At 36.2% G+C, this 144,179-nt stretch overlaps 8 protein-coding genes, 1 non-coding gene and 1 pseudogene across 19 annotated transcripts in view; all 10 read right to left on the minus strand.

Moving 5' to 3' along the window:
• Positions 1 to 3,682: 3,682 nt before the first annotated feature.
• LOC132287385 (small nucleolar RNA R71) lies at positions 3,683 to 3,781 on the minus strand (annotated as a pseudogene).
• A 43,102-nt stretch (positions 3,782 to 46,883) lies between these two features.
• Positions 46,884 to 56,979, minus strand: LOC132285806 (hexokinase-1-like). The gene is made up of 9 exons (XM_059788032.1): positions 56,378 to 56,979; positions 53,662 to 53,812; positions 53,386 to 53,568; positions 51,160 to 51,234; positions 50,830 to 50,985; positions 50,573 to 50,671; positions 50,344 to 50,474; positions 48,001 to 48,082; positions 46,884 to 47,568 (listed from the first exon to the last, which is right to left on the minus strand). Exons 1-9 carry the CDS (start codon positions 56,653 to 56,655, stop codon positions 47,221 to 47,223), a joined length of 1,503 nt encoding a protein of 500 aa, XP_059644015.1. The 5' UTR covers positions 56,656 to 56,979; the 3' UTR covers positions 46,884 to 47,220.
• A 2,426-nt stretch (positions 56,980 to 59,405) lies between these two features.
• On the minus strand, positions 59,406 to 71,761 carry LOC132285073 (nuclear poly(A) polymerase 4-like). Of its 5 annotated transcripts, none has more exons than XR_009472427.1 (13): positions 71,065 to 71,759; positions 70,899 to 70,976; positions 67,157 to 67,264; positions 64,950 to 65,012; positions 64,704 to 64,865; positions 63,937 to 64,050; positions 63,762 to 63,824; positions 63,335 to 63,664; positions 63,076 to 63,240; positions 61,960 to 62,931; positions 61,737 to 61,777; positions 61,537 to 61,636; positions 59,406 to 59,802 (listed from the first exon to the last, which is right to left on the minus strand). XR_009472427.1 is itself a non-coding variant. In XM_059787238.1 (12 exons), the coding sequence occupies exons 1-11, from the start codon at positions 71,197 to 71,199 to the stop codon at positions 61,767 to 61,769; spliced, it is 2,208 nt and encodes a 735-aa protein (XP_059643221.1). In that variant the 5' UTR covers positions 71,200 to 71,761; the 3' UTR covers positions 61,063 to 61,636; positions 61,737 to 61,766. The 5 variants fall into 5 exon arrangements, 3 of the variants coding, with proteins under 3 accessions (XP_059643221.1, XP_059643220.1, XP_059643222.1); XR_009472426.1 differs by lacking the exon at positions 59,406 to 59,802 and adding an exon at positions 60,365 to 61,030; XM_059787238.1 differs by lacking the exon at positions 59,406 to 59,802 and having other exon boundaries at positions 61,063 to 61,636; positions 61,953 to 62,931; positions 71,065 to 71,761.
• A 12,324-nt stretch (positions 71,762 to 84,085) lies between these two features.
• On the minus strand, positions 84,086 to 85,843 carry LOC132285769 (protein OXIDATIVE STRESS 3-like). The gene is made up of 2 exons (XM_059787988.1): positions 85,438 to 85,843; positions 84,086 to 84,829 (listed from the first exon to the last, which is right to left on the minus strand). Exons 1-2 carry the CDS (start codon positions 85,722 to 85,724, stop codon positions 84,517 to 84,519), a joined length of 600 nt encoding a protein of 199 aa, XP_059643971.1. The 5' UTR covers positions 85,725 to 85,843; the 3' UTR covers positions 84,086 to 84,516.
• A 10,701-nt stretch (positions 85,844 to 96,544) lies between these two features.
• On the minus strand, positions 96,545 to 96,689 carry LOC132287611 (small nucleolar RNA snoR135). Its single transcript, XR_009473105.1, has one exon. It is a non-coding gene; the product is annotated as a small nucleolar RNA snoR135 (small nucleolar RNA).
• Positions 96,690 to 98,737: 2,048 nt separating this feature from the next.
• Positions 98,738 to 103,093, minus strand: LOC132282411 (profilin-3). Its single transcript, XM_059784084.1, has 3 exons — positions 102,801 to 103,093; positions 101,982 to 102,119; positions 98,738 to 99,142 (listed from the first exon to the last, which is right to left on the minus strand). The coding sequence occupies exons 1-3, from the start codon at positions 102,921 to 102,923 to the stop codon at positions 99,008 to 99,010; spliced, it is 396 nt and encodes a 131-aa protein (XP_059640067.1). The 5' UTR covers positions 102,924 to 103,093; the 3' UTR covers positions 98,738 to 99,007.
• A 916-nt stretch (positions 103,094 to 104,009) lies between these two features.
• Positions 104,010 to 113,906, minus strand: LOC132282409 (uncharacterized). 4 transcript variants are annotated; one of them, XM_059784081.1, is made up of 11 exons: positions 113,750 to 113,906; positions 112,515 to 112,601; positions 111,436 to 111,559; positions 109,525 to 109,596; positions 109,364 to 109,417; positions 106,518 to 106,564; positions 106,148 to 106,261; positions 105,130 to 105,184; positions 104,810 to 104,972; positions 104,509 to 104,682; positions 104,010 to 104,399 (listed from the first exon to the last, which is right to left on the minus strand). In XM_059784081.1, the coding sequence occupies exons 2-9, from the start codon at positions 112,599 to 112,601 to the stop codon at positions 104,956 to 104,958; spliced, it is 570 nt and encodes a 189-aa protein (XP_059640064.1). In that variant the 5' UTR covers positions 113,750 to 113,906; the 3' UTR covers positions 104,010 to 104,399; positions 104,509 to 104,682; positions 104,810 to 104,955. The 4 variants fall into 4 exon arrangements, with proteins under 4 accessions (XP_059640064.1, XP_059640065.1, XP_059640066.1 ...); XM_059784082.1 differs by having other exon boundaries at positions 113,684 to 113,906; XM_059784083.1 differs by having other exon boundaries at positions 104,010 to 104,396; positions 113,670 to 113,906.
• Positions 113,907 to 115,799: 1,893 nt separating this feature from the next.
• On the minus strand, positions 115,800 to 118,887 carry LOC132284551 (stem 28 kDa glycoprotein-like). Its single transcript, XM_059786662.1, has 3 exons — positions 118,464 to 118,887; positions 116,280 to 116,489; positions 115,800 to 116,132 (listed from the first exon to the last, which is right to left on the minus strand). Exons 1-3 carry the CDS (start codon positions 118,853 to 118,855, stop codon positions 115,955 to 115,957), a joined length of 780 nt encoding a protein of 259 aa, XP_059642645.1. The 5' UTR covers positions 118,856 to 118,887; the 3' UTR covers positions 115,800 to 115,954.
• Positions 118,888 to 129,823: 10,936 nt separating this feature from the next.
• Positions 129,824 to 134,811, minus strand: LOC132282367 (pentatricopeptide repeat-containing protein At1g51965, mitochondrial). 4 transcript variants are annotated; one of them, XR_009471755.1, is made up of 4 exons: positions 133,963 to 134,811; positions 131,289 to 132,662; positions 131,084 to 131,159; positions 129,824 to 130,898 (listed from the first exon to the last, which is right to left on the minus strand). XR_009471755.1 is itself a non-coding variant. In XM_059784020.1 (2 exons), exons 1-2 carry the CDS (start codon positions 134,722 to 134,724, stop codon positions 131,460 to 131,462), a joined length of 1,965 nt encoding a protein of 654 aa, XP_059640003.1. In that variant the 5' UTR covers positions 134,725 to 134,811; the 3' UTR covers positions 129,824 to 131,459. The 4 variants fall into 4 exon arrangements, 1 of the variants encoding a protein (XP_059640003.1); XR_009471754.1 differs by having other exon boundaries at positions 129,824 to 131,159; XR_009471753.1 differs by having other exon boundaries at positions 131,084 to 132,662.
• A 3,096-nt stretch (positions 134,812 to 137,907) lies between these two features.
• LOC132282960 (uncharacterized) overlaps positions 137,908 to 144,179 on the minus strand; it is a 49,263-nt gene continuing 42,991 nt past the window's right edge. Inside the window, exons 14-15 of the mRNA XM_059784809.1 lie at positions 139,992 to 140,064; positions 137,908 to 138,295 (exon numbers count right to left, since the gene is read on the minus strand). Coding sequence (XP_059640792.1) covers positions 138,044 to 138,295; positions 139,992 to 140,064 — 325 coding nt within the window. The 3' untranslated portion in view covers positions 137,908 to 138,043. The remainder of the gene's footprint in view (positions 138,296 to 139,991; positions 140,065 to 144,179) is intronic.

The raw sequence follows: 144,179 nt of genomic DNA on the forward strand, positions 1-144,179 counted from the left end.
GTAACAATTCTATTCCAGATTTTCTTACTAGAGAATTCCTGCAGAATGGCAAACAGACAACCTTCCCGACGGCCCCCCAGGGGAAACAAGTAATTGAACCATTTGATATTTGTCCAGCACCTCCAGTCACTCAAACCTAGTTATCTGCTCTTGCAGTAATTAACAGGTTTCAACCGCTTACACAAATATCCACTTTCAATTCAGCCCTTGTCAATCCTACTCCAGACCTTTTCCAGGTCCAAGCTAAAACCCCAGTTAACTAAAACCTACAATCAATTCCAAAAAAGTCAACCAGTGATTATTTTGAGAAACCTTTTGTTCCTCTTTTTTATATTGAACCACACCTGAGTCACATAAAAGATCTCATCACCTTAATGAGATCTTATTTCCCTGGTAACCTCCATTTTTGCCCAAATCATCCTCAGAAGACACTTGGATTCTACAGAGACATTCTCTATCATACCGAATCCATAACCATCAACTCAATTCCAGATCGCAATAATTCAACCAAAGTCATCTATCACTCCCTATACATCTAGAGGAACATCTCCATGAAAGAGTGGGTGGTCATCCTTCTTTGCTCCAACCTCTGCCTGGTCATTGATGAACGCTGAAAAGTGCATATTTAAACCCCTTAAGCTTAGGTATTCTAGAACCTTTATCTACTTTATTTTACCATTTTGTATTGATTTTGTGTTATTTCCATTTTCAAGTACTTATCCCTAAAATAAGCTAACTCAGCCAAATAAGAGCATAATTGAAGCAATTATGGGATTAATCAAAGAAATGAGCAAAGTAGAGCAAAAGAAAGCAAAGGGTGGAATTTCAGCAACTTCGATCGATCTCAAGAAAAGTTCGATCGATCCAACTGTCATCGATCTCAGCACTTCAAAATAGATCTGAGCCATGTTTGTCCCTGTTCAAAGATCTCAAAAGTTTGATCGATCCAACTTCCTTCTTCGATCGATCAAACATTCTTGTCCTTATCCAAATGATTGATCTTATCCAGTTGTACCACCTTACCAACCACTTTTGTCCTTTTCCCAAAAATATCTTCAAAATATCTCAGATTTGTTTTTATCCAAAAAGGCGCCGCCATTGAGGATTGATCCACCTCAGTTCGATAGATCTCAGCAAGTTCGATCGATCCAAGTCCAAGGTTCAATCGATCGAACTTCCTCCAGTGCGAAAAAGTTAAATTTCCAGCTCATTGAAAGCTGTCCTTATCCAATCATTGGGGAATATTTGTTGCACGACCCCAGCTCATTTTGTATGTCACTTGACCTACTTATATAAAGAATATGATACACTTTTTGAGGAGGATTCTTAGCATTCTTAGAGATTAGAGAGAGGCTACTCCTAGAGAGGAAGAAAATAAGAGGAGAAGGCTAGAGACACCATTGGAAACTCTTTATCAACCAAGGAGCAAATTTTTTCCATGGAGCTTGCCCTTGAGGGTTGGAGGACATCATCTGTGAGTGGCTAGACATCCTCTTGGGGCTAGAGTTAGCCCTAAGCATGCTTTCTATTTCTTGATTTATGTATTTTTGCGGGAATTTGTATTGTGATTCATGTCTTGACACTTTTATATATATATCTTGTTTCTTTAATGATTTATATGGTTTAAAGCTTCCAATTGATCATTTCATTCTATCCATATGTCTATGTATGCTAGAATAGATGTTCATGTGTTTGTCTCTATTTCTTGTGTTATTGATGCGTGTCTATGTGTGTTGATGCTATAGATCTAGAAATTGTCAAGACATAGTGTTTAATGTCATGTTCTTGTGGTTTTGTTGATGGTTCATACTCATTGCCAGATGGATTGTGCCTCTCCCTTAGTTTAATTAGTTTAATTTCATGTCATTAGCTTAGTTGTAATGTAGTTGTTAAATGGGAGGACAATCCATGCTTGTTGTTGATGTTCCATACTTATGAAAAGCAAGTAACATGTATCTCTGACCTTGTGATATGTTTGGAATGTGAGCTTAAAGAAAGGATTAATGGCTTAATTTGATATGTTGTGCTATCCACCATGTTGTTTAGACAATATATGCTTAATTTGTCATCCATACTTGTTGAAACAACCACACACACACACTTTATTGCAATACATGTTCTTCCCCTCATTAATCATTCATTAAAGGTGTAGAAAAGCTATGCTTAATGGTGATCTCTAAACCCCAAGATCTCTCTCTATCTTTTATTCTCTCTATTGCATTATTACTTACTTTAGTTTAATTTACATCCAGTTTAATTCAACCAACCAACCACTATTTTGATCACTCGACCTACTAACCCTAATTTTGATTCCTCAAGCTAGTACGACAACTCAATCCCTTGGGATGATCCCTACTCACTCTTGCTACGTTAGTAGTAGTGTTGGTAGTGGTTTTTATAAATTTAAACTTGACCTAAAAGGCTTTTCTTGAACCGCACATTCACTACATTATTTTGGCGTATAGGAACAGCCGTTGTCAAATTTTGGCACCGTTGCCGGGGATTGATTGATTGGCAACGTCGTATTTGTGGAATCAATTAGGAATTAGTACTCTTTTGATTATGTCTTTACTTTGTTTTCAATTTTTGTTACTTATTGTGTTTGTTATTGATTGACAAGGAGCATTGAGCTAGGAAGCAAGTAAAGGAGCTAAGCAACCAAGGAGAAAGGCTAAAATTTAAAAAAAATTGCTAAGCTAAGCTATAAATTTGGAGTTGAAGTGCTAAAGGACCTTTGTGAGCTTTTCTTTACTCAAGCCCTTCGTTAAATCGTCGGCCCGTGTGGAGGCTTATAATTCAATTCTTAGATAAATCGTGAGCCCGCGTAGAGGCAATTTACTTTTCTTGCATTTTGTTAAAGCATGGGAGTATGAACATTGTATGTGGAGGAAGTTTGTTAAATATTGATTTGTTATGAAAGTGAAGTGTTTGTTGTTATTGTTTGTTGTGTTGCATTGTGTAAGCATGGTCGTAGATCATTAAGACCCACTCTTGTCCCTTTAAATTTTCATCTTGAATCCATTATTCGAAACCCTAGGAGAAGAGGTAGTTCTAGTCAATCCATTTCATCAATGGAAGGACACAATGAGGACCATGTGGAGGACCTTGGTCACATAGACCAACAAGGTATCCTCCATCCCAATGTGCATCATGATAACATACAAGTACCATTAGGCATGCCAAAGCCATATGTTCATCCACCACAACAACAAGGCCAAGTTCCATTGGGAATACCAAGGCCAATCTATGCTCCACCACCTCCCATCATTCAAGGCAACCAAGGTACCCATGTTGCACCTCCAATTGCTAATCCTCCCCTTACTTTAAGAGATCACTATGTGCCTAATGAATATAATGCACCCACATGCATTCAATTGCCACCATTTAGAGCACATCACTATGAAACTAAGCCACAAACCATTCAAATGCTTCCTAACTATCATGGACTTCCAAGTGAAGAACCTTACAAGCATTTGGATGAGTTTCTTGAAGTATGTTCCACCGTAAAATATACGGACATGCCGGAAGAGGTCTTAAGGCTTAAACTTTTTCCATTTACCCTTAAAGACAAGGCAAAATATTAGTTTAACAATCTTAGGCCTTTTTTAATAACTTCTTGGGCAGAAATGCAACAAGAGTTCTTGATGAAGTACTATTCAGTTTCTAAGACCAATGCCATAAGAACCTCAATTCGAGAATTTTCACATGGGGATGGAGAAACATTTCATGAGGCATGGGAACGCTTTAACGAATTGTTTAGGAAGTGTCCACATCATGACATGCCCAAATGGTAATTAGTTCAATATTTCTTTGAGAGCTTATCGGACAATTACAAAGGCATGGTTGATGCTTCCATTGGTGGCTCTTACATTGATAGGCATGAGGGTGACGTGTGGCGTCTTTATGAGAGCATGAGTGAAAATTCTTTGCATCGTACTTTATCTTCGAAGAATGGTAGAAATTCTAGTGGTAGGAAGAGTGTTGGCTTACATCAAGTCGATCACTCCAATGAAATTGCCGCCGAAATGAAATCATTATCTCAAAGGTTTGACCAAGTTTTGATCAACCAAAACTCGGCGAATCAAGTATCTTCCTTCTCTAACCATTCTCATCATGCATCTAATGAAACATGTATGACTTATTCAAGTGTTTTACATTCTACTTCCAATTGTCCCCATGGACATGTGCAAAGTGAGCATCATGAATAAGCAAATGTTGTTTATGCTAATCAAGGGAACAATCCTTATGGAAATCATTACAATCCTAGTTGGAGGAATTACCCGAATTTCTCTTGGAAAAACCAAGGCGAGGGCTCAAACCCTTCCCAATGCGGTTTTCAAGGAAAATAAATTCCACCTCCACTACAAGGCCAAGGTTCCCAAGGTTTTAGATTATCATATCAATCACAAGGAAACCAATTTTCAAATTCTCATTTTCCTAATCAACCATCATATTCCCAAGGAAATGTTAGAAGTCCTGCTTTTGAAGAGAAAGTTTTAACCGTTTGGGGCACTTTGGAGGCAAACACACAATTGTTTCATTCTCACTCTCAATCCATTGCTAAGCTAGAAACCCAAGTAGGGCAAATAGCTAGCACTTTGAATGCAAGGGAAAACGGAAAAATGCCTTTGAATGCCCCACAAAAGCAACAATGTGTTGTGGAGGCTCATTCCTCATCGGAAGGTCACACAATCGAGCATGTCAATGCGGTGACTACCTTGAGGAGTGGAAAGATTGTGGACAACTAAGTAGGATTGTCCAATGAAGAGAGTGAACCGGTGCAACCATGAGTTAACACTCGTCCCGTTTCATACCATATTCCTTCTTCATTGCATGTGCATGACCATATAAATGAGAATGTGTTGAAAAGTGATTTGAAAAGTGATTTTGAAAAGAAAGATGTACAAAATGATTTGAAAACATCTTGTGTTGAAGAGACTTCAAAGAAAAATTTTGAAAAGGTTTTTGAACCAAAAGCTCCATTTCCGGATGCCTTAAAAGGATCCATTTCAAATGACAAGCAAAAGGCCAAAATCAATGAAATCATGGACGTGTTTAGGCAAGTGAAAGTCAATCTTCCACTTTTGGATGCAATCAAGCAAATTCCGGCTTATGCCAAATTCTTGAAAGACTTGTGCACCCAAAAGCGGAAGAACAAAAGCCAAGCACCTAGAAAAGTGGTCTTAACCAAGCAAGTGAGCTCAATTTTGCAGCATAACACTCTCCCCAAGTTTAAGGACCCCGGTTCACCTATGACTTCATGCATCATTGGTGATCATATCATTAATCGGGCTCTTCTTGACCTAGGAGCTAGTGTTAATCTTCTTCCATACGTATGTTTATGTCAAATTAGGTTTAGGAGACTTAAAACCAACGTCGGTAGTTTTGCAACTTGCCGACCGATCAATTAAAAAGCCTAGGGGTATCATTGAGGATGTATTGATTAAAATTGATAAATTCTTCTTTCCCGTTTATTTTGTTGTCATTGACACAGAACCAGTCCCAAATCCTAAAAGCCAAATTCCCGTTATCCTTGGCCGTCCTTTGTTGGCAACCGCGAATACTAACATTAATTATAGGATTGGGATAATGAAGATCTCTTTTGGCCACATAAAGGTAAAGTTGAATATTCTTAATCCAACTCCCAATTCATTTGACAAACATGAAGAGATTAATGTTATAGAAAAATGTCATGACCCTAAAAGTGAAGGAATTGAACTTTTGTGTGAGACCAAGGTTTCAAAAAGTCCATCTTCAACCTTGAAATCAAATAAAGTTGTTTCAAAATCCTGTTTTAAAAGGGCGTGGAATCCCAAAGATTGTTTTGATCAAGGACCGAAAACGTCTTTTGAGCTTAATCCAACAAGTTCTTTAAAGAACCATTTGTTGGGTGGAGTTCAAAGCACTTATCACCCCATTGAGGAGGGGATGCACTACAAGATGTTTGATCTAGGCTAAAAGAGCCCAACGTCTTGCTAAAGACGTTAAAGACTAGTACGACATTTCGTAGGGTGTCAAAACCCTATTCCTCCCTCATTTCTATCTTTAATTTCGTTTTTTGAGAAGTCTAGATACTTGTTTTTGGTTCATATGCATTGCTAGGAACTGAGATTAGGATTGCATGCACTTTTATGTTGAAATTGAGCATTTTGCATAAGTTCGATCGATCTCAAAGGAGAGTTCAATTGATCGAACTTCTACCTGCATCCAACACTTAGAAAAAATTTCGACCTGCATCCACCTGCATCTAAATCAACTCTCTGTCCCATCGTTCGAACTTATTCTCAGATCAATCATAAGTACTTAGATCGATCCAAACTTCAAATTCGATCGATCTTGAGTTCCAACACTTAGACTGTGACGACCTTGGTTTTTAGGCCAGCGTGTCCTGTGATGAACCGTAAGGGTGATCAGATAACGGATCCGAATGTGGAAGCGAAAACAGAAAATAAGACTCTAAGAAGTCAAAGTGACCTTCCATGAGGTCGTGGAACTCAATAAGAACTGATGTGGAAGCAAAAGATCGAATATATGACAAATAAGCCCCCAGGGGCAAAATAGTCATTTCTAAAAATTGTAGATTTGGGTGCCACCGAGCACACCACTGGAAGGATAACGAAAAACTAATCAAGATGGACTCAAGAATCGCATGATTAGGAGTCCGAACGAAGGAGAAACGGCATGACGAAGAAAAATGAGCACTTAAGGCAAAAAGGGTAAACTGGTAATTATCCAGGAAGAACCGGGTGCAACCGAGCACACCGTTGGAAAGACAGCGAAAAATTAGTCAAGTTAAAAAAAAAATTCACTTGAATCGGAGTCCGGACGAAGGAGAAAAGCCCAAAAGAAGAATTGACGTCGCGGCGGCCCGACGAGGGGCCACGACAGCCCCATGCGCACGCCCATGCGCGCGCCCATGCACGCCGCGCGCGCGCTGGTGCACACATGGCTAGCAGCAGCAGCCCATAAAGCTGTTATGGGTTTGTTTTTCAGAAGAAAAAAAATCCGGAACAGAGGCTGAATTTGGAGGCCTAAATGAATTTTTTTGCAAAAACACAAAGAAGAAACCCCCCTCAAAATTGAGTTTTCTAAGTGACTCAAGAGAGAATTCAAAAAAAACCGCAATGTAAAATGCCCAAAATGCCCTCCCAAGAAATCTGGTCCAAAGGGTCCAAAAAGCTGCTAAATAGAAAACTGAAAGCTGAACTTTGCGATCGATTTCAGGCACCAAGACGACATTCTCTGGAAAAACAAGAAAAAGAAACCCCCCCCCCCCCCCCAAAATCACGTTTTCTATTCAACCATGTTGAAAGAAGGAAATAAAATCACCGTGAAAAGTCTATAGTGCCCCTAGATCAGAATATGCAAAAAAAGTGCGAAATGAATTCACAAGAGGCTCAAAACACAAACGATAAGGTTTTGCCCGGAAACGACCATGCACGCAAACGTAACTTACCTATTAGGATGTGCTACAATGGTCCACGACTTAAAAATACCACCGATGCAAAATCCGACCCCCCAACAGGCAAAAAGGCAAAAATGGAATTTGGAATGAAAACTCGGAATCCAAAAATACAAAACGGGATCAAATGACCGTTTGGACCCTGGCCACACTTCATATAAGATTAATAAAACCCTATGAAAGAATGAAAATGAAATTCCCACACTCGATGCAACCATGGTGAAGCAATGACTTGCGATTTTTCAAGGTTTTTATAATATTTCATGAAGTTAAAAAGTTGTATAGAATACAATACACGTGTCATTAGCCTCCGGCCTCAACTCATACATGTCAAATACATTGAAAGGAGTGCACTTATGTACACATTACATACATGGAATCAAATGTACACATTACATACATGGAATCAAATATACATATTTTGACATATAAGTCTACAAAATGACATTTCATGCCAACATTTGCATGAAATGGAAACTTGAAAGCTACACGACATCCAAGGAATGCTAGGCGTCACCAACCAAGTTTCGTACCTGAAATATGCCCTAGTATTGTAGGGGTGAGTAACATAAAGCTACTCGTAGAAGATGAGCATGCATTGACCTAGCATTTTACAAATTTATCACCTTAAGGTGAAACATGTTAAAGGGGCTCATGCCACCTAACGTCTATATCCAAGTGAGACTCGGGGAGCATCCTAAGCTACCTTAGAGTCTAAGTAACAAGAATCATGATATACATACGTGTATGAAACGAATCATGGTTAGGATAATCCAAAGAACACGACAAGAAGAATGCTTGAGCATAGATTAACATGAATTGCATTTTCAATATAATTGAACTAGGTCTAGAGTAATCCATACAACATGACAAAAGCATATTTGAATACAAGTTAACAAGAATCATATTATCTATGCAATTCAATAACAAAAGAGCATGTTATACAATGCAACAAGGTTTAAGTTCTCAAAGCCATCAACTTAGAATCTAAAGCACAAAATAACAGTAGTGGTTCATGCCACCTAACGTCTATGTTATAAATAAATCAATAGGATCAATCCTAAGCTTTATTAGAACGTCAAAACACGATGTTCAATATCGATGCAATTTAACCAACATTGGAACTTCCAATACAACGCATAAAGCACAATTTCGCAAGCTAACATCCTGTAACTCAAAATGGAACGACAAATAAGAAACAACAAGTTACAACATCATCTAGTTATCAACTTGAAAATGAAATGCGAAATCAAATAAAGTGGATACTCGGACGTCACGCCGGATCAGACCGACAACATAGTTACTTTAGGGTTACTAGCCCATGGGTAACCCCCCTATGTGCGCACTAGACTATATATAGAGGGACTATCCCCCGTACTAGAACCACGTCCTAGCCATAGTCAAACAACGACATCCCCAAGTTTCCAAAATCAACAAGTTGTGCAACAACGCATATATCAATAGGAATATGCAAGATAATCAACTATCTACTACGCACAACCAAATTTGGAAACTTATACAATACATGCTCTAAATCCACAACTAATATGATATGATGAATGTCGAATCTTCAGTGTGCGATTCGTTACACACTATACATGAAAGATGTTAAACACGAAGTGTGCAAATCATTACACAAGGCAACGATATATTCAATAAGGAAAATATATTCTCATGAATACAAACATAGCAACTATGTTATCCAATGCTCAAAACATAACCAAATGAATATACAACAAGTCCATGTCCAGGATTTTGATCTAGAAATGACTTTCAAACACAATTAAATCCATGGCTCAATTTGATAGAATTTAATTAAATAAAAATAATTAAATTCCCTAGACTCTAATTCAATTCCAAATAACCTCAAATTAATACATATTAAAGAACATGGCATGGTCATCACCTATATCCATTCTAAAACTCAATTAGGTTATTGGAACAACAAAGTAGAACTCTAATTAAATCATGCTAATTTAATTACCAAGGTTCTAAAGCAACTTCAAATGGTCCACAATTAATATATACTAGTAAACAAGTCATGGCCAATACAAATATCAAGTTAAAATCTTAACTAAGCTAATGGGACCACAAAATAGATTTTAATTAATTCTTTTAATTAAAATCTCTAAATTTTCAAACTTAACCAAATGCTCTCAATTTAACATATCTTAGAGCACATGCCAAGGACTAATGTAATATCACATTACAAGCTTATTTCATGCAAGTTACACCTATGTAAATTAAACTTTCACTAAAGTTAAATATAAAATAAAGGTTGCAATTCTAATGCAATTAATCCCAATTTAATATATATGAACAACCACACCAAAGCTTAATTTTCTAGCATGCCACAATTCAATTCCAAGTTGTATATCACCATGAGGATTAAATCTTAAACTAGGAAATTAATTAAATGAAAGGTTTCAAAACCTCACCGAATATTCTAAATCAAATATATGTGAAGCTATATGGCATGTAGATTAAGAATATCAAGTCGGAATTTAAATAAAGTGAATAGTGCACTCGGGGCAAATTAATTAATAATTACTAATTTTCAAAACACCTCCAATTACTTTCAAATTCAACTATATTGAAGACCATGCTAAGCCTTAATATAATATGCTAACACATATTAATTTCAAGCTAGTTAAGGCCATGTGAATTAATCTTTCACCTAAGATAAATATTACGTAAAATCTTTAATACTTATTCAAATGTTCCAATTTTAATACACGACAATGAGCTTATCAAGGGGCAATATAAAATCATGCTACATGTTTAAACCAAGTCATGAGCAACCTGGAAAATTAGATCCCGTACAAGAAAAATAAATAATAAAATCTCTAGATTTTATATTTAATCATGCAAACAAGTAGTATAAGTATCACAAGCATACTATATAACAAGAATTTAAACCTAGAACATCTCCTACCTTAATTTGAGATGAAAATCTCAAAAGCCATCAAAATGGAACGGCTCCGAATCCGACGAAACTACTAGGTTTTGTCGGGGACAACGCCGTGAACATAACCCCCATCAAAGCCCCATCAAAATCATAACTTGACCTCAAAACCAAACTCAAGAAATGGTCAAAACTGAATTCTAATAAGGGGGAAAGGTAGAGTACGGCGAGGGGAACAACAAACGTTAAGGCTGAAGACTTTCCATCAAGGAAAAGTGAACCAAAAGAGGAGAGAGAAGATGGCAGCACCCCTTGGGCTGCCATGGGAGCTCCAGGTCGTGCATGAAGAGGGGAGAAGATGAAAAATGAAATATCTGACCCCCCTTTTATAGAAATCTCAAAAAGTGCCCCGAACGGGCCCCGTCGGGTCCGAAAAAGTAAAATTTGAGCTGACGCACTCAAATGGCAAAACTTTCTGAATGAAAAAGATTCAAAATGATAAAATGTAAACAATGGAAGAAACGGCATCGAAAACTGAGTCCCGAGCAGAAAGTTATGCCCAAAACAAGTTTGGTGCAAACCGGGGCTAGAAACCCTGAAACAGGAAAACATCGACCAGGAGGAAATTCCAAGAATACACAACTCAACGAAATGTGAAAATGAATCCCGTATGAGGATCCAGGCTCAAAATAAGACATTTTGCAATAACTTTCATTAATTGCACAATGGCCCCTCCAAAAAGTGAAAACTGCACTTATGGCCCAGAATGAAAATATCTTCCTAAAATACTTTCTTAAAAACCCCTGAAATAAAATATCTCTAAAATATATTTACGAAAAACACCCCAAGAAAAGAAAATAATTTCAAAGAACTTTGCATCCATGCCCCTATGGACATCGGGAGCAACCAGAGTACTTTCTTGCAAAAGTAAAGATACATATTTCGAGGAAACCACTCAAGATGAAGGCACGTGAAATCAAAAATCAACTCCGAGCATGAGAAGTGAGGTTGTGCCAACAATGTGACAAATGGGGAAAAGACAGAATAGGGAAACTGACGAAATAGCGTATAGTGTCCAAAAACGAAAAATGCGAAAATGACTCGGTCCTTAAAGGAAGTTGTCAATTCACATGAAAGAGTCTCAGAAACTAATTTTGAGCACTCGAGATGACACTAAGTAACACGAAATAGAGCTCAGAAAAGAAAATTAAACGAAAAAAATTCATTCGTAAAATTTTAGGAAAAATGAAAGGAAGGCAAATGACCGGGTCGTTACATAGATAAATTTCTGAACCCAAAAACCTGCATATTTTTGCTCTCTGTCAGATTGATCGAACATTTTGTTTAGATCGATCTCTGTTCTTCATCTCACCATCTTTGACTTTATTCGATTTTTTAATTTTCAAAAATCCAAAAATATTTTTATTTTATTTTATTTTATTTTCCAAATATACCAAAAAGATTTTCTTTTATTTACTTAATTTTCAATTTAAAAAAAAAAAAAAAAAAAAAACGAGAAGAGATTTTACTTTATTTATTTCAAAAATTCAAAAAGATTTTATTTTCTTTTATTTTATTTTTATTCTTATTTTTCAAAAATCCAAAAATATTTTCTGTTTTCAATTTTTAATTTTTAATTTTAGTTTTTAATTTTTCAAAAATTCCAAAAATACTTTGAAGAGAGATCATCACAGTTCGATCGATCCGAAATCTTAGTTTGATCAATCGAACTGGACGGGAACAATTTTTAAAAATAGAACCCGAGGGTCTCAAGATCGATTCATTAGATCGATCTCACCCTCTCTCATTCTTAAAACCTTGTCCCTCATTCCCGTCGCCACTATGCACTCATCCATCTTCTCCATCTCCGGCGAATCTCCGGCGATATCCAAGCGTCAATCTTCTCTCTTCTCTCGAATCTCTTACCCCTTCACATCTCATCTCCACTTCTCTCATATTTTAGGTAAGATTGGAGATCCACTTTGTGATTTGAGCTTCGAATTGATGCGTCAATGTTTTACATGCTTGATTTAGGTTGCTTAGATGTTTAATACCTCCATTGATGAAGCTTGAAACATGTTATATATATATGTATATAGATTTGTATATATGTGTATATATTTTATTTTTTGATTGTATTTTGGGAGTATGGGCCGCATATAGGTGAATAGGATTGTTGATTTGTGTGTTGAAGGGCCCACGACTGAGTTCGTGAAGGCCCTGTGTCATCCACGTCACAGATCTGTGACTTTTCAATTTTCACATCACACAGTTCGATCGATCAAACTTATTTCTCAGATCGATCTTGAGAGATCGATCGAACTCAGTTTTTCAGTTTCTCAGATCGATCGAAGTTTTAAGATCGATCTCACATTTTTTGTGATCGATCGAATTTCACAGATTTCATACACACATTCCATACATCTTATCTTGTGTCCATGCTATCTTATTCATGCCCAATGCCTGTGATTTTCCACATTGGATGCATTTTACACTTATACTGCTTAGCATGTTCACATCATATCACTTTTGTAGATTCATGTCATTAATTTGTTTTGTCTATCTTACTTGACATACATGATTCTATTTTGTGCTTTCAATTCTTTATTCTGGCACTGACTTCCCTTGCAAGTTTTCAATTATTTTCAGGCCATGACTAAGCGCAAGACTATAGCCCGCGGACACTATCACCGCTGGGGCAGGCACACTTTTGATGACGAGGCCGGTCCTTCTCATGACCATGACCCTATATAGGAGGAGCCAGCTGAGCCCATACAGTCTCCTCATTCTGACAGCAAATTCCATTCTGAGGCTGATCCTATTCCATCTACTTCACAGGCTCAGGCTACGTTTACACCATTTCCATCACAAGATGAGGCTGAGGCTGAGCATTCACCATCACTATCTCCACCACATCAGCCAGCTCAGCTAGCCCAAGAGCTTGACAGGCCCGCATCCAGATATGCACAGATGTCAGTGGCCCATGAGTCAGTTTTCAACACAGATTTCTTCTCCAGATCGGTACTTACCCGATCCGCTTATGATGACATTATCCGGAGGGGCCTTACAGCTATTCTTGCGCCAGTTACTAGCCCTGTGTATCCGAGGCTTGTACGGGTGTTCTTCCAGAACCTCCGGCAATCCCCGCGTACCACGGCAGAGATGATTACCACCATTGATGGCCACCAGATCTCTATTACTGTGGACACAATATCCCGATCATGCCATTGTCCACATAGATGCCCTCCAGAGCTTCAGGAGATATATCCGAGGCTATATAGACCTTCTTATACCGACATGGCAGTATTTTTGACAGGTCACTATGCCGCTAGTGAGACCTTCGCCACCTGTACTTATCTTCCAGATGACCTGTGGTTCATTGACTGTGTCTTGTTCCGCAACATATACATGGCCGGGCACAAGTTTCAGAGACGAGGAGATTATCTGACAGCCCTATACGCATTCTATACAGGGCACTGGGTGTCTATCCCCTCGCTCATCTGGAGCGTGATGAGGAAGCTCTATGATGAGTATATCAGCAAGGAGAGGCCCAAAAGGGCTAAGTCTCTCCCATTTTGCCACCTCATCACCCAGATCCTACTAGACCAGCGATATTATTTCCAGCCTCGAGAGCACCTTGAGAGAGGATCCTGTCACTTCCTGAAGAAGGATTGGGACAAGAGCATTAATGTTATTATTGCACGATTACAGGAGGATGCCTGATAAGCGCTGAATACTGTATATACAAGCGCCCTAAAGTACATTAACAAAGTCCATTAATTGATTATTTTATGTAGATTAACTCCATTTGTATGTTTTTATGCATTTTCAGGTTAAAGTGCAAAAAGGAAGCAAAAATGATGCCTTGTGGAATTTTGAACAAAAAGGATGCCATTTCTGAATTTCTGGCAGCAGTGATCCTGACTTTTGTTGCCATTTTTGACCTAGCAAACTCAAGAACTGGACTTCCCTCATAACATGAAAGATTTAGAGCTCTGAATCAGCTTTCCAAACCTTTAAACGGTTTGTCATTCGGAGCTCGGAGAAGAGAGTTATGGCCTTGTTACCAGAGGTGCGCAGAACTGCCTGGCAGCAATGCAATTCTACCTTGATCTTCATTTTTGACCAACCTGACTTGAGAATTGGGTCTTCATAAAAACATGAAGTTTTTAAAGCACTTAATCAGCTCTCCAAATCTTCAAACAGATCATCATTTGAAGTTCGGGACACAAAGTTATAGTAGTTTTACCAAAATAGGTCAGCGCTGAGCAAGAGGAGCATGTTGCACATTGCACTAAGTTAGAGTGCTCCATGGAGGTGCATGCATGCATGCAAGCCCCATGCATGCATGCACCACATTTCTTCCCCCAGCAACCAACCTCCTTAACTTCTCCAAACCTCTCTCTATCTCGGCCTCCAACCCTCATACCCACTTCAACCCTCCCATGCTCGAACCCCCTCTCAACCCCAACCCACACCAACTCCAAAACCAAAACACCACCTCCACTCTCAGCCACCATGCAGCCATGCATGTCACACACCATGCACACCATCTACAAAACAAACCCACCACACCAACCCAACCCAAACCATCTCTGCCAATTTCTAGAGCACTCGAAGCCAAGCTTAGAGTGCTCGCCATTGCCCGAGCTCTCTCACCCAAACCAACCAAGCTCACTGCCCCATTCTAGAGCACTCGAAGTCCAACTTCGAGTGCTCGAACCAAGCCCCCCTCTTTTAAACACCACCTCTCGCCCCAACCACAAACCAATCCCCACCCCACCACCTTCCCCCTCTCGGCTGCAAGCCAAACCAAGCCCCCACTCTCCTTCCCCACCTCTTCCACCACCCTCGGCCACAAACCCCATACCACCTTAACCCACCATCACCACCACCCCACCCACCTAGGATAGAGTCCTTCTTGCTCTAGGCTACACTCTCCCTCCAGGTATGCCTCTGCTACCTTTTCTTTTCACTTTCTTAGTTAAGTTGTTGTGATCATATTGAGGAGTATGGGAAATACTTTTAAGGAGGTTTTGTGGTGCTGTTGATGTTGCTCTATGCTAGAGCCTTGTTGTGCACAAAATTTTTGGGTTTTGATCCTCCATCCCACTCCTCTTCACATTCTCTCTTTTATGGTGCACGCCAGGTGTTCGCTGAAATTCCTCAACCAAGTCCACCTCTCTAAATGTCTCGTGCCGGTCCTTCTCGCCCTCCTAGACCCTCTTCGGGTGCCCGTGCTGTCGATCGTGAGCGACCACGTGATCCTTGGGATCGCAAACAACTCAACTACGAACTCTCATTTCCGCTCACGGATGCCTTTGACATTCTACCCACAACTTCGTGGGCTGTAGCCGAATTGACTAACCGGCGTCTGCAGCACATTTGCGCGCCCCTTGCCCGGGTTGCCTACCCCCGTGTAGTGCGCCTCTTCTACCAGAATCTCCAATGCCTTGAAGAGCCACCCATTTCTCTCACTACATCCATTGATGGCACCACCTATGCTTTCACTATGACTGACATCATTCAGGTTTCTGGTTGCCCCATTGAGTGCCCCGATGACATTGTCAATCGTGAGAATCTCCCTTTATATGAGGAGCCGGATACCTTAACTGTGGAGCAGATTGCCGCTGCCATTTGCACTATTGACGATCCTACTAGGCCCCGGTCTTTTTTCCGCAAAACCAATCTTCCGGAACGCCTATGGTTCATTGACATTGTCTTCAAGCATAATGTCTGCCCTTTGGTGCATAGCACCGAGTGTCGGGGCCTCCTTCTGCAAGCCTTATATGCCATGGACCAAGGCCAATGGTTCTCCATCCCAGAGCTCATTTGGACCACATTTATGAAGTTTTGGCATGATGCTCATAATACACGGGTTCCGCGAGTTGAAAATCAGAAATTGCCTTTGTCGTTTTTCATCCCTCGGCTCCTTCAGCACAAGGGTTTCGTTGTTCCTCCCCATGAACCAAAAGGCGAAAAGACTAAAATTTTTACCCAGCGCCGGTGGATCAATGTTCTTAGCCATTCTAGTACCCCTCAGCCTCCTGCTCCCCTGTTCATCCACGCTCCTCCTCCTCCTCCTTCTGAGGATGCTTTCACTGCAGCAGCCGCTACAAGGGTAGAGCCTCCGGTCGACTCTAACCAGGACCAGGCTTTCATCCGGGCTAGCATTGCCGGTATTCATGAGCGACTGGATCGTTTTGAGAATTCTTTGTCCGCGTGCACTCAGACTCTGTGTGAGACTTCTTCACGTGCCGAAGAAGATCGTCGTCTTACTGCTGAAGACCGTCGTGTCGCAGCTGAGGAACGTCGTTTGGCTTCCGCTGAACGGCGTAAGACTCAATCTCTCCTCCATTCCATCCTCGCCCGTTTACCCTCTGGACCATAGCTTGTTGCGAGTGTGGACCTTATCTTTTTGTTTCATATGTAACTATTTCTCTTGTATCTTTCGTTTTCCTTTTGAACTGTAAGAATTTGCTATGTATAGGTTGCTCTAGTCGACATGATCCCTGTACAGCTCTTTTTGTAATCATGTAAACTCTTTTTGCAATGCAAATTCTTTCTGTTCTGTTAACTTTCGGTACATTCTTTTTCTGTATTTATGCTTGTGCTATTAATGCTGTTTGTGGTTGTTTCTTTTTGTTCTTCATGTTGCTCTCCAGGTTGCGCCGTCCAATTCAAGTTTGGGGGTTTTTGTCTCAAAATGCCGTTTCCTCCCCCTGGGTATTGTTGTTCCTTTTTATACTCTTTGTCATTTTTGTCTCTAACTTGCATCCATGTCCCACATTGAGGACACTGTGTAGTTTAAGTTTAGGGGTGCATCAAAGCATTCTTGGCATATTTTTGGTTTCATAATTTTTGCTAAGCAATGATAGTATAACTTGACACTTGTCGGAGATGAAACATATGTTTAATACCTTGTGTATAGAAGCAATTGAAATTTTTGAAAATAAAGAAAAATTTGAGTTGAAATGATCATGTAGATTCAAATTAGTCTGTATAAATGTTTCAATTAGATTCTTGCTGGATTTACACTCTTATAAGCTTCACAATGCACAGATGCACATTGGAAACTTAACTGTGAGGCATGCAACTTGATCAACCTTGACCTTGGCCTAGTTAATCTGATTTGATGAACCTAATAGATGAATATCTTTGGCATGATTTAAGTTGTCTAAAAAAAAAAAAAAAAAACTGAGAAAGAAAGAAAAAATGACCAGTTGACGTTCGTAGCCTTTCCAACTTGAGCTATTAAGCCCTTTGGAGTGTCTCTACACTTAACACCCTAAAGCCATCTGGTTTGGGAGTTGTTGGCCTAACGCTTGCTACATAGGTTGGTTAGAAAGCTTTAAGGACTTTAACATTGCACGGTCAGTCAAAAAAATTATAATAAACATGGTTCGCTAGAGTTCGTAGCCTTTCCAACTTGAGCTATTAAGCCCTTTGGAGTGTCTCTACACTTAACACCCTAAAGCCATCTGGTTTGGGACTTGTTGGCCTAACGCTTGCTACATAGGTTGGTTAGAAAGCTTAAGGGACTTCAGCATTGCACAACCATCTTATGTTTCACTTCTGAGTTACAATAAATTGTCAACAAGCAACAAAAGTTGTCTTGAAAATAAAATCATGCCTTAGGGACTTCATGTAAAGGGGAATTCATTGATTTGAAAACTTGTGCCTTGGAATTGGAAAAGAAAGTAAAAGCCGCATCTTGAGGATTCAATTCACTTTCACTGGAGTTGGAGTTATTTCCATTTAAGAGATGACAATTGAATTATTTATATGGACTATGATGTTGATGCATGCATGTTGAAATGGTCTTTCCCATTTTTTTTTGTATCAATGCTTCATATATGCAAGGTAGTCTTCCCAATGATCCCGTCTCCAGCTCTTTATCTGTTTCAAGTTGTATTTGAGCTATGTTTATGTTTATCTTTGCCATGGTGAATATTTTTGAAATAGCATTCCCATGTTTTCATTCCATTGAGTTTTGCATTTTGGTTTTGCTAAAGAACTAGCAAAATGTAAGTTTGGGGATGTGATAAGCGTTGAATACTGTATATTCAAGCGCCCTAAAGTACATTAACAAAGTCCATTAATTGATTATTTTATGTAGATTAACTCCATTTGCATGTTTTTATGCATTTTCAGGTTAAAGTGCAAAAAGGAAGCAAAAATGATGCCTTGTGGAATTTTGAACAAAAAGGATGCCATTTCTGAACTTGTTACCAGAGGTGCGCAGAACTGCCTGGCAGCAATGCAATTCTGCCTTGATCTTCATTTTCGACCAACCAGACTTGAGAATTGGGTCTTTATCAAAACATGAAGTTTTTAAAGCACTGAATCAGCTCTCCAAATCTTCAAACAGATCATCATTCAGAGTTTAGGGCACAAAGTTATAGCAGTTTTACCAAAATAGGTCAGCGCTGAGCAAGAGGAGCATGTTGCACATTGCACTAAGTTAGAGTGCTCGAGATCACTTTTTGAGTGCTCGAAAATCAGGCAGATTGCACTCGGAAATGGCTCAATTTCATCTACTTGCACATTGGTTTCCTCAATGCCATCTTCCTTCTTTATGAAGTGGTTGGAGGTGTTCCTTGGAGGAGAGAGAGAGGGTGTGTTGGAGAATAAAAAGCTACCAAAGGCCACACATTTGCTATATTTGATCTTTAGCAAGATAGAGGAGAGAAAAGAGAGCAAGGAGGAGGGTGTTCTTGAGTGCTACAGTAGGAGCTCGAAAATGGAGATGGAGTCTTCTTCTTCTTCTTCCATTTTTGTATCCATGGATAACTAAACCTCCATCTAGGGAGGTGATGAAACTCCTCCTTGTAAGCATGTCTAGTTTTTGATTTATTTTGGGGAATGAAATGTGTATTTGACTAGTTCCATAATCTAGAGCATGTTACATAATGTAATGGATATTTTAATGTTCTAAAGATCATGTTGCATTAAATACTCTTGTCTTAGATGATTTAATCTCATGGTTGTATGGCTTGTAGTTTCATAGTGACAATGGAGCTAAGACTATGGAATGGTTTTAATGGCATGATTTTGAGTAGCTTGTTAATTCATTGCTTAAGAATTTCTTTTGATGGATTAACCTTGTGACTTGTTATCATGTGCTCTCATCAATTGGTTACTTGTTTGACAATCTCTAGCTTAGTGAGCATGTTGAGGATTGCACCATAGTTTAGGTAATTTAAGCATGTGGAGCTTTGATAGGTTGTTCTTACATTTTAATTAATTGAATTTCTTGAAGATGATATAGTAGTCATGAATTGCTATTCATCAAGGTCATTTCTACATTAATTCCCCAAATCAATCATATAATTAGCTTGTGTAGAGGTTTGGAGTGGATTCACTTCCCTAGACTTCCTTCTCTAAACCTTCTCTTTTAATCTCCTTCAATTTATTGTTGTATGCATTCTGAATTTGTAGTTAAGTGACAACAAACACAACCTCTATGAACACCCCTTCATCATCCTAAGAATGACTCTAAACACTTAGGTTGCCTTAGACTAGCGCAGTCCCAGTGGTTCGACTTACCCGACCAATAGCCCTATTTTACAATGATTCGTGCTATTGCGAAGGTAGTTGATCAACCGATCAATTTTTGGCGCCGTTGCCGGGGACTTGCAAACGGTTTAGCAACCAAAGTTTAGGGTTAAATTTAGTTTGATTGTGCATATTGTGTCTTGTGAATATTCCTTGTGTGTTTTGATCATCTTCGTGTTGTAAGATTCTAGGGACTCGAAGCTCGCCGTGGGATTGCTAGCAAATTGTAAGTCTAGAGGACCCCAGGTAAGTCTCGTGACTTCTAGTTTCAAATTGTGAATATCGTGCATGTGTTAAGCTTAGAAGTAGATAAATTTCAAGCCCTTGTCGAGGCTACTTCAATTGTGTATTTTCAATTCCAAGCATCGGTCCTTGTCGTGGCCATTTATTTTCTGTCTTGATAATTGAGGAGAAAGGGAACATCGTATGTGGAGTTGATGATAAAGATTTGTTGTGATGATGTTGTTGTGAATTGTTGATGTTTGGCCGTAGGTCACTCTCTCTACCCACACTTGACTCGCCTATTGATATAAATTCACTTGAAAGAACTCTTAGACGGAACCTTAGGGAACCCACTCTTACAAGGGACCTTGAAACTGAATTCAATATAATGGGGGATAACGTAGGAAATCCGGGGAATGAAAGGGCTGAAATTCCTAATGTAGAACCAATGACTCTTAGAGATCATTTCATTCCTACCACCTATGCTTCTCCTTCTTGTATAGTGATGCCAAACATCGATGCAGCTCAATATGAGATCAAGTCTAGTACCATTCAAATGCTTCCATCATTTCATGGCTTTGATAATGAAGATCCATATAAGCATCTTGATGAGTTCCTTGAAATCTGTTCGACCATCCGGTTGAGAGGTTTTCCGGACAATGCACTTCATCTCCATCTTTTCCCATTCTCCCTAAAGGATAGGGCAAAATATTGGTTGAACTCCCTCGCTCCCAACTCTATTACTTCTTGGGCTCAATTGCAACAAGAATTTCTTAAGAAGTATTATCCGGTGAGTAAAACCAACCAGATGAGGCATTCTATTCTAAGTTTTTCTCAAGTTGATGGAGAACAACTCCACGAGACTTGGGAAAGGCTACAAGATCTTCTTCGAAAATGCCCTCATCATTTGATCCCAAAATGGCAATTAGTGCAAGCTTTCTATGCTGGCTTGACCGAAACCCATAGATTCATGGTTGATTCTTCTTGTGGTGGGACGTTCATGTCTAAGAATGCGGATGAGGCTTGGACCTTACTTGAGAATTTGAGTGAAAATTCACTTCAACACAATTCTCGTAGGGCTCCGACCGCAACCACTCCAAACAACACCAACCCTTGTCAACCAAAGTCAATAAGGGAGGAATCATCTCAAGTGGATGCCATCGCTCATAAATTCTACCAATTGATGGCACCACATCTTCCTCCTTCATTGTCTCAAAATTCGGCAAGTTCAGTTTGTGCTTCATGCACTAGTCCATTCCATCTCTCGGAAGATTGCCCCACACCGGAGCAATTTCCCAATCCCAACCAAGAGCAAGCTAATGCCATGTTCTCGCGGCCAGGGAACAATCCATATTCCAACACCTACAATCCGGGTTGGCGAGATCATCCGAATTTCTCGTGGCGGCAACAAGCCCCACAAAATTCCCATTTCCAAAACCAAGGGCGGCAAAATCAGCCCTCTTCTCAATATCAAGGTAGACCCTTCCAAGCCTCTTCAAGCTACCGTCCTCCTTACAATCCAAATGTCTCCAATCAACCTCCTGTGTGTCCAACTGACGAGATAGTAGCTGCAAACAAGCAAATGATGGAATCATTAAATAAGTAAATAATGGATGCCAACAAGCAACTCTTGACATCCTTGCAGCCTACTCTCCAAATGGTTCACTCTCATACTCAATCCATAGCTAATCTCGAAAATCAAGTGGGCCAAATAGCTAACTCGGTGAATCAATTGCTTCAAAAGGACAAGGGCAAGCTTCCCTCTCAACCTTTTGAAAATCCTAGAGGAATGCATGTGATTGACGAAACCCCTCCTCCGAGTGGGCCGACTCATGAACAAGTTCAAGCTATCACCACCCTTCGAAGTGGTAGAGTGGTTGACAACAAGGTCGATGGAGACAAAAGTGAGGAAGTTTCTCCTTTGAAAAATCCAAATTCAAGCTCTTCTAATCCAAATTCTTGTCCAAATACCATTCACGGAAATCCCACACATGTCACCCCAAATGTGGAAACTACTTATGAGCCAAAAGCTCCGTTTCCTCAACGTCTTCAAGAGTCGACACATTTTGGGAACAAGAATTGTAAAATTCAAGACATGTGGGAAGTTTTCAAGCAAGTGAAGATTAACTTGCCCCTCTTGGATGCTATCAAGCAAATCCCTCCCTACGCAAAATTTCTCAAAGATTTGTGCACTTAAAAGCGCACTTCTAAAAATCATTTGCCAAAAAAAGTGAGGTTGACTGAAAATGTTAGTGCTATCATTCAGCACAGCACTCCCCCGAAGTATAAGGATCCGGGTGCCCCCACAATCTCTTGCGTCATTGGTGACAGCAAAATCGAGAGGGCCCTCCTTGACTTAGGAGTTAGTGTGAATTTAATTCCATACTCAGTCTACCTACAACTTGGTTTGGGAGATCTTAAGCCGACTTCCGTGGTTTTGCAACTTACCGATAGATCGGTCAAGCATCCACGAGGTATTCTCGAGGACGTTATCATCAAAGTGGACAAATTCTACTTCCCGGAAGATTTTGTGGTTCTTGATACGGAACTGGTCCATGACCCAAAAAAGCACATTCCCGTGATCCTTGGTAGGCCATTTTTAGCCACGGCTAATGCATCAATTAATTGTCGAACCGGGGTGATGGACATCGCTTTTGGAAACATGCAAGTCAAACTCCACATCTTTCATGCAACTCAACATCCCTCCAATGAGGATGATTGTTTTCTTGTGGATGTCATTGATGAAGTGGTCGAAGAATCTCTCCCCTTCATTCTAGGCAAAGATCCTCTTGAAACTTGCATGTCCCATTTTGACTTCTCAAACTTTGATGTTGATCAGGCCATTCAAGAAGTCAATTCCTTGCTTGATATCAATGCTGTCATGGACGTACCTCCTTGGAAAATTCCAAAAGAACCACTTCCCCAACTTTCCACCACTCCTCCAGTCCCATCATTGCTATCTCCGCCACAACTTGAGCTTAAGCCGCTCCCGGCCCATCTCAAGTATGTGTTCCTTGGTCCAAAGCAAACCCTTCCAGTCATTATTGCCTCGGACCTTCAAAACGACCAAGAGACCAACCTTTTAGCGGTGCTCCAAGAGCATAAAGAAGCTATTGGTTGGACAGTGGCAGATTTGAAAAGAATTGACCCCTCCATTTGTATGCACCGCATTCATATGGAGGATGACGCAAAGCCTACTAGAGAGGTCCAGCGCCGATTAAATCCAAACATGAAGGAAGTGGTCATGAAAGAGGTGATCAAATTGCTAGATGCGGGAATCATCTATCCTATCTCTGATAGCAAGTGGGTGAGCCCCACACAAGTTGTCCCCAAGAAATCCAGGCTCACCGTTGTTGAAAATTCAGCGGGCGAGCTCGTGCCACAACGAACCACCACCGGGTGGCGTGTGTGCATTGACTATCGTAAACTCAACTCATCAACTAGGAAGGATCATTTCCCACTCCCATTTATTGATCAAATCCTAGAAAGGTTAGCCGGCCAAAGCTTCTATTGTTTTCTTGATGGTTATTCCGGCTATAACCAAGTGGCAATCGCCCCCCAAGATCAAGAGAAAACAACATTCACATGTCCCTTTGGTACTTTTGCCTATCGGCGCATGCCTTTTGGTCTATGCAATGCACCGGCAACGTTCCAAAGGTGCATGATGTCCATATTCTCCGATATGGTTGAAAGGTTCTTGGAAGTTTTCATGGACGATTTTTCCGTATTTGGCTCCTCCTTTGACTCGTGTCTCAAAAATTTATCTCTTGTGCTCCAAAGATGCAAAGAGACGAATCTCATTCTAAGTTGGGAGAAAAGCCACTTTATGGTCCAAGAAGGCATTGTTTTAGGACATGTCATTTCAAAGCGGGGAATCGAGGTAGACAAGGCAAAAGTTGAGTTAATCTCTAATCTTCCTCCTCCGAATTCCGTCCGTCAAATCCGTTCTTTTCTTGGCCATGCCGGATTCTATCGTCGCTTCATCAAAGATTTTAGCAAAATCTCACGGCCCTTGTGTAATCTCTTAGCCAAGGATGTTCCGTTCAATTTTGATGACGCTTGCATGGAAGCTTTCATCAAACTTCGCATTCTCCTCTCCTCCGCCCCAATCATGAAACCCCCTAATTGGTCTATTCCCTTTGAGATCATGTGTGATGCATCCGACTATGCATTAGGGGCGGTTTTGGGCCAACGTGTGGATAAACTTCCGCATGTCATTTATTATGCTAGCAAAACTCTCTGCGATGCCCAATTGAACTACACCACCACTGAAAAAGAATTGCTAGCTGTGGTGTACGCCTTGGATAAATTTTGCTCTTATCTTCTTGGCTCCAAGGTCATCGTCTTTTCAGATCATGCCGCTCTTAGGCATTTGTTAGCGAAAAAAGAGACAAAACCCCGTTTAATTCAATGGATCCTCTTACTTCAAGAGTTTGACATTGACATCCGGGACAAAAAAGGGACCGACAATGTTGTCGCCGATCATCTCTCTCGCTTACTTATTGAGAAATCTTCAGAATTCGCAGCCATCCGTGATTCCTTTCCGGATGAGCAACTTCTTCAAGTTTCACATTCTACTCTTCTATGGTTTGCGGATATTGTCAATTATCTTGCGGTTGGCAAAATTCCAGCTCATTGGTCCAAATAAGAGGGGGACCGATTTTTCTCCCAAGTCAAGCATTTCTTTTGGGAAGATCCGGAACTATTCAAGTATTGCCCGGACCAAATCATACAGCGATGCATTCCTGAAACCGAGGCCACAAGCATTCTAAATTTTTGCCATACTCTTGCTTGTGGAGGCCATTTTAGTGCCAAAAAGACCGCTAACAAAGTTCTTCAAAGTGGGTTCTTTTGGCCTACCTTGTTTCGGGATGCATACAATTTTTGCAAATCGTGTGAACGATGTCAAAAACTTAGATCCATGTCCCGAAGAGACATGATGCCCCTCACCAACATTTTAATTGTTGAAATTTTTTATGTGTGGGGGATTGACTTCATGGGACCATTTCCATCTTCTTATGGCTATGAGTACATCTTTGTAGCGGTGGATTATGTGTCTAAATGGGTTGAAGCCGAGGCTACCAAAACCGATGATCATAAAGTTGTGATCCATTTCATTCAGTCTCACATCTTTAGTCGTTTTGGTACGCCCCGAGCAATCATTAGTGATGGCAGATCTTATTTTAGAAATCGTTATCTAAAATCCGTCCTTGCTAGGTATTCCGTCATTCATAAGGTTGCTACACCTTACCACCCTCAAACGAGTGGTCAAGTAGAGATTTCTAACCGGGAGATTAAGCACATTTTGGAAAAAACGGTTAGACCGGACCACAAAGATTGGTCCGTAAGGCTAAACGATGCGCTTTGGGCTTACCGGATAGCTTATAAGACACCAATTGGCATGTCACCATATCGACTTGTCTTTGGCAAAGCATGTCATCTCCCGGTAGAATTAGAACACCGTGCTTATTGGGCCATAAAAAGGTTCAATTTTGATCTCAAACAAGCCGGCTCTAATCGTGCGTTGCAATTAAATGAACTTGAGGAATTGCGTAATGACGCGTATGAAAGCGCAAAAATTTACAAGGCAAAGACTAAAGCTTTTCATGACAAACATATCGTCAAAAAAATCTTTTGCCCCGGGACAAAAGGTCTGGCTTTTCAATTCCCGCTTGAAACTCTTTCCCGGTAAACTCCGGTCAAGATGGGATGGTCCATACATTGTCACTACCGTCTTTCCTCATGGAGCAATCGAACTTCATGATCCTGCAAGTGGATCACTCTTCAAGGTAAATGGCCAAAGGCTTAAGCCTTGCATTGACGGCACAATTCTAACCCGAAAAGTTGAGGAAGTCCTCTTGACGGATCCAATTTATGAGGATTAGTGCCTGCTCTAGCTTTGTCTAGCTATCGACATTAAATTTAGCAACTCAAGGGAAGAAATTCTTTCACTTCCCAAGCTTCCTTTTCTTTAAAATTGCTCGTGCCTTGCAAATTTTCTGGGAAACGGTGTAGAAATGCCAAAATTTAACTTTCTCTGGAATTATCTTAACTTGTGTTCCACATGTTTTTAGACTGGCTTCTTAGACCTTCTCAACTCTTGTTTTCATTCCCGGAAGTTTCCGGCTCTATCAGGCAATTTTCTCGGACTCCCGACATGGCCCTCACATGCATAGGCTCTCATCTTCAATGCATTGTTGAAATGTTCTTAAACTCATCCATGCATTGTGGGAAGTGCAAAGTTTGAAATTTTTTCCAATTTGATCAATGCATTAGCAAGATGTTGCAAAGTTTGACAAATTATCCATCCATGCATTGGATTGGAACAATGTGCCAAGTTTCAAATTTTCCATGCACGGCTTGAATTTGGGACTGACATGAAAATTTTAAAAAAAAAAATTCTCTATGCTTGAAATATTCATTTTGGCGAATTCCATCCATTTTACATCATGTTGCAATGTTTCAAGGCTTGGAAAGTTTTCCATTGACATGAACGTAAAAAAAAATAATAATAATAATAATAATAATAATAATAATAATAATATTACTTATTATTTTACGCCAACTTACTATTATTATTATTGTTGTTAATAATAATAATACTAACGCCAATTTTTAAGGTTACAGTTCACAGTTTTCTTGCATGCATTGCATTCATGCATCCTGTTGCCTGCATTCAGCTCTCAGTGCATGCATTGCCTTCATGCATGCATGCAAATTCCATGTAGACATTCTTGCATGCCTTACACCCTTGCATGCATCGGACTCAATGTTGCATGGCATGCCACTGTAGTCATTTGCTCACTGGCATGCTCACTGTCCCTCCATGGTTCAATGGTTTCAAGAACCAGCTTCATCCTCCTACCCAAGCCCCGATTGCTCAAGCTCACAACCTCTTTTAAACCACACCATTCTGAGCCTACTGACCCACTTTCGAGCACTCAAACTCCAATTTGGAGTGCTCGAGCTTCCTTGCATTTTTCCTCGACCTCTCTGGCTTCATTTCGAGCACTCTAAGCTCCCATTTAGAGTGCTCGACATTGCTTGCACCAAACAACCACCTCACTGCTCTCAGTTCGAGCACTCGCCAAGCCTCTCTAGAGTGCTCGAACTCCACCTTATTTCTCTCTCAATAGCCAACCCCAAGACATCCATGCATGCCTCCACAACCCTTCCCATGCAACCACCTGCCGAGTACACCATGCACTCTCCAGCAACACCAACCTTCCCACTCCCATGCTCTCGGTTTCCCCCTTCTGCCCACCAACTTCAACCACACCATCCTCATCTCTCTCATCCTTGCATGCATGCAAGCTCCATGCATGCATGCATGCAAACCACCTCCAAACCTCTCCACACCGCAACCTAACCACTCTCCACTCTCTCCCTCTCAACTCTCGGCTATTCCCAACCTCACCCCCTCAAGCCACCGCACCTCTCAGCCACCATGGAGGTGCATGCATGCATGCAAGCCCCATGCATGCATGCACCACCTTTCTTCCTCCAGCAACCAACCTCCTCAACTTCTCCAAACCTCTCTCTATCTCGGCCTCCAACCCTCATACCCACTTCAACCCTCCCATGCTCGAACCCCCTCTCAACCCCAACCCACACCAACTCTAAAACCAAAACACCACCTCCACTCTCAGCCACCATGCAGCCATGCATGTCACACACCATCTACAAAACAAACCCACCACACCAACCCAACCCAAACCATCTCTGCCAATTTCTAGAGCACTCGAAGCCAAGCTTCGAGTGCTCGCCATTGCCCGAGCTCTCTCACCCAAACCAACCAAGCTCACTGCCCCATTCTAGAGCACTCGAAGTCCAACTTCGAGTGCTCGAACCAAGCCCCCCTCTTTTAAACACCACCTCTCGCCCCAACCACAAACCAATCCCCACCCCACCACCTTCCCCCTCTCGGCTGCAAGCCAAACCAAGCCCCCACTCTCCTTCCCCACCTCTTCCACCACCCTCGGCCACAAACCCCACACCACCTTAACCGACCATCACCACCACCCCACCCACCTAGGATAGAGTCCTTCTTGCTCTAGGCTACACTCTCCCTCCAGGTATGCCTCTGCTACCTTTTCTTTTCACTTTCTTAGTTAAGTTGTTGTGATCATATTGAGGAGTATGGGAAATACTTTTAAGGAGGTTTTGTGGTGCTGTTGATGTTGCTCTATGCTAGAGCCTTGTTGTGCACAAAATTTTTGGGTTTTGATCCTCCATCCCACTCCTCTTCACATTCTCTCTTTTATAGTGCACGCCAGGTGTTCGCTGAAATTCCTCAACCAAGTCCACCTCTCTAAATGTCTCGTGCCGGTCCTTCTAGCCCTCCTAGACCCTCTTCGGGTGCCCGTGCTGTCGATCGTGAGCGACCACGTGATCCTTGGGATCGCAAACAACTCAACTACGAACTCTCATTTCCGCTCACGGATGCCTTTGACATTCTACCCACAACTTCGTGGGCTGTAGCCGAATTGACTAACCGGCGTCTGCAGCACATTTGCGCGCCCCTTGCCCGGGTTGCCTACCCCCGTGTAGTGCGCCTCTTCTACCAGAATCTCCAATGCCCTGAAGAGCCACCCATTTCTCTCACTACATCCATTGATGGCACCACCTATGCTTTCACTATGACTGACATCATTCAGGTTTCTGGTTGCCCCATTGAGTGCCCCGATGACATTGTCAATCATGAGAATCTCCCTTTATATGAGGAGCCGGATACATTAACTGTGGAGCAGATTGCCGCTGCCATTTGCACTATTGACGATCCTACTAGGCCCCGGTCTTTTTTCCGCAAAACCAATCTTCCGGAACGCCTATGGTTCATTGACATTGTCTTCAAGCATAATGTCTGCCCTTTGGTGCATAGCACCGAGTGTCGGGGCCTCCTTCTGCAAGCCTTATATGCCATGGACCAAGGCCAATGGTTCTCCATCCCAGAGCTCATTTGGACCACATTTATGAAGTTTTGGCATGATGCTCATAATACACGGGTTCCGCGAGTTGAAAATCAGAAATTGCCTTTGTCGTTTTTCATCACTCGGCTCCTTCAGCACAAGGGTTTCGTTGTTCCTCCCCATGAACCAAAAGGCGAAAAGACTAAAATTTTTACCCAGCGCCGGTGGATCAATGTTCTTAGCCATTCTAGTACCCCTCAGCCTCCTGCTCCCCTGTTCATCCACGCTCCTCCTCCTCCTCCTTCTGAGGATGCTTTCACTGCAGCAGCCGCTGCAAGGGTAGAGCCTCCGGTCGACTCTCACCAGGACCAGGCTTTCATCCGGGCTAGCATTGCCGGTATTCATGAGCGACTGGATCGTTTTGAGAATTCTTTGTCCGCGTGCACTCAGACTCTGTGTGAGACTTCTTCACGTGCCGAAGAAGATCGTCGTCTTACTACTGAAGACCGTCGTGTCACAGCTGAGGAACGTCGTTTGGCTTCCGCTGAACGGCGTAAAACTCAATCTCTCCTCCATTCCATCCTCGCCCGTTTACCCTCTAGACCATAGCTTGTTGCGAGTGTGGACCTTATCTTTTTGTTTCATATGTAACTATTTCTCTTGTATCTTTTGTTTTCCTTTTGAACTGTAAGAATTTGCTATGTATAGGTTGCTCTAGTCGACATGATCCCTGTACAGCTCTTTTTGTAATCATGTAAACTCTTTTTGCAATGCAAATTCTTTCTGTTCTGTTAACTTTCGGTACATTCTTTTTCTGTATTTATGCTTGTGCTATTAATGCTGTTTGTGGTTGTTTCTTTTTGTTCTTCATGTTGCTCTCCAGGTTGCGCCGTCCAATTCAAGTTTGGGGGTTTTTGTCTCAAAATGCCGTTTCCTCCCCCTGGGTATTGTTGTTCCTTTTTATACTCTTTGTCATTTTTGTCTCTAACTTGCATCCATGTCCCACATTGAGGACACTGTGTAGTTTAAGTTTGGGGGTGCATCAAAGCATTCTTGGCATATTTTTGGTTTCATAATTTTTGCTAAGCAATGATAGTATAACTTGACACTTGTTGGAGATGAAACATATGTTTAATACCTTGTGTATAGAAGCAATTGAAATTTTTGAAAATAAAGAAAAATTTGAGTTGAAATGATCATGTAGATTCAAATTAGTCTGTATAAATGTTTCAATTAGATTCTTGCTGGATTTACACTCTTATAAGCTTCACAATGCACAGATGCACATTGGAAACTTAACTGTGAGGCATGCAACTTGATCAACCTTGACCTTGGCCTAGTTAATCTGATTTGATGAACCTAATAGATGAATATCTTTGGCATGATTTAAGTTGTCTAAAAAAAAAAAAAAAAACTGAGAAAGAAAGAAAAAATGACCAGTTGACGTTCGTAGCCTTTCCAACTTGAGCTATTAAGCCCTTTGGAGTGTCTCTACACTTAACACCCTAAAGCCATCTGGTTTGGGAGTTGTTGGCCTAACGCTTGCTACATAGGTTGGTTAGAAAGCTTTAAGGACTTTAACATTGCACGGTCAGTCAAAAAAATTGTAATAAACATGGTTCGCTAGAGTTCGTAGCCTTTCCAACTTGAGCTATTAAGCCCTTTGGAGTGTCTCTACACTTAACACCCTAAAGCCATCTGGTTTGGGACTTGTTGGCCTAACGCTTGCTACATAGGTTGGTTAGAAAGCTTAAGGGACTTCAGCATTGCACAACCATCTTATGTTTCACTTCTGAGTTACAATAAATTGTCAACAAGCAACAAAAGTTGTCTTGAAAATAAAATCATGCCTTAGGGACTTCATGTAAAGAGGAATTCATTGATTTGAAAACTTGTGCCTTGGAATTGGAAAAGAAAGTAAAAGCCGCATCTTGAGGATTCAATTCACTTTCACTGGAGTTGGAGTTATTTCCATTTAAGAGATGACAATTGAATTATTTATATGGACTATGATGTTGATGCATGCATGTTGAAATGGTCTTTCCCATTTTTTTTTGTATCAATGCTTCATATATGCAAGGTAGTCTTCCCAATGATCCCGTCTCCAGCTCTTTATCTGTTTCAAGTTGTATTTGAGCTATGTTTATGTTTATCTTTGCCATGGTGAATATTTTTGAAATAGCATTCCCATGTTTTCATTCCATTGAGTTTTGCATTTTGGTTTTGCTAAGGAACTAGCAAAATGTAAGTTTGGGGGTGTGATAAGCGCTGAATACTGTATATTCAAGCGCCCTAAAGTACATTAACAAAGTCCATTAATTGATTATTTTATGTAGATTAACTCCATTTGCATGTTTTTATGCATTTTCAGGTTAAAGTGCAAAAAGGAAGCAAAAATGATGCCTTGTGGAATTTTGAACAAAAAGGATGCCATTTCTGAATTTCTGGCAGCAGTGATCCTGACTTTTGTCACCCTTTTTGACCTAGAAAACTCAAGAACTGGACTTGCCTCATAACATGAAAGATTTAGAGCTCTGAATCAGCTTTCCAAATCTTCAAACGGTTTGTCATTCGGAGCTCGGAGTAGAGAGTTATGGCCTTGTTACCAGAGGTGCGCAGAACTGCCTGGCAGCAATGCAATTCTGCCTTGATCTTCATTTTCGACCAACCAGACTTGAGAATTGGGTCTTCATCAAAACATGAAGTTTTTAAAGCACTGAATCAGCTCTCCAAATCTTCAAACAGATCATCATTCGGAGTTCAGGGCACAAAGTTATAGCAGTTTTACCAAAATAGGTCAGCGCTGAGCAAGAGGAGCATGTTGCACATTGCACTAAGTTAGAGTGCTCGAGATCACTTTTCGAGTGCTCGAAAATCAGGCAGATTGCACTCGGAAATGGCTCAATTTCATCCACTTGCACATTGGTTTCCTCAATGCCATCTTCCTTCTTTATGAAGTGGTTGGAGGTGTTCCTTGGAGGAGAGAGAGAGGGTGTGTTAGAGAATAAAAAGCTACCAAAGGCCACACATTTGCTATCTTTGATCTTTAGCAAGATAGAGGAGAGAAAAGAGAGCAAGGAGGAGGGTGTTCTTGAGTGCTACAGTAGGAGCTCGAAAATGGAGATGGAGTCTTCTTCTTCTTCTTCCATTTTTGTATCCATGGATAACTAAACCTCCATCTAGGGAGGTGATGAAACTCCTCCTTGTAAGCATGTCTAGTTTTTGATTTATTTTGGGGAATGAAATGTGTATTTGACTAGTTCCATAATCTAGAGCATGTTACATAATGTAATGGATGTTTTAATGTTCTAAAGATCATGTTGCATTAAATACTCTTGTCTTAGATGATTTAATCTCATGGTTGTATGGCTTGTAGTTTCATAGTGACAATGGAGCTAAGACTATGGAATGGTTTTAATGGCATGATTTTGAGTAGCTTGTTAATTCATTGCTTAAGAATTTCTTTTGATGGATTAACCTTGTGACTTGTTATCATGTGCTCTCATCAATTGGTTACTTGTTTGACAATCTCTAGCTTAGTGAGCATGTTGAGGATTGCACCATAGTTTAGGTAATTTAAGCATGTGGAGCTTTGATAGGTTGTTCTTACATTTTAATTAATTGAATTTCTTGAAGATGATATAGTAGTCATGAATTGCTATTCATCAAGGTCATTTCTACATTAATTCCCCAAATCAATCATATAATTAGCTTGTGTAGAGGTTTGGAGTGGATTCACTTCCCTAGACTTCCTTCTCTAAACCTTCTCTTTTAATCTCCTTCAATTTATTGTTGTATGCATTCTGAATTTGTAGTTAAGTGACAACAAACACAACCTCTATGAACACCCCTTCATCATCCTAAGAATGACTCTAAACACTTAGGTTGCCTTAGACTAGCGCAGTCCCAGTGGTTCGACTTACCCGACCAATAGCCCTATTTTACAATGATTCGTGCTATTGCGAAGGTTGATGTATAGTTGATCAACCGATCAATGCCGCACAGGCGGCAGAGGATTTAGAAGCTGAGGAGCCAGCAGCAGACCCGGCAGTGGATGACGCACCATTTGATCCGGTTGCCGAGCGCATGGACATTGATTTAGAGCGACCTACAGATGATGCAAAGCAGCACTCTCCAGCTGGGTCGCCAGTACACGAGGAAGAGCAGACTCAGGATTCTCATTCTTCATATTTTTTTATACATGAGGCTCCCAGTCAGACCCCCGGCTTTAGAGAGCACCTTCAGGCTCTTGAGGATACAATGGTTGCTATGCGAGCTGATATTACCGCCCTCAGAGCTGATACTGTTGCCCACAGAGCTGATTTTGCTGCACTCCGCACAGATATCACGACTATGTTCCGAGATTTATCTAGGGATGTCCGCGGAGCACGCCGTGCCTATACTGCCTCGTCCTCCTGAGATTCCCAGTTTCTTCTATCTTTTCATACTACATCTCTGTCATTCATACTTCATTTTTGTCACTGTATATTATTTTTACAGCCGGGTCTGTCGGCTTTGACATTTTTATGTCCCTGTACTCTATTCTCTTTATATATGCTTTCTTTATGGATGTCATTTTTTTTATACATTCTCATATCTGTCTATTTGACTCTATCAGGTGCATCACAGTGACTTCAGTGAGAGAGAGTGCTGCCCAATTTTCAGGACCACCCTTATACCTCTCTCACTACTTTATTTGCTATCCCATTTACACTTGCATGACCACTGTGCACTACATTATCCATTTTGTTATCTGATGAGTTTATTCGAGTGCCAAATTTCAGGACCATAGTTAATCCCAAGTTTGGGGGGGCCATACCACCCACTTTGGATACTTCTGTCCAGATCATTCTTGTTACTTGCACTGGTATACTCTTTCTCTTTGTTCTCTTTGTACATTGAGGACACTATGCCGTTTAAGTTTGGGGGTAATGGTATATGTTACAGTATTTGCTTTTAAATTCAAAATTTTGAGCATGACTTGTGTATTTGAGAGATTTTTCATGACTGGTCAATATCTAGCTATGATTTTGATCTTTTGAGGACTATATTACTTAAAATTTAAAATTGTTTGACTTGAGAGTTCAATACTCCTTGTATGCCTTGTGAAATCCATTTAGGAGTAAATTTTTCGAAAGATTGATATCTTGCTTGCACTTGTGGTCCACATTATCTGATTTTGTGATTGTTTTGAGATTCACTCTAGTATTCTACACTAATATAAGCGCACACTAGCATTCATTTGTGGGGTACATGCTTTGTTGATTATTGGATTGGTTATATCCCAATCGAGCTAGTAGTGCATTAAAAACTTTCATTTTTTATAAAGGTGGATAACAACCCCTTTTCACTAAGTAGCCGGGATTCTAGCCTCATCAAGCACTGAACTTCTCAGGCTGAAAGGTAGAGGGCCCAAACTTTAGGTTAATAATTGAACTTGCATACAAAAAAAAAAAAAAAAAAAAAGCGAAAGCAAAAGTAATAAAAAATGAGGACTTCTCCCAAATGGTGAGAAGTGGGAAATGATTAGATGGAGGTTATCTTGATTTGTAGCCTAGTTTATTTGAGCTTGTTAGTCCGTAGGGGTGTTTGAACGCCTAATGCCCTAAAACCGTCTGGTTTGGGAGTCATTGACCTAACGCTCGACCTCATGAATCGTTAGAAAGCTTAATAGATCAACACATTGTACCATACTTCCATCTTTGATCCTATAAAACAAAAAAATAAAAAAATCGAATGAAAAGAATAAGCGCACCTAGAATAATAAAGCTTTAATAAAAGGTCCACTATTTGTCTTGATGATCGGTACTAGATTTGTGTGCTAGTTTGAGGATAAGGATGTGATTAATTCTTTAGTTGGCTTAGATAGCAACATATTTGATGCCGGTCCACTCAAAAGGATTCTAGAGTTGTTTTGATTTGCATGATCATTTTCTTGATGTGTGGAGGTTCATACTTGCTTGCTTGATATTGAAATTTTGGGAGATTGCTTGAAAATGTTTGAAAATTTGCATATTTGAGGTAGTTTTCTCCCAATACTTGTTTGCAATATTGGTGCCTCTTTTATGATAATGAGCTTAATATTTGTGGGTATCATTTCTGGAAACCCTCGCGAGACTTCACTCGTCCACTAGGGGTAACCTAGGGGTTTAAAAGGCTTGTTGCATAAGCTAAATGCAATCGTGTTCCCTACGAAAGTGGCGTTATCCATTTATTGCTTTCTAGTTCATAGTTGTATAGTTATTTATTTCATTCCTTTACTTTATAGTTCATTACTAGGGACTAGCAATATTTAAGTTTGGGGGTGTGATGAGCGCTGAAAAGTGCGTATTTAAACCCCTTAAGCTTAGGTATTCTAGAACATTTATCTACTTTATTTTACCGTTTTGTATTGATTTCGTGTTATTTCCATTTTCAGGTACTTATCCCCAAAATAAGCTAACTCAGCCAAATAAGAGCATAATTGAAGCAATTCTGGGATTAATCAAAGAAATGAGCAAAGTAGAGCAAAATGAAGCAAATGGTGGAATTTCAGCAACTTCGATCGATCTCAAGAAAAGTTGGATCGATCCAACTTTCATCGATCTCAGCACTTCAAGATGATCTAAGCCATGTTTGTCCCTGTTCAAAGATCTCAAAAGTTCGATCGATCCAACTTCCTTTTTCGATCGATCGAACATTCTTGTCCTTATCCAAATGATTGATCTTATCCAGCTGTACCACCCTACCAACCATTTTTGTCCTTTTCCCAAAAATATCTTCAAAATATCTCAAATTTGTTTTTACCCAAAAAGGCGCCACCATTGAAGATTGATCCAACCTCAGTTCGATAGATTTCAGCAAGTTCGATCGATCAAAGTCCAAGGTTCGATCAATCGAACTTCGTCCAGTGCAAAAAAGTTAAATTTCCAACTCATTGAAAGTTATCCTTATCCAATCATTGGGGAATATTTGCTGCACGACCCCAGCTCATTTTGTGTGTCACTTGACCTACTTATATAAAGAATATGATACACTTTTTGAGAAGGATTCTTAGCATTCTTAGATATTAGAGAGAGGCTACTCTTAGAGAGGAAGAAAAGAAGAGGAGGAGGCTAGAGACACCATTGGAGACTCTTCATCAACCAAGGAGCAAATTTCTTCCATGGAGCTTGCCCTTGAGGGTTGGAGGACATCATCCATGAGTGGCTAGACATCCTCTTGGGGCTAGAGTTAGCCCTAAGCATGCTTTCTATTTCTTGATTTATGTATTTTTGCGGGGATTTGTATTGTGATTCATGTCTTGACACTTTTATATATATAGATCTTATTTCTTTAATGATTTATATGGTTTAATGCTTCCAATTGATCATTTCATTCTATCCATATGTCTATGTATGCTAGAATAGATGTTCATGTGTTTGTCTCTATTTCTTGTGTTATTGATGCGTGTCTATGTGTGTTGATGCTATAGATCTAGAGATTGTCAAGACATAGTGTTTAATGTCATGTTCTTGTGGTTTATTTGACGGTTCATACTCATTGCCAGATGGATTGTGCCTCTCCCTTAGTTTATTTAGTTTAATTTCATGTCATTAGCTTAGTTGTAGTGTAGTTGTTAAATGGGAGGACAATCCATGCTTGTTGTTGATGTTCCATACTTATGAAAAGCAAGTAACATATATCTCTGACCTTGTGATATGTTTGGATTGTGAGCTTAAAGAAAGGATTAATGGCTTAATTTGATATGTTGTGCTATCCACCATGTTGTTTAGACAATATATGCTTAATTTGTCATCCATGCTTGTTGAAACAACCACACACACACACTTTATTGCAATACATGTTTTTTCCCTCATTAATCATTCATTAAAGGTGTAGAAAAGTTATGCTTAGTGGTGATCTCTAAACCCCAAAATCTCTCTCTATCTTTTATTCTCTCTATTGCATTATTACTTACTTTAGTTTAATTTACATCTAGTTTAATTCAACCAACCAACCACTATTTTGATCACTTGACCTACTAACCCTAATTTTGATTCCTCAAGCAAGTACGACAACTCAATCCCTTGAGACAATCCCTACTCACTCTTGCTACGCTAGTAGTAGTGTTGGTAGTGGTTTTTATAAATTTAAACTTGACCTAAAAGGCTTTTCTTGAACCGCACATTCACTACATTATTTTGGCGTATAGGAACGGCCGTCGTCAGTCATGAAATTCATTTTAGTTATTATGACTATATGGCAGCCTGGTCAACAATATTGTTAAACCAAAATGAGTCATTTACTCATTCTTGGTTTATCAATTTTGATAACAAGTTCAAAAGTCAAATCCCAACCTAGTTTCTCAAATGGTGGTTACAACATGATGTCATTCTAGAAATCCTGCCCCTCACCCTTGCAGACCAAGTAAAGTATTTTCATATCATTTACAAAGTTAACAAACACAATTCCTACTTTCCAATTCTCCTCCTATTCTCTTGTAAATACAAGGTCCCCTGGATATTCAAATGGCAATATGATATCCAAAACAATACTGTCATTCGACGCCATTATGTCAAATGGTGGGACAATTTCAAGATTGATAGGATCATGGGATATGTTGAAGATGAATTTCCAAAACATATCCCCAAACAGGTTACTCCAGTCACTTCCGCACAAATTCAAAAGCAAAGTAAACTAGAACAGGCCTCTTCTGAAAACACAACTCGATCCAGAAGACCTCCTAAGTCAGAAATTGCAGAACTCAAGGAAATGGCAGCGTCCATTTTAGATCGCATTCAAGACCTCTCTCAGGATGATGAAGAGGCTGATGATGCATCCTCAGCTGCTGAATCAAGTCACCCAAGGAATCCGTATGTTAATTCTTTGTTCTAAGATAGCCAGGATCTATTCGCTTAATCCAGGCTATCAAAGTCAAAATCACTATTTGTTACAGTACATGTCAAAGTTACTATTTCTACAGGAACTATCGGCAGAGTTACTATTTCTACAATCTCACGACAAAACACTTTTCATCTACAGTACCGTCGCCGCCAACACAAAAGACAAAAACAGTAAGTCCACTGTTCATCTACAGTAAAAGACAAAAACATCCCTGTCAGAAAGTCAGAAGCATCTTTTAAAGCCAAAAGTTACACCACAGATACCGAAAAAATGTCCCCAATAGTTTTCCAACAGTATAAGAGCCCAACTATAAAAACAAAGGCCAATTTATCTGTGAGGCAGGCTTTGAACCAGTTCTCTCTTTCAGAATTCATTCAAGAGTAAATTCAGGCTTCTCTTGTAGTTTCAAATTGTAATATTCAGTTCTCTTTTCTTTATCTTTTCTGAGTGTAATACACCATCAATATGTTGTACTCCTCAGAGTTTTACCAGTAATTTATAAGTTTATTTTAAGTTAATTTCTATTTCAATATTGTAATTTGAATATTTCTATGTGTATTTAATTTCTGTTATATATATATATATATATATATATATATATAATGCAAAATGGTGACATGAAGCTTGCTGCTAGCCATCCGAAAATCAATGGGAAATGAAGAGATAAATGTGATGATGGAAAAGTGATGGTAAAGGTAAAGTGGCGGGTCCCACTAAAATAATGTTAAGGTGTTGATTTGGTTTTTTGTTGTTTTATTATATCTAATATATAATGTATCTTATGATGATGGAAAGAAGAAAGGTAGCAGCAAGGCTGGGTGAATAAGGAAGGGAGCAGAATTGTTTTGTTACATTTGGCTTTGAATTTTTGTCACATGGCTTTGTTTATGTGATAATACTATCTGATGGAGTAGGAGAATGGGCTGGTAGGGGAAGGAAAGAAAAAAATGATGACGTTATGGCGGGACCCATTAGATTTTTGTGCAAAGTGAGATATTATTGTATAGTGTCGGCAGTTTTGCTTATATATTGATGTGCTTGTGAATTTGGTAATAATACAATGATACAGAGAAGGAAATAGAGAGAATTAGAGTTCACAGTGATAACACAGAGAGAAAGGTGAGACACACAGAGTGGGCCGAGAGTTGGCTTTTTGATGATTCAATGAGGAGTAATTGTTTTACAGAGTAGGGTTTTTCATACCTTGAATGGCCTGAATGATTTTGTTTCAAATATTTTATTGATTATTATTTTGTTAAAATTGCATATATGTATTTTGTTATATATATATATATATATATATATATATATATATATATATATATATATATATATATATATATATATATTTGTGAAACTAATTTTGCATGAAACTTCTTGAAATCCTTGTTATGGTTTTTCCTACTGGGATTTCCCCCGTCTCACCCCCTTCCAGTTTCATGTACCGATGATAAGCTTGGATTGCTAGTTTGGGCTTAGGTGGAAGAGTTGGTGTTGAGGAATTATTTAATTTATTTTAGAGATGTATTTATTTGAGGAAATTGATTTTGTATCAATAAAATGATATTTCTTTTTAAGATCCTGGATGTAATACTGATGTATTTTGATTTGAATAAATCAAGGAATTTATTTAGAAAATTCGTGACGTTACAAATTAAATTTGCTATCATGGCCTTGTAATTCAACTATGTGCCTTAGCACTATTTTGATGTAAATTGAACTACATGTGAAGACTAAGAGTGAATTCTCATTTGAAAGCATTTTAACGATGTTGTAGCTTGTTAGAATGTTGTTGATTATAACTATGACGGTGGTTTTATCCTTAGACATGTTCTTAGAGTAGTTTTAGAACAAATTCCAAGGTCCCCTTCCTCATTTTCTCATTTCAGCATTTTCCAGTAGCTAGTGTGGCACGCAGAGCCCTTTCGATCGACTAAAATGCCTTCTTCAGTCGACCGGTTTGTCCAGAGACTTCAGGAACCGTTCGAGCCACAACCGGCAGACCGAAATGCCTGTTTCGTTCGACCGGTACAAAGGGTTGTTTCGGCCGACCGAAGCCCCACTTCGGTCGACCGAAATACTCCAGTCCTGCCTACTTTGTTCCTTCTTTGAGTATGAACCAGCCTAAACCTTGGGAAGTTGTTTGGAACCCTCGTGAATTGTATTTATGACTTAAAAAGGTTGTTTTGATACTAGAAATGACGGGTTTGACATAGATGATCACGGGTTCGAGTAAAAAACCTAGCTAACGGTTCGGACCTCCAAGTTCGGGTCGTTACAGATTTGGTATCAGAGTGATGGTTCGAAAACCATTAGGACGACGAGTAGAGGCCTACCTAGGATTGTTTGGGAAGTCGTTTACATTACTATATGACTATTTGTTAATGTGTTCTGCTATGTGAAAAAGCATGCTTAACTGTTTATTTATTTACGTGCGTACATGTTTATGTTAAGGTGTTTATTGCATAGTTTTGCATGCTAAGAGTTGGTATGGCGTCATTTCGTGTTGAGTCGTCCTCGGTTGGATCTTAATGTCATGTCATTAAATCGTTTCCTTGTTTTATAGTATGATGCCACCGCGAAAGGAACCCAGAGGAGTTGGCTCTAGACCGACAAGGGGTGACATTGGTGAAAGTTCTAGCTCCAATCCGGCAGAGCAAAATAAAGAAGATACACTTCTTAGGGATTTGATTACCCCAAGCGGTGTTTCCACCAGAAGGGATAATATTGAAGCACCCGTTGAAGAGGGTGAAGGTTCGGCGAAACTAGCATTGGACCGTTTGCTACAGAGTCCTTGAGGGCAACAATTGCTACTCTTTCGCAACTAGTGGTTTAAGTTAAGGAGACGCCAGCACAGAAGCGTCTCAAGTTGATTTCAGGGTTTTCCAAGTTGATGTTTGAGGGTGGTGCAGATCCAATGGTAGCGGATGACTACATGGATCAAGTAGAAACCCAGTTGACTTCTATGAATGTGACGGATGATTATATGAAAATCATCCTAGCCACTTACAAGTTTTCTAAGGATGCCAAGCTTTGGTAGAAGTCAGTCACCAACCGGCACAAGGTGGAGGAGACGAATTGGGAAATATTTAAAGCGCTGTTCTACGAGAAGTATTTTGGGTCACCAAGAGATGGGAGCTAAGGGATCAGTTTAATGGCCTTATCTAAGGCAATATGTCAGTGACGGAGTACGAGAACAAGTTCACGTCTCTTTCTCGCTTTGCTCCAGAGATGGTGAGCAATGAAGTTAACAAGACTCGGAAGTTTATTTCCGGTCTTGATTATAAGATGAGGCCGTTAATAACGACACAGTACATCAAGGTGTATGCAGAGGCAGTGGAAAAGGGCAATGATGTTAGAGGCTGAAGTAAAAGATAAGAATGTAGGAAAAGAACAATGGAGACAGAAGAGAAATGCTGGACCATTTTCAGAGGGGCAGTCATGGAAGAGGAATAGGGGTGGTTCATCTCAGTTTCAAGGGCAGCAGTCTGCACGATCCGCTCCTACCACTCCTATGCTAGCTGGGTCTGATAAGAGTGGAGTCATTTATTTTCAGTGTCAGCAGCCTGGACATTACAAGTCTAATTGTCCTATGAGATCGTCTTAAGTTTTTTCAGCTCCGAGAGCTTGTTATAGGTGTGGCCAGCAAGGTCATTTGATTCGAAACTGTTCGAATCGGGGAGCAGGCACCGGTAGTGGCAGAGGGTCACAGCAGAGGCCGTCACAGTCGGTTACAGCTCAGTCAGGTTTCAGACCACCCCACCACCACAGCCTGCCATGTTTTCTCAGGGTTCACGACCAGCTAGGAGGGATACCCTTGCTACGTCAGTGCAGCAATCAGGTGTTCAGGTTGGCAGTTCTCAGCCATAGGCACCGCAAGGACGTGTCTTTGCACTTGCTCAGACTGATGCATCTCTGGTCCATCAGTTCTTTGAGTTATATTTCCAGTGTTTGGTTCTTAGGCTCGTATTCTCTTTGACTCTGGTGCATCTCATTCCTTTATTGCATCATCATTTGCACTTGCATCGGGGTTAGATATCAACTTCATGGATCGGGCATTGTGTGATGATACGCCAGTTGGGGTTTCATCGTCCTTGAGTTGAGTTGTGAGAGATTGTTCCATCATAATAGCCGGGCAGACTTTCGCGTTTGATCTTATCCTCCTTGAGATGACTGGCTTTGATGTCATTCTCGGGATAGATTGGTTAACTTCATTTCGTGCTACGATCGATTGTTTCAGAAGAAGAGTCACGGTTTGCACTCCTGAGGGATACTGTTTCTTTTTCATGGGAGATCGGAGTGATTCCCACACTCCATTATTTTATGAAATTCGTGGACAAGGTCGTGGTAATTACTTCTTGGCTAGTCTTTTAGCCGAAAAAGATGATGCTGTGGAAGAGGATTATCCTACAGTTGTTCGTAATTTCTTGGATGTTTTTCCAGAGGATTTGATAGAGCTGCCTCCACACCGAGAAGTGGAGTTCATTATTGATTTGATGCCAGGTACCGCGCCAATTTCTATGGCACTGTATCGTATGGCACCCATTGAATTGGAAGAATTAAAGAAGCAGCTTGATGAATTGGGATGAAATATTTCATCCGACCGAGTGTGTCACTATAAGGCACACCGGTCTTGTTCGCTAAGAAGAAAAATGGTTCTTTGTGGTTGTGCATTGATTACCGGAATTTAAATCATGCCATCATCAAGAACAAGTATCATTTGCCAAGGATAGATGATTTGTTTGGCTAGTTAAGGGGAGCTAGTTGTTTCTTAAAGATTGACCTAAGATCAGGCTATTATCAGTTGCGGGTTAGGGATGAGGATATCACGAAGACGGCGTTCCGTACAGGGTATGGACATTATGAGTTCCTTGTTATGCCTTTTGGCTTGACTAATGTGCTAGCGGCATTCATAGACTTGATGAATCGTGTCTTTCACGATTACTTGGACCAGTTAGTGGTAGTTTTGATGAATAACATTCTTGTGCATTCACGGACCCGAGGAGCACAAAGTCTATTTGAGTATTGTATTGCAGATTTTACGGGAACACCGATTGTATGCCAAATATGAGAAGTATGAGTTTTGGCTACAAGAGGTGATATTTTTGGGGCATATTGTTTCAAAAGGAGGAGTGTCAGTGGATCCATCAAAGATTGAAGCGGTTTTGACTTGGGAGCAACCCAAGAATGTTTTTAAAAGCTGGAGTTTTCTTGGCCTAGCGGGTTACTATCGTAGATTTGTGAAGGATTTTTCCCGTTTGGCAACACCTATAACTCGTTTGACCTGGAAAGGGATCAAGTTTATGTGGAATGAAGCCTGTGAGTCATCCTTTCAGGAATTAAAGACAAAGTTGACTGCGGCTCCAGTGTTGGTGACACCTGAGCGTGGCTTGGGTTATGTGATTTATTGTGATGCTTCGCGTGATGGTTTAGGTTGTGTGCTGATGCAATATGGTAGAGCAGTGGCTTATGGGTCTCGACAATTGAAGACTCATGAGTACAACTACTCTACTCATGATCTGGAATTAGCGGCAATTGTGTTTGCCTTGAAATGTTAGAGACATTACTTATATGATGAGAGATTTGAGGTGTTCTCAGATCACAAGAGTCTCAAGTACCTTTTCTTCCAAAAGGACTTGAACAACAAACAGAGACGGTGGGTTGAATTCTTCGAAGATTACAATTTTAACTTGCAATATCATCCGAGCAAGGCAAATGTGGTAGCTGATGCCTTAAGCCAGAAATCTTGAGGAACTTTGGCTAATTTAGCCATTCGGAAATGGACGATGCTTAAGGATCTGGCATAAATGGGATTGTACTGTTTTGATGATGATGTTTGCAGTGAATCGGCATTCTTGTTTAGTCTTGTGGCTCAGCTTACTCTTGTCAGACGAATGATTGAGTCACAGAGATAGGATCCGGATTTGGATGTCATTCATGCTTTGATCTCGAGTGGTGAGACAGTGAAGGATTGAACCTTACATGCAGATGGAGGTCTACGGTACAAGGATTTGTTCGTTGTTCCCATAGTTTGTCAGGAGGATGTTCTACGGGAATTTCACACTTCCCGCTTTGCAATTCATCCAGATGGTACTAAAATGTATCACAATTTGAGACGTCAGTATTGGTGGAATGGAATGAAGAAGGATGTTGAACAGTTTGTGGCTAAATGCCTTACCTGTCAACAGGTGAAGGCCGAGCATCAGAAGATAGCAGGTTTGTTGCAACCATTGCCTGTAGCGCAATGGAAATGAGAGCAGATTGCTATAGATTTTGTGATAGGTCTTCCTAAGTCCCGAAGGGGCAATAAGGCCATATGGGTCATCATTGATAGACTGACCAAGACGGCCCACTTCTTGCCTATTAAGGCAACAAATGACGTAAAGGCACTTGGTGTGCTATATGTGAAGGAGATTGTGAGGTTACATGGAGTTCCAGTAACTATTGTTTCGGATATGGATGCCAAGTTCACTTCAAAGTTCTAGGAAGGACTTCAAACAGCGTTTGGTTCAGCGTTGCACCTTAGCACGGCATTCCATCCATAGACGGACGGCCAGTCGGAGCATACTATCCTAATCTTGGAGGATATGCTTCAGGCATGTATACTTGATTTGGGAGGTAGTTGGGAAGACCATCTACCACTTATTGAGTTTGCCTACAACAACAGTTATCAGGCGAGCATTGAGATGGCCCCATTTGAGGCGTTGTATGGCAGACCTTGTAGGTCTCCAGTTTGTTGGACTGAGGTAGGATAGACAGCCGCCTTAGGACCCTACTTAATACTCGAGACTATTGAGAAAATTAAGTTGATTAAACAGAGACTGCTTACAGCTTAGAGCCGACAGAAGAGCTATTCGGATAAGCGAAGACGACCGCTATCTTTTGAGGTGGGAAACCATGTTTTTCTACGGGTTTCTTCACGGAAGGGTTTGATGAGGTTTGGGAAAAGTGGCAAGTTATCGCCACGATTCATTAGACCATTTGAGATTTTGGATCGCATAGGAGAGGTTGCCTACAAACTTGCATTGCCACCGCAGATGGACAGGGTTCATAATGTTTTTCATGTGTCGATGCTACGGAAGTATGAACCGGATCCATCTCATGTTTTGGATTGGGTTGATGTGGATATTGATGAGGATGTCTCCTATGAAGAGGGACCAGTTCAGATCCTTGACACACGGCAAAAGGTGTTAAGGGATAAGACGATACCGTTAGTGAAAGTTCTTTGAAGACACCACGGGGTCGAGGGGGCTACTTGGGAGCTTGAACAGGAGGTTCGCTCCAAGTATCTAGCATTGTTTTCTTCCCCAGGTATGACTTAATTTTAGGGACGAAATCCTTTTAAGTTGGGGAGATTGTGATATTTTCATTTTTCGCCATTTTTCATTTTTCTGGGAATTTTGTTGATGCAAGGGCATTTTCGTCTTTTTACATTTTGCGTACCGAACACCGCAGGGTGTGTCGGGTGTGTCGGTGAGTTGTTTGGAGTATTCCATTGAATTCAGGGCTCTTGAAAATGCAAGGTTGGTCATTTTGGTATTTTTTCATTTTTCGAACCGGACGAACCCGTGTGGGACCCGCTACCGGTATTGTTGTCGAGTACAGGGATTTTAGTTAGGCCCATTTGCATATCATATATTTTATTTTATGTGCATCATGTGTTTTATATGGTATGTGTATAATTGTTGCATATTTATATATGTGGTGGAAAAAGAAAAGTCAAAGTTTGAAAATGTTGGTGGTGAGACCCACCACTCACATACTTGGTTGCCTAGAGACTACATTTAGTCTTTCACTCTCTCTCTCTCTCTCTCCCCTAGCTCTCTCTCACCCTTTTCTTTGCTATTTTTCTTTTATTTTCTTAAACAAACTTCAAGTCTTGATTTCTTCTTGTTATTTGGAATTTTTGGAAGTCGTTTGCGGTAATTCGAACACTAAAAAAAAAAAAATACAATAAGGCTGCCTAGCAGCTTACAACCACAGTAGGGGTATCTCACAAACAAAAACACAAAGAGAAGGAAGCAAACAGTGTGCTATCTCAAATATTTGATCAAGCATTTATTCAAAATGCATTCACCATTCTTATTTACCAACGTAACAACTGGCCGTTGCACTGCGTTAGAAAGGAAAATCACAAAACAATCACGCATAAAGCTAGAACACAAAAGCACACATCTATATACATGTATAGCAAACAATTTTTTTAGTTAAGTATATAAATTCCCAAACTGAATACCTATAAAAATTTTAAAAAGACCCCTTTTACCTACTCAAAATTTCAAAAAGACTCGTACATTCTTTATTTAAAAAATAATAGTAATAAATAAAATTAAAATATGACCCATACTTGAGAAATTTTAGTTATATTTTAAAATTAAATATGTTAATTATCATATATAATTATGATGTTATCTTGAATTAAGTTAACCATACTATTTCATTATTCATCCATTAAATGTGAATTGTTAAATAATTTTAATTTAAGAACTCAATATTTAAACCATAATGAAAAAATATATTGATATCAATATTATAATTTTATATTACTTATCTTATTTTAAATTATTTTATTAATATATTATTATCAAAAGTTACCCCGCTGAAGGGAATTCCTCGCTCCAACACTGGATAAGACATCAAGACTACTACCCAAAAAATTAACTCATCTTCACCCTTTTTGTCCACGTTCCATTAGTTTTTAATACAATTGTACAATATGATTGAAGGACGTACTTTGGAGTGACTATGAGATGATCAAGTTCATTAAGAACATAAATTCAAGCATAATCATGGAGCTAGCTCATTGCAAGAGACTCTTGTTACTGCAGGGTCTTTGGAGGTTTAAATATGTGCAATTTTATCTCTGCATGCAGAGAGGTTATTTCCTGATTTGAACCCATGACTTTTAGGTCATGACATGTTAAAACCACACAAACGTGAGTTTGTAAAAACTTAGTCCACAGAATAAATACCTAGTGAGAAACTCAATTAAATCCCCCCTAGTATTATCCCGAAATATACCAAAACAGAATGGTCGGCTAAAGCAGAAGAGCAAGGCCGGTTCCAGGTCCTGGGTTTACAAATTAATCCCCTAACGGACATATGTAGTGTGACGAAGACATTTAAGGATTCATGTACTCAACAATATCCTAAACAATGAAATGGGAAAAGCAAGTAAATGAATTTCCTAGAAAGGTTACAAAAGAAAGAACAATAAGATTGAATTAATATAAGTAAAAATGCGAAAGAAAGCAAATAAGAGATTTTATTTAGCAAAATTTCATTGGCTCTGACCATTCTCAAGAATCCACGACTTCAAGGTACTGGGAATGTGATGCAGCCAGAAGAGCAGCTCCGATGCCGGAGCCATCATTGGAGTGAATGATATCAATGCTTTTTGACACTTCCTCTCCAACCAACTCGTTTACAGTATTCTCCATGCACTTACTGAATTCAGTATAGTGCTCATACAAACCACCATCCATGGCTATCACTGTCTTCTGTATCTCCCCTTCCCTTGGAGTATCTCTTCCCATTTTCTTCAGGATGCCCAAGATCCCAGCAGCCGCGAGCCGGGCCCCACGCGTAGCAACAATATTGCAGAGCTCAACCACAACTTTCCTCGTCTTCAGGGAAGTATTAGAAATCTGAAACACAAGGAAAAAAGGCAAGAAACATATTTAAATGCACACCCAATGATCCTTACTAAGCACTAATGAATGTCGTTTTTTTTTTTTTTTTTTCTCCTACTGTTGGACTAGTATTAAACAAAATATTCTCACTCACAACATTATTGCATAACTACAACCTGGTCGAAGCTATATCACTGAAAATGAAGGACCATTCTATGCTTACAATTTCCAGTATGTTGATAGAAGGAATTAAGAAGGCGGATTTGAATGTGGCTCCAAAAAGATTTCTTATAAAAAGCAGAACAGGAAAAAAAGCTGTGAAATGGACCCGGTCAAAGATAAAGCACAATAGCACTGTTGCATATGGGAAGCTCTTTAGAAGGAAAGATGAAAAGTATAAATTTTAAGTGTTGAATAATTAAAACTGTTGCATGAAAAAAGTTATACCTCTAAAATATCCTTCAATTTGGTTCCAACCACCCTGAGATCGGAGGATGTGTCATGATGCATTGCTGACATTTCAGGTGTCCTGCATATCCACAGCTAAGAATGTCACTTCGGCAAATTTTGATCATGATAACTAAAATTATGCATGTCACAAACGAAGATGAGAATAACATAATCTAAGGAATTAGTTTATCCACGAGTCAGTAGACACAAAGAAAGTGTAAGAACAGACATATAGAAACAAAACTGGCAGCAGAGACTAGAAAAATCGCAAAACTTGTGAAACTGCCACAAGATCATAATATACAACTGAATGAGTTTGTGTGTTTGTTGGTTTCATTATATACCAGAAGTTTATTTCTCATCCACATATTTCTTTCAAAATTTAGAAACATAGGACAACAGTTTACCATACTCCTAACGCTGAACCAAAGCCAAAGAAAGGCACCTGATGGAACAGTTTAACCATGTTTCAGACCTGGAGACTATATCAGATGAGGCATTTTAATACAATTGTTGTCTCTCTTGGTATCATGTAATGTCTCTGATTGATCTTGTAATAACAAAATAGTAATAAAAATTTCCCTTCAGTTTCTACATTCTTGATGAGATTTTTGTCAGCAGAGAATGCTTACAAAGGATTGTGGCGTAATTTACAAGAGAATAGCTTTTGGGACTGGACACTAATCATGTAAAATTTGGAATAACTAATTCATTGAGTTGTCATCCCTTCATGCTCGAGTTGTCCCCATACCTAATACCATCTGAATCCTTAATATTAACTCCTCACAAAATTTACAGCCCTTTTTATAGCTAGCTCTGAAAGAAGCTAATGCAGAAGCTGAGACCCATTAATCCACCAGAAAGCACCTTTCACTACAAGTCTTCATCTTCCTGCAAAATATCTTAAGATCGCCCAAACGGATCCACCCAACGGAACTGGCATTCTTAAGAACTACTGTCTTCAACTTCAGAGCAAGCTACATCCATTTGAATCTTTGACAAGGAGACATTCATGTTCATCTTAGTCGGCATGTTCATAAAAATGTGCTATGACACATCCTCTAAAACGTGTAAGAAATGGATATTATTAAGTAAATCACGTAACTCTAATGTGTTGAGTTATTTCTTAATGCGAGAGTATTTTCTATTGTAACGAAAATAATTGATCATCATCAACTGCCTTAATCCCAAATGAATAGGGTTGGTATTATAAGGGGAGACTTGTCCCACATCGGATTCGGATGGGAAGTGACATAGGTATAAATGGGTGGGTATGCAACCAATGCCCAACAGCTTGAGCTTTTGGGTAAATGGGCAAGCGTCCACCCGTTACAGTTGGTATTAGAGCCAAGCCCAATCCTTGATCCGGTACCAAGCACCCGGCCCGGAGGGCGTCCGGGTATTCACCCCGGGTAGGCAGGGTGGTCTGACCGCAATGAGGGCGTTGCGTGGGTTCGGGGGGGGGAGAACGTTACAAGGGGAGACTTGTCCCACATCGGATTCTGATGGGAAGTGACATGGGTATAAATGGGTGGGTATGCAGCTACTACCCAACAGATTGTGCTTTTGGGTAAATGGGCAAGCGCCCACCCGTTACAGTTGGCCACATGAATTTTCTTTTTCCATTCTTTTCTATTACAAGTCATCCCACCCCTAGTATTTATTTTTTAAATTCATTTCTAATAATTCCATCCTACAATAATGTCGTCCTCTTAGCCTCCTGCCTTCTATGTGAACTAATTTATCTCTTCTTACTGGCACATCTATAGGTCTTTGTTGTACATGTTTATAAAACCCAGGTCTACTTTCTCTTATTTTCTCACTAATGAGCGCTACACCTAATTTTTCTCTCACTCTCATTAGTAACCATATCTTTTTTAGTCACTCCGACCATCCATCTTAGCATTCTCATTTACGCTACATGAAAGTATTGTACCAGTTTCCTTTTTAAAGCCCAACATTTTTCCCCTATAATCATACCCAAGTGGTGTCGTGTCCGACACAGCTGCATGGGCACGTTGAAGGTGACACAAAGTTCATCTAACATAATTTACAGGACCAAGCCTTACTGCCTCTAATTTCAAACCAAAAAATCAATTTGGTTTCAATTTAATCAAATACTGACAAGTGAAGTCAACTTCAGGACTCTCTTCGCAAACATCTCATTAGTAAGGATGCATAAGACAAACTTCAGAAGTGCTTAAAGTAAAAAGAGCTCTTGTTGTAATTAAACCAATACATCACTATTATAGAGAACAATGTAAATAAATTTTTTATTGTACAACAGGATATATGAACAATTTAAATGTGGTCCATCAAAAAATAGCTTTAAAGGTATACCTCAATATGAATGGAACCTTAAGTTTCGGTGGAACCGTGTCACCAAAGAAGGCAACTTCCTCAGCCATCCTACATAGAACTCTGCGAACAATTTCTCCCAAATACATACCAGAAGTTATCTTTTCAAAAATCTGTAAAAATAAATTGAAGGATTTTCAGAAATTAGAAAACTGTGTTAATCAGACACAAAGCAAAGACAAGTTACAAATATAAGAAGAGCGCACGTCACCTGTTCACCAGGATTCAAACTTTCAGTATCCATTGCATGATCATACTCTGTTAAGGGAAGATGCGATGACCGAAAGTTACCCCACTCCATGTTGATAACCTACAGTATTACATTATATGGGCTTCAATGTTCCATTCACATTCCTCCAATTATATATAGCGATTTTGAACCTTATCAACATTCTAATTAATAATAACTAAGACCAAGAAAAAAAAAAAAAAAAAAAGGTGAAAAATAACCACTGAAAAGCATCTAACCATCTCTCCTGATTTAGGCAGAGGACCATGCCATTTTGGTATTGCCTGGGCACGTTCAACATATGCTGCATTTGTACCAGTACCCAATATCACAGCAACAAGAACGTCCTTGTTGAAGTATCTGCCACCAGCCAATGTTCCAATTGTATCGTTGACCTAGTGTCAATGCCATTAAGAACTTATAAATTGAAAAGCTACCAACCAGGAAAGGAATGAGTCATTGGAGTAACATATTAAGAGAACAACAAAAGCAAGCACAAGAAACATAGTTTCTTCTTCTCAAAATCAGCATCAGTGTCCTTAATGGATAACCACCAACTTCCAACTTACCAGAGCTGACACACGCATTTCAATGCCATGTCTTCCCATGGCTTTTGCCAGTTCTGCAACCACATCTTGGCCAACCTATTCACCCAAAAACTCAGAGAACTCAGGCAGGAAAAAATGAAGGGTGGTCAGGAAACAAAATTCTGTTTGGTCATCCTCATGAACCAAAAAATTATCCCAGATATTTGTGATTAATACAAAATTGAATAGTATCCTCCAGAGTAAATTAATTTGGTTAATGATTTCAACAGTTACTTCACACTGCTGCTGACTAATTCAAATGGTATATCTACTAATTTAGTAGATAGTATTCATTTAACAGAAAAATACTCCTTTAGTAAATTCTGTCTACAGATGATGCGGTTCAAATTTGAAGAGAGCGTGGGATGCTACAATTCTAGAAACGGAATTTATATGTTTTCACATGAACATACTTCACAATGATAGAGAGAAAAATGCAAATTCCTTTTTTTTTTTTTTTAATAAGTGATAAATGCAAATTCTATAGCACCTTAACCACTAGTTATGTGATTTAAACAAAGTTGATTATCATCATCAAGGCATAAGTAACTAATAAATTCATGGAAATGACTAATAAGCATGCTAGCAGGTGGAATGGAACAAGGGGCAAAAGGTATGAATCTATTAGTTTTATACACATCCAATCTTTTAACAAGAATTACAAACATATAAAAAGGTCATCCTTCACACGACTACAATTGTTCTTAATGCATGAAAGTGACATTTTTTATTTCTCTTTTTCTGTATGGCTTGACAACATAAAACAGCACTAAGAAGACAAATAAGACTGTTCCAATCCTGGATTAAATATTGGTCCATCCAGTTCAGAAAAATTATTTGGATCCCATGACTTTATGACAACAAAGAATAGCTCTCATTAATAAAAACTAGGCAAATAATCAGCATAGATGAGCCACAGATTCAAACAGCAACAAATTGGTGAATATATTGACATATTAAAGCAGAATAGACTGAATTGAAATCACATCGGATCAGCACAAGAAATCAGGACAAAAAGAAACTCAAATCGGTGAAATTCTCCCAAAAAGCACTAGAAGATAGATCTGCAGAAGTGCAGATCTGAGTAGATCCCATAAGCTGCAAAGAGAAGTAGAGCACCGATGAACCACATATGCAAAAAGGGAAGGGAATATAAAGACTTACTTTTTAAAATTAAAAAAATATATTTAAAAAAAGGTAAAAGGTAACTAAATTAATCTCTACATTTTACATCTTCGATTCAAACCAACGGTTGCCCCTACATCATTCCCAATGAGTAGTATCTTGAATGAATGGGGGAACCCTAAGTTGACTATACGAAGTCACTTAAAGGAAAGAGGTGGACTAAAGGAGACAAAGGCTTCATCAAATCAAGCAACCCGGCTCATGTTTAGACAAAGAAATACAAAACCCTATATAGAACCAAAACCAAGATAACTCGGGGTAAAGGCAAGGATACAAGAGGACGGAGATCATGATGAGGAACCTATATTGTTATTACCTCAGCAAAAGAGTGATCTTATCAAATGCAGTAAGAATGTAAGATACAGCCGTTGTTACTTAACACATCTTTTATGTGTTTCAAACTTACTTTGCATCCCCTACGCCCTGGTTGGATGGTGAATCAAAACCTTTTTCCAAAGCCAGTAGCCACAACAGTAATACATTGGATTTTCAGGCAAATTATGGTGTTGAACTTTCATCAAATTTCATAAATTAGTTCCATTTAAAGATAAACTAATGCTCGACTTCAAGCCATAAGTAAAAACATTTTCTTAAATATAGTTGATGTATTCTTCAAAAGCCTAAGTTAACAGTAGCCAATAAGAACTCCAGTTTCAATCTGTGCAAAATCTAACAAGAATACAGATTTAAACCATGCATAACAATACCTATATTAAAATTTGAATATATAGTGAAAAAGTTCTCTCTCTTTTGCAAGTTGATATTTATAACTGAAAAAAAATTGAAAAAAAAAAATAAAAGAAAGAACACCTCTCGTTGTTATACTGTTATAGTCTTAATGGAGGTTTACAGACAATGGAACAAAAGAGTTCAACATGTATTCACAAGATATAGAATTCTTTTGACATTTTTGAGCTGTCCTATATTAAAATTCTTTTATGGTGTTGATATCAATTTAATTCAAAACCAAAGGGATAATCTAAATAATAAAATATAGAATGGGACCAAGCAATCAGGACTAACCGTGTCATCAATAGAGAAGCCTTTCGTCCACCTAATAAGAGTCCCAGAATCAATTGACGTTTGCATCACAGGGAATGAAAAGGTAAAACCCAGTTCCCTCTGCCTACCCGGAGGAAGTTCAGAATCTTCACCCTCTTCAGCAACAAATTTTGCAAGTGCTGCTGCAATATAATCAAAAAGTGCCTGAAATCACATTCACTTTGAGAATTCAGAGAACTTATGCAATGACCAGTATGAATTAGCATGGATAGTAATTTGAAGAGAACAAACGCTTACATCCGAAGACCCAACCATCAAATTAGGAGGAATTGACACCTCAGTAAATTCCTGATTAACAATTCCACCATCTTTTCCTCCCAATTGCACTCGTAACGCTCGGAAGTTTGTCCCACCAAGGTCCAATGCATAAAACAATCCTTTCTCATCACTAAAAAAATTAAAAAAAATACCTTTTCATGACATTCATCATTCATGGATATATTCTTTAAAATAATAAACAACAACGACAACAATCAAGCCTTTTTCTCAACTACATGCGGTCGGCTACATTAATTTTTATGTTTCCATTCCTCTCTATATATTCTTTAAAAAATAATCTTAGAAAATATATAAAATTAATCTATAATTCCCAATGGTAAAAGGTTTATGTGCTCTTACATAATAGTTCTTTGAATTGACCATTTACATGAAGCACTTTATAAGAAAAGCTAGAAGGTGAACAGTGATTGGTGCGGAAAGAGCAAAATATGACATGTAAGTAAAAATGTATTTATCTTTTGGGGTACATACGGCTCAGGAGAATACCCTAAATACTAAATGCTGCCTCAATTTGTACATGATGTGGAGTGCAAACAGTTTTAAAACAAGCCACACGTGGCAAAACTTCTGTACTATAACAATTTCACTTCTAAAGCACTTTAATTGGGGATACTACATGCAAGAAAACCCAATAATATTTGTTTTAAAAGAACAAGTCTTGCATGCTCACAGCTCATTTGTTGGTATAACCGCAGGTCAATCATGATTTGCCTTTCCTATTAGTCTAGTAGCTACACAAAATTCAAGACCAGGCATGGGTTAACCATAGAGGAATGCCAGGCCAGGAGGACCAGATTCAGGCTCGTTAATTGGCAACATTAGCAGATCAACTTTGGCATAGAAACAATACATATTATTAAATTTTATATGTCATTACATGTATATATGAATGCTTATAGGATTAATAGATTTTAAAAAAGAAATATGTTATTGGCTTCTTGTATAATTATATTATAGTTGTTATAGTCAACCACAATATATTGAGGTTTGACCCAATGAGTAGTTATGAGCAGCAGTTACTTTATTTGCATTATAAATAGCACAAAACTATATCAAGGGGTATGAATTATAATATATTAATTATTGACCATTCTGTTTGTAACTGCATAGCTTGAGCAGAAATGCTGTATCTTTAAGATAAGAAAGGTCGGTGATAATTTATCTAATCCAGACTAAAGTTCAAAAGGACACTTCCATAACAAATATGAAATCTAAGGAAACAAAAATTTGGTGGGATCACAAATATTGCACTGTTATTGTATCCAAGCAAGAAACTTGGTTATTCCACTGAGTAAAATGATTTTTCAAACCAAAAATAAATACAGCTCGAAGAAACAGGACCATAATCACAGGCTCTGATACTCAGAGTGCATAGAAGGCTCGAACTAGGGCTAGAACACCAACCAATTAACGATCTTTAACAAAAATTCAAATTTTAAACTCCCTTTAACTAAATTTTGTATTGCAACTATACAAGCATGTAAAAATCATTCATGATGTAAAAAATATAAAGCATAGAAGCATAGACGCATAAACACATAAACACATAAAAAGGGTAAAAGACATCCACACATGAACATGATTTCTACATGAAAACCCCCTCAAGGAAAAACCGAAGGACCTACTATAAATAGATCAAATCAACTATGAAGAAAGCTTTACAACTAGGTTAACCAGACTCCAACTTAAGAATGCTAGATGCTCCACACAAGCTCTTGTTCCTGCCAGCCAACAAATCCACTCCTCACACGATCTGCTCTTCCTATAGCACATTGATTCAATGCCTAGTAAAATATGTTCCTTGTTGTCGCATGGAAGATGCTTCCGGTGTTGAGAATCCTTTTAGCATTAAGAGTGTTAATGTTTCAACACTCAAATCACATTCACCATTTAGATGTCTGATGATGAATGTAAAAGTAAAGAGAACTCTAGCAAATAGATTGCTAGGAATGCACTCAATATGCTTGTAAAGCTTGGTGTTTGATTGCATACACTTGTATTCTCTTAGCGTAGATTTTCTGAAGACTTGTGGTGACCTTGCAGATTAAAAAAAAAGAAATTGATTAAAGTTAAGAGAGTTCAAAACCAATGGGGTAAGGTAACTCCATTTCCGCATATTTTGCTCAATCGAAATATCAATCAGAGTTAGTAGGTGTCGATTGATCCATCCATCCATCTAAATTCCCATGTACTGGATCCTTTAGGATTTTCAAGATAGAAACTTCTGAAAACAATGTGATGTGTTCATAAGTTAGTCAGGAAAGAATTTTGACTAATTTGGAATTGTAAGAACAAATTGACAAAGAGAAGGAAAAGATAAGAATCTGTTGTCATTCAATTAAAAATCAAATAAATTCCTAAATTTGGAATTAGTGTAGGAATTCTTAGCAATACTTATGACATCACTCATAGTTAGATATGTACAGAATTTACATGAGATTCAATCATTTCTCTGAGAAGCAAATCAAGATTCCAAAAAAAAAAAAAAATCCAAATTTTGTTATTATTGGAAATTTGACCATGCATAGTTCCTTTTCACTCTATTGGCAGCATTTTAATTTATTAAAACTCTCGCATAACAAGAGATGGACAAACCAAATGAACAACTCACACCCGCATAAACTACATATGTAAACAGACAATGTGTGTGAAGATATGCACATAGTGGCATTACCCAGTGGGGAGATTGTCGACGTAGCTGATGATCATCTTGAGTTTGCTCCCACCTTCGGAGGCGAGTCCGGCGTGCATCTCCACGGTCATGGCATCTGCGACCTGCTTCAACTTGGCGATGGGGGTCCCACACTTCTCTTCTAATTCCTTCACAATTGCCATTGCCCGAGCCCACCGGCTCGAGCACCGCATGCGGTGGCGCACGATCAGCGCCGCCGCAGCACACACCGTGGCCGCGCATATCACCGCTGCCCCCACTTGTACCTTCCCCATAACCATCAAAACTATATGAAAAATTCACAAACCAAATCACAGATCCCAAAAATGGGTTTATAGAAAGAAAAAGAAAAAAAAGATCAGATCAGAGAGTGGTTCAAAGGCGGTTGTCAATAATGATGGTTTTCACCATTGAAAGAATACAAACATATGCATTGATTGTGGAAACCCTAGATAGATAGAGCGAAAATGGTGAAGGAATGGGACGAGAATTGTGGATCAGAGTTTGTAAATTAGCTTGAACCGTTTTTCCTATTTGGGTGTGGCAATGGTGGGCAGCTCAGTCTCAAGCTTTGAATGAGCAAAGCTTAGTCGGCATTTCACGTGTGGCACGTGCCAATTATTTGGCTCTTCTTCATATACTGTCTTTGTTTTATACACAGCAGACACAGCACAATCAAATTTAAACAATATATTGTATTTGTTAAATTCCTATTGCCTCATTTATTTTGTTTGTTTGTATGTTCATAAGCTCTCTATTTAGTTGATGTGTTTGCATTCTACCAAACTACTGTCTGTACTCTACCAAACTACTTATGATAAGCTTTTCATTTTATCAATTGTTGCAGTAATTTTGAGATGTCTATCCACATTTTAATCTACTAGCAAAAGGACCACGTGCAATGCACGTGAGAAAAGGTCACGTGCAATGCAGTGAGAAAAAAATCATATTTTTTAAAATGAAATGAATAAGCAAAAGCGATACTAACTATTGCTTTATTATTCAAATTTAAGTTATATTTGAGAAATTAATTAATTTGGTGATTGATTTAAGTTATATTTGAGAAATTAATTAGTTTGGTGATTGTATTGTTATCTCTCCTCGTGCAAGCTCCCTTGAATCTCATTCGAAACTATTTAATTTAGAATTTGTATTCATTTTTATTTTAATAATACTGTATATATAGAATTGATATAGATAGATTTAGAGATATAGATTTTGAAAAAACAATTGATTTGTTATTCTCATTGTTATCATAATTACATCCAAAAGACTTTAAAAGAATAATGATAAGGGATCCAATCATCAAAAAATTCTGATAAATTAACATTACGACGTTAAGAATATTAATATCATCGTGATGATATTAGTCTTCACTCACATAAATCTGTCGGAGTTGTGAACTCCAAATCATTATTCAATTATAAAAAAGAGTATCATTATGCCGAATGTACTTTTTTGTGTTCGGTTGTATGGAATTAAAATTTTGAAATTGAAATTTGTGAAATTAGAGAGAAGCAACTCACAAAATTAAACCAAAATTTTTTTCGATTACACAAATTCCAATTCCAATATTCTAATTTCATAAAACCGAACACAACCTAAATATATTTCTAAAAAATTCTTTGTTGAGAAGTGCAAAAAATTGAATCTGAAATGTAGAGGCTTTAATTTCTCTCCATATTAATAATTGTATATTAAAAAACTCTATATGACATTTAGTAAGGTATGAAATGATGCGTATATGTTTTTGCAATTTGTTTTCTCAAGATTTTTTTTTTTTTTTTTGGGTTAGTTTCTTAAAGTTATAAACAATTGAACACTCATGAAATATTGTAATCCAGTGATACTTCAAAAGATTGAGAGTTCACATTCCTATTAAAAACAATATGGGTACATGAATGTCTTGCCTTTCATTTCATTTGATTTAATCAAAGGGCTTTTTTATTTCTTATTTGGTCATGCACAACTGACAACTTTCCCCGTGACAACCCTAATAAAGTAAAATTTTTAATTAGTTACTTGGATTTTGCCTTTTGGTTTTTCTTTTTGTTTTTGTCCAGGCAAAATAACAGCAAAACTAAGATCTTACTAAATTGTAAGTGAGGGTTGTAAATTACGACACGATCTATCAACACGGCTCGAATACGACACGAGATAAGCGGGTTTGAATTAACCTTAAACGAGTTCGAGTCATAAACGGATTAATACTTAATCGTATCGTCTTAAAATTGAAGAATTCAACCCATATAACCCGTTTATACCTATTTAATTCAACATGTCATAATCGTGAATATAACCTATGTAATATGTTACCTGTTTAAATCTAATTATTATGGACAATCAAGTTATTTCAACATAAACTTTGACTACGACTTATGATTTTTCTTCTTATTTTGAATTTTTAGGTTAATTGTGACAAATTTTTTCTAGTATTTATTATTTGATTGAATATTAAATGTCTCGTTTTGATAAACAGGTCATTAAATGGGTTAACGCGTTAACCCGTTTAAAAAACAGGTCAGGTTAATGTTGAGAGTTCCTCACACGATTATTAAACGGGTTGGGTTTGGGTTTACCTATTTAGTACATTGCATTTGCATTGACACGATACGATTATGATCCACGAATACAAATTACCACTTGTACACTCGATACCTTCTTTTCTTATTTTTCTTATTTTACATCACAATAAATCCTTGTGGAGTGTGTTTAATAGTTAAATGTTTAGTTATGTTAAATTGGTTAAGTTTTTTTAAAGCAAAAATATAAAAATATATTTCGCGAAAAAATATTGCAAGTTTAACAAATATAATTGTTAATTCATGTAAGAAAAATAAATTTGTGTTTTGACTTTTGGGCGGAGTGCTGTAGCATTGTTTTTGGCCACAACATGTTTGGTAAATAACATATGATTTGTACATATGGTGATTTCAATATGAACAATCTTCATACACTCAAGATCGACTCAAAAATTCTATCTATTATTGATGTGATTTAGCATGGGTAAATTGCTTGTTCAATGCCCCCTCCCAGTTAGGTTTCGGTCATTCGGAGCATCACAATCGTATGAACTAACTCCACACAACATTTCCAACGAATCGAGCTCTGTCGGTCATTCAGAGTATCACAATCGTACGAACTAACTCCCTTTTATGTAACGTTTCCGACGAATCAAGCATTCAGAGTATCACAATCGTACGAACCAACTCCCTTTTATGCAACGTTGCCGACGAATCAAGCTCCGTCCTGTCTTCTCCAACCGATTCAAGCACACCCAATTCGGCTTTGTCGCGTAAGTCTCTAAGTTCAGCGTTTTCGGGTTGAATTCAATTCTATGTTTTGCTTTGGCCTTGGAAATGGAGAGTGGAGAGGTGGTGGTGGTTCACTCTCTCTCTAAAGCTCCACCTCCTTTTTCCTGGTGTTGGCTACGGTAATAAATAAAAAGGGCAAGTAAGAAATTATAGGTTATAAAAAACTTTGATGGAAAAAATTGCAAAAATAGGACTAATTTGTCCTAGTATTTTTAACACTTTGTCTTGAACCAAAAAGTAGGAGAAATTTTTCCCTTTTTAACATGCAAAATGTGGTGATCCAAAAATAATTTTTCAAATGTGAGTGCAAAACAGAACAAACATTTGCAATATAAATGATAATTATTTTCGAAAGATATTTCGATATAATATTTGACCAAACTTGAGAATGTATTATTACAGTTAATAGCATTTCAATTTTTTCATTTTTGAGGCAGAAGCACACTCCACCACTTTTGATCCTTCAGAGACTTAAACACTCAACCTTTTACTTTGAAAGGTAAAAGTGTACCAATCGGCTTAACAATCTAAGCTTTGGTCAGTAAGAATAAATTTAACACGAGTAGAATTGATAAGAAATGATAAAATAAGATGATTTTGATAAACTCGAGGTTGGAGCTTCAAAAAAAACTTTAGGACCATATTTTTAGGGGGATTCCCTTCCATATACCTCTGACGGGTAAAAACTTGGGCTGGCCCTACCCAGCCCAATCCGAGCCCAACCTCAACCCGACTTTGGGTTGGGCTGGCCCAAGATAACTCAAAATCAAGCTTCAACCCATGGCGCCCAACCCAAATATTTTCGGACCAGAAGGATGGCCTGGGTCAAACCTTTTTTCTTTTTCTGTTTTTTTTTTTTTTTGCAATGGGTTAGGACTCTCTATCTCTCTCTCCCTCCCCCCACACTAATAATACCACCATGCTGTCAATATATGTTTATATATAAGTGGACAAAAAATCTAAAGTTCAAAAATAGTAAATTTGGTAAGCCTCTATATAAATATATAAGTATGCACACACCACATATGTCAATTGAGGAGCCAAAACATCTCATTGCTATATATCAACATATCACCTGTAAAGATAAAAACACCTCATTGCTATATCACACCATATTAGAATATACTAAATCAGATTCATCCATCAGATCGTCTCAATCAAGAATAACTAATTCTGCAATTAAGCTTGTTCGAGGAAAAAGGCCTCCTGCACATATGCCAATTGAGGGGCGAAACATCTTGGAACGTTTCTATGAACTAAATTGATTCACTTGGCAATTGGAGTACCATTCTAAAAGCTCCAAATCTTCCAAGGTTAAAAGTATCGTTGGTGACCAAGAAGACTGCCCCACACACACAAACACAGAGAGAGAGAGAGAGAGAGAGAGAGAGTCATATATTTATCATTTAAGGCAACAAGTGCACAATGGAAGTTGCCACGGAGGTACAAAGAAAAAAGATAAAAACCTAATTCCTAGTAACCTTCACACCCTTCTCTAGACTAGAATTGGATTCCAGACTCTTACATAAAACATAGTCCCGACCACATTTGCTACAGATATAGACACTTCCCCCACACCAGCAAAGGTAAGAGAGAAGTACTGTAGAACTAATTACTGGCTGCTAAGCAAGAATTACAAGAGCAATGGGAGCTCACAAACTACCAGCAGCACAGAATGATACGGAGAAAATAAAAAAATAAAAAAAGAAACTGTATGGAAAAGAGCAAGTGAAACCACAGAGCAGCTTCAGATTGCAGAGGGTTGGTCCCGAGTTCACAATATAATACACATGAGCATGCCTGGAAAAAAAGAAACAAATGAAAGCCAGCAATTAACAAACTACTTACCCGAACTGCTGGCTTTCTGTCTCTCTCCTGGACAAGGCATTAAGGATTCCAATTGATCCAAGCTTTTATTTTTCATGCTGTCGATGTCAGACTCAACCGGCTACAAAAACAGCCACACAAAACAAAAGGAAAAGAGCAGCATAAAGACAAATAAGCACAAAAATTTCGGAAAATACTATTTAGAAATTAAAAACACGTGCCTTATCACTGTCGTCTGCACAGGTTCCAAGCTAACTCCACCCTACCCAAAAAGATTAAATGGCAAGTCAATATACAAAAACTTGGAAATTAAAAGTAACTAAATCTTTAAGACAACTAATGACATTGTGAAGAGTTTATGGACTGTATAATTGTGAGAGAGGTGAACAAATATCGAAAGTAGACTGGAAAATTAAAGGGCAAAAGAGAACTTAAACCCAAAACCTCTAACACTTGCTGCAATCCAGCTTGATACACTCTGCCACCATTGTCACACCCATTATCCAGAAGCATCTCAGAATCCCCTTCACATGATCCCTGCGAAGACCCCTGGTTGTTACTCCCTGCAAAACTTCCTGGGTTACCCTCACTACTACCTACCACCGACTCAAATCCAACATCCTCCCAGGAGCTGACCTCCCTTGAAAGGTTTGTGACAACACTTGAATTTGCGAGGCAAACAGCCTCGGCATTGTTGGAGCATGGTATCTCTTTATCTGATTTGACTAGCTCTAGGCTGGTTTCTTTATCTCCACCTACCATCTCCCGTGACTCATTCCTAGTAGCTCCAGTCTCAGCATTCCCCGAGTTAATAGGGGCATCACCCATTTTGGCCATGCCAAGCTGGCACACTTTATTGCCTCCTGAACTTTCTTGTCTTTTAATAGAACACGATGCCAAACACCCCTTAGAGGTGCTGTCAAACCTATGACTAAAAATTTCAGGAGAAACTGAATCCCGCTGCTGGGAGCTAATTGATTGTCGTTTCTCTGGACTATCATGCTTCATATCCACCCCTTCTTCTTGATCTTTTTTCCTCTTGAGGCATCTTTCACCAGATCCAGACCTACAAACTTCACCATCATGCCGAGATTGATTTTCAGTCTGCTGGTTTGTGAGTCTTGGCAGTCGACTTCTTTTATAACCATCTGGAAAAACATAAGACGGAATCTGCTTTCTACGAACATGAGAAACGTAGATTTCCATCCCTGGTTTCCAGAACATGTACATATTCACCGAATGCCTGAACTCATCAACAGTGGAGCGAATATCAAACTGCTGGCCTTCTTGTACTCTCTCTCCTTGTTTCCTTTGCAAACCCATAAAAAAGGCACAATGGCAACACTGCTTAGAAGTATCAACATACTCGTGTGGATACGGATGGCATTGCAACTTCCCAAATGTGTCACGCTCTATCTGCAAAGGTCGCATTGAAAACATAAAAGTTAAAAATTCTTTTTTTATTGTCTTGTCCATGAATCCAGATGGATAGAGGGAAATTTTGAAGTTAACTGAAGCTTTCCCCTTGCCATTAACAGTCCAAAATGGGATAGATATTACCATCAGAGTCAGGTATCTAAGCCGTGATTCAACCCAGCCTTTCCAAGCACGCAAGTCATCAACGTCAGCTGCAACTATGTCAACCTGCAGATAATTTTTATAGCTTTCGAAGAACAAATATGGCTCAAACATAGCACCCCACTGGTCTTTATTCAACTCTATCTCCTGAACAGGTAAGAACACACGCAGAGAGGATCAGTAGAAAGCAGTCAGACTAATACTGCATCAACAGATCAAGGAGCCTTCTCCATCTTCTTACCTCACAGATCTTGTTACCAAATTGAAACTGCTCCATCATAACCCGAAGAGTACTAACTGACACATTGTAGCTAGAATTCATGCAAGGGTAGGCAGGTGTTATGATTGGCATGTGATGAGTTCGGTCCCGAGGATTCTTACGCGGATCCCACACAGAGAATCCAAGTGCATCCTCTTCTATTGCACAAAGCATCACAGGATTTGGCCAATTCCACTGCGTATATACCCTGAAAAATCGGGAAACCAACATACTGGGAACCGCATTGGGATAAAGCTGACACACCCGAGCTACAAGAAGAGCCCAGTTCACACCGCCAAGAAATCCAGTCACCTGAAGAAGACAGGATGACAAAAGATGAAAATTATAATCTCAAACTCTCATAAGAAAAAATAATGCTAAAAAGAGCTGAAAGAAAGATCCCACTTACATTTGAATAAACACCACGCCTTTTAGCCCAAAATTTTAAACAACGGAGTGTAGTGCGAAAATGCTAATATAATATAATTTAGACGTTAGTGAGGGATGATAAAACCAAAGTAACAACAATTATTTTCCCACAAAAAGGGGTTAAAAGTAAAAGTGAGCATTTTAAGAAATATCACCTTAACATTTGGAACAAGCTTAAGAATCTGATCAGCAACTCTGCATCCATTAAGACTCCGAACAGTTGGCTCATCAACATCATACAAAACAGACACATGGGAGATGTCCAATTCCTGTTCATAAGTTAATTACCATGTATAACCATAAACTCGCACACTTCAACATTAGACGATGGCAAAGTTTTAAGTGACCATAGCAAGTAAATAGATGTCACCCAAAAAGGGACAATGATTGTCACCACTATGTTATGGCAAGTGCATTAAAAATCAGACAGTAGCAATACCAAAATGTGAGGTCAATTCAACCATAGGGCATAATATGCAATAAATTTTCTTCCCCATACACTCATCACATGCATTTCATGTCAAATAAACTGTAGAATTAACTCCAGAAAATGGTTCCACTTGAGATGCATATGAAGCATGAAACTCTTGAAATTTAATCTTCATCTATGTTTTTCCCTAGCAGTGTTAATCCCTCCCTTATTTCCTTCCTACTCAACCTAACAGTAGGAGAGAGAAGGCTAGTCGCTGTCCCTAGGAACTCTTCCATCCATCCTACCTCCCTTCCAAGCCCATACTTCCTCATAAGAGTGAAGGGGCAACAAAAAAAAGGAACAAAGAAGAATAGTGAAGAAAAAGCATTTTTGAGGGTCATGTGCCATCCATATTTTAAAAGCCACCTTAATACTACCAAAGAAGCTACAATGTTGAATAAAATAACTTCACAAAGAAAAACTATTGAACCTAATCTAATTAACACTTACTTCTGGGACGACCAAAAGGGATGCACTTGCGTAAAGAAGATCAATCGATACCCCATCAAACTTAAATCTCATAACTGGGACATGAGCGTCTGGAACTGGTTGCAGTTCTGTAACTTCTTCCATATCTGCCAAGATGTTATGCAGTATAAAGAAGAAGTCTTCCTGATAAGATAGTCTAGTATTAGATGCGGATACAAATAACACAATCCAGCTTCATATCACAAATCACCTAAATTCATGGTATACCTCTCGATTTATATAAGACGGCCCAACACATAAAGTATCTATGTCAGCTCCGGGACCATGAACCTATCAAACAATTAAGCATGTGCAATATCACCAAATATTGGAGCAGCATCGAATCATGCTCATATATAAAGAGCATCCAGTCACATCAACCGAACTTCATGAGAACATACGTGATAGCAAAACTGCATGCTACTGTAGAGCATGCACGTCTTCCACCAAGTAAGAAGCATTAAAGCTATATTATACCACAAATGTGCTCGAAAGAAAACTCAAGTGAAATTTGACTTCAGAAAACAGTATATTTACAAAGCTAACAAATAGAGCAAAGGAAGAAGATTGTATGCATGCAAGGATAAGGTCCATAAATGTAAAAGCACATTCAGGTGGTCAAACAAATAGAGTAGCTTAAACGACACCGGATTAATATTCTAAGAAGCAAAGGACGCAGACGCAAGCCACGGACACGATGCAACATGGCAAATTTTGAAAGGGTACGACACCACAAACACCGCAAGGATAGGAACACCACGAGGACATGAAAATAAAAATAAAAATAAAATGTTAAAGAAAGTCTTACCCAACACTTACTTTAAATAATCTTACATTTTACTTTTTAATCTATGCTAAAAAAAGTTTCACCAAACACTCGAGGTTCCTTGGTCACAACTTTGCAATAAGTACCAGCCACGTCTTAATTTATGGATCTTGTTTTTAAATTATGAGCACAGCCAATATGTTTCGTAGTGTCAAAGAAGTTGGTGTCCAACACGGGTATGGCTCCTTAGAAGTGTCTATGCTTCTTAGTTATTATGCAAAGATAATGAATAAGGTAGGCGAACAGACTTTACAAATTGTTACTAAAAAATATGGAGTTTACCCAATTAAGTTCACCAAAGAAACAGATAATTCAACTATAGTTAACCCAACTATTTAAAATAAATATATTTGTTTTCAGGTCTTTGTAAAGCCATATCCTTGGTAAAATCAAATGGGATACTCAATGGGGTTAATAAAATAGGATTCATTCACACTAGGGCGATAAAAATAACTTTTTGGGACGACTTGGGAGTTCAATGTGACCAATCAAGACAGGAAACCAACCTTTAGAATCAAATTCAAATTCCAATAATAAAAACCCTAATCAACTTCACAGCCACCTAACACCCGTGCAATCCAATACATATATGCATCCACCAATAGAAACATTAAAAAAAGAAACAAGCATTTAAAACATTTTTTTTTTTTAATAATAATAACAAAGGAAATTACAATCCACAATCCAATGTTATCAAGGTGCACTAAGGCACTAGAGGTCCTTTGGAGCCTAGGCACAAGGCGAGGTGCGCGCCTGAGTGATGCAAGGCGCACAAATGAAAATTAAATTACTATTACAGCATATTCATATTCCAAATTAATGACGCAAATGTTGTCAAAGGCGCACCTGGGCACACAACAAGCACAAGTGTTGTGCCTGTATGAGCCTAGAGCTTGGGCGCACCTTTAACAACACTGCCAGAATCCACCACAAAATAAATAGAAACACACGGTAGATTTTAAAATAGAAACATGCATTTACAGAGTTCTGTAATTTCCACAAAGGGTAGCTTCAAAGTCAGTACTAACTATACCTCAGGAAACATTGTAAAACTGACATGGTCTTTATCCAAGAATGTAAGCCCTATAACCCAAGTGTATAACCCAACTAGGACTCCTGCCAAACTTTCAAGGTTATTCACCAAATCTTTAGCCTTTCACCTTAGGCAAGATCACCATTCATCCAAGAGTAATTTGAATTCTTATACTTCAAAGAATATCTCCTCAAAAACTAGGAGTTAACATATCGTATGTGACCTCAAAGAAACATATTCTTTTTGGAAGACGCAACCGGTAACTTCTGCAATCAAAATGCAGAATTTTTCCTCTCCTTCTCTTTCAATGTTTTACATTTACTTGTACAAAAGGTTTTGAAGGTGTTTATGACTTCCATCAATTTCAAATTTCCCCAAACTATTATTTTTACTTTTACCTTGCATAGCATTTCATGAGTTCTCCCCTCGGTATAAAACTGAAACCGTCTATGGCTGAAGAATGTATCATACCCGATCAGTTCTTCAAAGCCACTACTCTCACCTATGTATGCTAACAAAAAATCTGAAGAGGAAGAGGGTAGTACACTAAACAAAGGCAAACATACACACGCTTACCCCAAGTCTGTAAGAACCAAAAGTAAATATCACAGCATTTGCATTCTCAACCATCTGATCTGAGTACCCTCTCAAGCGAGTGAGTTGTTTCACCCAATCTTTCACAATCTAAAACAAAACAATGTTACCATTCATTAGCACAAAAATAATATGTAAACATAGAGTCAAGAGGGGGGAAAAAAAAAATACAAACTGGCTAGACTGGATGGCAAACATACAAATAGCTAAAAACCAGTTAAGATGCATTGTTTTTAATAAACAAAAACCAATTAAAATGCTTTTATCCATTGATATGTAAAATAGGTAAGAGGAATAGTAAACTTCATTTTCCCCCATTCACAAGAGTCATGCTGTTGCTTTCATGGTAATTTTTGCTCTTTCGAATATATCTTCATTCAAAAATCTTTTAAACATTAATATGGTGTAGTACTGCTTATCAGATGCCGCTAAGGTTATTCAATTCTACATTACATCCATTTTATTTTTCTTCACTCCTCACAATGAATTATTACTTCTACAATTATTTAGAAGACAACAAGGAATGTCCCTGAGTATTAGCCAACACCAACTCACACAAATAATACTCGATTGTTCCTTCACCAACTAGAGGAATCAAACCATGGTAGCATGACTAGAATCAATATTGATGCAAGGGGAAAGAAAAATAGAAAGACGAGAAAAGAAGAAATTAAACAAGAGGAACAAAATAATCTGTTTTTTCTAAATTCTCAAAAAGATCATTCTTCGTTACATGAAGACCTTATATAGACCAACTCAAAGCAATAAAAAATTACTACTGAATAAAGATGAACACTCAAAATATAAATAAAATATAAAATATATATAAGATAAAATAAAAAGATCGTTAATTCCTTTCTTTATCTATCCTTGCCCCTACACGTAACATAGGTAAGGATCATGTGTGACACATGCCTGTGGGTCTTATCTCGATCCCACCAATACTCTGTGTAGATCAGAAGAACTCTCCTTTAAACGGTTGTCGTAAGAGTATTGCTCCAAGAGATTGGGAACAACTACAACATGATATCCTCAAATAGATTGTGTTCCTACAGTTGATAAAGGGGGTCACACACAACAAAAGCACTAGGCGCGCCAGCTCAAGTATGGCACCTCCCATAAATCAAGGCGACGTGAGTTCGAGAAGGCACACACTTCACCGCAGGTGCACTAGGTGCACAAAATGCAAGCCTGCTTAATTTTTTTTATCATGATTTGTTTTGAGTTCTCATTTCACCATTTGATTTGCCTTGGTACATATGAGAATAAACCTTTCATAACCATGGAGACCTTTCATTACTTGAATTGAACAGCAAAAAGAAGATTTGACATTTTCATATTGCTGCTGCTTCAGTTTCACTCCACTAATCCATGAATGACTGCATAACTCTATTAGTTTCATCAAAAAAAGAAGGTTTTGGGCCCCTTTTCTTTCAAACTGCCAGTCGTTCTGCCTCTGGTATGACTTCATTTAAGGAGTCAAGATTTTCAGGTTGGGCCTCTACTCTACCTTCATGCTTCTTAGTCTTACAATAACACACTAATGTCTTCAGAAAAATTTGAACCATTTACCGAGTCAATACCCATTATTCGAGCAAGGCCATCACCGATTATTAACTTAGAAGATCCTCAATCAATAACAAATTCCACCTAGAAAAATTGCATCTTGCACACACACTTTAGCCCCTTTACACATCTAGAATCATGAACAATCTTCCAGATGCTTCCCTTCAAAAGCATCTTGGCATATGGAAGCAACTATTACTGCAAAACCACTGGAGGCAGTGACATAGCATTGCCTCTAAAAGATACTTTATGTAAGCATAGCAGTAAAGGTTTCCAAACCTCTTCTCACCTTTATAAAGTGGTTAAACATCCCAACAATCAACTCCTCACAACCAAATGAAGTATCACCATGTATGGCAACAACTTCTGCAACCATGTTCAGTATCAACATAGCCTTTTTATATAAAAATGACCAGATATCTACGTCTAAGGGAATTTCTCAAAGCCCATTAGGCCCATTACAGTTAGATTAAAAAATCCCCATTTCTTTATAATTGAAAAGCTTATTTGGTGTAGAAATCATCATCATCTCACTAAGGCAAAAGATGAGTTAAAATTTTCACATCCATATCCAAGTGTCTCAATAGTTACTTCAAATAAGGTGCCCTCGTATAGAGTGCAGCATTGAATCTTGCATTTATCTGGATTTTTTGTTTTATATTGGACAAAATCAGAGAGACTGAGGAGTTAATCAATAGAAAATGGAGGTGCAAGGAGCCTATTCCCGGCATGATGAGCTCTTTTTCGAACTTATCATTTGAAGAAGAAACTAATTCTGTTCTTAAGAACAAATAATAATAATAAAAAGAAAAGGTTTAATTCAGCTGACGAACCCTAGTTAAATTCAAAGGTAACAACTTCTCTATATTAACTAAACTATACTTGTAAGGCCAAACCATAAACAAGATCTACACAGTTCCATCAGAAATCCGGTTTTATGGAGTGGTTTTATCCAATCGGTTTTGTGAATCTGGGCCAATATGGGTCAGGGTCAAACAAGAAATAGATTGGATCTGGACAATGCTAACAGAATCCAAGTCTGACTCTGGGTTGCAAATTAAACCCCATTAAATGGGCCAACTTTGAATCTGTTAATCCAAATATGGGTTATGTGTTTCAAATTCTACTTTTTCTTTTCCCGATCTGCAAGCTTATGAACCATATAGACCATCCTCGGGTTGAAAATCAGCTATGTGACCAACAAGAGGAGATGGTGATGGAGAGATTGCGACACTTATGATGTTCGACAGATACAATGCAATGAGATGGAAAGAGCAGAAAGCAGAGGTATTGATAAATCTGATATGGGTCAAATCTGGGTACTTTACTTCAAATCCTCCAGAAGCATTAAACAAATGAGTATCAAACTTGGTTTTCTAGGGATGACAAACAGAGACGACAATGCCAGTGTGACACTAACCATGTGCACCAACGGTTTTGTTAGCAATGGTGATGATAACAACGTGGCACGAGAGCAACAACAATGATAGGGATTCAGGATTTCTTACTGCTACTTTCAGACCTTAACCAAACTCCAACACCTCTGTAATCACAGCCTGGTGAAGTTTCGTCCCTTACCAGGTTTGACCCAAACATCCCCAAATCAATATCCAGTAGTTTATGAAGTTTGTGAGATAACCTTCTTGGCCCTTGATAATGTTATAAAAATCGGTCAACTTCAAAGCCAGCTTTTTAAGTTTCTAGAAATTGATTTTTAATTAAAAATCGGATATCTGGATATCTGCATCACATCGCAAGTGGTTAACAAGAAAATTGCAAAATGCCTTCTTCCCCCAATAATGGAATGTTTATAGGTCATCCCCGTTTCATACTCATCCAACTAGACCCGACTGACTTACGCAGCATAAACAGTTTGGACATGTTTCACGGATTTTGTCTTTTCATGCACTGGAGAACACAGTTGAGGATCTGAATTGTATATATTGTTAGAATTGACTAACTTTTCCTGATTTTTATGTTTGTCACAAATCCTAGTTTAGGAATTTCCTTTCATAAGTCTGCCCTAGATATAAAAGCCATATTCTATATCAGTTGCAGTTATTCGAGTGTATTCTATAAAAACTTTCAACTCCTTTCAACATAATGTAAATATACCAAGAAAGGAAAGATTATAAGGGATCTAGAGAAGTACAATTACCTGCTTAATACGATCAAGAACCTTCTCTCTCTTGGCAGCTTCTTCCTCGCTTTCATAAAGAGCAGCATCAACCAAAAACTAGCATACCGGAAAACAAGAATTTCAGAAAAGCCAACTTAGCATGAAAAGCAATCAATCTTTTTAATCAAAAGATCAATATACAAACCTTCTCAAGCTCCAAGCTTCTCTGTGTATCAGCCTCTGTAGGTCCCGCTAAAGATATTGGACTCGTCACGCCATATTGCTTCGGCGGCTGATGCGGCAGAGGCGAAGAAGCACTCAAACCCTCCGAACTCACCATTATGAACACTAGAAAAAAACCTAAAAAGAACCCTAAGAAAACAGACGAGAGAAACAAAACTCAAATCCAAAAATCAAGCAACTCGGTACAAAACTTCCGGTGTATAACCAAACCAAACCTTGAAAACGTATCAACCACACATTATTTTTTTCAAAAAAAAAAATATCTAAAATATCAAGATAGCTCTTTTGAAGCAAAGCCTCGATTTCATCAAAGAAAAGTTAAATTATAATGGAAGATTCAAAGGAAACTAATGACTCGAAATCCTAGATCACAACAACAAAAAAAAAAAAAAAACGTTCATCGACCGTCAATTTTCTCCGACAAGAAGAAAGAATAGGGAAAATCGAATAGATCGGTAATAATTGGTATCGAAGAAATTCAGAATTGGGAACGGTGATCTAAAAGAACCCTAGAATCGGTGAGTTGAGAGAGAGAGGGGCTTTCGGTTAGGGATTGGTGAGTTCTAGAGAGAGAGAGAGAGGTGCTAGGAAGAAGATACGAAGGTTCACATTAGTCAAAAATTGGAGGTGACGTTGTCATTAAGATATTTTTTTTCTTTTTCTTTTTCTTTTTCTTTAGAGGGAGCGTTTAGGGCAATCGATGTTTCCAATGCAATTACTAACTCGCCCGCCAAGAACCAAGCTGGCAGTCATTACAGCAATCTACGTGGCAATCACCGTCCAAAAGGAATCAAGACCGTGTAATATAATTACAATAATTTTTTTTTTTTCTTTAAAAGTTTAAACAAACATGTGTATCAAACATTCTCATTCCAAGCTCACCTTTTAACCAAAAAAAAAAAAAAAAAACGTTCTCATTCCCCGTTATATTTACATAGATTTTACTGGATTTTCGGGTTGTTTTGAGTCATCTAAATTTTTAAAAAATTATTAATAAATAAAGAGTTAAGTGCAAAAATAATTGCTTTATAATATAACAAATGTACAATTACTTCTTATTAGGATTTTTTTGGATTTATGCAAATAAGGACTAATCATAATTTGATAATAAAATTATTAAATTAACCTTACTTTATCATTAACAAAATGGAAAAACAAAAAAAGGCAAAATGTTAAAATTATCTTTAAATTCATACTATATGATTTTCCTTAAAATTATCCTTAAATTCATACTATATGATTTTCTTTATCCACCTGCCATAACATAACAATACAATACATAATTATATAAATGTGTATATGTTAAAATTATTCTTAAATTCATATTATATGATTTTCCTTCTCCACCTGTCATAACATAACAATACTATACATAATTATATATATATACACACACACATGTCTCTCTCTTCGATATATCTCTCTTCAATCTCAATTTTATTCGCACAAAATTAAAATTAGATTCATACACAAAATTAAAATTTGAAGAAGGAATATGTAAATGTAAAAATTTACAAATAAAAAATAAACAAGTTCACACAAATGAAAATACTCATAGAATTGATCCAAACTTTTTCTAATATTGCTTTGATGTAGCCTCCTCAATATACAAAAAGTAATTTTTTATCTATTTTTCTCTCTATTTTTCATATATCCCATTTTTATGATTTCTATCTATTTATACCGAATTTTTTAAGAGATCAGAATTAGATATATAGCTATTTTTTAGGCTTGTTGATAGTACCTCTCAATGCTGAAACTATGAAATTTCTTGGGTTTGCTAATTCTGGATACTCTGTTTCAGAGAGAGATACTATCAACTATACAAATAAATTTTAGAGAGAGAAAAAAAATTAGAAAAATATATTTTATTTTCTTATAGACTGAGAGTTCTAGGAATGGAAGGAAAATATATAGAATTTATAATAGAATAATTATAAAATCTTATTTGGCCATAATTAAAAAAGAAAAAGTTCCTTTTTACATGGTAAAAAAATAAAAAACCAGAAAGGAAAGAGAAAAAAAAATGGTACTTTCTCTTTTCCTCACAAACAGGAAACTAAAAACTTTCCAAAATTAGATATATAAAACACTTTTATTCCGGCATCACTTTTTGTAAAATTACTCTCGAGCCCTACTTTTTCTCTAAAAGACAAATTCATTTTTTAGAACTTTAATAGGTTGAATAAATTATAGATTAAAAATTCTTTAATATAAATTTTAAAACAATAAATATTTGATTTATACATGGTATAGATAATATTGTATTTCTATAGTTATATGAATTTTTACTTTGTAAATTTAAATTTATGGAACACGGGAACAAGTAATTTCCAGTTTGTGATTATTTTCTTTTACGGAGAGTTTTTAGCTTCCTATTTGTGAGAGGAAAGAGAAAGCACCATTTTTTTTTTTTTCCTTTTTGCCCTTTTCATATATACCATGTACATTTGACTATTTCTTTTAGAGAAAAAGAGAAAAATTATTAGAGCCAGAGATTTCTGGGTCTTCAAGGACATCCAAACAAACACATACATTGTTTTAAATATATACAAAATTGATAGGCGCATTCTTGTTACACAAAAATGGTATTTTCGGATTTTTTTTTTTTTTTTTCAAATGACATCAACGACGGCTATATTTCAACAGATTTATTCAATAAGGGGCAATTTGCTCAAAAGATAAATAATGCAGGGAGTTATATGCACGGGACTTTAAGTCCAACCTTTTGTTCCATAATTCATAGACCCCAATTTTTTTACAAAACACTTATTTATTAGGCTATAAAAAATAATAAATTTAGAAATAAACACTTGTATTTTTTTAATTCATAACTTAAACCTTTTACGGCTTATTTGAATCCAATCCTATGAAAGAAAAATATAAGTTCACTATTATGATGTGTCTCACTCTAGCATATTATTACTATAATTACATTTACAATAATAGACATGAATGTATGCAATTAATTATATGAATTCAAGAGAGAAATTTGAGAAATTATACTAATGTTCTTTCATTTTGAATAAAGATACATATATTTTTTTTTTCTCATACATTTTTATTAGATGGCGTTTAGAGAAAAAAAAGTTAAAATTATATACAAATATGCATGTGGGAGTCTTTGGAGCACTAAGAGCAAAAGAAAATTAAAATGTTATGATACCAATATAGCAAAAATGTCAAAACAATAATAATATATAATATATATTAATATGGTTAGTTGTCAAAGAATTAGTTGCATTTTCTTGTAACCAAGAGGACTATTGTAAGAAATGTCATTTGTCCCACATCGGAATCGGATAGAAAAGTAATTGGGTATAAATGAGTGAGTATACAGCACTACCCAATAGTTTGAGCTTTTGACTAAATGAGCAAGCGCGCACCCGTTACCGTTGATGTCAGAGACAGACCCAATCTTTGATCTGGTGTCACGCCAAGCGCCCGACCCAGAAGGCGTCCGAATGAGCACCCTCAGTAGGCAGGGTGGCCCGAGCCGCAACGAGGGTGTTGCGAGTTTAGGTAGGGAAGAATATAACAAGGGTCATTTGTCCCACATCAAAATCGGATGAGAAAGTGATTGGGTATAAATGGGTAGGTATACAACACTACCTAATAGTTTGAGCTTTTGGGTAAATGAGCAAGTGCCCACCCGTTACAATTGGTATCAGAGCCAGAATATTATGGAAAAAATAAAAATTTAACATTCACACTTCTTCGTAGATAAACCAACTAATATAATAGAACTTAATTGTACAAGTTGAGTATAAGCTTGTCCCTAAAGCGAACTCATTCCAAAGTATATGTTTGGTATAGTGGAAAAGAAAATAAATAATAACATTATTTACAAGAGAAAAAAGAAAAGAAAATGAGAGGATAGTGTTAACCATTTATCGTGTTTAGTTGATTAACGAGGAAATGATAGTAATCATGTTGGGGAATGAAAGAAAATGAAACTATTTTAATAAATTTACTATCATACCATTTTTTTTATAGATTTTGTCTCTTATAAAAATAAGGGCAAATTTGATATTAATAGAGTTACATTAAAAATGTTAGTCTTTCTTTCCCTATCCTTCCATTTTGGAAGGATAACAAAATAAACTCATCAAGTTTTAACGTATCCCTCAACATCTTTTCATTCCCATTCTTTTCCTTTCAAATATTTATACCAAATATAAATTAAAATCATATTCCCATATTTCCTTTCTCTTTTTTTCATTTCTTTCCAACCACACTGGGCTAAAATTAGAGATTTCAATTTTTATGCAACTCCTTTAATCACTTCTCACCAATCTAGTCTCCCGTATCTCCTCCTGTAGGTGGAGTACTTTGCTTTGATTTTTCGTTAAGTTTGATTCAATTAAATAAAGAATTGCTTCAGTGGAAAACGGACACATTATATTCATCAGGTTGTAGGACACTCGTTGATGATCATCTTAAAACCATAGTCATGCACGCCTCTGTATAATTTAGCTCATAGGATTACCAAATACCAAGTAAGGTTTGATACACCTTGTAGTCATACTGTGTTTGACCAGTGTTCATAGATTAACAATGATGGTCCATGGAGTCATCAACTAATCAACAAAGCCTTTTTTTTTTCCTTTTTTTTTTTTGACAAAACAAAAACCAATATTTCACTAAATTAACAATAATAATCAATGATATCCATCCAACTCAGACATAAAAAATTAGATTAAGATATACCCAATTTAGCAATGATGAAAATAAAAAATCACCTGTAAATGGAGTTTCCACCACATGTTGTGAGGAAAAGGAAGAGTAGTTTCCACCGTTCATACGGCCGCCGCCGGAGCCACCTGATTATGCGATTTAGGGTTTCAAACCCTTACCTCTGTTGTACCGAATTATGATTTATGTATTAGTGTATGCCTTACACAAAAAGAGTCGAAAAGTTTAGGTCTTTTTCCATAAACTAACAATGTGTTTGGTTTGCTGGGTTGGGTCCTGTTATGTTTTACTATGGATTGGGTTGGGCTGAATGACTGATAGGAAGATGAAGGGTAGTACAGGGGCTTATAGGAACAGTAGTACTATTTTTTTTTTTAATTGGACTTGGGCTAACCCAGGTTAGCCCATGAATAGCTTCGCCCCTGGTTATAATATCAAATCTCTGTTACTAGTATCCATGGAGTATATTGACACTAAAATCTCAAGAAAGGAAAGTATAATATGAAGTGCTACCTGCCTCTCACACAGGAATCCATTGCATTTTTATTTTACTAGTCGAAATTCATATTTGTCAGAATTTCTTAAGCTTGGAAGGAACCAATAACTTGTTCAAGACAATTTCCAAGTTGAATAATGTTATCGACATATTTACTTATGACAACCACCATGAAATCTCAACATTTAACCATCGAACTGACACAATTTTGTGAGATTTACAACAAATATTTAAATGAACTATTTATGTGAAATGCTATTATAAGAGGTTTCCTTTGATAAGAGTGTAGGGGATTTAGCCCGCAAGGCCACATGGCATACCCCATGTCACTAGGCCTAGCTCGAGTCCGGTATCACTAAGGATACTAAATGCCTCGACAAACAAAAGAATGATGAGTCCATGTGCCTCGACTGCAACAATGATAGTTAATGGATCTCAGCTACCGTCGCCTTCGAAAAGATGTGCATTTAATGTAACGGTACCTATCCTAGAACTAAAGGACCAGATTACCCTTATTAAAGCCTGTAGGGTCATGATGGCTACCCTCAGAAGAGTCTCGAGAGACTTTAAAACTCATGTAAAGGCCTGGGACTATAAATATGGGCCTAGGTGCACAAAAGAAAATGTAATACCCCTAATTTCAAAATGATAGTTCTGGTATTTAATTTATTGTTTAAGTGCATTTTATTGATTTGTTTTGTTTCATTTTGTGTGCATTAATTGTTATTCTTTGACTTATTTGCATTATTTGAATTAGATTGTGATTATGTGAATTACTTGGATTAAATTGTTTTTTTTTATTATTATTATTTTTAATGGAATTCTTTTAATTGGTTTATTATTATTTTTAATGGAATTATTTTAATTGGTTTATTTAAAATACTAATGGTATTAATTGTATTTTTCTGTTTTAAACGTAAGTAGTAATTACTATAATTCTTGTGGTGTTAAAAATTAAGTTAGTATTCTTTTTAGGTTACAGTTATACCTTGGGATTACAATTCATGTATAGTTTCATGGGTCGATTAAGGATTGGACTTAGGGCTTAGTCTCTAATTGCACATGAACTAGGGTTATTATCTTCACCTATAAATATACGCAGTACTATGGTCTAGGGTTTGAGTAAAATAAACGTAAATTCTGTAGAACAGAGATACAGAGAGGTATTGAGAGAAACAGAGGAAGATAAAAAGAGGAGGGCTAGGTTTTGGTCTAGACCAAGGTTGAACCAAGAAGGAGGAAGGAGAGGTTGTTCGTGGGTGAAACCAAGAGTAACAGAGGTGGAACAACAGTCGGGAATCTCGTCGGAAAATTCAGAGACGACAGTTTAGAGTTTCAAACTGAAACTCAAAGGCAAGTTTCTGCTCTTCTCTTTCCCATGAATCTGTGTTATGTGTTCTGTGCATGCTTAGTTAGACTCCAAGAATTAAACTAAGTTTAAATTACATCGTTTATGCATGTTAAATCAGTTTCTAGCATCATTGAATTAAAATCTGTTTCTCAGTTGTTACAAGTTCAGTTTTTATATGGTTGTCGTTGCTTTAAACATTAATCTATAATTCAATTCATAGATGTATAACTCTGTCTTGTGATCAATCTGGGATGAGGATGGGACTTTAAAACATGTAATAGAAGTGAATTTAAAGACTGGAAACCACCGGAGTCGGAGAAGACAACCGAAGAACAGCTTACGGCTCTTAGGGGTGAGAGTAGGCTCCAATAAAGGAGGAAGCCTGCTCCCAAATTGCTAGAGCCGGCTCTCTAGGGTTGAGAGCCGGCTCTCAACCACCTAAAGCTGGCTCCCAAGGAAGAGGAGCCGGCTCTCAGTGAATAGAGAAGGCTCTCTGAGTTTCAGAGCCTTCTCTTTTTCTTGTTATTGCGTATACTGAGTTTTTAATGGACTGTTTGGCTGAGACTGAGTTTCTGAAACTGTTTCAAGGCTACTGAATGATGTAATACACTACTTAAGACTTATATAAGAATTGGGAAGCAAGCTTAGATCTAGAAATTGAGGATAGAATTAGCTCCTGTAGGAGAAAGGGTTGACATAAACTGGTAATGGCTTACTGTTTTAGGGATTTAAGTTTTTCTGCATGACTTAGAATTATGAATCATGTTCTGCAGCTGAGTTATAAGCATTTTGTTATTAAATTATATGTATGTTTAGTTGGGATTAACTGACAATTAAATCTGTTATATATCTCATCTGTTACGACACTATTTGGAGGAGGTAATTGCATAGTTGGATTCTGTCAATTTAAAGGACTGGGATTTGGTTTCTAAATCTATTATTAGATGCATGATTCAGTTTTACACCTGATAAATTGTATTTGTGCTTATTTTGGAATGTAGTTGATAACTATTTATACTGTTTTTGTCAACTGTGTTAGCTGGAGGTTAGTATGCACCGGTATGGGACGGTGACATACTAGGTATGGATTAGTTCAGTCACTAAGCCTACCTAATCTGGATTGAGGTTCGGATTAATAATAAAAGTTAAGTCCGACTTCTGTTAGTGTTAGGTCAGTAAATAACTGAATGACATAATTGGATTTCTGGGATGAATTGTTATGCAGATATCAAGCCACTATAACAGATTGATGATATTTTGTATTAGGAGGACTCGAACTTTATATATTTATGTTATGATGCCATGGTATGAGCTTGAGTCTCATGACCATGATTAGGGTGCGTATATCACCTAGGATGGATAGCTGGACGGAGGTGTTGTTCCCTGGTAGGTCTAGGTACACATGACCACGTAATGTGCGATTTGCATGGTATCTCTACTCAGGCTGAGACAGACCTATTGGACTAGTGAGCGTCCTATAGTGTGTAATATATACATATATGGACTACTCTAGATATTGTTGAGTCTATCTAGGATGTATCTACGTATCGGATTCCTGTTTGGATCGTAGTAGATCAGGACTTGCATGTGGGCCTGACCCACTCTTTTATTTTTCAAGTGCTCGTCAGTTTCAGGGTTAGAGCTTGGTCGTGTAGAGCAGATACAGACTTCTATTCCACCGACTACGTAGGATTGCTTACTTATTAGCTTTGGATCTTATTTCAGTTATTCAGTTATTTCAGTTGGGATCTTTATTAAGGATCCACTAGATGGTTTCCAGAGTTGTTAATTAATTGGAGGTTTTGGAGTTGGATTTTATATTCTTATTTTGATGATTTTCAGTTAGAGTTCTTTTTAACCATTTTTATTTATTTCTTAATATTTCATCTTGTATTCTGTGTTCGCATTATATATTAATTGTTTGATATTTCTCTCGGGTTTGGGCCTAAACCTGATCAACCCATGTCTCGGATCCGAGGGGTATCACAGAAAAAAACTTTTTGGTTGAGTCTTCATTATATCTTGTATTTAGATATCACGCTCTCTCACTTGTAATATTGACATATATTTAAGAACCCCGACAAAGAGTTTGAGTTTTTCGTATTTAACCACTAGATTGAAAGATACATCATTATAGTATTACTCATTATTTAATAATTCGTTCAATACAGTAGTTAAATATAGAGAACTCAAGAGTCTTGAGAGAGTTCTGATGATAACATTATGTAATACCCCGATATTTTAAAAGGATTTATTAATTAAAATTAATTTATTTTATTTTATTTTGTAAATGATTTGTTTGATTTAATTATGAGTAATTGCTTTTATTTTATTTTATTTTATTAAAAATGATTTGTTTTATTACGTGTGTAGATTAATTGTCTTATTCTAATCAAATTATATTTCGTGATGATGTGTGTTGATTGTTTGTGTGTTTGCTTGATTATTGTTTTTTTTGGTATGGTGTGATTTAGTTTTAAATTCTTATTTTGAGAATGTGCTTCATGTAATTAGTTTTCAATAATTTAAGTGTTTGATTAATTATTTTATATATTTAAATTATTTGGATTGGGTTTAAGGGAAGTTGGACCAACGGATGTGGTATTGGGCTTGAAGGAATCCTTGTGGATTAATTATTAGAGGCCCATGGTTATGAAGATATTTAATAATTATCTTTGCATAATTATATATATATAATTATATGTATATAAATTTAATTAATTAATAATCACGTGGAGGAGTATATATGTCATTATATATATATATATATATATATATATATATATATATAATATTGATATATAGGTATATATAACTTATTTAACTAAAGGTTGTATATGGAAGGTAATATACATATTTATATTAAAATATATGTGTGTATATATATTATTTAAAAGATAAATATTATTTCTTTAATATGGTAATCATAATAGGAAAAGGATTTAGTTCTTTTTTCTTTTTTTTTTTTGTATAAATAGACACATAAGACTTTAGGGTTAGGAGTTTTTCCACGTTAGCAAAATAAGAGAGTTAGAGAGAGAAGAAGAAGGGCTAACGAAGAGGAGGCCGGATCAAAGGAAAAGGAGACCGGATTTGGAAAAGAAAGGCAAGTTCTTCTCTTTTTCTCCTCTTATAATTCATAAACTTAGCACCTTGAGTATCAAAATTACATGTTTATTTTATTTTAAAAAAATAAAATTATAGAATTTAAACATGTGAATAGGGGTATGTCTTGTTCTAATAATTTAAATCTTGTACGTAAGGTTAGGTTGATTAAATTATATTTTTGAAATTTTTATAGGTTGTTTTAACCTTGTGTAGCATGATTAATTAAATTAAATAGATCTTAATTTAATTATATGTTTCAACTAGGCCCAAAACAATTAAACTAAGCTTTTGGGATTTTTTTTAGAATTTTTTGAGATTTTATGGTAATTTTCTGGAAGTATTTTATGTTTTTAGAATCTATTTATATATTTTCTGTGTATCAATATATATATATATTGTTCATATATACGTACCGGAGATTAACATGAATCGGCATATCAAATATGAGTTTTGATTCAGTGTGGCTCATATACCATAACTTAGTGTGTGTGTGGATCTGAGCCATTAAAACTTTAAAATTTAAAACAAGAGGGATTCAATGCATTGCGGCACATTGTAAGTTGATGCACATGTGGCAATTAATGGCTTAGATGTGGTTGATGAATGGGAGCTGATCCGGTACATCGCGGCTCACCAAAACACGGAGGACAACCAATGAGGGGCTGCCAACACGCGCCGAGAGTGTAGAGGGCGCGTGGACGCGCCTGCCAGTGTGTTATTGCGCGTGGGGCCGCGTGCAGCAAGTGGAGGTACTTGTGGCGGCGCGTGAGGGATCGTGGGGATGCATGTGATGTTCCGGAAGGTTCCAGTGGAGTCCGGTGATGTTCCAGGATTGATTTCAAGCTGGTTAATTTTGAAATTAATCATTAGATGATATATTTTAGATGTTTGAGGGTTGTAGGATGCTACTACGATATTTAATTGCATCTATTTGGTGTGATTATAATTAATTGATAATTTGGTTGGAAGGAAGTGTGTATATATAAATATTTGTTATATATATGTAATTTGATATATATATATATATATATATATATATATATATACATACATATATATATTATTTAAGAATATCTGGATTGACTGATTATTAAATTAATGTTATGCGTGTAACATGCATGAGATGTCTACGTATGGATTAACTTCTTGTTAAGTTTAAGGTTGATACATGGTTGAATTGTTGGCATGGATGAGTTGCCAAAGGTTTCAATATACTGCCTTATTAAATATGAATAAATTTCATATATGGGAAGCATGATTGAGTTGCTAATTAATGGTGTAAGTAAATATACTTAAGAAAGCATGGTTGAATTGCTAGTATATAAGTAGATATATTTATAAATTGCATGGTTGATTTGCCGGTGCATATTTAAATTGCTATATATTTAGATGATTAAATGCCATCTAAGGTTATGGTGTATATAGGTTGGATTATGACTAGAATAATCTAGTATATACAAGTTAGGGTATTATTTTATATATGTTAATAAAATAATAGTGGTGGAGACATGGATGATTTGTCAAAGCTTAAATTTTTTATATGTAATTTAAATGATCAAAAGTATTATTGGATTTTGGATTTATTGGATTTTTTTTTCTTATATTGTAAGTTATTGTTTAAATGACTAAATTACTGTTTAGGATGGAGTTAAGGTGAGTGGAGTTTACTTTATGAGAAAATTATAAAGGGGGGGCTTGGTCTAGGTATGACTGATAATTAATCATTGGTGAGTGGTTTTTTGACAATTTAATGCCCTATTAACAGATAGGATTATTTTACTATATATATATTTGTAGTATCGTATATTAAAGTTAAAAGTTTATTAGGGATGGTTTTGGTAAAGGTGATCTGTTTATTGGCTTTCAGAGGCTTGGTAGAGAGAATTTGTTCGTAGGGTTTAACCTGCGATTTATTTTTTTCAGGTTGTTAGAAGGTCAAGTCTCAAGGTTGAGGATCCGCAGCTGGTGGACTTATTCATTCCTTTTGTTTATTTAAAAGTAGGATATTATTATTGTTTTAGTTGTTATTAGGATTTATTTTGTTGGAATTCTAAATAGTAACTTTTGGTTAAGGGGTCCTTCAGTTACGGGATTTCTGATTTGTAACCATTTGAAAGTTATTAATGGATTTATTATTAATTAGATTTCTTCAGCGTTTTATTTTATTCTTTATTTCATTTTGTAATCTGTGCTTGTTTAAATACTTTAATTATTTTGATATCCCCTGATTTTGTGCGCGGACTTGATCAATTCGTATTCCGAAATTAGGGGGTATCACACATTACTCATCAAAATTCCTATTAATGAGAGAACACTAGGACAGTGGATTAATAAAATTACATGAGTATCCTTGTAAACAATAATGTAACATTTTTTTTCAATGCTTGAACAAGTTTATTTCCTTAGTAGATGAAGAGAAGTTAGCTTTCCCTTTTTACATGTATCTCCTGCTCAACAAACAGGATTGTAACTTGGGTGGGTCCAACCCAAGTCCAGTCCAAATTTTTTTGTACTTGGCCTTTGGAAATTGCAATTCGGTCTGGACTTGCGTTATTGTGTTGGGCAACTCGAGCTCGAGTCGAATTATAAAACCCAATCAACTCGAACATTGAACCCCACATACACACACACACTTGTGTTGATTGCATATGATTGGTTATTTAGTGAGGTGTACTAACACTTATGACATTGAACTTTTTAGCTTTTGATCCCTTTGTTATTTTGTCGATCACAAAAGGCTGTAACTTAGTGGTAGTTTCTTACCTCCTAAATGGGAGCTCAAACCCTTTAAGAGTAAAATGGGTGTGTGAAGATGATTTTTGCTATGAATATATATATATATATATGTCATGATAATTTCTTCAATTATTTTATCTTCCAAAATATTTTATCTTCCAACATATTTTATCTTCAATTATTTTTGTTGGGGAAAAGTTTAAGATTATTTCTTTTGTTATTACAACAATCCAAATTCTTGGAGAAAATATCAATACGAAATCAACTCAAAATTTCAACCTGATTTGTAATCACAAATTCAACTCAAATTAACTTTAATAACTAAAATGAGTTAGGCTTGAATTGATGCTTAAGTTGGATTAAAAATTTCATATCTAAGAGTTAGCCTCCAACTCGCCCTGAGTTACAATTGCACCCATATCCACAAATTTATTTAGACAACTTTGAAAATAAAGAAAGAAAAAAGTGGGGCACGACCACCGAAAAAACAGAAAGAAAGAGGGATAACGTACCTTGTATAATTATTGTAAACCACGTGTAGAAAACTAAAAAGAAAATGAGTGGGGGCTATGTAGTTGCTGGGAGGAAAGAACAATATCTCAATCCAAACTTTGGACATTTATTAATTTTTCCATGAAGTCCCTGTATCACAAAAGTTATACATGTGTCCAACTCCACCCAGTAGCACATTAAGCATCACAACAGAATCCAACATTTTTCACTTCTCAAACAAACTTTGAATAAAAGTTTAGATAAGGAAGAAATTAAACTCTCTAACCTCAAAAAATTCATGGTTTTCCTCTTCTCCAAACAAAATGAGCAGGAGGTGGTGTTTTTAAAAAGTAGTAGTAGTACTTAACAACAGAATTTGCTATAAACAACAATAACATCATCTCTCTCTCTCTAATAGAAGTAGTATATTTACAACATTTTATTCTCACAATTAGTTAATTCTTTACACTATAATATATATTAATATATATTGTACTAAACAAATTAAAGGCATGCAACTTGGGATCGGTTAAGATCTAAAGTTTTTTTTGTCTAGGACTCAAAGGAGGCCTGCAACTGGTGGCAATAAAACTTGGTGATCTTCTGGTTGGAAAAGATGAAGACAGGAGTGAAGGCCTTGAGGAAACTTTCTTTGATATGACGGGTTTAGGTTTAGGAAGAGTTAATGATTTGTAGGAATCTAATCCACCTCCATGGCTTTTGCATGCTTTCATTTTCCTTCTATAAGCAGCAGGACTTTCTTTCTTTGCAACATCTTCTATGCTTCCAACTCTAGACAGGAGTGTAAAAGATTGAGACTTGCCTTGATAAAACTTTGAAAGCCCTCTTCTGCATAAATTAATTCCGACCATTTATTTAGGTAGGCGATGGAAATTAAAGTTCTGTATGCAAGAAACTACATGGAGACTTAAGCCGATAATTAATATTAACTTCACCAAAACAATAATAAAAAAAAGAAAGAAAAGAAAAGAAATTAAAAGCTCTTATATATAATTCTAATTATTTTCCAATTCTCTTCAAACCAATTAAGTACTATATATGGATCTCTAAATACCCACCTAAGTTCATGCTAGGCTGATTGACATTACAATAATTTAAGAAAGAGGAAATTTTTTATTTTTTATTTTAAAAAACGAAACCCTTTAACCTCATGAAGTTGCAAGGTAAATATCAAATAACCACACATATTATTTAAATTTAATTAGAACGAAATCACAAAATCCAATAGTTTTAAGTTTGCCATAGATGATAGTAATACTTCCCAGATAGATGATCACTAATTAATATAATTTTTTTACACACACATATATATATGTATTAAATAGTTTACCACATTTATATGTAGACACACACAAATTTATCATAGATTCTTTTGGGTTTGCCATGGATATTGACACTAATTAATTCTTCCAAAAAGACCAATTAAAGTTTCTTACTTGATGGGCAGTTGGGCCATGAGCTCTGATAAATCATACAAAGATCCAGTACTGGATTGCAAAGATGATGAATATGAAGTTGAGGAAGATGCATCATCTGCCATGTCTGTTGAAGAAGAAGCTGATCCATTTGAAACCATTGAATCTTCAAGTGAAGATGTCGATGATGTAATATTGTACCTATCATCATCATCTTCATGATCATTACCTTCCATGATATCCCATTGATGATCATCATCTTTCTGATCATCTCCACCATATGGACTGCATGGTCGACCTTGAAGCATTTGCCTTTTTCCTTCGCCCACTGTTGATGGTGTCCAATAGCTAGAAAGAATTAAGAATAAGCCTATGACTTTCTTCTATCAAGAATAACACAGACATACCCGGGGGACCATTCTGAGGGAGCATACATATATATATATATAATATTTGTGTACATGCATGTGCGCATATGGATTAGGTTAAAGTTTCTTTCATGACAGGTGGAAACATGGAATATATCCATGATTTCTAGACAAAGTTGTAACATCAAATAATACAAAATATGGGAAAATTATGGGCAAATTCTGTTAAAAATAAAAATTATGGGCAAATTGCATTAACCTCCCACCCAAGTCCACAACATTGTAAAATTTTCATGTGATAACATAAGCAAATTAATTTTGCCTTATTTATTTTTTCTCAAACACAAAACATACACTCCTCACTTTAAAAGATAAAAGAAATACCTAAATTACAATCATAAAAGAAATATCTGAATTACAATCATATTAGCGCTAGTAGAATTTGTCTTTTACAAGTGGAAAACTTGAACTTAAAGGGTCGTTTGACTAGATGGAAACTAATAAGAAAGATTGGAAGGGAAAGAATGAGAAATTAATTTTTTATTATTCATTTCGTTAGTATGAAAGTTTTGAAAAAATTTGTGAGAAATTACCATTTCATGCTTTAAAAATTATCAAAGTTAAATAATAATAATAGTAATAATAAAATCTAATAGTTTACTTAAATTGTCCTTATTGTTATTAAATATGATCTATGGTCTAAGTAAAAAAAAACTTGAAGATAATTAGTGTAATTATCAGAAACTATATGACTTTACTTCAATTATTTTTATGACAAATGTTTACCCGTGACAGTGGGTTGGATGGAAATCCATGAACTTGTCTGTTATCATAGTTAGACTCCTTTTGATTTCACAATTCATTATGTTTTTTATTTGCTTTCTCTGCCTTATCTTGAGATTCCACATTATCCTCTCATGTGCTTTCAATTTCATTGATTTTGCAATTTATGTGTACTAGTTGAAAAGGATAAGCTCAATAGAATTGAGGCCATCCATATCCTAGTCACTATCTCAACCCACATAAACCATATATTCATTTTCTATTGCAAGAATCTTTTGTTAAGATTTTGTGATAAAAAGGTTCTTCTAGTCTTAGAATAACAAAGATAAGGTTAGGGTCATTGACTGGGAGGCATGACTGTCTCCTATATTATCTTGTCCCACCTACCTTTTTTTTTTTTTTTTTTTTTTTTTTTTTGGGTTAAAATTGTCCCACCAACCTTACCAAGTTCTACAAAGCAAGTTTTAGATGTGAACCAGTGCTCACCAAACTTAAGGAATCACATTTATTACATAAATTTAGGTGTAGCGGTGTTATTCGAATATTCCAGTAGTTAAGGATTAGGTTTTTAGTATTCCTACTTTATAAGTTTAGAGTTTGATTCTTCTCTCCCTAATTACTAACCTACTAACTATTATCAATTATATAGCACGAACATGGATAAGTAAGGTCAAAATTTTAAAAAGTAAGACACGGTTATGGCATGAATACAACTACATAATAATATAAATTTTTATTATTATATATTTATTCAGTAATAGTATTATAAAATTTTAATTCATTTATAATTTCTATATTAGGAGTTGCTCTGAAATGAATTAAAAAATGAAATTATGTCATTATTGTAATAATTTTTATATTATATATACCATTATTTCACTACTTTGTCATGATAGTACTCATACTATTTTCAAAATTACTGGGTAGACTTGTGTTAGAAATATTGGAGAAGTGTCGGCGAAATATTTGAAAAGTGTTGGTAAAGTGTCTAAAAAATATCGACGAAATGTTCAAAAATAATAAAATTTACGTATTCAAGGTGTGTCACCGACACAATTCTTTCGTAAAAATATCCTTACTTCCTAAATTATCAAAAGTGAATGCGCAGGCATCTACAATATTCTCTTTTCAAAAAAGTGATCAAACTCACTGTGGTTCTCCCATTCCAAACCTACTGAAGACAACTTAAAGGCTATTAGTAGTTAACGGTTATCATTAATTTTCTTTATTTCACAATTCACCAAAATAGAACTATCTTGCTTGTTACCTACTAGGATACAAAATTCTAACCAAATTCAGTGACCAATCTGCAAATTAAAGTTGCTTGATAGGGAACAAACTTTGCGGGAAGTCAAATACGAGGGAATTATTGGAAGCACGAGATGCATAAACAAGACTTATATGCCATTGATCTTTTTATCCACGACTGAAGTGCAAGTTAGCTGTAAAGCTAATTAATTGATAACAAAAGCCGACAAAACAAAACAAAAAGAAAAAAAAATTGATAACTAGAGTTTATCATGTAGATAAGAAGAAGTGCAGCGTATGCTTCCAAGAAAAAATGTTATTTTGCGAGTGTACCGCTTAATCCATCCTTCTCCCTTTTCGCAGACTTGGTTCTAGCTTCACAAGATGTTTAAGAGAGGGTTCTGTTACTCATTTTATTTTTATTTATTTATTTTTTTTTTTAGGGATAATATTATTGATATCCTTTTAAGTTTGATCAAATATCACTCTCAAATATCTTTCAAAAATAAATATCACTTATGTCTATTTTTACTTTTCTGTCACCCGTTAAAAATACGAGAAAAGACATTTTTACTCCTAATTTGGTGAAAGACAATTTTTGCTGGTATCAACAAAAAAATATTAAATTATATTGCCTAAATTGTCAAGAGTCATGTTTGGCTACCAATATTATATACCACATGTTTGATTACAAAGACTATATACCACAGTTCAGGACACACGTGTCATCGGCCTATGCTGCTGACTTTTTTTTTGTTTTGTTTATCTTCTCACTGGATCCCTCTACACTCTGTAACCTTGCTCAAACCCAATTTTGGGGCAACTAAAAAGACCCATTTCATTGTCTGACAGATCATTTATTCAGTCCCTGGATTTAGATTATTTAATCACTCTGTTCTTAGATATTTGTAGAGAAGCTTGGATTAATTGATGACAAACCTATTCAATCATGGGGCTCAAATTTCTTGCTGTAAGTTACCCTGCAGTCCTCTGCTGTGAGCTGATGAAATGCCTTAGTTTGGCCACGTGTGCTTCAGTTTATAATATGTCTGTGGGCTTCACTAAAATGGTGCAAAACACATTATTCCGTAAAATCTACTTTCCGTTAAGCATCCATCTCTCGGCATCTCTGAAAAAGCCCAAAAGAGCCGGCTCTACAAATTAATTGAGCCGTCTCCAAAAATTTGGGTTGAGTCGTCTCCACATTTCTTCTTGAGCCGGCTGTCCATTATTTTTTTTTTCTTTTATTATTATTTTTTTTTGCTTGGCAAGGAGCCGGCTCTAAAAATTCTGATCACAGGAACTCTGATCACCTTCACCATCAAAATAAACTATTGACACAGTTCTGTAAAACTAATTTCACACCTCTGTAAAACTAATTTGACACATAAATTTAACATTTTTTAATTATTTCATTTGTCATCTGTTAGTGTAAATTATGATATTTTTCTACTTGAAATTGATATTGGTTAAGCATTCTAGCATATTTGAAATGTTGGATAATTGTAGGATTTTTTTCTATAATCTTCAATAACCATTCTAGTGAATGTAAAATCTTACATAATTGTTTTTTTTAACTGAATTGGCTTCATTAGGTACCAATTTGTTATCCAAATATTTTTTCTTCTCATGTATGTGGCAATTACACATTTCACAGGTTATTATGTGACATTTATGAGAAAAAATACATTGTGAAGTTTAATAAGTAGGGACACTGATTACCTTCACCATCAAAATAAGCTATTTACACATTTCTACTAAACTAATTTCACACCTCTGCAAAACTAATATCACGCCTAAATTTAACTTGAAATTGACATTGGTTAAGCATTCTAGCGTATTTGAAATCTAGCGTAATTGTAAGATTTTCTTCAATAATCTTCAATAACAATTCTAGTGAATGTAAAATCTTCCGTAATTGTTTTTTTTTTTAACTGAGTTGGCTTCATTACGTACCAATGTGTTATCCAAATATTTTGTCTTCTCATGTATGCGGCAATTACACATTTCACAGGTTATTATGTCACATTTTTGAAAAAAAATACATTGTGAAGTTTAATAAGTAGGGGCACTGATCACCTTCACCATCAAAATAAGCTATTCACACAGTTCTACAAAACTAATTTCACACCTCTGCAAAACTAATTTCACACCTAAATTTAACATTTTTTAATTCTTTCATTTGTCATCCGTTAGTGTAAATTATAATATTTATTTACTTGAAATTGACATTGGTTAAGCATTATAGTGTATTTGAAATATTGGATAATTGTAGGATTTTCTTCTATAATCTTCAATAACCATTCTAGTGAATGTAAAATCTTCTATAATTATTTTTTTTTTAACTGAGTTGGCTTCATTAGGTACCAATGTGTTATCCAAATATTTTGTCTTCTCATGTATGCGGCAATTACGCATTTCACAGGTTATTATGTGATATTTATGAGGAAAAAAATATTGTGAAGTTTAATAAGTAAGAACACTGATCACATTCACCATCAAAATAAGCTATTCACACAGTTCTGTAAAACTAATTTCACACCTCTGCAAAATTAATTTCACACCTAAATTTAACATTTTTTAATTCTTTCATTTGTCATCTGTTACTGTAAATTATGATTTTTTTTTTTTACTTAAAATTGACATTGGTTAAGCATTCTAGCGTATTTAAAATCTTCGATAATTGTAGGATTTTCTTCTATAATCTTCAATAACCATTCTAGTGAATGTAAAATCTTGCATAATTGTTTTTTTTTAAAACTGAGTTGGCTTCATTACATACCAATGTGTTATCCAAATATTTTGTCTTCTCATGTATGCGGCAATTACACATTTCACAGGTTATTATGTCACATTTCTGAGAAAAAATACATTGTGAAGTTTAACAAGTAGGGACACTGATCACCTTCACCATCAAAATAAACTATTTACACAGCTCTGCAAAACTAATTTCACACCTAAATTTAACATTTTTTAATTCTTTCATTTGTCATCCGTTAGTGTAAATTATGAATTTTTTTTTCTTGAAATTGACATTAGTTAAGCATTCTAGCGTATTTGAAATCTTGGTTAATTGTAGGATTTTCTTCTATAATCTTCAATAACCATTGTAGTGAATGTAAAATTTTCCATAATTGTTTTTTTTTAACTGAGTTGGCTTCATTAGATACCAATGTGTTATCCAAATATTTTGTCTTCTCATGTATGCGGCAATTACACATTTTACAGGTTATTATGTCACATTTATGAGAAAAATACATTGTGAAGTTTAATAAGTAGGGATACTGATTACCTTCACCATCAAAATAAGTTATTCACACAGTTCTGTAAAACTAATTTCACACCTCTGCAAAACTAATTTCACACTTAAATTTAACATTTTTTAATTCTTTCATTTGTCATCCGTTAGTGTAAATTACGATTTTTTTTACTTGAAATTGACATTAGTTAAGCATTCTAGCGTATTTAAAATCTTGGTTAATTGTAGGATTTTCTTCTATAATCTTCAATAACCATTCTAATGAATGTAAAATCTTCCATAATTGTTTTTTTTAACTGAGTTGGCTTCATTAAATACCAATGTGTTATCCAAATATTTTGTCTTCTCATGTATGCAGCAATTACACATTTCACATGTTATTATGTCATATTTATGAGAAAAAATACATTATGAAGTTTAATAAGTAGGGACACTGATCACCTTTACCATCAAAATAAGTTATTCACACAGTTCTAACAAACTAATTTCACACCTTTGCCAAACTAATTTCACACCTAAATTTAACAGCTCTTGGGATTTAATGGAGCCGGCTCTTGAAGTTCAATGGAGCCGGCTCTAAGTTGTTGAGCCGGCTCTTTGAGTTGGCAGCCGGCTCATAATAAATATGGAGCCGGTTCTCAGAATTTTTAGAGCCGGCTCCTTGCCAAGCAAAAAAAAAATAAAAATAAAAGAAAAAAAAAATAATGGACAGCCGGCTCAAGAAGAAATGTGGAGACGGCTCAACCCAATTTTTTGGAGACGGCTCAATTAATTTGTAGAGCCGGCTCTTTTGGGCTTTTTCAGAGATGCCGAGAGATGGATGTTTAACGGAAGGCAGATTTAACGGAATAATGCGTTTTGCACCATTTTAGTGGAGCCCACAGACATATTACAAACTGAAGCACACGTGGCCAAACTAAGGCCTTTCATCAGCTCACAGCAGGGGACTGCAGGGTAACTCACAGCAGGGGATTTGAGCCCCCATCATGGGCCTTTTCAATACAAATCTAAAAGAAAATGAGAAAAAAAAACTTTGTTTTCTTTTCGAAAGTTTGCAACAAAAAAAAAAAGAAAGGAGCCTTGTTAGAGAGAAAAAGTAAAGAGAGAACATAATGGAGCTCCTCAATAGTAGCAACAGTAGAGGCTAAGCGGTGGCTCTCATCGCCGATAAGCTCACCAACCGCGACCTCATCCGCGGCAAGACATTCATAATTGCCACTCAGTACCGCCGATTCGCACTCCTCTTGAACCCTAACAGGAACAAGCTCGTCTTCGCCGACGAAGCCTTCTAGCTCGTCTCCGATGCCTGGTTGTTGAACCAACTCTCGGCGGTAAGGAGTGCGTCGATGACGGCGAGGATTCGGTCGGCATATTCGGGGCCTGGCTATATTGGGTGTCCAAATTCAGTGAAAAATTGGGGAAGACTCGCCGGTGACCATCACAGCTCGATCCACCATAGTGAGACCAACATTTTTACCCAATTAAGATCTTTGTAATATTATGTTGGGTAAAGTGCATTAAACTCCCTGAACTATTGGGGTATGTGCAAGAAACCCTCCTGAACTATAAAAGTTACAAAAAAACCCCCCCGAACTATCGGGATATGTGCAAAAAACTCCCTGAATTATAAAAGTTGCAAAAAAAACCCCTGAACTATTGGGGTATGTGCAAGAAACCCCCCTTAATTATATATTTTTTTGCAGTTTACCCCATCCGGCGATTGGCGGCGCGCGTGCTTATCACATGACACAAAATATTATACTAAATGACCAAAACACCCTTATACAGATAAAAAGACTTTAATACCCTTCTTCCAACTGTTACACCCAAACACCTCCTAATCTCTACTTCAGTTTCTCTTCCTCTTCATTTTGTTCGTACAGTTCTTCCCAAAAAATCCTAAGTCATTCTCTCTCTATATATACCCACAAATTTTACTACAGCAATTAAGTTAAGAAACATAAAAATGCATGTGATTGCTGAGAATAATCAATCAATCGAAGAGAGAGAACGAAGAGATCTTGTGGCCGCGCGAATTGATTGACTGAAAGGGACGATGAAGCCGAGCACACCGTCGTACGTGTTTCGAGCACACAACCGTCAACAGTTCATCACCGAGCCCCCTTGAGCTCGCCGCCGACTCCATAGTTCACGGTTGAGTCAACTGAGCTCTCATCACAGCCGAGTCCTCCACGCACAAGCCGCCATCATCCGAGACCGAGCCATCCTACCAGCCTTGGATTTCTTTAGTTTCTTTTATCTCTCTCTATAGCTCTCTGTTTTGGGTTGTGTTGGGTGAAAAACATTTTTTGGCAGAAAAAAAAAAATGTAAGAAGTGTATAAGTTAAAACGACGCAGTGTGTTATAAGGATAAACTGGTCTTTCAAAATTTTCAGTGCCGGAAGCTGATGTCATGGGGGTAAATTGCAACAAAATCATAGTTTAGGAGGGTAAATTGTAACAAAATCATAGTTCAGGGGGGTTTTTGTATTTCAGGGGGGTTTCTTACAAATGACCAAGAGTTCAAGGAGGTAAATTGCAACAAAATCATAGTTCAGAGGGGTTTTTTGTAGTTTATGGGGGTTTATTGTAAATGACCAATAGTTTAAGGGGGTTTAATGCACTTTACCCTATTATGTTTCTCCGAATTCGTCTTCACTCCTGTTCCCTTATAAATCAGTTTCTGCAACGGATGAAGAATAAATAATTATTGTTCTCAAAAACAATGTTTCAAGTGGACTGCCGAAATTGCCAAAACATAAATAAAATCTAAGATAAAAAATAAAAAATAAAATAAAAAATAAAAAATCCCTTGGTGAGCATCTCACTACCATGTATTCTTCAATTAACAATAAAAATATGAAATGAATAAAAGAGAACATGGTATTCTTCAATGAACAATAAAAATAGGAAATGAATAAAAGAAAAAAAGATAAATATGAGGGTAAACATGTCGTTTGAGAACTTAAAGAAATGATATAGTTAGTCAAACTAAAGTTAAATGAGGGTAAATATGTCATTTGAATCATTAAAGAAACAATTTAGTGGGTCAAACCAAAGTCAAAGGATAAGAGTGTCTTTTTACATGTAAAAACTGGTTTGGTACATCTATCAATTAACTTTTGGGGTGTGAGTCAAAAACAGAGTAAACGTTTGTAATGTAAATGATAGTTATTTTTGAAAGATATTTAAGAGTGATATTTGACCAAATCTGAGGGGGTGTCAATGAAATTATCCATTTAATTTACTATTCTTTCATTTTTTTTGTTATTATATATATATATATATATATATATATATAAGGAGAGATGCAGCACAAGTTGTTTAGAGTGGTGTTGAAAGAGTCGTGACAAGGACTACAATAATTAACTATTTTTATTTTGAAACAATAACTGACAGTGAAAATGTTACGTCAATTAAAAATAACGATAACTAATTTTTTACCATCCCTCTTTAAATTGTATTCTATATATATATATAAACTTTTAAATATTAATTCCAAAATATGGTATAAGTTATTTTAATAGAGAAGGTAGAATCAGTATAAATGGTCTTTGATATTTTATTTTGGGACTGCTCGTCTTCCTCTCCTTACTTAATCTCTATATTTATTTTGGGGGTTTCAGTAAAATTTATTTGATTATCATCAAATTTGTTCCCTTTGTGTTGTTGGCTAATTCTAAATTCTTGTTATTTACATGTCATAAAAGTCAATTTTTTCCACTTTGTTTAAAAATTGTTGGTTCATTGATTGATAATTCCTGTGTTGGTGTTCCCCTCTCTATCTCTTCTTGTTTGTTTCGGATTCTTCTTCTACTCAATTACGTACTCCTATTACTTTCTTCAGTAGGATTTTGTTAGGATTGTACTTATAACATAAGCATGAAACAAACTACATACTACTTGGGATTTTGTTAGGTTTGTTTGTATAACGTAGCATGAAATAAATTACTTACCATTTAGTAGATTATAATTTGAACTAGTTTTATTCTCGAACATATTTGAAATTGTTCTCCAAATCTTTGTATCTGAGATTAAATCCAAACCAAACAAATAAACAGATGATTAATTTCCTTTTTCTGAGTATCCTCCACTTATCTAAGATTAAACCTAAACAATTTACTCGTAAACTAAACAAATAAACATACCATTAATTTCCTTTTTCTGGTATCATCCACTTATCTCCCTTCCTTATTATTAATTATTTTTTTCCCTTTTAGCCATTGATTTCTTCAAAAAAAAAAAAGTACACGATTTGTTTGGAAATAAAATATAAAACTTGGATAGTCTAAGTTCTTCATTGATATGTTAATTTGGAATAAAATAACAAATCAAAATATGTTTATTTTGGAAAAGAAGAAAGTAAAGTAGTCAATATTTTCAATTTCGGATGGGTTGCTGACAAACAGAGAGGAGGAAACAATTTCAGATGGTTGTTGACAAATTCGGAAGAGGATTGTTGACAAAACTTTGTATATATATAAAGAATTTGTATATAAATAAAATATAAAATTTTAACCGTCCATAATTTTTATATTCATTTACTCCATTAGAAGAACTTGCAATTTGATAGATCTTGATCCGTGCGGCGAGTGCCTCCCAGCTTACGCCAAATTGATCCAATATCGGGACTTTTTTCCTAATTATGCTTTGATTTTGACTGACTTAATAGCTATTTATTGAATTGGTATTGGTCACTAAATTCAGTAAATTGTTTCTTGGATTTTTTTTTTTTTTTTTTTTTTTCAATAATACTTTTAATTCAACAATTGACTCGCTGATCCCTATTGTTTTGCATGGCTAATCTTATAGTTTTAAAAATACCAAATTCAAACTTCATTTTTCAATTACTGAGCTATTTTAACAATTTTTTGAAATAAAAATATTTTTAAACTGTTAAAAAGCAGTTCCAAACGGCCTCCGATTATGAACATGTTACAGAAATTGCTTTGGATTAATTTACAATTCTCTCCTGCCGGCCGAACAGCCTCCAATTTAAAATTAAAAGAAATAATTTAGTTCAAAAATGTTAATTAATTAATTAATTTTTTAATTCCAAATCCAGCCATTATCTCAATCCAATTCCAATCTACCACTTCAATTTATATTTGAATATCATTACTCTCAAATTCGAATTATCATAGAATTTTTCAATTCACATCGAAGTCTGAATTGGATCAAAATCAAATTCATCCAAAAAAGATGAAGTTTAAACGCTGTTATGAACATGTTACAAGTTCAAACGCTGTTAATGTATTACTCTCCCCGTCCCATAAAAAAAAAAAAAAAGCCACTTTAAAGAAACCGTGACTTTCATAAACGTTTTTTAGGAGTGAGGTAGTAGTATATAACCAACGCACATTATACACTATAAAATAGTAAAAGCTAAGATATTGCAACAAAAATATTGAAAATTTTACTTTCGTAAATTAAATTATAAAAAATTGAACAGAAAAAACATATAAGAGAGAAATGTGGAGAAGATGATTGTTGAAAGTTTCAATCGAAGGAATGAAACACAACTGCCCACCTTCCCCAGATCTATGTCGCAGGGAACTCTTTCGGACACTGTGCACCTTCAGTAGCACAACGCCGATACACACAATCCCTGCTTTCTTTCTTCAACCATAAATTTAGTACACAAATTAGACCACCACACATAAACACACTCAACACACACAATCAACACACATAATCAACACACACTCAACACGCACAGAGAGATCAACACACTCAACACGCACTATATAAATTGAAGAAATTATGCGCACACAAAGAAAAGAAGAGACGAGAGATTGAGAGAGGGAGGCCGTGGTAGAGAACGAAGAGGAGGAAGATATCTAAATATATAGAGGAGCTCTTGTGAGGATTAGGGTTTTGTGGCTTCGCAACCTTGACATCTTATTACCCACAATACCCTTGTTTTGTTTGGAATTCAAATCTTTTCCAATTTGAATTTAAAAAATTAAAAATAAAAAAGAAAGAAATTACTGTAGAATAATAGACTTAAAATAAATTCACATTACTTGTTTAAAATGAGCTAATTATAAATAAAATATTTTGTCTACTTTTTAATTTTTATTTATTAGACTTACATTTGTACGTTTTTATCGTTAAAATATTTTATGACAATCAAATATTAAAGAGCACAAAAATAAATTTTTGAAAAAAATTTGAAGCCTTATTTATTTTCAATACCCTTTAAAATCCAAACATGTCAAATCAAATAAACCCATCATTGCAACCTATTCAATTGATGAATTAATATATTAAGCCCTAATATTGGGCAAATGAGACATCGATCCATGGAATTTGCTTTGCCCAACCATGAATTTTCAAATTACTAGAAAGATAATACTTAGATCCCCTCCGTCTCCTCTGAATTTGTAATTTGAAAAATTCAAAAAAAATTCTACTTAATTATGCATATTTTCAAATATGCTAATTTTTTAAAATTATTAAGTTTGACGGTTAATTTTATCAAACTAATTACAAAAGTATACAAAAATACTATTTAGACTTTTTAATAGTCCTAAATACCCTTGTCTCTTTTTTTAAAAGTCCGCGTGCGATGAGCTCCAACAAACAAAACATGGGTCAATTTTAAAATTCTCTAGTTCAAGTGATCATCGTTCGAACAAGCTTTAAAATATGGGCCATTCAAAATCTTCAACTCCTTTCTCACCTCCTTCCTTTCCAATAAAATCACATAAATTAACTAGGTCTATAACCCCTTTTGGCTTATTCCTTATTTCTTCTCTCTCAAACCCATTTTCTCTCCCTAATTTTCTTGATCACAACCCATTTTTATATCACTTCCGTGTACCACTGCTTTCCGTTTCTTTTGGGTCATCAAAACAACTAAAGATTGTTTCCTTGTTCAAAAGCTCTTTTTAATTTTTGTGTTTAAATTTAAAATAGGTTTTTCAAAAAAGCATCAACCAAATGAAAGCCTATAATCCGAAGGCAAGAAATGGGTGATTGATAGATTTTGCGATTTTTTTTTTCTTTCAGGTTTCTCTTTTTTAGTTGTTTAGATTTCTATTAGATGAGTACAATATTTTAGTTGTTTAGATTTCTATTAGATGAGTACAATATATATTTATATAATGGGTATTCTAATTTAGTTCAAATATTTGCTTAATGGGTGTTTTTTTTTAATTTCTTACATTTAGTCTGGTCACCGGAAATACCTCATCACCGAAAATAATGAAGTTTATGGACTTGGAACCACGCCGGAATTTTCAGAAAAAGACGAGCATTTAGAATCATTAAAGAGTATAAATAGTATTTTTGTATAATTTTGTAATTAATTTGATAAAGTTAAAATTAAAAAAATTAGCATATTTGAAAATATACATAATTATATTTTTAAATTTTCCCCTAATTGAACCGTATGTGTTCATCAGTCATAACAATGAACATAGGACCTAAGACCTAAGTATTGTTCTTGCTACCAAACATGCAACTTACAATGGTTTCAACCGACAACGAAAGCAATTTCTCTATCCAACCCATTTGCCATGCCGACAACGCAAGCAATTTCTCTATGCAACCCAATTTGCTGACCACATTTGTCCTGAAGGACCATTTAAGACGATGAAAAACGCGTCCTAATAACAAGTTAATGTCCCAAGAGATGTGTTCTAGAAGAAATCAACAGTAATAACAACCACAATAATTTGATCATATATAGATGAAAATCCATGGACAATCAAAACTCAAATATCTCAACTGCAGCACCAAAAAAACAAAAAAAAAAACAATAAAAATGATAAATACACAATTAATATGCCATAAAACCAACTGTTGCTGTTGCCAGAGTTATTTTTTGCAACAACTCCCCCCATAAGTTCATAGCCGTAGAAGGAAAAAAATGCAAGCCCAGAACCCAGGTTTAATATAAAAGGAAATTGTGACTTGGAGAAAAGATCTACATGCCCTGATCAACGAGATAATCTCCCATCCTCTCAACAATCATGTTACACTGTCCTGGAGTCATCGGCTCATCATAGATACCAAAGATCAGAGCTTGACCAGTTTTTTTTATAGTGACACCACCAGAGCCCTGCGAAATAAATAAATCACGCAGCAGCTTATAAGTGTAAGAACAAGAACTTTGCTTCATGTCTGCTACTTATTCAACTCTAATTCATCACTTATAACTGAACCGAATAAGTGTTTTTCTAATTGTGTTTTATAACTCATTTAGAATATCACTTAAAAAAAATTAAATATCACTTAATAGGGACCAAAGACACTCTGTGGTAAGAGTTTTAAAAAATTATCCGAATGACATCTACTCCCATATACCATCTGCAATGAGCTCCCAAATTTTCAGTGTTGAAAGCCACCAAAGGCCCAAAGGTCACCTTCTATTGAAACTCAGTGCCAGCTTCTACAACAGCCACCCTCTCCTCTAATCCCCCAAACCACCATCAGCACTAGCTTCTTTCAGCCAAAGAAGAGACCAAACCTCCAGTTTATCACCTACATTTACAGCTGCAATCCTTGTAATTTCATAATCACCTTTGTTACACACCAGCAAGACCACCTTTATATCCATTTAGAAGACCTACCTTCAACAATCTTACTAGATTGATCAACACTCATTTCTTCAAATCAGCTTTAAACAAATTATAATCTTGAAGTAACTGGATAGGTCCATGACAGATACTTGATTTTTTATATACATACATATATGTGTGTGTGTGTATGCATTTGAATGTAAGTCATAAAAGGGTTAAAAACCAAAACAGGGTTTAACAAAAGGAGATCATTACAACGGTTTCATTAGATATCTTCCGACTAGAGTCCCTCTTTTTTCTGATCCAGTTCCTCCACCACTTCAAACCCCACTTAGATTCAGGCATAGAAAGATATAGAGAAGAGAGATCTTTAAAGCGGGATACTTTGAGGGAGAGATTCAAGAGGAGTAATAGTTTATAATACAGATATATGTAGACGCACATGTATCTGTACAAAAATGTTTATGGTGAGAATGAATGGAATTTGAATTAAGGATATCAAATTCAACATGCAATAGTGGTATTAATGGTGGAGTTCTTGGAAAGAGAGGACCTCCAGTAAAGGACTGCAGTTGAGAGTTGAGACTTGATGTTTTAAGGTTCCTCCTATCGGTCTGGTTCATGTATTGTATATGAGGAGGTTGGTTCATCAGAAGGTTGGTCAGGTATGCAATATGTTGGCAATATGTTTAGTCCAAGACAATTTTTTTCTTTTTCTTAGTTTAGTCCAAAAGAAAATTAAAGAAGTCACAACTTCTTAGTGACTCAATTTAATTTTTAATCTTATATAAATGATATTTTATAGGGTTCATTTCTTGGTGCAATTATTTAAAGAATTTTTTTTTTTAAACAAACAAACTTGAGAATTCGAATTCAAGTTTGAGATAAATTAAGTTGTACAAAAATAATGTCAAAGACAACATCAAACCTGATCTTGAATGAGAATGTGAGTTTAGGCTTCGAGTGACACGTTATGGATTGCATGTAAAAATAAATTATTACAGGATCTTGAGATTAAAATTTTAAATTGCTATTTTTAATTTTTTAGAGATCAATTAAGAAAAATTTTTTTTTTTTTTTTTTAGAGATCAGTTTTTGGTATTTTTTAAACAATTTAATAATAAAAACAGACTGTAGCAAACAAGTTTTCAAATTTGTATCAATGGGCCAGTGGCCTAGCAGTATCAGCCTCTTACTTCCCAAAGGGAGATCAGGGATTCAAGTCTCACAAGAGACATGTGTGTGTGAGTACCAACTAGGAAAAAAAAAAAAAAAAAAGTTTTCAAATTTGTAAATTCAGCACTTCAAAGTTTTCAGAGCTTAATTTCAGTTTTGTCAAACAGCAGCTAACTTGGGAATTCAATATTATCAGAAATAATGTATTACAAATTGATTCTTTATTCATACTGAATGGACAACTGGATCAATCATTGATAAATTTAAAATATGAAGGCACACATCTGCTGATACTACGTCAATGGGCTTTAGCAAATTGAATAGACGAGGAACTTCAGAATTCAAATTCGGCTAATGGTTTAACTTGTACTACTTAGACATGCCACTTTGCATAGATTGTGTCTAGTATCATCATGGAAGCGAAAAAAATGAAATGCAGCCAGGGTATGCTTGGGTCTATGAGTCTACTTGTAAAAAATCGTGATTGGCGGAACGCTACAGAAGAGAAGTCTAATCAATAGGGAAAATATCATGATTGGCGGAATGCTGCAGAAGAGAAGTCTAATCAACAGGGAAAATATCATGATTGGCGTAATGCTGCAGCAGAAGAGAAGTCTAATGAATCTAATCAATAGGAATGCTTTAATTATAAGATTTAAGGAAAAGCAAAAGTAAAAGCAACCAAGCCGGCAAGCCTGTGTAATTGTGTACTGGCAAATAGCAAACAATCAATCATTGTGTTCTCTAAGAGATGGCCAGATGGTGTCTCATGTGGGTCCATGGAGGCTTATTATTGTGCTTCCAATGGCATGCCAGGTATTCCATAATATATGCTGGACAAGAAAACAAGTTGATCCCAAATAAATGAAAATATGGATACTTTTGAGATTTTAAAAGTAAATAAAGTGAAGTGATCATGAAAGCATACAACTAAGAGTTTGCTTCTCACATCTTTCAAAACATAATTAAAGGAAAAAATATAAAGAGCTACCGCAAAAGGCTTGTATTTACGATGAGACTACATTGAAACTACTTTTTAAGCTTATGGCATCAGATAAATATGTGAATCTTTTAAGGAATGGAAGCATAATCCATAATCTAGATTGTATAAAATTTTTTGAGAGAAGGTAATAACATTAGAACCATTAATTATTTTGTTTGCCTAGCAGGAAAAGAAAGGCTTAAATGAGAAAAATGAGATACCTTCTTTCCACGAATCACAGCGCCAGGCTCTCCTTGGATTACCATGTACTTTGTGCCGCCAAGGTGTAGACCAGTAGGAGCAAGAAAGCCAGGTTCATCAAAATCTTTGTTGATGCCAGTGATCTCTTCGGGCTTGAACTGCAAATAAGCAGGAAAATTCTCTTCATGGTTAATAATCACACAACAGACAAAATCAACATGCAGGAAAATCAAATCTCCAGACTTACAAAATGCATATTGCAATGAAAGGGGAAATTAGAAAATAATTCATTAAAAAAATAAAAAATAAAAAATGCAGAACAGAAAAACACTCTTCTGAAATCCCCACATGTGAGGTTAACTGAGAGCAACCATATTGCCAAATTTGCCAATCTCATACAGAACATTTATCTTTTCTCTCCTAACTCTGCAATCTGAATCTCCTCTGACATCAATCTCAGATTATATAATACAATAGAAAAGAATATATATATATATATATATATTTGAAAAAAAAAAAAGAGAAAAAGAAATTATAACTCGACTAAATGGAAGGAGAATCACTAAAAAGTATACAGATCTAATCTAACAATGGAACAAACAGATTGATCAATACACAGTAAACATTCCGCAACTACAGATTCGTAGAAAAACAATTATAACCTAAGATCATAAATAATTAAATTTGAAGAGAGAGAAACAACTAATTAATTACAAGACAAATCACATCCATTAACCGACTAAATACAATAATCACCTAACATTATATATTAACGGATCGGTAAAGATAAATACATTTACAGCACAACAATAAGATATATATAGAGAGAGACAGAAAACCTTAGGGAACGAAGCACTCTGAGCCCAGACGGTGCCGTCGAGGCCGAGGATTGCAGCGGCGGTAAGGTGGTTACCGTCGATGTCGCACATCAGGTGATCGTCCACATATGTTTGCCACGACATTTTCAATTCCCACTCTGTTTTTCTTCTTCTTCTATCACTGATTTCTTTTCTTCTTATCTTTTTTATCGATCTTCTTCGGATTACAACGATTGTCTGTGCGACTCTGAGGAAGACATAAATAGTAGAAGTCTGGAAAATTCTGATACAATTACGTGACACTTGAGTCCCAAGCGACACGTCAGCCGTTGATTGATGGAAGTGACATTCATATTTGAATGACAAGTCAGCACTGGACCCACTAAGTGTAGGACCCACACATGACTAAGTGGTTCCCACTAGAGCTGGGTCTCACGTGATGTTGTACCATTTGTGATCTATAACTTGTTCATGTGTGGGTCGTACACTTGGTGTATAATTAATGGTTCTAATCTTAAAGCATACAAATGACTAAATGAGGTTGGTCCAACTCTCCTAACATCTTTATTATACTATAACGTCTTTCAGTTTAAACCTTATAGTAGTGTAATATAATTACTTAAAACCTTTGAATATTTCGTGGCATTATTATTTTGGTCATTTTTACTTCAGAAAATTGAAAATTAAGTATTAAGAATTTTAAAAGTTAAATTTTAAATATAAAAATTTTTAATTGATAATTAATTTTTTTTTTGATATGTTTTTAACATTGTGTTATAAGTGATTTTCATGTTACTTTAAAATTTATACTTACGCAATAACTGCACATAATAATCTACCTGTGGCATAAGACTAAGATGTTATTTGATAAAATTGAAAATACTAAGAATTTAAAAAGTTAAATTTTAAGTATTGAAATTTTTAAATAATTATTAAGGCGTCATTTATAATGAGACAGAGGTAGTAAATACTTTTTGTTCTTTTAATTTTCAGTGTTCACCATTTAGTGATAAGTGATATCCATATCACTTAAAATTTTACCCCATTTTAAGCGGTACTTATTGTTTGTTTTCAATAATATTCAAAATGCATTATCAAATTAAAAAAACACTTAATCCATTATGAATTAAACACTCAATTGAGTAATCAAGGCACCTAATTTATCAAGTATGACTAGTGTGAAATCCGAGATAAAAATGGACAAACAAGATAGTTCTTCAAGAGATCTCATTTAGAATTCACATTGAATTTGACGTAACAATAACATTAATTTGACTCCTTATATATTTGAAATACAAGTTGCCAATTAGTTTAAAATGTTCTCCTTAAAGATTATATAAATCTCTCAAGGTCAGTTGAAAGACTGTAAAGTAAAACTTTTAGAACTTCACTAGGTCATAGCATATGATGGCATGATGCTTCTTTTCAAAGATATATCAAAGCTTAGCCTAAGTGGTATCCCACCAAATGAAAGTTTGGGTCCAAGTCTTCCGCTTGCCATCTCTAAATTTCCAAATTTTATCTCCTCTTACCTACAAACAATAACATCTAACAATAGTATATATCCAGAAATTGTACAAGGGCAGCCCAGCGCACGAGGCTCCCGCGACTGCTGTTCTGCTGAGAAACAAAAATGTAATGGTAAACATTATTATGACTGCCATATTGCAAAAAAATAACTTCAGCTGCAATTATAATATACACTGAGGCCTAGCAGAACAAAACCTACCATAATAGATTTAATCGTTGTTCGTTGGAAGCTTGAAATCCGTACAAGATAACCAAACATTTAAATGAGATAAATTTGACCAACTCTCCCGACAGCATAAACAATTAACTGAGTTCCAGCATCCCACATTATAATTCCCCTATTTTGCATTACGAAGAAAACCTAAGATCCTTCCTGTCAAATCAACAAAGTAATCACCAACATATGATCTTATCATCGTTGTCGAAACCGTTGTAACGCAGTAAAAGAGCTACCATGGCATCGAAAAGGGAATGTTAGGATTAGAAGTTTGATTCTTTACCTAATCAATTAAGAAAAAGAAATACAAGGGTCTCTGCCTGTTGTTGTCTTAGCAAGCTTACTGATTTGATTTGGGAAAAGGAGTGCCTCCGTTTCTTCTTACTTGTCAAGTTGAGGGAAGACAGAAAACAGTTCCTGTAGTAGCATTTAGTACATTGGTTCATCTGCAACATTGCAAATTAATTAGCGTCAGATGAGAGAGTGGAGAGTACTAGACCAGAACATATGAATCATAAAACTTGGAAATACTCCATTCAACTACAAGAGAAACCCCAACTTAAAGTTGAATATATGAAGTTATGGCGAAGACAAGGTGCATACCACCATCATTATCATCCATGTTGAAGTCATCTTCATCGTCATCAAAATCAATGTTCTGAAAGATTGTTCAAAGCTTCAATTACAAGTTACTTTCAACAGAGATATATATCCACATTTTTCTGGACTACATTTGTGGAAGAATATAGGATTATAGAGTTAGGATAATTTGATTGAACATTATGTGCCACACAAATCAACAGAGAAATATGTCCACATTTTTATGGACTACATTTGTGGAGGAATATAGGATTATAGATTTAGGATAATTTGAAGAAACATGATGTGCCACACAAATATGCAACAAACTTTTTCATAATTCTCCAAACAAGCTCCTAAATCCAGCTTATATCATGAAAGGATCTCTCCTACGACCAAAACATGAATTTTATCCAAATAAAAGGTACAGTAAATATCGAATCTCAATGAATCACTTAAATCATATATATTTCAAGCTAAGCAATAATCCTTCTTTAAGTAAATCAAAATCTCAATTAACACATCTATATTAGCCTGACTCGCACACAACATCCATGTAATTGTAAGCCATTCGCTACATGATTCGTAATGACTGCCTCAATTTAGGCAGTGTCAACTTCAGAGTTCATGCTTTACTTAATTTAAGGGAAAGTCCAACTCCATGCAACCGGTTTTGTTACAGAAGTTGATCTACTTCCAACAAGAAGAAGAAGAAGAATGCACAGTTATGCTTGTTTCGTATATGCTTCAATAATTGTTTTCCAAGGACAGTTTTATAGTGTCTTCAAAGAATCAATCAACTCTACAGGATAATTCAAACCCTCTAACTGAATGTCCTTATATTCTTACCATACAGCAAAACTACTAAGAAAAGTCTTAACGAACTACAACCCCTTACTCAAGCATAAAAATTTGAAATGAAAAATAAGGTGCCCTTCAGGAAAACAAATGCAGGGGTATCAGCACTCAGCAGGTAACAAAGCTGTCGGAAGTAGACTGAAATCCTAATAGAAATATACGAGTCAAAGTTTCCCATAGAAACCTGATTATAATCACCATCATCGCTAAATTCTTCATCCTCCTCTTCCATTCTTTCATCATCTTCTTCCTCGTTTTCATCTTCTTTCTTCTCCTTTCCACCTTTCTCATCTTGGCCCTAGGAATTTCAAGTAATCAACAACATAACAAATATATCAAAATGAAGAAATCTCATAAAAGGGCCAGCATTTCAAGTAAACAACATCATAAAAATATACCAAAATGAAGAAATCTCAGAAAAAAATCAAGAAATCAACCCAGACGGCAAGCAGAGAAAAGGAAAACATAAAGAAACTTTGTTTACCGTGTTTCTTATCTATTGTTCCAATGAATAGAGAAGAGAGTAGAATAGTAATTAAGCTATAAATCAATACCTGATGCTTCTTTTCAAGCTTCTCAAAGAGATCTAATTTCTGCGCATCTGTCATAGAAACATCTTTATTAGTTTGATGAATTAATTAGTGGCATTATGTTATATGGCAGAATTGCAACCGCATAAAGAGGGCCTTAATTCTGGGAGAAAGAAAAGCATCATCAACCTTCACCTTATGGTGAGGTGAGACTCCAAATAAATCGTACATTATTTTTAAAACTTGGAAATTGACGTACTAGAAGTTCAAATAAATATTTTTGAGGACAACGGGAATGGATCATTTAAATGCTGTAGGAAATAAAGTGACTTATTATTGAGCATAATTAAGTTCACACAGTCATGAAGATATTAAAAAATATGTAATACTCCCTCCATCCCACAAAAAATGTCCACCTTTCCATTTTTGGCTGTCCCAAAATAATTGTCCCAATTTAAAATCCAATGCACTATTTTTTTTTTTAATATTCCAAATTAACTCTCATTGTCTTGAAGTTATAAAAGCAATTCAAGTTATGCGGGACCATAAAGGGTATATTTGAAAATTTATTAACTACCACAATTAGGAATGACAAAAATCCCCACCCCGGCGGAGGCCTGCCCGCCCCGCCCCGAATATACTATAAATTTATTAAATTACCATTACATACTATGATATATAATTAAAATAGGTTAAGTATATACACACACAGGAGGAAACCCTAGCCCTCATTTCGTTTCATGTCTTAAGTCTTGTGAAAAAAATAGAGAGCTGCGAGTAGGGATGACAAAAATCTCCACCCTGGCAGGGCCCCGTGGGGGTGGGGGGGAACCGAAATGGGGATGGGGATGGGGGCTGTTATGAAAAACGCGGCGGGTTTTTGGGCCGTTATGGGGGTGGAAAAATTAAACGGGGATGGGGAATCCAAACCGCCCCATTGTCATCCCTAACCACTATAATAATAATAATAAATTATCCTTGATTAATTTGCAAAAACGAGGCATCACTATTACTGCTATATGTCACAACTGTATGAGGAATGTGGACTCCAATGATCATCTTTTCTGTACTTGCATCTATGCTCAACAGGTTTGGCATGAGATTTTTTCCCTTCTTCACATTGATAATCCACATTGTATTTCTCTGATGCAAGTGGTGGAATGGTTTGGACAGCAGACCACTACTGATTCTACCAAATCAAAAGTGTTGAGCTCAGTTTTTTCAACTGCTATTTGGAAAATTTGGGTTATTAGAAATGAGGCTTTGCATAATGGAGTTCAAACTCAAGCTACTCAGGCTGCTCAGTCGATTATATGGGAGGTTTTGTCACATCTCAAACTCAGATTAGAAGACTTCCTTCTCATTTTTTAATGAGAAAGATTTTTCTGATCTGGTTGATTGTTGATGCAATGTGCTAAGATTGCAGATTGCAGTGTACTGGACCATATGCTCATTCTACTTCAGAGAACCATATTTTTGGTTTTTTTGTTATTTTTTTCTTAGGTTTGGTTTGTTTTTCTTTGCAAATGGATATTTTCCATTTCTTGGTTTGTGTTGGAGGTTTTTATACCTTCTGTTGTAATTGTACTATTTTGCTTTATATATAAAAAAAAAAAAAAATCCCATTCAGGGAAAAATAAATATTAAAAACTACACTCTTAAAAAGTTAGGTTCCCAAAAGGGACATATTTTTTGGGACAGAGGGAGTAATAATTTAAGATTGAGGTCAAACAAGGATGGAAGGTGTAGCTACTCTTTTACTGAGTGTTAAAATGATCAGAGAGTCGATATTGACAAAATCAAAGCCCAAAGAAGCACATCCATTATAAAGCACAACCGTAGCTCTCCATACCATTTGACAACGTGATATGTGAAACTGGAACAATCAAATGATAAAGAAAATTTCCTACTTAATGGGTATGGGTGGATAAATTATTATCCTCTATTGGCTCTTCATAAAAAATTTCTGGGAACCTAACATTTCAACACCCTGATTGTGTTGCACCAGTATATCTGAATGCTAGATTGACCTCCGTCTAAAGAATTATAAAGTAATACAGGTTACTTTGTCAATTGTCCCCTTCTCAGGCTTCTCTAGATCAGTTTTGCTACAGAAATTAAGGCACACTCTTTTGCGAAAATGTGCGAGTCCATTAAGACAAAATCAAAGCCCAAACAAAGTACATCTGTTACGAAGCCCAGCTATAGCCCTTCCTTGCGTTTGACAATGTGTGATACGTACAACAGGAACAATCAAAAGATAAAGAAATTCTCCTATTTAAGGGGTAAACTGGATAATCGTTATCCTCTATTGGCTCTTCACAAAATTTTCTGGTCATCTAACATTTACAACACCCTGATTGTGTTGGACTGGTTTCTAAATATTTGATTACCTTCATTCAATAAAGTAGCTGGTTAGTTTGCCCCCTAGTCCCCTTTTATATATCATCAGTTTTTCCTAGCAGCATAGCTTGAATCACATAAGTAGACACATCTACATAGTGAGTGAACATAGAAGCTTGTAAAGGTTAGATAGAACAACCTAGTTGCACAATAGATATCTCTAAATTTATTAATGTAATTCAAAACAAACGGAGAAATGAGACAGGCTTGATAATATGGATAGCCAAATAGTACTGTCAAAAACAATCTCAAGAGGATGGTAGAAATGCAAAAGTTGAATATCATCAAAATCTAAACAATTTAGTGAATTTCTACACTAGAAATAAAATTTAAAAAATGGATCTGGCTTTCATAAATACTGACAAATCTCCAATCAAGATAGCAAAAGAAATAGGGTTGAATGTAGAAAAAGTGTTGGAAAAGAGACAAGCAGAGAAATGGAATCAATGCATCCTATTTTAGCAGACCTGAATCTGGTTTCCATCGCACTTTTTCTTTGCCTTGTTTCTCCTGTTTCGAACCTGAAATTTTATTACATCATTAAAGTAGTGTCCACTGGTGTAACGGCGCTGAAATCATGTGAAAGAAAATCTTAAATCATTATTCCAAATTTTTGTAAGTGGCAAACCTTTAGCTAGTTCAGCAGGAACATATTTGAAACTCATCTTCATGAACTGTGAAAGCTTGGATATTGCATTTTCTGTGACACCACATTTGGAATGTTAATGAGATGGAGATACTAAAATCAAATAGAATTATGCACTAATTTTAAAAATTAAACTATAACAGCAGCAAGACGGAACTGAACAGGACACTATTGCAAACAGGAAATTCAAGGACAAATGAAAAAAATTAAACAAATGGACTACATACAGAAATATCCACATTTTTATCTGCAACAATAATTAGAGGCAATGTTTTTTTCTTTTATTAATAATAATAATAATAATAATATTAATAATAATATTATTATTATTATTATTATTGTTGTTGTTGTTTATAATTGATAAGTAGTTGGCTGCATGGATTAACAGAATGGTTCACTACAACTAATTGCTCAAAAGATGCAATGTTATTATGTTAACCTACCAAAACAAAAAAATGCCATGCGAATTGAAATCATGAATATGTGAGATGAAACATAAAAAATACAGACAATTTTCCAGTAAAAAAACTTAAAAATATAGAAATTTCAGGGAAGCAATTTTCTGGTGTAGTTATGCAATCAATCAAAAATGGTGTACCTTTTTCTTTAATAACAGAAGTAAAGCCATGCATGTTGTTATTGAACTGAAATGCAATGAATTTGCTCCTTACATTTGGCTGGTAGAAATTTCAGAGCATGGAGTGCCTAATGAGAATCTTATATAATAATTCTCAACTAACTATTTTGACCATATCTGAAGTAGAGGGAGGAAATTAATAACTGAAAAAGTGGCTGCAAGTTGTTAGATATATAATCACTACCTCCTAAATATGTATGCCGGTACGCACTTATATCATTTCTACAATTCTACCTTAATACTGTTAAATTGCATCTAACGTGAAGTTTTTTCCTTATTTAAAACTAAGACAGAAAATAATCAAAAGCAAACCCAAGTTTCATTTTTTGAGGGTGCAAATAGAAACAAGGGCAAAATGCAAAAAAACCCTCTTGAACTTAATCAGATTTGCAAATAAACCTCCTAAACTATTAATTTGGCAAATCAACCCCCATACTTTTGTAAAAAAATTGTAGATTACCCAATGTTGTTTAGTTGCCTCTAGGAAATGGATCAAAAAGAGATCATCTGTGCCTCACATGACATATTAATGTTATATTTTGACCAATATGTCCATTTCCTCAGACTAAATTACTCTTGAACAAAAAATATAAAAAGGGATTTATTTTTTGGAGACAGATACGAAACTTAATCGTGAACAAATTTTTTTTTTGGTGCGGGGGTTGGCGCAGACCAAAACAACTGCACAAAAACTATAGCCTCAAGCTATCCACAAAAGGCAAAAGAATGATGGAACAAGGATCACTATTCTAACAGCTAAATGATGGAAGAAGGATCATTTGCAATCTTTTATAGTAAATTATTATTTACTTATTTTTTTAGTTTAGGGAGGTTATTCGCAAATGCAGGATAATTCAAGGAGCCTTGCTTGATTTTCCTCACATGTAATTGTTCTTCATATCTTCATGCTATGCAAATATCAATACATGCAAGTCAGAGCCTAAACTTTTTCTAACCACTTGTAAAAATAACTCTAGCCAAAGCCCATCCGCTAATAAGAAAATAAATATTCCTTACACATCAATCCTCAGCAAATAAATATTCTAGAATAATTCATCATGTCATCTTCTGACTACCAATAATATGAGACAAACTAATTACAAATCATTTACTTATCAAAAAAATAATAATATGAGACAAACAAATGCAAATTCATCCTATCAGAAGCTGAATCATCTTCTATTTATGAGGTACCTACTATCCTTATTTGTATTCTCTTTTTCCTAAATAAATATTTTGAACTATTGAATGTTTACCTCCTTGATCTTTGTCTTTGATATAATAAGGAGAAGAATTCCAAAATTTCTGCAACCTTGAATTCAAAACAACTAAAGTAGTTTCTTCAGTCACACTTTTGGCATCAGGGAAGTTTTCAATGTCCTGCAATTGAGTACGAATTCATATAACAATAAGTTGAAGGGAAAATTTTGACAACATTAAGTTAATAAAAAAAAAACTATAGAGATCACTCAAGATGTAAGCATGTATGAACAAGAATAAATCGCCATCCTCCAAGACTTATCTCAATTACTTGTATTGACTGAAGTAATCTGATCCAGCTAAGTCACTTAATCAATTGCGTACCATTATATCTATGAACACTTAGTTTTATGGACAAAAGATGGATTAACCTAATTAACTATCTGGCAACAAAGATCAAGCAAAAAGTTTGAGAATTCCCATGTCTAATCCATTCAACAGAAACAAGGCAGTTTTTTATTTTTATTTTTTTAAAGACATTTTACACAGCATTTTTTCTTTGATTTTGATCTGCCCAACAGCACCTTTCCATGTTTTCATAAATCACTTGGTATTACTATAACCACAAGTGTAAGAAAGGGATTAAAAGGGTAGATCACTTGATAGGGAAGGAGGAAAGCAAGAGGGAGTGTGGGATCAAGTATCAATATCAATATCCCTATTTGAGTGCCTTACATAATTGAGTTCATTACCAGTTAGAATCCAAATATAGTTGAATTTCATTCAGACAACAAGAACAAGGGCAACATGACTGGGGGTCGATATTAATATAGGAAGAGTAAAGAAGAGGGCCTGCAATTTAAAGGAATATATATGGCACTTTGATAGAGCTAAATAACAAGAAAAGAAGAAGGTAGTTGGGGCTTAAGGGTCTTGAAGTTAAACTTTCCATATTTAATTTCATAAAATAAAACAAGCCATTTATCATACCTAAGAAACATTATTCATGATTTTAGAATCATAGTCTCATCTAACTTGATGATACTAAAAGACCAATTGTAATAAAGAGTATGTTCGTAATATATACATACGAGTACATGTATGTGTCCATCACATGACACGGGTAGTTAATTACCGGAAAGAGTACAAATGGCTCTTGCTTAGCGCTGTGAAATCCTCCACCCCCAAATCCACGTCCTCGTCCTCGTCCTCTAAAGGCCATCTGCCAAGAACAAAAACAAATTACATGAAAATTTATTCCACTGCCATCATATATGCAAAATATATATTTATAAACGTATGCACCCCCTTCAATGGTCAAGGAGGCTGAATTCAGACTCAAAGAGCATATTAGCAAAACAAGAGCAGATTTGGATTCAATACATAAGATTTTTTTTTTTTTCATCATTTTTCAGAACCATTGCTAACTACCATCTACTCTAAAAGCTGAAGTTGTTAGAGATGGTGTAACTTTAATATTTAAATCCTTTGACACGCCCCCTCACGTGTGGACTTCTTTTGGTCCAACACGTGTTTTCCAATTTTAATTTTCAAGGTAATGGTGAGGTTTGAACTCGAGACATTTGGCTTTGATACTATGTTAACCACCATCACTCTAAAAGCTGAAGTTGTTAGAGACGGTATAACTTTAATATTTAAATTATTCAACAACCATAAATTCCATTTTCGCTCTTTTAAACCCAATTCTAAGTTGTGGCTTGAAATAGTGACCCAAGATTGTTAAAATCGGGATTCTACGGTAGAATCATTTTGGATTTCATAGAATCAGATAGTAAATCGTAAGATTCTACCAATTTGTAAAAAAAAATTCAAAATACTTTTTAAAACAATATTGTTTGTAAAATATAGCAAGAATAAGGCCAAAACACAAAAAATTGAGACATAAACAGAACAGAAAAGAAAACAAAACAAAAATCCTCAAAATTGAACAAATTCCTCAAAATCATCATCACCAAGTAGTCACAGACTCACGTGTGGACTATGGAGTATGGACCAAGTAGTTATTAATATGTTTATGATTCGAAACAAATCACAACACAAAAATATAATACTGCTTCTGAAATTTCAATCGATATGAAATTGAAAACGCCAAACATAAATTATTGCAAATCACATTATTTAATCTCCTCAGCCAAATCAGATTCAAAACTTTATAAACATAATTCTCAAAACAATACATCCTGTGATATCAGCTACCTGATTAGTTTCTCTATAAATAAATTTGCACAGAAGATAGAATGGAAGCAGAAAAAAAAACCAACAAAAAAACCTTGAGCTTGTTACTTTGTTGAGTAATCTGAGAAGTGAAAACTTAGAAGGTTAGAGGAGTGAGGATTGAGGACTTCGAACCAGTTGAATTTGAGAAGGCTTGATGTCTTCGCAATTGACCGTGTCTGAGACTCTCTGTTCGCGACTGTCGAAGAGCAAGTTCTTGGTGTGTTCGCTGAATGTCGAAGAAGCGGTGAGAAGGCTCAAAGCTGCTCGTCAAAAAGAAGCAGCAGTCCCTGTTTTTTTTTTCATCCTTATATTATTTTCTGTTTTGGGCCCAAAAATGATTGGGCTTCCTTATTAATTAAAAAGACCCAATACCAATTTATTGTATCAGCCCAAAGAAACAAAGAAAGGAGTTCCACCGATTCTACTTTATAAACGATTTTGTGCTATTCTAATCGTTTTGGGTATTTAACGTCATAGCAGCCAATGATTCTACGATTAAGAATAGCGATTTTAATAATTAAATACGTGTGTTGATTATCACCCTAAATGCTATGCTCTCTTCCTTTAGTAGGCCAAGCTGTTGAACAGCTCACTTTGAAGTTTGATATCCACTTATTTGTTATAAATTAAAAGAAGAATTTTTGTATATTTAATGACGACTGTAAAATTTAATTTATCTCTTGAAATAGAGCCTCGCGTAAATAATCAATTCCTCATTTTTTATATGCTAGCCTAAGTACTAATTGATTATTACTAGTTATCATATAATTAATCATAAAAGCACCAAAAAATCAGAAAAAATCATCAATTTTCACAAAAAGGAGAGAGGGAGATATATAATCAAAGGAGATCTTATTAGTTACATTCACTCAGTGCTTGCCTTTGATCGAATAGTAGAGAAACTGTTTGACAACTGATTTTGCTCTGTGTTTTTATTTCGATCCAAAACAGAAGTAATGCTTTAAAGTCAAATAGTAATCCAAAGTATGTTATATTTTATAAAAAAATGTTACAAGTTTGAAAAATAAAATAACCATTAAAAAGGTCATTTAAGAGTTGTCGTTGTTGTTGTTTTATTTTAATTTTATTCATGCTATAGTGTAGAAGCAATCGGAAACACTTGGAGACATTTTAGTACTATTCAAATCGTAGCAAACTTTATCAGACACACTTTCCTGTTTTGCTTCGCAATGATATACTGTTCAAAGTAAAAAGCATGAAACAAAAATAATTACCAAATAGGGCCATGATGAATGAATTTATTTTAAAATAAAATAGAGTAAAATTCAACTTTAAAGCGATTAGCATGAAATGTGGATGTGAAGTGATCAAGTGAATGATGGAAAAATAAATTTTCAACCTGTGTTTGATAAGCATGTACATATGTGTTTTATTCAAAGGCGTTTGACAACCACAATTGTTTTGTACTTTTGTTTTGACTCCAAGTAAAAGCAATGTTTTTGTTTTAAAGTATGTTCAATACTATTTGAAAGCTTATTTGATAACATATATTTGTTGCAAGATTTTTAAAAATTAAAACATGAAAACATGTTTGTAAAACCAGAAGTATCAATTTTTTACTTCCTATTTTGGTCTCTTTTTCAAAAGCGATTTGGTAGTATTCAAAATTTAGCAAACGTTACCTAACATGCTTCGTGATTTTGCTTCACTACAATACACTCACAAAAACAAAAAAACACTAAACAAAAGCAGTTGCCAAACTGGCTCGAAAAATTCAATATATGAAAAAAAAAAAAAAATTCCCAATTATTTTGGTAAAGTGATAAATGAAAAGTTTGACTTAGTTGCAATTATCTCCATTTGATTTTATATGATTTGGTTGAAACTAAAAACAAAACTTGAAAGAATCATTTGATTTGATCAAGCTGCTCGTTTGTCTACTTGGGGTTGGATTAGGCCCAATCCAGTTTAGAACCATTACATATACATCAAAATTGAACATATATGCCTAGGGATTTTTTAATTTTTATTTTATTTGTTTAATTTTATTTTTTGAATAAAACAAATCCACCCCTTTTTGCCCATACCCGGATTCAAACTCTTCCCCTCCTACTTAAAGGAAGGGAGGTTATAAGGTTAGGCTAAAGTTGTTTGGACTCTTATTATTTCAAACTTAACAATACTCAAACATGAAGCTTGTACAAAATCAGTTTCTCAAGTTCAATTCTACTTCAAAAAGGCATTCAAATTGAAACAATTAAAGATCTCAGTAAACTTGGCCATGAAACTTTATATCAGTTCCATCACAATTCACAACCCCCAAAACCTACATTTGAAATCTTGTCTCATGAACAAAACATCCATGATTTTGAACATTCAACTAATGTAGTACATTGGATCAGGCAGCTTGAAAGTCCGATTGCCGACATGGGTACCTAACAGATCACTCCACTGATCACCAGCGTTGCCAATGATCCTGTATCCAATCTTCTCAAGTTTTTCCCTCTGACTCGATTTGTATATAACTGCTGTACTACTTGTCGCGGAAGATGGTCTGTGACCAAAAATATGTCATAAAAAACTCGTAACAATCGTTAAAATCAATTTTGATAAGCGGAGAAGACGTGAGTTAGTGTTTGACACAATTCCTTTGTGCAAAAGTAATGTCAAAGTAAAAATTCGAATAATGGTGCTTGCTTACTTGAGTATGAGCTTCTCCCAAGTGTAGAATCCTACATTCTTTAGGTTGGTTTGCGTGACACTTCTCTGCAATTCTGGTCTGCCTGTTAAGAAGACAATCTTGAAGCCGAGAGAGAGCAGCTTTTTGTACAGCTTGAGAGTCTCCGGCAATGGTGGTGCTTTGCCAGTGTTGACCCATTCATTGAAAAGTGTTGAGTTATATGGCAGTGCTCTGTAATTAATTAATTTCAGTATGGTCATTGTCAATTTATAGTCATAATGGGAACAACAAATCTTTCTTAGATTTTATTTATTTATTTTACAATATGTACTAATCAGACATATAGATTCAATAAGTCTGGACCTACTCAGTTGTGGCATTATATTGGAAAATGGAATTTAATTACAAAATTTTGAAGAAAACTATAAGAGAAGGTAAAAAGAAAAATTAAGGCACTTCTTTGGTTCTATGATCTCAACAGAAAATAGTTTTTGAGAAAACACAAAAATGTTGCTCACTAAAATTGAGATATTTTTTTAATCAAAAATCACAACACTCAACCAAACGAATTTTCACACTTTTTTTTTTTCTAATAAATTTGAATGAATAATTGAGGGAATGCTTGTAGAATCACAGAAAATATTTCAATCACTGTCATCTATACATACACTTTAGACAAAGGGACAAGGGTTCATATTCTTGCTGATCCTTCTTTCGGCATTTTATATTCATGATGCTGATATAATTTGAAAAGTAATGTAATGGGAGGAGTAAAAAATAAAAAACAGAAAAAGAAAGAAAGAATGAAAGAAAGAGAAGACAAAATAAATAAATAAAAAAAGGAAGAAAAAGGAGGTCTAGTACGTGCTTCCAATAAATATTCATTTGTATATCATTAATTAAAGATAGGAAAAACTATACGAGTTCAAAAAAACAAATTGATTAATTTTAAAAGTTAATTTTATTTATTTGTTATTTTTATCATGATTGAATTATGTGAAATAATTTCAAAATAGATGGTAAAGGTTCAAATAATTTCAAAGTGGTTGGTGATAGTTTGAGGCTCTAAATGAACAAAGTGGGTGTGAGAGTGATGTGTGTGAGTTTCTTGCCATTTAAAAAAAAAAGAAAAAATTACAATTTCATCAAGAATTATTACTTAGGCCCAAAATGTTCTCACACTCAGTATTCCAAAATACAAAAATATCTTTTTAAAAATTATATAATTTCAAAAATTAAAATAAATAATTAAAAAGTAGTTTAACTAGCAAATAAAAATTCTCTGGCTCTTTTCTTCGTCTCAATCTGCCACTAAAGTGGAGAGACTGTAATTTGGACTGCCCTTCAATTATTACCTAAATGAAGCTATTGTTATTGTTACGGAGTATACTGGAAGTTGTCAAAACTATAATGGAATTTGTTAAGAATCTCAACTCTTTGGTGTTGGGAAGCAACGGTAATGAAGTATTGTAATATCCTCTAGTTGTTTGTTTTCTTTCTTTAATTAATTATTAAAAATCACAACAAATTTTGAGATTTCAAATTAATAACTCTATGCAAAAATTATAATTCCATGAGATACAAAATATTTTTAAAGCACACATAGTCACAGATTTGAAATTTCTGAACAAAAATGATTACATATTTTTATATATATGTGTGTGTGTGTGGAGAGAGAGAGAGAGAGAGAGGGGGAGAGGGAGAGGGACCTAGAAGACCAATAAAGTAGAGAAAAGGAAAGTGGTGCCCATGCTGGTGGCTGATTGATGACGAAAATAATGATTTGTTAGTTAAATTAATTTTTAATTATTTATTTTATTATATTGAAATTATATAATTTTAACCGATATTTTAAAATAAGAGAGTGTGAACATTTTGGACGGGAGTTATAAATATTGATGTATTTATAATTATTTTGTTTAATTCAATCAAAATAGAAAATCAATTTTTAAAATTGAATAATTTGTTATTTAGGAAAGACTATTATTTCTACTTGTGTATAATTTTACCTATTTATTGATAACTAGATTCTATGTTAGGTATGAAATTTAATGTATATGGTCCGTATGGCAACTGTAACTCACAATAAACAATTGCTAACCCTTCTCAAAGTTTTCACGACTTCATCGAAACAAAACATTTTTCATTATCAAAATGGAATGAAAAAAAAAAAAATAAAATAAAAGGGAATAAATTTTTACTTACCCAAATTGTGCATGCTCAGCATAGTAAGGTAGATTAGAGAGTGCAGTCTCATCAATGTCAAAAACCCAAATGTCCTTGCCATCTCCGCCAAGCGCGAGACTCTTTGCATAGAGCAAAGCTTCATCAGTGACAGCTTTGGAGTCTTTCCGGTACTGGTGGCCGAGCATGTAGTGTCCGACGTAGTTTTCGCACGCCTGAGGGATGGTGGACCAGCCAATGATGTTGTGGGTTTCCACGCCCAGTCGCCAACTCAGGCAGGATAGGCCGGGAACATGAGTTCCGGCAGCCCCGGACTGCGGCCGGAGAGAGTGAATTTGGTTGGGGATTTCTATGTGTGATCCATGGGATGTCGACAAAATTGTAGCAAGGAATAAGAGTGACCAAATTTTCATTGTTTTTTGTTCGAGTAGGGAGCGATGCTAATTTTCCAAGCAAATTGTACACTTTTGCATTGCTCATTTGCCTTCTTTAAATAGGCCTTATCTTGTTGGACTGATACAAATTTTGCAACTAAATGTGGGGCCAACCCTAGGATTTTATATTGGTATGGGTCCAAAAAGTTGCATTCTTGCATGGAGACATGAGTTTCATGACAACATAATGCAGTATATGGATCACATTTTAATCCAGTATTACAAGATGAAAACATATATATATATATATATATATATATATATATAATACATTTCACATGAGCTGAAGAATTTAATCACATTTTACTTACTAAAGTCTTTTAGAACACTTCTACAAGAAATCTCCTATGAATATCAAATTGTAGCACCTGAAGAAGTAACAACATAGAAAGGCCTCCCGATTTGTATGCAGTTCCGTCCCTATTTGTTCCTATAAATTTTTAAAGAGACATAAAATTAATGCATTGTTTTTTTAAATTAAAATAAAAATTTCACGGTTAGTGGAATTCTTCAATTTTCATATAATTATAAAGAAAAAGTTAGATAGCCTGAATATCAAGAAAAAAATTCACTCTTACCTTGTTTTTCGACCGAATATATAATCTGAATATTCCGCGCCCCTTTTCTCGAATTCTTGCCTGCACCCAACAACATCATTTATATATGGCCCCCAAAAAAAAACAGTAGTGTGATTCAATAGATATATGCATGGTAAAGTCTGTACTTTTATCTCAGCAAGACTATGATTTTAATGCTTTGCAACCAACACACGTCATGATGCATTACTTCTTAGATACTTCGATAAGCATCCATTAAGCTAGGATTGGAAAACTTGAGTTGAAGGTCAGGTTAAGTTGAGTTCAAAAATCAAGATTTTATCCCTTGAATTAAGGTTGGTTCGACCCTACAACTCGCCCGAATTGCACCGGCACCTCCCCTCACTCGAAGGGGAAAAAAAAATGAGAATAGTTTTCTAACCTTGCACCAAACAAAAAGGGAGCAAAATCCTCTCATATGTTACAGGAGAGTCGGTGCCAACTGGTGAAGAATATGTGATCGTGGGTACACCGCATCACTGAAGTGAAAAAGACAAATTTTTAGTATATTTGCTTATACAATATTCTATTGCTTTTTAGGTTTTTGCTTTTTTTGAAATTAAAATTTTAAGTTTTTTAAGGGTATTATTGGGTTATAAGTAAATTTTAAGTGAATTTGGTTGGGGATTTCTGGTTGTGACCCATGGGAAGTTGATAAAATTGTAGCAAGGAATAAGAGTGACAAAATTTTCATTGTTTCTTGTTCGAGTACGACGAGTAGTAGTTATATATAATACATTTAACATGAGTTGAAGAATTTAATCACATTTTACTTATTAAAGTCTTTTAGAACACTTCTACAAGAAATCTCCTATGAATATCAAATTTTAGTACTTGAAGAAATAATAAGCACAAAAGGCAATTTTTCATTGGACTATTTTCAAACTCCATGAATCTGGGTAACTAAGCTCAGGAAACAAATTATATATTCTCTATATTCTGTGTGAAATGTGATTCACATATCGTTACATTATTTAGGAAAAATCATTTAGAACATGTCATATATATTCTCATTAGTTGATTATTTCAGTGTTATTTGATAGAGAGATTATATGTGTGTCCCCATTAGTTCATTTCACTATTTCAGTGTTGTTCATAGTTGGGTTTTTTTTTTTTTTTTTTGTCAATCCAGGACGGTGCATTGATGTAAAAAATACTCTTGTAGATTTCATATTACTTGTCCCTGTAACATTTTAAAGAGACATGTAATTAATGTATTATTCTATTTTAAAATTACCAAGATTTTCTTTTATATTACTTAAAATACAAATTTCATGCTTAGTGGATTGAGATTCTTCAATTTTCATATAATTTTAAAGAGGGTAACGATAGTTACACCGAAGCCATGCACCAAATTGTTGGGCAAAATGATGTAGCAATTCAGTTGGCAGAGAATATGATTTAACGTGACGATTTGTAACTTTTTGATGATTTGAAACTATTGAGTACCTCTGGTAAATCATATATATATATATATATATATATATACATACATACTTAGATGGAATTGTTTGATCAGCACTAGCCATCTGAATCAATCTCTATTCAATATATATTTAGATGGAATTGTTTAATTAGCACTAGTCGTCTGAATCAATCTCTATTCAATGGATTGACATTAACGTTGAACTCTTAAAAAAAAAAAATTGTAGCAATATATACATATGATTGATATATATATATATATATATATATATATATATATATATATATATATATATTTGGTACTCTGGAAATCGTTAAAAGCTTGTTGTAGCTTGTCAAAACACTTGAAGTTGTTGCAGATCGCGTAAAAAAAAAAAAAAAAAAAAAAGTGAGAAATTGAGGACGGCAGAGAGGTTTTTGAAATTAAGAATGGAATGGTGAACAGTAAAAGTGAATAATTAGATTAGTAAAAAATCACTTTAAATTACATTCTTTGCTAGCTGAACTGTCACATTATTCTACCTAACAAATCGGTGCATAATTTCGATAAAACTATCATTACTCTTATAAAGATTAGTATATTTAGAGGTTAGATAGTCCCATATCAAGAAAAAATTTCACTCTCACCTTTTTTCGGGACCGAATATATATCATTAAACAGTGTATATATAATCACATAAATAAAAACACATTTAATTCAATAGATTTTACATTGTAAACCTAGTGGAGGGTTAACAATCACGAGTTGCATTGACAAAGACTTCTATACCCTTATCTCGAATTCCTGCCTACACATACCAACAACATCATTTATATATGGCCCCAAAAAAACCACTGGTGTAACTCAGTAGATGCATGCATGGTAAAGTTCGTACTTTTATCTCAGCAAGACTATGATTTTAATGCTTTGCAACCAACATATGTCATGATGCATTTTTTCAATTACCAACAAACCAAAACATATAGATTAGAAAAATGGACCAAATCCAATGTGTGTGTAGTGTGTGCAACTAAAGTTCCCTGATTTCGTGGCTCAGCTCCAACATAAACAAAAAATTTTACTTTTCTAGAAGTTCCTATGGCACTTCATGAAAACAATCTTGAAATTTTTTAGAATCTGTTTAGAATATGTTATATTTACATTAATTTTTGGATTTTTTTTTATGTGTAATAATAACCAAACTCATACTAACTTGAGATCAATCGGAATTTTAGCCAGACTCTTTTCATCTGAGTTCAAAAATTTAAGCATCTATTAAGCTAGATTTGAATAACTTGAGTTGAAGATTTTATCCCTCGAATTAAGGTTGGTTCGATTCTTCAAACCGCCTGAATTGCACCTACACCTCTCTCACTAGAAGGAAAAAAAATATATATATATATATATATATATACACACACACTTGATTTGACCCATGTTTTCAATGTTATGAATTTGAGACAGAGACTCTTACATGTTGGGACCACTGGTCTTTTAATAGGCCATGCTGTCACAACCTTGTACCAAGAGTAGGGCCCATATTTGAGGATAGTCGGTTTGGGGAATCCACATTCCACACAATGCACGTAGTTACAAATAGTAGAAAATTGATCATTCATCTTCCTTGGAATTGAAGGAATACCTCAAAAGATGATTCTCTGTCTTCTTCATTTGCAACATATGCAACATATTTATAGCAGTTGTTTAACTTTTCCAAAAAAAAAAAAGAAAAAAACATATATTATGATCTTTTTGTACCCTCACAATTCCATCCTACTATTATTTTCTCATGTGTTACCCAAAGAACATGCATATATACTTAATTTGCGGTTTCCATAATTCAAGGTGAAAAAAGAAAAAAATAATAATAATAATAATTCAAGGGATCTAAATAAAATGAGTAAAAGCTATACCATTTGTACACCAAAAGACAAAGCCCCTTACAATCAACTAACTAGAAAGGACATAATCACCAGCCTTATGCACATGCTAGGATAGATATTGTAACGAGTGGGCGTTTGCACTGTTGGGTAGTGCTGTATACCCACCCATTTATACCCATGTCACTTCCCATTCGGATCCGATGTAGGACAAGTTTCCCCTTATAACATTCTTCCCCACCCGAACTTGAAACGCCCTCGTTACGGTTAGGCCACCCTGCTCACCCGGGGTGGCACACCTGGACGCTTTTCGGACCGGGCGCTTGGCGTGGCACCGGATCAAGGACTGGGTCTGACTCTGATACTAACTGTAACGGGTGGGCGCTTATCCATTTACCCAAAAACTCGAACTGTTGGGTAGTGCTGCATACCCACCCATTTATACCCATGTCACTTCCCATCCGGATCCGATGTGGGACAAGTTTCCCCTTGTAACAGATATACAGTAGTGATACTGGAGTAGAAACAGGAATATCAAAAGTTTCATGACAATGGGGGCAATAATACCGCACCAATGTATCGGATTCTATGTGGTTAATTTGAACAAGAGTAGTACTAAAATAGGTGACTCTTTTGTTGTGTTACACTCCTTTTTTTTTATCCCTTTTCTTATTTTTAACTTACCCAAAATTTAAAAATAAAATATAATAAAATTTGCATGACAATGTCTCCAATAATCCTCTGGAGACTACAAGACATGCCATATGGAATGTAGCACGAGAAATTCTATAATATCTTGGGGTATTGTATTCTCGGAGTCTCTCAACTGTTGAATTATTCCTCAAGTGGATCTCACAATTACATTCAACGGCGAGAAATCTAAAGGATAGCGACGGAGCCAGGATTTCAGGTGAGGGGGGCAGGCTGCCAAGAAAAAAAACAATACGGAGTCTATATATATATATAAACAATTATAAAATTATAAAGACAAAGAAGAAAATTATTCAAATATGCACATTAAATAAAAGAATTTTAAGGGTAGCAGTAAAAAAAGAAAAAGGAAAGAAAAATGAGAAAACTTTAAGGCTCCGTTTGTTTTGATGTAAAATATTCATTTTGAAAAATAAAATATTTTTTTACTTTTACTTTGTCGGTATTTGGAAAAAAGTCTACGTCGAAGTTGAAATCGAGACCATCGGGTGGGATATATAAAATAACTTGCCGAAAATTGATAGATAAATTATTTTTGTTAAATTTTAATATTTTTTTTCTTTGTAAATATTTTACGGCAACCAAATACCAGAAAATAAATATTTTACGTCCAAACAAACGGAGCCTAAAAGGAAAAATTTTAAAAGTTTCAATTGAGGAAAGAAATTTTGACTTTTTCAATTAAGGAAATTGAAGAATAAAAGAGAAAATAAAGAGATAATTTTAGGAATCACAAAATTTAGGGGGGGCATTGTATAATTTTTTTCATATATATAAAAAAAATTACTACATATATTATAGGGTGCGGATCAACTCAAGGGGACACGTGCCCCCCTAAATTTTTATTAGCTCGGTCCCGGTATGGTATCCCTGAATATTATAGGCCTTGTGCATTAATCCGCAAGGTTGGCGGAAACGATAAAGACTTATTTAGCTATGTGATTAATGCTGCATTGGAGTGGTTAGGAAAGGAGTATGTTCTTCCTGTGTCTATTTTGTTTTGCTTTTCTGGACTTTTTCTTGCTAATTGCCAACTTTTGGAAATGGGTGTTTTTACTTTTTAGTTTTGTTGTACATTTATTGTTTTGTTGCTATTGTTGGGAGATTCTGCTCTATGTTGTTGTTTAATTATTTGATTTTAATAAAAGCTTGCTTAGGACAAAAAAAAAAAATTTAAATAACAATGATACATGGTATTGAATTTTATAAGACTCATAATGGATATATAGTATACATCTGAGATCTCCACCTCTCCCACTTGTTCTTTGATTCTTCTGTTTGGTTTGCTATTTGATTTGATTGGTGACTGAAAATTATTCATGTGATTGGCGTAGACAAGCATGTTACAGTACTGAATACATTATTAAAGAACCGACGTTAGAGTTTTGTGTCGCGGGAAGCCCTTCATCTTCTCAAAGGGTGGGGATATCATAATGTGATTGTTGAAGGCGATTGTCAGCCGATTATAAAGTTACAGGTTTGGGTTGATGATTAGTTAGTGGTGTTCAACAATATTTCTTCTCTTCTTTTAGGAGTGTTCAACGATGTTTCTTGCTCATTTATTGAGTAAGAAGGCTCTTAAAGTCGGTTGTGATAACTCGAAGTGGTGCATCTGGCCCTCGTGGCTGTTGCAAGTGCTCCTTCCTGAATGTATTTCATTTCCTCTTCAATGTTAGTTGGTCTGTTTGATGCAAAAAAAAAAAAAAAAAAAAAAAAAGAAAAAAAAGAAAAAAGAAAAAAGAAGGTTACTAAATAAGGTACTATTAGAACTTGACAATTCATGAAAATAAAGTTTCTGAGTTATCAGAAACTTTATATATATAATGTACTACTAGAACTTATGACAATTCAAGAAAATAAAGTTATCACTTGACAATTCATGAAAAATATTGTGGCTCTTGAGCAGATCAATTAAGGACATTTATTTCTTTCACAAGAAGAGAGATGCTAAGCATTCCATGTTGCCGGCCACCAAGGCAAATACTGTGTTTTAGATAATGTAGCAGGTGTGTGTACTGATTATATATATATATATTCTTAGTATTAAATTATAAACTTAAAATATTATTTTTGAATCAAATAAATTATAAAATATGTATAAAAAATAAAAATTCTATAAAGTTTTTTTTTTTATAAGTAAAATTCTATAAAGTTTTAGTTGTAGTATAAGATATAATATAATATAATATAAGTATATGCCATGGTGCTTAATTCATGTTTTGAGAAGTTATACTTTGATTCATATGATTATCATTATGGACAAAGGAAAAATTGTTTGATGGTACAAGACCATTAGTCCACTCCAATCAAAAAATTTTAATTTTAAAAAAAAGACTTATCAAATTTTAATAAGATATTACAAAGGTGCTTGAACATGAGTTTTAATTCTATTGCATCACCAATCAATGCAATCAACTTATGGGCATGAAGTATCTAATAATTACTGTGAGAGAAAAAAAACTTCTGGTGATTTTATACACACACATGTGCGTGTGGATGTCAACTCCTTAGGACTTGATAAGATTAGGCATGAAGTTAAAAGCTGTATTTTAATTATTTGGGTTAATTACACTTACACTTTCTGAAATTTGCCCTATTGACAACAAGACAAAAGTTAACCCATTTTTAAACAATAACATCCCTTCAAGTTTGATAAAGTTAACAAAAGACACAAGATAAATTGATCCTATTACCTTTTGACTTATGAATTGACCAATTTAAATAATGAAATTACCATTATAACCTTACTAATTATTTTAATGGACAAAACTAACCCCATATATTCTCTCTCTATATATGTATATATGCACATGCGCATACCCGGTGCCCAAAAGAGAAATATATATATATATATTTCCAACTACAGGAACTGATCTTCACAACCGTTGCCTGTAATTTAAAGCTCAAGATATATATAATAAAACATTTCTAGTTCCAACTACAGGAACTGATCTTCACAACCATTGCCTGTAATTTAAAGCTCAAGACCAAGCCTAATACATCCCTTACTTCTTTAGCCACATAAATAGACTCCTCTCACCAGCCTTTAACATCATCATCAGTACAAAATCCATAGCACATTGATTCAAAAAAAAAAAAAAAAAAATGCAAGTTGGTGAAGGAGGCGATGGTGGGTATTGTGTTTGGGGTATACAGATCAACTCTTATATATACATACAATACATACAATTGCATTATATAATTAATATATATAAAGAAGATCCTAAAAAAATCACCCACCCACCGCCAAGAACGTACTGCATCTAAATGCTGAAGACGGCAGCGGCGGAGCCGCCGCGAAATCCAATAAACTAATTGCAAAATTCAATCCAATAATAGTGGCTGGAAGTTGGAGACCGACGTTCATCTGTTATCTTCAATTCCATAGGATACATTTCATTACTCCACCACTGCCACAACTTGGGCCACCGATACCTACCCAAAAATTTCGATCATTGAGAGCCCCAATAAAACATCCAAACACGAAATCAACCCAAGAAAACAATAAGATCTGTCAGAATTGATGACAAAATCCACAATCAACCGGTGACACTGAGTAGGAAAAGGAAGGAGGCAGTGGTGATGCGGAAAGCCGACGACAACGATTTAGGTTGGATTACAGTGGAGAGAGAGAGAGAGAAAGAGAGAGAGAGAGAAGGGCTGGCTGTGGCGATGATTGGTAGTGTAAGGGTGGACAAAAGGTGGGCACGGTGGGAGGAGGTGGCAGTCGCCATGGTGATGGTGGTCACAGTGATTTGCAGGAGCAAGGGTGAGTCATATATTTAATAGAAGTCATTTTTGCTTTATTTGCAGGAGTGAGGGTGAGTCATATATAGGGTGAGTAGTGGTAGAGATGAGTGGGGAGAGAAAGAATGGTTGGATGGTGGTGGAGGTAGCGGTGGTTAGGAGGTAGATGGTGGTGGTGATTGAGGAGATTGAGAGCCTAGAGAGAGAACGTAGGATAATTTTGTTTTTGTTTTTTTTTTTTTTTTCAATAAGGGTATTTTGGTCACCTAATGAATCTAATATTTTAGATCAAAATATAAATAAAATATTAAAGGGTAAAGTAGACATTTCATCCCTTTTAAAGCTCTGTTTGGCTTCAAAATCCAACAGGGGTGTTATTGTTCGAAAACTTGCTAACTATTATCTGACTGTCAATACGACAAACTTTAGAGGTGTAAGTGTAATTAACCCTTATTATTTTTAGTGCTTATTAAGGTTTTTTTTTTCCTTAAGTTTTTAACTTGCTCTTTTTCTATGTTATATTCTAGAAATACTGTAACAATGTGTGAAATGATTTTATTCTAATAAAATAACTTCCAAGATTTATCGGATTGGGGCTGATCAACTGAAAGGACAAGACTTCTGAAATTGTCTATACCTTACCAGAAATAACCAATACCTTAACTGGATCTAGCTTTATAAGGAATGTAGTTGCTTCATGGTATACATCTGTGTTTCTGATTCGTCTGCATCTATTATATTTAGGGTTAAGTGTAAAAAAAACTTACAACTAACTTCCTTCCTGAACTATGCAAAAAAGTTACAGATCACCCCATCCGGCCAAGTTCCGGTGAATGTTGACTGTTAAAAATAGTTGACTTATTTTAAAATACCATACTGCCCCTAGACGCATGAAAGGTCTAAAATGCCCTTACTTTCCATCATCCAAAGGTAAGCTCACCGCTGCCATCATGCCGCGAAGCACCCAATCACAATTGAGTCCTCTCTACAACCCGCCGCCACCGCTGCGAAAGCTCGTCGTCGCCGTCTCGCCCCCATCTGAGCACTGCCGAAGTTCATCCACAATCCATATTGCCCATTTTTCTGTCAATCGCCGACATGCACAAGCCGCCAGCGCCAACGCCGGATCCGTCGCCGCTGTGCCAGTCTCTGATTTGCGCCGGAATCGCGACTTCTCTAGTCGCTGTTCTGCATTGCCGAGCTCTCTCTCGCTCGTCGGCTGCCATCACCTTTACCCCCCTCTCTCGCTCGACGACTACGACGATGATCGATGCAATTTTCGGCGGCAGCAACGTATAGTTTCCGATGACGAATTGCTAAGAGATCTTTCAATTTGCAAAAGAGCGGCAACGAGGTAAGGGAGTCGACGGCGCCGCCGTCTTCCGTTACGAGCTTCGTTTACAGCAATCAATTCCTTTATGGGTACCAATTGAAGCGAAAATCGCTGCTTCAAAAGCTCGGAGATAACATATCCCCCTTTTGTCTTCACATTCGTGTCGATTTTGATGGTTCAGATTGAGACTCAATTGCTTGTTTCGGCAAACCCAAATTGAGAGCATCGACTGGTCTAACGTTTGATGATGCAAAATCTCGTGGTGGCATTCAACAATCCATCGATATGCTCCCTCTCCTCTCTGTGTCTCTTTGTGATTCTTTTATTTCTGCCAATTGCCATGGACGAAATAAGAATAAATTGTTATTCTTTTTGTTTAACTGATACCCTCAAATATATGAAACTGATTGTTACAAAACTGAGGCTTTTGTGTCTATGTGATAAGCCGGATTGCTGAATTCGCCGAAGAGGGTCGTGGTATCTCGGAGCTTGCCGTTGAATCAGTCGAAGCTCACTAGAATTGGAACCAAACAGAACCACAACTCACCCAAACTGGAACAAAAACTCACCGGATCTGGCGGGAACGGGCTGGTGGTGAGTTCATATGGATGCCTTGTGAAGAAGATGAACAGTGCATATATATGTATGTGTGTGTGTGTGTGTACAGAGCTGTTGTTATCCCTTGTGTTTGTCACATCAATAATTCAATAAGTCTATTTAGGAAGGGCAACAACATCTTTTTTCTTTTCCGGTGGCCTGAGTAGGCAAATTGCAACAAATTAAAAGTTCAAGGGGATTTCTTGTAGTTCCGGGGGTTAATGGCAAAACCCCCATAATTTAGGATTTTTTTTTGCACTTAACCCTTATATTTATTCGAGCAGAGAATCACATCTTCCTAACAAAATCGGATGTGCCAGACTACTTATCAGTTTCCTTCCATATATAAGAAATGATGAAAAATTGACACGATTGCCAATCTTTAGTTTTGGATGGATTTATATTTTAGCATTGCAAATAATTCATGCATGTTCCTTGTTCAAGTTTACTTCTCAATTATAAAAATTTTACCGTTGTCTTTGTATATGAAAATGGTATTTTTGGTACTTTCCAATGCCTTTTTACTGCTCTTAGCAGGCTTATGGCATGGCTTCCTAGAATTTATGAAGACGCAAAGAGTTGATAATCTTGCCAATACAATCCTGTGATTTCTTATCGGGCTTTGGCCTAGCATAAAAGCAAGGGAGGGGTTCGAATCTTAGCGTAGACAAAAAGGTGTAGGTGTAGGGGTGGGGTGTGTTTGCTTTACGATGCATATAACTTAAATAAAGACAGAATTTGGCCCATACTATTCGCATGATTTTAAAATACAAAATAAGAATCACAAACTTGTATAATGATTAAATTCCATTTCTCTGATCCAAAGCACCAATGAGCACACAAAGAACCAGCATCCTACACCGACAAAACAAACCAGTTTGAATTAGATTATCTTAAACACACCAATTTACACACAGTTCAAAAAACCAACTTTGTGAAAAATAATTAAAAGAAGTTCATCTGACAATCGCGGAAGCTCTTGTTTTCCAGTATGACTTCCCAGTAACATGAATGTTCCAAAATTTTACTTCTACACTTTCTAATTTGTATTGATGGCCCAAGGTCACTTCTGATAGCAATTGCCAATTGGTAAAAAGCAGGAATTAATTTCATATGATAAATTTAAAAAAACAAAAAACTACATCATAAAGAAGAAAAGAAAAACAGGAATGAATTATGTAGACCCTTCGAATCTTGATATATGGTTCAAGATCGTCACAACTCATCATTCCGCAACAGCATTGTAGAAAACAGAAGACAAACATGTATAGAACAACAAATTTCAAATATTGGAGACCAAAATTAAATTATCAAAACATAATTTTGGAATATGGAATGACTTGAAAGAATGACAAACTAATTCACACTCCTCTGCCAGTAACGCAAATAAGGCACTCAATACATGGTGGTGATCAATATACATAGAGTTGAAAATAGAAAAATACTTTTCCTATAGGCATTCTAAAAAAATCAAATTGTGGGGATTGATACATACCATTTTTCAATGATTGCTTTGCCTATAGATGTCAATAGACTTCTATGTTTACCTCTTGCCTCAGGGATGGTGTGTTTTTCATTATCCAGTGAGAAGCCATTTTAAATGGGTCGACTTGATTGGATCATTGGAGATGGGGGAAGGAAGAGGCTCCTGCAGAGCCAGCCCACTGGAATGCTGTTAAATGGCTTGTGCAGAACCTTGCATCCTTGGTTTCCATAATTTTGAGAGCTCATAAATCGATTATTTCCACAAAATCTATAGACACAAATTTATAGAACGAAGTAAAAGGAAGAATATTCAAAAAATAGTCATCCCACAACATTCGATAGACCCATAGATCCAACGAACAAAGATTAGAGTGGCATGCAAACCCTTGATACCAAGCATAAGAAAGATGCTATAGCAATGCAAGTCATTGTTTGAACTTTTGAAGAGGTTACCTTAGATTTGTGGATCCGTACAGAAGAACAATGTAGAGAACCCAAAACTGAGATCTTGGAGAAAGAGGAGAGTGATCTACAATTGGCGTTGAGAAGAATAGATTAAAAGGTTGAATTGAAGAGAGAGAGAGGACATCATTTCAATGCCCATTTACAGAAGGGAGAGATGGGAACCAGTTACAAGACAGAAAGAGACGTTCATTACAGAGTTAATGTCCATCGGCTTCCGTTAATCCCTTCTCCTTGGTTTGATGATGTGTGACCTATAAGCATAAAGCTCATGAAGTTGACTGCATGGCGTGCCAGCAATTTGTCTGGACCATCAAATAAGCAAAGTGACATGGCTCCCGGACTACTAAAGAACTTCTCGAGTTAATCACCTTAAAGGACTAACAACCCAACCTGTTATTGGACTCTGCTTCCGAACTCTAATCCTATTTGAACCACTTTGCAAGCGGTCAAGAACTGCGTATGTGATTGAATCCGGTGTTAATCCCTGTTGTTTAAGCTTTGCATACAGATCAACTGCTTCAGCAGTTCTCCCACACTTCTCAAGACAGTCAAGTAAGATATTGTAGGTCACAATGTTAGGGTAACAGCCTTTAACAAGCATCTCATCAAACAGCCTGCAAGCCATCTCAACTTTATCGGTCTTGCCAAAGCACTCGATGAGTGTGCTATATGTGACAACATCAGGACTCAAACCCTTCTCCTCCATCTCTTTGAACCTCATGTGTGCTTCATCAAGATCACCGTTCTTCCCCAGGCAATTGATTAAAGAGTTGTAAGAGATAATATCTGGATTACAGATACTGTTCTCAAGTTCTTCAAAGATTTTAAGAGCTTCATCAACTCTTCCAGCTCTTCCAAAGCTAGAGATCAAAATATTGTAGGTAAATATGTCTGGTGAAGGCCCATCTTGTTTCATCTTTTCATAAAGATCATGAAGATGTGAAATCTGCTTCAGTTTGCCTAGAGCGGAGAATAGTGTGTTATACATAATAGTATCAGTACTTATTCCCTTTTCATGAACTTTACTCAGTAAATCTAAAGCTTCTGTTATTTTTCCTGCATTGCATAAACTCTCTAACATGGACAAGTAGGCATCCCGATCACCCTTATCATGGAAGGTCCACATATTGCAAAAAAGCCGGTGAGCCTCACTTGCATGGCCTAATTTGCTCAGAGTCCTCACAAGATATGCATATATTGACTTATTCATGAATTTATTTGATATTTCTACAACCTTATCAAGTTTTCCCAGGTGGCCTTCTGCAGCCAAGACGTTCAGAATGAGACTATATGTAAATTCATTGGGCCGACAACCATTTTCCACCATCTTAGAGAAGAGAAAGATTGTCTTGTCAACCATCCGGCCCTTAGCAAGTGCCTGAATTGTAGTATTATAAGCAATTAAATTTGGAGTGCAGCCCTTTGCTAACATTTCCTGAAAGAGTGCCAGTGATTCATCAAATTTACCAAAATTTCCAGTCATTCTGATCAAAATTGTGTATGTATACTCATCAGGCTCACAATGCTTCTTTTTCATGTCTCCAAAAACCTTGTAAGCCTGGTCAACCTGTCAACACACTGCATATCAGATAATTAGGATTATGAAACTGATATTTGTAAAAAGACAATCAACTCAAGGACACAATCACCTAATCAACCATATTGTTATTCAAAATTATCACTAACTTATTTTATCATAGCGTTTAGAAACACAATGACCTATTCAAATTAAGAACACAATGACCTAATCAACCATATTGTCCAAAACTTTTAAAGGTTGTAAGCAAATGACTCCAACACTTTGACACATTACAACCCAAGTTTTGAGTAAGAAATTGTCAACACACGACTCTAATTCCTAACACATCCAAATGCTTAAAACACAATCACATAATCAACAACAAAGTTTTGTAATATAAAAACTATCACTAATTTATTTCTTTCCCAATGTTAAGAGTGTTGAATTGTCAAGTTGACCATGCTGTGCCTTACCATCAAGTTTTTCCAAGCACATCATCAATCTATCTAATTGTTGTGCAAGTTGCATGTCTAATCAGGCATTTTCCTCTCCAGCTCTTCTATTTTATTTATTTTTTATTATTGTAACTATTCCTCTGTAACTTTTACCGTTTTTGTTGTGAACTAATTATCATGGATCAGAGATAGTATTACAAAAGTCAGACAGTCAATTGCCATTTATAATACACTCAACTAATCTGTTACTTGAAGATTAAGTACACTAAATTATACATGCATTATAAAATTTCACATATATACTTCCTATGAGGTTAAAGAAGACTTCAAAGAAAATTATCTTCACCACACTTAAGCCCAACAAGTTTTCTACTAATATTATTCCAAGTTCTCCAAAACTGCAGTCTTTCTTATGTTCAAATTTTGTTTTAACCATTAATTCTTTTTTAATGCCTTTTCCACACTTTCAAATTTCTCCACCTTCACAAACGAGTCTTTTATTTAATTATTCATTTGGTTTTAGCAGCATAGTGATTGCGAGTATGAGACCAACCACTTTCCACAAAAATAATGCCAAAGGTCAAATCTTTCTTTAGTCTGTCCGTCCAAGCACCCTGCGTAGGTGCACTTAGCAATGCATAATAGAATCAAATTTTAGCAACATCACATAGGCTCAGTGACAACCAAACCTCTCAGCTCACTTCCATACTAATTTCGTATGCATTAACGTAATCAAAAACGATATATTTCTCCATTAAACTCCTCAATTTTTTTTTTTTTTTTATTATAAATAATCACATTATAAATTTATGCAATTACATCAAAATGAGAAATTTTGAAGTAACCAGAAATATAGAAGTGAACTATAACAGAAAGATGAATAGAAATCAAACCTTTTCATCCTTAGCAAGGGCATCAAGAAGCATATTATAGGCAAATATATCCAATTTGTACCCGCGCCTCCTCATTTCTAAGTAAACTTCAAAACCCTTATTCGAATCACTCAATCTCAAATAAGCCTGAAGGAGACACTTATACGTATAACAGTTCAAACTCAAATCCCACTTCTTCACCAACCCCAAACACCTCTCCAATTCCTGCAGCCCCTGGTCTCCAACACCACCGCCGAATATCCCGATCAAGATATTAACGGTGGAGATGCTGCCACGCACGCCGGGCCGCTCCATCTCGTTGACAATCTGACGGACCGTATCGAGGTCCGTGGACGAAGACTTGGAGAGTATGAGGAGTATGCGGTTGTATGTGAAGGAGTTGTGGCGGAATTTGGGGATGGATGAGGAGCAGAATCGGAAGAAATCTAGGGCTAGGGTTGTGGATTTGAGGGATTTGAGGACTTCTGAGGATTCGGAGGGGGTTAGAGTTAGGGTTAGTGTTTGGAGGTAGTCGGAGAGGTCGAGGAAAGGGTCTGATGATGAGGATTGGAGGATCCGAGTGACCTTGCAGATGAGGTCGCGGCGAGGGAGAGGGTATCCTCGGACATCGGTTTGGAAGGTGGGAGAGTCGACTTTGACGGCGAATGAGCGGCCGTTGTCGGATTCGACGACGACTCTGCCGCTGTATTTGGTGGCGAATCCACGGCGAAAGAGGTGGATTAGACGGAGGTGGAGGTGGAGGTGGAGGTGGTGGTGCTTCATTGTCAGTGTGAGCTATACAACTCGGGAGCTCATGTTTATGTTATTAGTGTACCAAACATAACCTATTCCTTGTTTTCAATAATTTTAAGAGTGAGTGTACACCTTTTGAAATAACGCATACACTCTGACATTTCTAAAATCTACAGTATTATTTCATAAAGCATTTTTTAGCTATACAACTCGGGAGCTCATATTTTCTTTGAAGTACTTTTACACTCTCATTTGTGGGATAATTTTGCCATAAATAATTGGAAAATGACATGAATTCGAAGGATGTTAAATGGATCATCTCCTCTCTGATTATTTATAATTTTATAAAATGTTATAAAAATTATTATTATTTTTTATATAAAAGTCAATTTTATGGGCCGAGTTTCTAAATTCACTAAACCACAATCATTTTATTATATTTGTCATAAATAATTAAAAAATGACATGAATTTAGAGATGTCAAATAGATTATATCCTCACGAATGATTTATAATTTTGAATAATTTTATAAAAATTATTTTGTTAATGTAAGAATCAAGCTGACTTTCTAAATTCACTTAACCACAACCATTTTATTTTATTAACATGACTCGATTTTTGAATCATACTAAAGTTATTTTATTATTAAAAAATTTGATTGCATTTCAAGAAAAGTTGACTGCTAATAATGAGAAAATTTAAAATAAGGCTTTTGTAATTTATGATCTCTAATGCATGAGAGGTAAGCACCACTCATTTTGTGTTGGATATAATAATACCTTCGTTTTTTTTTTTTCACAGTAGCGCCGAAGTTCTAGACAGAGGCAGAGAGATTACCTGGGGCTATGGCCCCCCAAATTTTTTAATTTTTTTTTAAAATTTTTTGTCCCTTTTAAATAAGGAGCCAACAAAACTTACCTATAAAAGAATTGCACCGTTTTCGTTATAAGAAAAAATAAAACACATACAAACGGGTAGTGTTAGTATCATTTTACAAACTTAAATATGTCTTTAACATAAATCTACATTATCGAAAAAAAAGAAAGTTAAAGGGTAATTAACCTTTATGAACTTTCAAGCAAAAGCACAAAACCCCCGTAAACTAAATAATGCCCCCTCAACTATTTAAAAAGTATAATTTTAGGGCAAAATCTAAATTTGCCGGCACCTGAGTTAACCGAAAATGTTGAATTACAAAATTGCCCTCTAGTAACAACAAATGAAATTGTGACAGCACAAAGACCTTATCACCATTATTTTTGGACAAAAATATCCGTATCATGTGCTGCCACATCATTAATAATAGGGGCATTTAAGTAATCTCATAATCCCAATCCCTTATTATTCTCTCTACAAACCACCGTCTTTCCTTTGAACCAGTTGTGGCGGAACCACCACCATCACCACCAGCACAGATGCGGAGGTATCATTCCAACTATCCCCATAACCACTACCATCTCCACCCCCATAACGCCAGCGAGAATCACGGCCAACTCCTGATATTTTGTCTCGGACTCGACTTGGCAAATCAAACCATAATAATCACAAAATCAACGTCTGCGTGTCCTTTCCTAGCAGCCATAGCAATTGTTGTTGTATGAATCTTCGGTCAACAACGACCGGTCAAGTACGTGCTCAAGCTCGCCGGCGTTAGCGTCGTCTTCCTCAACATCGACGAAGTTCCCTGCTGTCTCCTCTGCCACACCCATGTTCACACCCATTTGACACCAAAGCCGATCTCTGCCATCACCATCGAAATCTCACCTGCCACTTCTGCCATCACCGATCTCACCAATCAAGTCTCCGCCGAGATCGCCGCCGCCATCCATCTCAGATGGAAGTCGTATTCAACAACAGAACCTGAGTTCACCGAACTCAGCCTCAACCTTGGGCTCACCGTTGCTGCACCACCGACCGACCGCGAGCCCCATCAACCTCGCTGAAAGTCCAACGGCCGAACTCAGTCTCGTCGCACTCTCCAATAGTCGCCAAATCTGTCTCACCGCCGCCCACTGCAGAAACATCCAGCTGTTCCTCGCTAGTGCCGCGAGCCACCGCAAATCGTCCCAAGTCTGTCTCACCAGAGCTCATCACTGTCCATCCCTGCATCTGCCGCTACTCCACAACCGGCCAATCCTTGTCGTCTCCCCGCCGACCAGCGGAAGCCACCCTTTCCACCTTCAGCTTTAACCCTTTTATTTATTTATTTTCTTAATAGTAATAAGGGTAACTCAGTCATTTTGAAATTATATATTGGGTCAGTTGATGAATAGGTGCCGGAATAGTGTCACCTGGTGTTTTTTTTTTAGAAAAGGAAATAGATTAGGGGGTTTATTGTAAAAATAGAAGTTTAGGGGGTTTTTTTGGGAGAGAGAGTAAAGTTCAGGGGGGTTTATTGCCTTTTACCCAAAAATAAATAATACTTCTTCTGTTCCAAAAAAGATGTTCTGTTTGGGAAACTGTGAGGAAGGGAGGTAGTAATATTATTATAAGAGCATTATTTTGAATCGTTGTGTTTATATATATTTTTTTGTGTTAATTTGATGTGCCATAATAGATTTACACAAAACTTTTTGATTATTTATTTTTAACTCCAACATTGTTTTATACCTTTTGTATAAAAATATATCCCCTAATAACAATTAACAGTGTCATATCTGGACCCACATAATTTACAAACTTACTTAATATAGGATTAATTTGTATAAGAAAGAGGGAGAAAGGAAATACGTTACATATCGATGACGTGACAATGTATCTTAAAAAGCTTATGTAAAAGAATTATGCTTGAGATAAAAAAAAAATTTACACATCATACGTGACATTATATATTTTATATAAAAAAGTATTTTAACAAATTGGTAGAGATGCTCTAAGTTTATCGTATGTTTGTTCTGGAGGTTTCTTTACATGTCAACTCTTTTAATGAATTTCAATATTAAGTTATTACGTAAAACAAGAATGTGCCCGATTAATTCGGCAGAAAATTAAACAGACCATAAGCCGATAAAAAAGTTTTGTTTGGAAGCACCAAATTGGCCAATAAAAAGCTTTGTTTGGGAGCACCGAATCAGTACTTTAAATAGGTGCTTTAAATTTGGTATCGGAGCAAATTTAGTTCAAAATTTTAACTAATTTTTTTTCAATTCTAATTCTAATTCCAAATTGCAAAATCAGTACAATGCTATCAATACTCAATAGTCCAATACAATGGATCACAAACTATCAGTGCTCCCAAATATAGCATTACTCAATTCACAAAACACCAGAGTTAAAAGTTTTACATCATATGCTATCAATACTCAATAGTCCATAAAAACTATCAAAGGGTAGTAAAATTAATTACAGACTACAGTGCCGTGGCATTTTCAATATAAGGATCTGAACAACTTTCATCCGTGACATTTTCAATACATGGTTGTGAACAATCTTCATCCTTTTTAAACACTCTGTTGATCATCTCCTTCAAATTTTTGCAGCCCACAATCTCCATACCCTGAAAATCAAAATCTGCTAGAGAATTCTCAGCTGATTTGGGGAGCACACACTTTTTGTATCCCAGCTTTGCCACTGTATTTACCCTTTTCTCCATTCTTGGTACCTACATTTAATGAGGGGAAAATGGGGAAAAGTTATGGTTTTGAAGGGAAAGAATGAAAAGAGAAAAAGCTTCAATTTGAGAACACAAGGTGCAGGACTAATGAACTCAAGAAATGCTTTTCCACATTGAATAATATGAAACACTGGTTAACCACTGTTGCAATGGCTAAAACTCAAACTTTATACATGAACAGATTTAATGCCATACTTGAGGGAGTTAATGTTTATGTTACATGGGCTCATGTACATGTATTATGTGCACGTATGTGTCTATCAAATTTCCTAGGCCCAAATTCAAGCATACAAAGACATGAAACACTTTTTTCTAGCATATATGAAGATACTATGATGGAGAACGAGCTAATGATGATTCTAATGGATAAGCTGCACGTGTTCTGCCTCTACTTTTGGAGAAGTGGGAAAAGAGAGATGAAATTAGGGATTTGATATAATTAGGGCTAATTTTGCTATACAATTGATGGGGCAATTGAGACACAGGTGTCAAGAAGTCCACAAGCTCATAAAGTAATTAGTCTAAACTCCATACATCTTGAATACAAAAATATTTAGCATCTAATAACCTCTGCTATTTTCTATCTTCCCCAAGAGCCAAATTGGTCTTATAAATCATAACCGATATTCTCTAATATTACCAATTCTAAACGTTCTCAAAAAACTCCTGTATGCTATTAGATTAAGAAATGTAATTTTCTAGACATATACATGTGTCATATATTCGGTATGTACAAATCTTCATCAAATTATCAGTTCAGCACCCACGAAGGGGGAAAAAAACATAAGGTCAGTTTTTGTGAACTCCTCTGCTATCATATTCTCCTTTATCCACACTTTGTACTATATGTGCTTCCATAAATTCTAAATTTGTTAAAAAAATTTCGTCCAGTTATGTAAGCAAACCTACATAATTTAACACTCCATTTCATTTTATATTTAAAATTTCAAATATTTTTAAACAAGGCATGATTTTTTTTAAGGTTTAGGTTTCAATAAAATCTTTTAGTTCAGAAAATGACACTTCAAAGTGTTAAGAGGATGAATGCACTTTGTATCAGATGTTACTACAATTCTTTAAGGGGTGAATGCAATTTTGGATTGAATGTAGAGCTCTTCTAGAAGGAAAAAAAAAAACAGAACATGAAACTCCTGCCATTGCGGGTTCTGTGGAAGTCAAATGTACACGGCCTTACCTCCACATGCGATGTAGAGCTCTCCTAGTACTTATTTACATATAGATGATGTTTATAAAGGATTGTACACTGATACACCAAATGGAATGATATTTATAGAAACAAAAACATTTTATCCGACATTCGTGAAATATAAACTATATTCTCTAACACACAACAATATGTTTGCACAAGATTGTGTTATTAAAGGACCTGCAATTTGCACATGTGATACAGATTATGCCAAATCAGCAAGGCATTTGTGAACCCAAGGAAAAAAGCCTGGCTAGCAGGCCTCCTTATGCCAATCAGACAGGCATCCATAGATGGCATATGTAGAGAGTTTTTGCAGAAATTAAACTTTCAAACAAAATTAAATTTTTTTTTCTTCTGATAAGGACACTTTCAAACAAAGTTAAATAACGACAGTGACATACATGCATATCATAATAATAATAATAATAATACAAATAACAACTACTACTAAGATGGCATACGAAATATACGCACCGTACGAATCTCACCACCAAGACCAATTTCTCCAATGAATGCCACATTATTTGGAATAGCAAATTCCAAGCTACTGGTGGACACAAGAAGTTTTGTTAATTTAAAACAGAAACTAGTACATACAGCAACAGGGAAAGATGAAAGAGAAAACAGTTGAACTAGTTGCAACAATTAGGGCTGCAACTTGCACAGGTCAAACCTGACTCAACATGACTGCCGCCTGTTGGGCAAGTTCTGGCTGAAACTTTCTAGGGTTGGCTTGAGTTAAAAATCCCAACCTGACCTAAGGTTGTGTTGGGTGTAAATTGATGGCTATGGTAACCCATCAAAACCAAGAGCTAAATTAATCAAATGGAAATTTGATCACATGCAATTCAAGCCAATCATAACTATGAATGACATGTTCTTATTTAGTTGGTTAGAATAATTTAAAGCTGAGAAAATTACTTTCCAAGTTCCAAATTTTTTATTTTTTATTTTTTTTATAGGTAAAAATGTATAAAAGCACTCAAAAGGGGAGCGTATCCCAAGAGAACACACAAGGCCAAATAGGGCTTCTAATTCTAGGAGCCCAAAAAATTGACCATCTCCTCTAAAGATCTATAATATCTCTCCCTATAACCCAACAAAAAATAGTAGAAATAATAGAGAACTTAAGCATAGAAATAGGATTCTCCTTTCCTTCGAAAGATCTCTTATTCCTCTCAGGCCAAATACACCACCAAACACACAAAGGCATAACCTTCCAAACATCCTGGACTTGGGCCCCCACTATACAATCTCTCCAAGCCTTAATAAACCCTTTGGAGGATTTGGGCATGACCCACAGAACTTCAAACAAACCAAGCATCAAATCCCAACAATCTCTAACAAACCAACTCACATGATTCTACGCCTTCTCAGTGTCCAATTTGCAAAGAACACCAAGAACCCCACTATATAATCTGGAATCCACACATTCGCTAGCTATAAGGGCTGAGTCCAAAATCTGACGACCTCCAACAAAAGCATTTTGAGAGTCAGAAATAACCCCATCCAAAACTCTCCTAAATCTCGCTGCAAGAACCTTGGCAATTAGCTTGTAAATGCATCCCACCAAACTGATAGGGAGAAAATCCCGAACATCCAACGCCCCCCCTATCTTCGGAATGAGAGCAATGAAAGTGGCGTTCAGACTCTTCTCAAAACAACCCTGACCATAGAAGGTGTGAAAGGTACCCATCACCTCCCCTCTAACCACCTCCCAACTCTCCTGAAGGAATCTCATGGAAAAGCCATGAAGACCTGGAGCTTTATCCCCATTACAACTCTTCAAAGCGGTCAAGATATCCTCTTTAGAAAACGGCTCCTCTAACCCAGAACACTCCTCATTAGAAATAGAGTCAAATTGAAGCCCTCCAAGCAAAGGTCTCCAACCAGAGGTTTCTTTGAACAGCTTCGAGTAGAAATCAGCAATACCCTTACAAACCTCCTCCTCCTTACAAAACAACACCCCTTCCACCCGGATCCTCCGAATATGATTGCCCCTTCTGTGAGCATTGGCAAGTCTATGAAAGAAATTCATGTTTCTGTCACCCTCCTTGAGCCACAACGCTCTAGACTTTTGCCTTCACGAGATCTCCTCCATGATAGCAATTTCAGTAAACTCAGCCTGGCATTCCACCCTCCTACTCCTCAGGGACTCCATGAGGTCGCCTTATCCCTCCAAACAATCAATCTCAACAATCTTAGACAAAGCTCGATTCTTCCTCCGTTCCAAGTTCCCAAAGACCTCTTTGTTCCATATCTTATGTCTACCTTCAAAAAATGTAATTTTCCTGCAAGGGCATGACTTGAAGTGCCAACCACCCCATAACCCTCCCACCACGCCCGGACCTTGTCAAGAAATCCCTCTGCACGAAGTCACATATTCTCGAATCTGAAAGGGGATCTTCTACTTCGCAGTCCTCCATAATCCAACACCAACAGGATATGGTCAGCTATAGGACACGCCAAAGCAGCCTGAAAAACATCAGAAAACTTCTCCTCCCAATCTTCAGAAATGAGGAATATGTCCAACCGAGAAAAAGTAGGAGGAGAACAGCCATTGGACCAAGTAAAAAACCCTTCCTCCAAGGGCAAATCAATCAACCGAAAGTCATCAATGAAACCTGAGAAAAGCTCCATATCCAAAGTCTACCTACCCCCGTCGATCTCTCAAAGGGAAAGCGGACGACAACATTGAAGTACCCTCCAACACACCACGGCAACAACCATCTCCTATTGGCTGCCCTCAGCTCTTCCCAAAATAAATGACGCAAATTGTCGTCTGTAGGACCATAAACACCATAAAAGACACAATGGAAACCATCCTCTAACAAAGAGAGAGCACATGACATTGAGAAATTCCAAACCTGAGAGTCCACTTTAGAAACCCATCTACTATCCCACATAACAAGGACGCCTCCCGAGGAGCCTATACCATCCAAAGCCAACCACTCCACACATCTCCCACTCTAAAGGCTTCTAACAATCAAATCCGACATCGTGGTGATCTTGGTTTCCTGCAAACACACCACATGACAACCCCACTTCCGGACAACTGACTTCACCGCTTTCCTTTTATCCGGGTCATTGAGACCCCAAACATTCCATGATAAGATTCGTAGCTTCATAGGGAAACAATTGAGTTTCCTTTTCCTATTCTCTTCCCTCTACCCCTCTCCCTTAACCCCCTATTCCTCCTTTCATAAGCAACATAAGAAATGGGAATTTGCTCCTCCCTCTCACCTTTCTCTGAAGGAAATCTTACCCTACTTCCCCACATCATCGTTGTGCTAAAAATTGAGAACATCATGAAACATACCCTTTGCCTCACCCATCTTTCCTTCAGAAGTCACTCCCAATAGAGCACCCACCTCCACACGCTTATCCCTCATCCAAGCCTCCTCCATGCCTTCAACTCCCTCAATAGCAACACCTCCCACACACTCCCCCTTCGGTCCCACAGCAATCAACGGATCAAGCAAACCTTCATCCGGCTCAACTTCTTCCCACAGAACAATTCCCATCACCCCATCCAGAGAAGAACCCGAAAACCCATCCTAATCATCAAGAACAGAAGAAGAAAGTGAACTGCCAGCCATCGGAGTCCCAAACTCCACATCCGACACATCACCCTTTAGCACCAGACTATCAATTGAAGGGAGATGAAGCCCTTTCAAGGCCAAGTGTAGTCGAAGTTCATTAATCAAAACAATAGCAACATCATCATTAAGATTGATCTGAAAATCTTGCCCCACACAGACAGTGACAACCTTACAATTCTCATTAAGAGGAAGAATCTGAGAGGACCCCAAATTGTTACTAGGACATCCCACATGAAACTCATCTACATTCTCCTCATCAACACCCAGCTTTGTATCAATCTTAAAAACCGGTGACAATCTTCTGTACACAGAAGTCAAGACTCCCTTCTCCACCCCCGAAAACCGCCTCGACACCCCACAAGGAGTAGAGGATCAGAAAGAAAATGTCCAGTCTTAGAATTAGACTTACTCGGATCGTAGTCGGATTGTTTACGCAATACTCATTTTTGCTTGTCCTTATGAGTCCACCTTCTTCTAACTGTTGGTAGCTGAATCTTCTTGGTTCTCAGACGGTGCCCCTGCGAATGAACTTTTGCACGCCGAACAACTCTATGATCTGAACTGGGTAAAAGAGAAGAATGGGGCAGATCAAGATGTGTGCCCAAAGGCCCAAAACGGTTACACAAAGCAGGCCCAAAGAAACCAGAGCCCAAAGAGTGATCCAAAGGCTTAATAATTTGTAAATTGTTCGCATTGGGCTCACTAGGAAAAGAGAGAGTGGGACGGGCTTGCCGGTTTGGCCCCTAAACATTAAAAATCAAATGCATGACTTGTATCAATCGGCCCACAAGATAATGGGTTAAACATGCTCTCAACTACAGGCCAAAAACTGGCCCTAACTCATGCCCCATACCACAACCCAACTTTGAAGACTGGACCAGCACGCGCTGAATGGTTTGAGAATACATGGGTAGCAATTGTATCCCATCTTGAGCGGGATGTAAAACTGAGCCAACCATGTGTGTGGCTGCCCCTTCTTCCCCACTCACGCGCTGATGGCGCGTGGAAAACACCTTTGCGTCTTCTCCGATCTCACCACATCTCTAACGGATGAGATCCA

This window comes from Cornus florida, unplaced genomic scaffold, assembly GCF_030987335.1.
Source record: "Cornus florida cultivar Cherokee Brave unplaced genomic scaffold, ASM3098733v1 CherokeeBrave_3.0.0_Hap2_Chr11, whole genome shotgun sequence".
NCBI lineage: Eukaryota > Viridiplantae > Streptophyta > Magnoliopsida > Cornales > Cornaceae > Cornus > Cornus florida.

Coding starts and splice junctions, on each gene's coding strand:
- LOC132285806 (XM_059788032.1), bottom strand. CDS start 56,655: ATGGTTATGGGGAAGGTACAAGTGGGGGCAGCGGTGATATGCGCGGCC. Junction 50,475..50,572: donor GTTTGAATCCTGGTGAACAG/GTGACGTGCGCT, acceptor TTATTTTTACAG/ATTTTTGAAAAGATAACTTC. Junction 47,569..48,000: donor AATTGAAGGATATTTTAGAG/GTATAACTTTTT, acceptor CTTGTGTTTCAG/ATTTCTAATACTTCCCTGAA.
- LOC132285073 (XM_059787237.1), bottom strand. CDS start 71,199: ATGGTGAGTTCGGAGGGTTTGAGTGCTTCTTCGCCTCTGCCGCATCAG. Junction 63,241..63,334: donor TTGGTAACAAGATCTGTGAG/GTAAGAAGATGG, acceptor TTACCTGTTCAG/GAGATAGAGTTGAATAAAGA. Junction 61,778..61,959: donor GATTGCAGCAAGTGTTAGAG/GTTTTGGGTTTA, acceptor CTTTTTGGGTAG/GGTGGAGTTAGCTTGGAACC.
- LOC132285769 (XM_059787988.1), bottom strand. CDS start 85,724: ATGCTTCAAGGTCGACCATGCAGTCCATATGGTGGAGATGATCAGAAA. Junction 84,830..85,437: donor ATGGCCCAACTGCCCATCAA/GTAAGAAACTTT, acceptor TAATTTATGCAG/AAGAGGGCTTTCAAAGTTTT.
- LOC132282411 (XM_059784084.1), bottom strand. CDS start 102,923: ATGTCGTGGCAAACATATGTGGACGATCACCTGATGTGCGACATCGAC. Junction 102,120..102,800: donor AGAGTGCTTCGTTCCCTAAG/GTTTTCTGTCTC, acceptor GCTTATTTGCAG/TTCAAGCCCGAAGAGATCAC. Junction 99,143..101,981: donor CTGTGATTCGTGGAAAGAAG/GTATCTCATTTT, acceptor TTTATTTCGCAG/GGCTCTGGTGGTGTCACTAT.
- LOC132282409 (XM_059784081.1), bottom strand. CDS start 112,601: ATGGCCTTTAGAGGACGAGGACGAGGACGTGGATTTGGGGGTGGAGGA. Junction 111,560..112,514: donor AGCCATTTGTACTCTTTCCG/GTAATTAACTAC, acceptor ACTCAATTGCAG/GACATTGAAAACTTCCCTGA. Junction 109,418..109,524: donor TCCTGCTGAACTAGCTAAAG/GTTTGCCACTTA, acceptor ATAAAATTTCAG/GTTCGAAACAGGAGAAACAA.
- LOC132284551 (XM_059786662.1), bottom strand. CDS start 118,855: ATGAAAATTTGGTCACTCTTATTCCTTGCTACAATTTTGTCGACATCC. Junction 116,490..118,463: donor GCTGAGCATGCACAATTTGG/GTAAGTAAAAAT, acceptor AATTAATTACAG/AGCACTGCCATATAACTCAA. Junction 116,133..116,279: donor TGGGAGAAGCTCATACTCAA/GTAAGCAAGCAC, acceptor TTTTGGTCACAG/ACCATCTTCCGCGACAAGTA.
- LOC132282367 (XM_059784020.1), bottom strand. CDS start 134,724: ATGAAGCACCACCACCTCCACCTCCACCTCCACCTCCGTCTAATCCAC. Junction 132,663..133,962: donor CCCTTGCTAAGGATGAAAAG/GTTTGATTTCTA, acceptor GTGTGTTGACAG/GTTGACCAGGCTTACAAGGT.